General features: G+C 36.1%; 26 protein-coding genes, 1 long non-coding RNA gene and 9 pseudogenes across 46 annotated transcripts in view; 20 read left to right on the top strand and 16 right to left on the bottom strand.

Annotated features, from left to right (window-relative positions):
* The window catches only part of LOC147943430 (26S proteasome non-ATPase regulatory subunit 1 homolog A-like), a 3,894-nt gene extending 1,342 nt beyond the window's left edge, over positions 1-2,552 (top strand). Inside the window, exons 3-6 of the mRNA XM_087512236.1 lie at positions 1,462-1,808; positions 1,883-2,071; positions 2,187-2,278; positions 2,446-2,552. Of these exons, the coding sequence (XP_087368362.1) occupies positions 1,462-1,808; positions 1,883-2,071; positions 2,187-2,278; positions 2,446-2,552 (735 nt within the window). The remainder of the gene's footprint in view (positions 1-1,461; positions 1,809-1,882; positions 2,072-2,186; positions 2,279-2,445) is intronic.
* Positions 2,553-3,548: 996 nt separating this feature from the next.
* LOC104789053 (putative xyloglucan galactosyltransferase GT13 pseudogene) lies at positions 3,549-5,267 on the top strand (annotated as a pseudogene). The gene has a single exon (XR_015558536.1). The product of XR_015558536.1 is annotated as a putative xyloglucan galactosyltransferase GT13 pseudogene (transcript).
* Positions 5,268-7,366: 2,099 nt separating this feature from the next.
* LOC104786306 (putative xyloglucan galactosyltransferase GT12 pseudogene) lies at positions 7,367-9,320 on the top strand (annotated as a pseudogene). Its single transcript, XR_015556521.1, has one exon. The product of XR_015556521.1 is annotated as a putative xyloglucan galactosyltransferase GT12 pseudogene (transcript).
* Positions 9,321-9,774: 454 nt separating this feature from the next.
* LOC104789052 (uncharacterized) lies at positions 9,775-11,832 on the top strand. The gene is made up of 8 exons (XM_019245798.2): positions 9,775-10,079; positions 10,262-10,372; positions 10,442-10,589; positions 10,666-10,755; positions 10,848-10,902; positions 11,003-11,125; positions 11,220-11,276; positions 11,379-11,832. Exons 3-8 carry the CDS (start codon positions 10,461-10,463, stop codon positions 11,501-11,503), a joined length of 579 nt encoding a protein of 192 aa, XP_019101343.2. The 5' UTR covers positions 9,775-10,079; positions 10,262-10,372; positions 10,442-10,460; the 3' UTR covers positions 11,504-11,832.
* Positions 11,833-17,043: 5,211 nt separating this feature from the next.
* LOC104786304 (vacuolar protein sorting 38) lies at positions 17,044-20,010 on the top strand. 3 transcript variants are annotated; one of them, XM_010511667.3, is made up of 6 exons: positions 17,044-17,593; positions 17,914-18,120; positions 18,477-18,657; positions 18,853-18,989; positions 19,167-19,394; positions 19,504-20,010. In XM_010511667.3, the coding sequence occupies exons 1-6, from the start codon at positions 17,405-17,407 to the stop codon at positions 19,621-19,623; spliced, it is 1,062 nt and encodes a 353-aa protein (XP_010509969.1). In that variant the 5' UTR covers positions 17,044-17,404; the 3' UTR covers positions 19,624-20,010. The 3 variants fall into 3 exon arrangements, with proteins under 3 accessions (XP_010509969.1, XP_010509970.1, XP_010509971.1); XM_010511668.3 differs by having other exon boundaries at positions 17,067-17,593; positions 17,892-18,120; XM_010511669.3 differs by having other exon boundaries at positions 17,088-17,593; positions 17,880-18,120.
* Positions 20,011-20,192: 182 nt separating this feature from the next.
* On the top strand, positions 20,193-21,169 carry LOC104786305 (small ubiquitin-related modifier 5-like). The gene is made up of 3 exons (XM_010511670.3): positions 20,193-20,449; positions 20,667-20,813; positions 20,890-21,169. The coding sequence occupies exons 1-3, from the start codon at positions 20,336-20,338 to the stop codon at positions 20,962-20,964; spliced, it is 336 nt and encodes a 111-aa protein (XP_010509972.1). The 5' UTR covers positions 20,193-20,335; the 3' UTR covers positions 20,965-21,169.
* Positions 21,170-21,349: 180 nt separating this feature from the next.
* LOC104786302 (purple acid phosphatase 13) lies at positions 21,350-24,020 on the top strand. Of its 2 annotated transcripts, none has more exons than XR_015556520.1 (6): positions 21,350-21,639; positions 21,925-22,492; positions 22,567-22,787; positions 22,882-23,014; positions 23,160-23,432; positions 23,653-24,020. XR_015556520.1 is itself a non-coding variant. In XM_010511666.3 (6 exons), exons 1-6 carry the CDS (start codon positions 21,366-21,368, stop codon positions 23,767-23,769), a joined length of 1,644 nt encoding a protein of 547 aa, XP_010509968.2. In that variant the 5' UTR covers positions 21,351-21,365; the 3' UTR covers positions 23,770-24,020. The 2 variants fall into 2 exon arrangements, 1 of the variants encoding a protein (XP_010509968.2); XM_010511666.3 differs by having other exon boundaries at positions 21,351-21,639; positions 22,882-23,072.
* Positions 23,985-28,131, bottom strand: LOC104789051 (ubiquitin carboxyl-terminal hydrolase 1-like; annotated as a pseudogene). Its single transcript, XR_015556519.1, has 3 exons — positions 28,051-28,131; positions 24,511-27,400; positions 23,985-24,398 (listed from the first exon to the last, which is right to left on the bottom strand). The product of XR_015556519.1 is annotated as a ubiquitin carboxyl-terminal hydrolase 1-like (transcript).
* A 969-nt stretch (positions 28,132-29,100) lies between these two features.
* LOC109132828 (uncharacterized) lies at positions 29,101-29,430 on the top strand. The gene has a single exon (XM_019245247.2). The coding sequence runs from the start codon at positions 29,129-29,131 to the stop codon at positions 29,342-29,344; it is 216 nt and encodes a 71-aa protein (XP_019100792.2). The 5' UTR covers positions 29,101-29,128; the 3' UTR covers positions 29,345-29,430.
* A 921-nt stretch (positions 29,431-30,351) lies between these two features.
* Positions 30,352-30,925, bottom strand: LOC147943429 (cysteine proteinase inhibitor 5 pseudogene; annotated as a pseudogene). The gene has a single exon (XR_015556517.1). The product of XR_015556517.1 is annotated as a cysteine proteinase inhibitor 5 pseudogene (transcript).
* A 15,290-nt stretch (positions 30,926-46,215) lies between these two features.
* LOC104789050 (cysteine proteinase inhibitor 5 pseudogene) lies at positions 46,216-46,855 on the bottom strand (annotated as a pseudogene). Its single transcript, XR_015556508.1, has one exon. The product of XR_015556508.1 is annotated as a cysteine proteinase inhibitor 5 pseudogene (transcript).
* A 1,739-nt stretch (positions 46,856-48,594) lies between these two features.
* LOC109133047 (uncharacterized) lies at positions 48,595-48,866 on the top strand. The gene has a single exon (XM_019245577.2). The coding sequence runs from the start codon at positions 48,595-48,597 to the stop codon at positions 48,793-48,795; it is 201 nt and encodes a 66-aa protein (XP_019101122.1). The 3' UTR covers positions 48,796-48,866.
* Positions 48,867-51,197: 2,331 nt separating this feature from the next.
* Positions 51,198-51,733, bottom strand: LOC147943428 (cysteine proteinase inhibitor 5 pseudogene; annotated as a pseudogene).
* A 1,695-nt stretch (positions 51,734-53,428) lies between these two features.
* LOC109133049 (uncharacterized) lies at positions 53,429-53,632 on the top strand. The gene has a single exon (XM_019245579.2). It carries the CDS (start codon positions 53,429-53,431, stop codon positions 53,627-53,629), a length of 201 nt encoding a protein of 66 aa, XP_019101124.1. The 3' UTR covers positions 53,630-53,632.
* A 1,004-nt stretch (positions 53,633-54,636) lies between these two features.
* Positions 54,637-55,253, bottom strand: LOC104789049 (cysteine proteinase inhibitor 5 pseudogene; annotated as a pseudogene). The gene has a single exon (XR_015556516.1). The product of XR_015556516.1 is annotated as a cysteine proteinase inhibitor 5 pseudogene (transcript).
* Positions 55,254-61,285: 6,032 nt separating this feature from the next.
* Positions 61,286-61,486, top strand: LOC109133048 (uncharacterized). Its single transcript, XM_019245578.1, has one exon. It carries the CDS (start codon positions 61,286-61,288, stop codon positions 61,484-61,486), a length of 201 nt encoding a protein of 66 aa, XP_019101123.1.
* A 145-nt stretch (positions 61,487-61,631) lies between these two features.
* LOC104786301 (uncharacterized) lies at positions 61,632-62,672 on the bottom strand. The gene is made up of 2 exons (XM_010511665.3): positions 62,220-62,672; positions 61,632-62,110 (listed from the first exon to the last, which is right to left on the bottom strand). Exons 1-2 carry the CDS (start codon positions 62,520-62,522, stop codon positions 61,871-61,873), a joined length of 543 nt encoding a protein of 180 aa, XP_010509967.1. The 5' UTR covers positions 62,523-62,672; the 3' UTR covers positions 61,632-61,870.
* A 1,211-nt stretch (positions 62,673-63,883) lies between these two features.
* Positions 63,884-64,084, bottom strand: LOC109133076 (uncharacterized). The gene has a single exon (XM_019245797.1). It carries the CDS (start codon positions 64,082-64,084, stop codon positions 63,884-63,886), a length of 201 nt encoding a protein of 66 aa, XP_019101342.1.
* Positions 64,085-64,749: 665 nt separating this feature from the next.
* Positions 64,750-64,950, top strand: LOC109133075 (uncharacterized). Its single transcript, XM_019245796.1, has one exon. It carries the CDS (start codon positions 64,750-64,752, stop codon positions 64,948-64,950), a length of 201 nt encoding a protein of 66 aa, XP_019101341.1.
* A 961-nt stretch (positions 64,951-65,911) lies between these two features.
* On the bottom strand, positions 65,912-68,626 carry LOC104786300 (uncharacterized). Its single transcript, XM_087452751.1, has 8 exons — positions 68,184-68,626; positions 67,907-68,090; positions 67,725-67,803; positions 67,461-67,623; positions 67,124-67,359; positions 66,831-67,017; positions 66,337-66,488; positions 65,912-66,224 (listed from the first exon to the last, which is right to left on the bottom strand). The coding sequence occupies exons 2-8, from the start codon at positions 68,029-68,031 to the stop codon at positions 66,144-66,146; spliced, it is 1,023 nt and encodes a 340-aa protein (XP_087308877.1). The 5' UTR covers positions 68,032-68,090; positions 68,184-68,626; the 3' UTR covers positions 65,912-66,143.
* Positions 68,627-70,841: 2,215 nt separating this feature from the next.
* LOC147943427 (uncharacterized) lies at positions 70,842-71,297 on the top strand. Its single transcript, XM_087512235.1, has one exon. It carries the CDS (start codon positions 70,842-70,844, stop codon positions 71,295-71,297), a length of 456 nt encoding a protein of 151 aa, XP_087368361.1.
* Positions 71,298-78,262: 6,965 nt separating this feature from the next.
* LOC104786299 (receptor like protein kinase S.2) lies at positions 78,263-81,161 on the top strand. The gene has a single exon (XM_010511663.3). It carries the CDS (start codon positions 78,503-78,505, stop codon positions 81,050-81,052), a length of 2,550 nt encoding a protein of 849 aa, XP_010509965.1. The 5' UTR covers positions 78,263-78,502; the 3' UTR covers positions 81,053-81,161.
* Positions 81,162-82,023: 862 nt separating this feature from the next.
* LOC104786298 (uncharacterized) lies at positions 82,024-84,730 on the top strand. 3 transcript variants are annotated; one of them, XM_010511661.3, is made up of 2 exons: positions 82,024-82,729; positions 82,845-84,730. In XM_010511661.3, exons 1-2 carry the CDS (start codon positions 82,727-82,729, stop codon positions 84,501-84,503), a joined length of 1,662 nt encoding a protein of 553 aa, XP_010509963.2. In that variant the 5' UTR covers positions 82,024-82,726; the 3' UTR covers positions 84,504-84,730. The 3 variants fall into 3 exon arrangements, with proteins under 3 accessions (XP_010509963.2, XP_010509964.2, XP_019101340.2); XM_010511662.3 differs by having other exon boundaries at positions 82,133-82,729; positions 82,849-84,730; XM_019245795.2 differs by having other exon boundaries at positions 82,179-82,729; positions 82,888-84,730.
* A 6,024-nt stretch (positions 84,731-90,754) lies between these two features.
* LOC104786297 (beta-galactosidase 9) lies at positions 90,755-97,299 on the bottom strand. Of its 2 annotated transcripts, none has more exons than XM_010511658.3 (19): positions 96,877-97,299; positions 96,650-96,745; positions 96,432-96,544; positions 96,266-96,332; positions 96,060-96,152; positions 95,680-95,823; positions 95,365-95,453; positions 95,138-95,243; positions 94,714-94,801; positions 94,498-94,619; positions 93,987-94,163; positions 93,347-93,579; positions 92,995-93,110; positions 92,645-92,742; positions 92,454-92,564; positions 92,205-92,315; positions 91,900-92,108; positions 91,477-91,825; positions 90,755-91,218 (listed from the first exon to the last, which is right to left on the bottom strand). In XM_010511658.3, exons 1-19 carry the CDS (start codon positions 97,081-97,083, stop codon positions 91,078-91,080), a joined length of 2,670 nt encoding a protein of 889 aa, XP_010509960.1. In that variant the 5' UTR covers positions 97,084-97,299; the 3' UTR covers positions 90,755-91,077. The 2 variants fall into 2 exon arrangements, with proteins under 2 accessions (XP_010509960.1, XP_010509962.1); XM_010511660.2 differs by having other exon boundaries at positions 96,060-96,185; positions 96,877-97,179.
* Positions 97,300-98,850: 1,551 nt separating this feature from the next.
* Positions 98,851-100,950, bottom strand: LOC104786291 (uncharacterized). The gene is made up of 7 exons (XM_010511653.2): positions 100,246-100,950; positions 99,958-100,010; positions 99,818-99,857; positions 99,666-99,743; positions 99,438-99,551; positions 99,266-99,345; positions 98,851-99,168 (listed from the first exon to the last, which is right to left on the bottom strand). Exons 1-7 carry the CDS (start codon positions 100,774-100,776, stop codon positions 99,075-99,077), a joined length of 990 nt encoding a protein of 329 aa, XP_010509955.1. The 5' UTR covers positions 100,777-100,950; the 3' UTR covers positions 98,851-99,074.
* A 354-nt stretch (positions 100,951-101,304) lies between these two features.
* LOC104786292 (uncharacterized) lies at positions 101,305-105,168 on the bottom strand. Of its 2 annotated transcripts, none has more exons than XM_010511654.3 (8): positions 104,742-105,168; positions 103,633-104,127; positions 103,376-103,541; positions 103,240-103,290; positions 102,966-103,148; positions 102,800-102,893; positions 102,047-102,720; positions 101,305-101,943 (listed from the first exon to the last, which is right to left on the bottom strand). In XM_010511654.3, exons 2-8 carry the CDS (start codon positions 104,097-104,099, stop codon positions 101,557-101,559), a joined length of 2,022 nt encoding a protein of 673 aa, XP_010509956.2. In that variant the 5' UTR covers positions 104,100-104,127; positions 104,742-105,168; the 3' UTR covers positions 101,305-101,556. The 2 variants fall into 2 exon arrangements, with proteins under 2 accessions (XP_010509956.2, XP_010509957.2); XM_010511655.3 differs by having other exon boundaries at positions 103,633-104,144; positions 104,742-105,008.
* A 4,391-nt stretch (positions 105,169-109,559) lies between these two features.
* Positions 109,560-109,967, top strand: LOC104786293 (protein RALF-like 20 pseudogene; annotated as a pseudogene). The gene has a single exon (XR_015556511.1). The product of XR_015556511.1 is annotated as a protein RALF-like 20 pseudogene (transcript).
* Positions 109,968-110,077: 110 nt separating this feature from the next.
* On the bottom strand, positions 110,078-110,630 carry LOC104786295 (protein RALF-like 17 pseudogene; annotated as a pseudogene).
* A 183-nt stretch (positions 110,631-110,813) lies between these two features.
* LOC104786296 (centromere/kinetochore protein zw10 homolog) lies at positions 110,814-115,078 on the top strand. Of its 2 annotated transcripts, none has more exons than XR_015556509.1 (14): positions 110,814-111,573; positions 111,671-111,808; positions 111,947-112,120; positions 112,239-112,400; positions 112,517-112,747; positions 112,828-112,986; positions 113,066-113,158; positions 113,295-113,386; positions 113,570-113,698; positions 113,802-113,879; positions 113,958-114,116; positions 114,195-114,324; positions 114,434-114,516; positions 114,695-115,078. XR_015556509.1 is itself a non-coding variant. In XM_010511657.3 (14 exons), the coding sequence occupies exons 1-14, from the start codon at positions 110,857-110,859 to the stop codon at positions 114,776-114,778; spliced, it is 2,433 nt and encodes an 810-aa protein (XP_010509959.2). In that variant the 5' UTR covers positions 110,814-110,856; the 3' UTR covers positions 114,779-115,078. The 2 variants fall into 2 exon arrangements, 1 of the variants encoding a protein (XP_010509959.2); XM_010511657.3 differs by having other exon boundaries at positions 113,291-113,386.
* Positions 115,079-115,316: 238 nt separating this feature from the next.
* Positions 115,317-116,181, bottom strand: LOC147943426 (uncharacterized). The gene has a single exon (XM_087449655.1). The coding sequence runs from the start codon at positions 116,163-116,165 to the stop codon at positions 115,317-115,319; it is 849 nt and encodes a 282-aa protein (XP_087305781.1). The 5' UTR covers positions 116,166-116,181.
* A 523-nt stretch (positions 116,182-116,704) lies between these two features.
* Positions 116,705-118,374, top strand: LOC104786290 (uncharacterized). The gene has a single exon (XM_010511652.3). It carries the CDS (start codon positions 116,784-116,786, stop codon positions 117,963-117,965), a length of 1,182 nt encoding a protein of 393 aa, XP_010509954.2. The 5' UTR covers positions 116,705-116,783; the 3' UTR covers positions 117,966-118,374.
* Positions 118,375-118,392: 18 nt separating this feature from the next.
* On the bottom strand, positions 118,393-119,853 carry LOC147943425 (uncharacterized). Of its 4 annotated transcripts, none has more exons than XR_015556513.1 (4): positions 119,468-119,853; positions 119,191-119,269; positions 119,020-119,101; positions 118,393-118,700 (listed from the first exon to the last, which is right to left on the bottom strand). It is a non-coding gene; the product is annotated as an uncharacterized LOC147943425 (long non-coding RNA). The 4 variants fall into 4 exon arrangements; XR_015556512.1 differs by having other exon boundaries at positions 119,020-119,096; XR_015556515.1 differs by lacking the exon at positions 119,191-119,269 and having other exon boundaries at positions 119,468-119,851.
* Positions 119,514-123,117, top strand: LOC104786289 (uncharacterized). 2 transcript variants are annotated; one of them, XM_010511649.2, is made up of 4 exons: positions 119,514-120,183; positions 120,540-121,845; positions 121,953-122,069; positions 122,169-123,117. In XM_010511649.2, exons 2-4 carry the CDS (start codon positions 120,568-120,570, stop codon positions 122,934-122,936), a joined length of 2,163 nt encoding a protein of 720 aa, XP_010509951.1. In that variant the 5' UTR covers positions 119,514-120,183; positions 120,540-120,567; the 3' UTR covers positions 122,937-123,117. The 2 variants fall into 2 exon arrangements, with proteins under 2 accessions (XP_010509951.1, XP_010509952.1); XM_010511650.3 differs by having other exon boundaries at positions 120,011-120,345.
* A 635-nt stretch (positions 123,118-123,752) lies between these two features.
* Positions 123,753-124,509, top strand: LOC104786288 (uncharacterized). The gene has a single exon (XM_010511648.2). The coding sequence runs from the start codon at positions 123,753-123,755 to the stop codon at positions 124,491-124,493; it is 741 nt and encodes a 246-aa protein (XP_010509950.2). The 3' UTR covers positions 124,494-124,509.
* Positions 124,510-125,304: 795 nt separating this feature from the next.
* On the bottom strand, positions 125,305-128,726 carry LOC104786286 (protein disulfide-isomerase 2-3). The gene is made up of 9 exons (XM_087449654.1): positions 128,516-128,726; positions 128,072-128,230; positions 127,868-127,981; positions 127,214-127,383; positions 127,015-127,114; positions 126,582-126,758; positions 126,339-126,484; positions 125,831-125,977; positions 125,305-125,732 (listed from the first exon to the last, which is right to left on the bottom strand). The coding sequence occupies exons 1-9, from the start codon at positions 128,642-128,644 to the stop codon at positions 125,552-125,554; spliced, it is 1,323 nt and encodes a 440-aa protein (XP_087305780.1). The 5' UTR covers positions 128,645-128,726; the 3' UTR covers positions 125,305-125,551.
* A 317-nt stretch (positions 128,727-129,043) lies between these two features.
* On the bottom strand, positions 129,044-132,471 carry LOC104749575 (zinc finger CCCH domain-containing protein 26). The gene is made up of 7 exons (XM_010471230.3): positions 131,821-132,471; positions 131,203-131,363; positions 131,063-131,119; positions 130,683-130,799; positions 130,291-130,584; positions 129,882-130,115; positions 129,044-129,776 (listed from the first exon to the last, which is right to left on the bottom strand). The coding sequence occupies exons 1-7, from the start codon at positions 131,885-131,887 to the stop codon at positions 129,339-129,341; spliced, it is 1,368 nt and encodes a 455-aa protein (XP_010469532.2). The 5' UTR covers positions 131,888-132,471; the 3' UTR covers positions 129,044-129,338.
* Positions 132,472-133,660: the final 1,189 nt, after the last annotated feature.

Raw genomic sequence — 133,660 nt, 5'->3', positions numbered from 1 at the left:
AGACATATGAGAATTTTTGTTTGATAATACGTAACTAATTTACTCTAGTTTATGTATGCTTCAGAAAGAGAGTTTATCCTCCAATCACGCTTGAGAGATTACTCTAGTTTGGTTCATATCCCTTATATGTATAAGTTTTCTCACAAAAACAAAAAAAATACTGACATGTTATGCTCACAAAGCTCGAGAAATGATTTATTTATTTGTCCTCAGTTTTTAATAGTATTTCTATTTACATACCATTGTATATATTTTTTTAATGACACCAAATTTTTAATTCTTTTATTTTCTTTATAACTTAATTGTATCACTTACTTACATTTCCATAAAATTATAAGAACTTTTGATTCATATGGTGAGATAATATAAAATTCATATTATAATAACTTCCATAAGTTAAATCTTAATTTTTATACAAGAATTTTATATATTCAAATAAAACTAAAAGTATAAATACTACACAAATAAAATTTAGATCCCAAATAATAATTTTACCAATAAATATTATAGATTCTGTATATATAAATTATAGTAAAATTATTTATTAACTATTTATTCTGCACATAGTGCGGATTGTTATTTAAAATAAAATAAACTACCAAAATGATGTTAGATTACAAATAATACGTAACCAAGATGTTTAAAGAACCTTGTGTCCCTTAATCGTCACCTTCTTCAGTTGCCATACACAGGTTAATTTGGGTTCTTTTACTATTTTTCTTTGACACTATTGTAATTGTGCTAGGCCCATTACACAAATCAGTAGGAATGATGTGGAATGGGGAAAGATTATTATTGGAAAAAAATATTGAGCTGTATTAATCCTTATAATTTGATTGGCTAACTGTTTTAACTGATGTGTCAACTCTTCTTTCAACTAAAAAGCTGAGGTGTCAACACTGGAGAAAAACATATTCAGTGTTTATTGTATTGATTTGTGTTTTTTGGCAATTATTTTTTTTCTCAGTTTTAATATATGATACATATTATTAATCTTTCAAATGTGTGTAGAGATCACCACAATTGGGATTTGCAATTATAGGGGATTTGGTGGAACATTGGGTTCATTGTTTTTACTGATTTTAGATGGTAAAATTTTTCATTTAATTTTTTTTTTCTGCCTTTCTTATATATATATATATATATTGTTTTCTAATTTATGGAATATTTTGTTTTCTAATTTATTGTGCAGTTGCTTCTGTGGTGACATTTTTGGTTTCAGAAATAACAAGATGGGCTTTGGAGATTTTGTTCAGGAACCGGCTTTGAAGATTTGTTTCGTCTGAGTTTTTAAAGATTTTTGATCTGTTTGTAATATTGGCTTGCCACATTTAATTTGGCCTTATATCATAAATAAAAACAGTTGCGAGAAAAACAAAAAAAAAATGTAATAAGAGAGTTGTCTCAATTTTTACTTAAAATGAAACAAACGCGTAAAAAAAAAAATATATATATATGTAGTTGAGTGTTAGAGATCCGAGCAAGGATGATGCTTTATTGGCATTGCAAATTGCGTTTGATCTTGTAGAGAACGAGCACCAGGCCTTTCTCTTGAGTGTTAGAGATCGCCTTCCAGCTCCCAAAACACGTCCTGTAGAAGCAACTCAGACTGCTGAAACTACTACTGCTCCGAATGAGAATCCCTCGGGGGATGTTCAGATGGCGGATGAAACTCCAGCTCAGACAATTGTGCACGAGATAGATCCAGTTGATGCTACATATGCTGAGAGGTTAACAAAGATCAAAGGAATTTTATCTGGAGAGACATCTATTCAGCTGACACTTCAGTTTCTTTACAGCCACAACAAGTAAGCTACTGTTGAAGTTTTACTTCTAAAATTGTTATTCCAGGAAGTCCATTAATAGTTTTGTCTTTCTGTAGATCGGACCTGCTGATACTGAAGAAAATTAAACAGTCTGTAGAGATGCGAAACAGTTTATGCCACAGTGCTACAATATATGCTAATGCCATTATGCATGCTGGAACTACAGTGGACACTTTCCTTAGAGAGAATTTGGTAAATTATATACTTTCACTCTACTATTTCTGTATGTTTGAGTTTGACTGTCTGTGTGGATAGTATTTAACTTTCTTTTCATTTTATTCTTATTAGAATTGATTGTCTAAGCAGGGCAACCAAGGCAGAGAATATCTTGGGAGACTGAGATTTTTTTTATGTTTGTAGGCGCCAATTTGAGAAGATCATACTCGACAAGCACGAAGATACAATGAGCAAGATGGGAGCGATTTTGGCCTCTGGTATCCTCGATGCTGGTGGTAGGAACGTTACTATAAGACTGCTCTCTAAGAGAAATACATAAAGTTACTTGAAGACAGCAGATACGTACCAGTGAAGCTAGCTCCATCAGGTTTCGTTCTTCTCAAAGACTTGCGTCAACACGAGCCAGAGGTTCTCTCTCTGACCGATGCACCAACTTGAACAGCTTCTCCTGCAACTGGTACAGCAGCAGCTGCACAAGGAACCACAGCCTCGGCTATGGCCGTAGATGACGAGCCACAACCTCCACAAGCCTTTGATTACGCTTCATAATTGTATTCTCTTTTTTTAAATTAGTTGGAGAATTTGTTGTTGGTTTTATTGGTTTCTGTTAAAAGACAAAAAGCAGAGAAAAAAACAGATCTTTTGAACTTTGAGATACTGCTTCTTGTCATTTGCAATTGGTTTCAAGTTCAATTACGATCTTGTGTTAGGTACCTTTTTTTTATTACAATCTAAATTTTAGTGTCATTTTAATTTCATCTGGTTAAGTTCAACTACGCGTGATCATATTTTATTTTCATACTTAATCTTTTTCACAAATAATGTTATTTTGATATATTTCTCACAAATTTAGAAAATATTAAATTATACATATTGGATCTTATTTGATAAGTGGTTAATTATCTAAATTCAATAAAATGAATTTTAGTTTTAAGGGTAAATTAGAAAATTTAGCATTAAAAACACATTGCAAACAAATTTTTTTTTGATTTATCTAAAATGATATTTTTTGTGTAACCGAAGGAGTATATACTAAGATAAACTGCCAATTGTCAAATTAAAACTACGGTCTTTCTTAAATTTTCTTTGTCTAAGGTGTCCTATGGTCTTTAAAAACATATGAGTTCTGTATCAAACGTGACTACGTAATATAGCACTAATCATCTCTATAATTTTAAATTCTTTAAAATATTATGACAAGTGGAATGTGTTGTTTTATTTTTATATGACAGATGCATGCTGATTGGTGTAATGCATAAATTTAAGTAAAAAAAAAAAAGGAAAGTACATCAACTTATTTGTATTCTTCCTTTATCCATTATAAAGATCATAGCATTTTCTTTTTTTTCAACCAAACATTAATTAAAAAAAACTTCAAGATTGGTTGCCCAAATGGAAAAAAGAAGAGTTTACAAAAAAATTACAGAAATAAGAGATGTTGAGGTTCATATTACTTTTCTATTTAAAACAAACTAAAAATTCTTGAGAAAGCAAATTAAAAATTCTTATATCCACCAAGTAGAAGAATAATCTTTGATTTTTCTGTAATAATCAATTTGACTTTTTTTATATTATCTTCTTCACAAAGTAGTACACCTTTCTTTTCTCCATAATCAAAGTGAGACAATGGAAAAATTCAATCCAAAAATGAAAAAGATTGTGAAGAAACGAGCTCCAAAGCCTTTGATAGAAATCTTACCTACACCTTTGTTCTCTATGCTCCTTCTGCTTCACATCAATCAAATAGCAACCTATCTCTTTCTTTCCGACAAAGATTATGCAAATATCACTGTGAATGATAAACAAGGAGGAACAGATACTTGCGCCGGAAGGTATGTGTATATCCACAGTCTTCCAAGCAGATTCAACGACGATCTGATCAAGAACTGTGAAGCATACATCGAGTTACGCAATAAGTGTAAGTACCTTGTTAACTCTGGCTTTGGTCCACGGATCTTGGAGGGAGATCATAACCATACCACTCGTGTTTTAACCACCGAAACTGGTTCTTGGTACTCTACCAACCAATTCATGCTCGAGGTTATCTTCCGAGAGAAAATGAGACACTACGAGTGTTTGACCAACGATTCTTCCCTCTCTTCTGCGGTTTTCGTCCCGTTCTATGCTGGATTCGATGTGAGACGCTTTTGGGGATACAACGTGAAGCTCAGAGACGAACTTTCTGAAGATCTGGCTCAATGGCTTAGGGAGAGACCAGAGTGGAAAAAAATGTACGGAAGAGATCACTTCTTTGTCACGGGACGTGTTGGTCGTGATTTTAGAAGGGTTACTGATCAAGATTTAGATTGGGGAAACAAACTGATGCGATTGCCTGAATTCGAGAACATAACGATGTTATCCATTGAGACAAATTCTTGGAGCAACAACGAGTTTGCGGTTCCTTATCCAACTTATTTCCATCCAAAGAGCCGAACCGAGGTTAAGAGATGGCAAAGGCAAGTGAAGATGACACGGAGACGACACCTTTTCTCCTTTGCCGGAGCTAATCGGCCTGAAATAAGGGAATCTATAAGAGGAGAGATTATAATACAGTGCCTTGCGTCACAAGGAAGATGCAAATTCCTTGATTGTGATACATCGAGTAAAGACTGTAGTGATCCGGTTAAGGTAATGGAAGTGTTTCAAGATTCGGTGTTCTGTTTACAACCACCAGGAGATACGCCTACTCGGAGATCGACATTTGATTCGATTTTAGCCGGTTGTATACCGGTTCTCTTTAGCCCGGATTCGGTTTATAACCAGTACAGGTGGTATTTTCCAAAGGACCATACTAAGTATTCGGTTTACATTTCGGAGAAAGATGTGAAAATTGGGAAGGTTAGTATCGAGAATATGTTGGCTGGTATTAGTGAAGAGATGATTTTGAAGATGAGGAGTGAGGTTGAGAAGATTATACCAAAGATAATCTATACAAAACCGGGGGCTGTTGGACTGGAAAAGATTCAAGGAGATGCGTTTGAAATTGCAGTGGCTCGGGTTCTTAAGAGAGTTCAAGATGCAATGGATCTGACAACTACATAAATTTCTTAGGAGAATAATATAAATTATAAATGTTACAGATTGCAAATTTATAGTATAATGACTAGTATACAAGATATATGAGCTTATTGTTAATTGGTTTTGAGTAGTCTAATATGATATCAGATCCCGATCCACGCTGATGCGGGACAAAATGTCAATTCCTGTTATGTTTACCCGAGCATACCTAGATGAATATTTACAAGAGCTATCATTTTAAGGGTAGTGTCGACATGTATCAAGAGTACATTTGCATTGAAACTTTGTTAAATTAATCAACATAAAATGTAATGTATTAATTTAAAAGCTCAAATTATCGTGAAGTAACTTTAGTGCAGTGGCAGGAGGTAAGTCCATTTGTAGAAGACACCATCACATTCGAGATCGAGTCCCGACTCCTACGAATGTAGGAATTTGGCTAATGGGCCGGCCAGTTGTGGCCCAATGGTTGAAAAAAAAAAACAAATTATTATTATATTTATATGTAATTAGGGTGCATATTTGAAAAATTGAACAAGGACCATAGTTTTTATTTTATTTTAGAGCCGATCATGCTCGAAGGGTACACTACAGATTACCAAATATACTCGCAATCAATAGATTTAGCATTGTTAATCTTTTGGTCTCACTTGACTTGTGACAATACATTTGGTACTACTTTATCAGATTACCAATAGGCAAGGTTAATCTTTGGGTACAGAGGCGAATCGAACCATATTAATTAAACTAGAATTGGACCCGTGTTAGAGCACGGGTTAAAATTTATTTTGTTTATTTTTATAATTTTTATTTAAAACAACATATATGTGTGATTATTTTATTTGTTTTAAAAGTTTTTTTTGGATAAGACAATATGTCATGAAATCATATGTTGAATATGACTTGTAGAAAGAACATATATTTTGTAAGATCTATTCTAGTAGATCCAGATTTTGATCCATGGTACACCGCGGGTTAAGTTATTTGATAAAAAAAATTAATTTTTGTTTATTAATTTTATTTGATTTGTTTAGTGTTTAAAATTATGTATTGTATCTTAATTGTAAATTTTACGACTTAATCCACAATACACGCATATTAAATTTTCTATTACAGTATTAATTTAATCAACTTATTAGATATGTCTATTAATCTAATATTCATATTGTTAACAAAATAATGAACTGATATTTTACCCGTGTAGCACCGAATTAATGATACTTAAAATTTATATTAATATCTACTCAAAAACGTCTTGCCATATAACCCGTCATGTGATATTTTAACTCTTGGTATACCGCAGGAAAAACTTCGTAAAATTTTAAGTATATTATTAAAATTTAAAATGTTTTATTAAAGTTTTTTTATTCAGAAATGGAAATACTTATAATATTTGAATTTCTTATAAAGTTTAAATATTATTAATATCATAAACATTTTATAAAATTTAAATGTTTTAATAATTGAAATATTTATAATTTTTAAAAATTTTAAAAAGTTTAGACATTTGAAATTTTTAAAGTTACTAAAAGTTGAAATTCTTTAAAATAAAGAACCGGAATAAACCGCATAATTTTTTTTAATTTTAATGTCTGATAAATCAAGGTTTTTGCTCATGCGTGTTAGGAATCATTTTGGTCTTTTTTTTATAGTATAACTTTAAATATTTGCCTAGTTTTCTTAGGTGATGTGGGATATTTTATACACTTTTTTATTCATCAGTTAAATATATGTCCATTTAAAAAAATTTGAATTATATCATATGCAAGAAAAAAATCACAAATTTTATTAACTCAATATATTATATAATAATTCAAAATAATTTACAAAATAATTCATAAGTTAATAACCAAAAAATCATCTATATATCTATTAAATAGTCTACAAAAAAAAGTCATGTACTTCCAAGATAATATAGTAGGTATACACTTTAGCTAAAAAAATTGCATCTTTTTCACAATCCACTGAAATCCAAAAATTTAGCTAATTGTGCTATTATGGTAGAAAATTAACGGTCATTGAAAATCTTTTTCACAAACACAATTTTCTTATTAAAAGATAGAAAAGCTTAACTTACCTAATTTCTTTTTTTTCGTTTATATTTCTTACCAAAACAATAAATTAACATTTGTGCTCAAAATTACTTTGTACCCAAAAAAGGTTATTGTTAAATTACAATTTCTTTTTGCTATTTATGTAATCTTCCAACAAAAGGAAAAGAATCTTCTTACGGTCAATATTATAGACAAAAATGAAATGTTTTATATATGTATTGACCGTAAGAAGTATAACATGGAATATATATAAAAGTTTCCTAGTAGTCATATTATTTTCTAAATATTTTTTGTGGAGTACAGTTGGGTAAAAAGAGTTGAGATCTCTCCTTGGCATATTGTGAATCTTTGCGTGTCCAAGATGGAAACTTTGTTTTTAGAAAGAGTAATAATGTATTTGAGTATAATCCTTTGAATTCAATTCACCATAAATGGCAAATATCTATTACTTTGTTTGGAAATATTATATAAAAAAATTGAAAAGTTTCTTCTTTTTAAAGATCACATATTATTAATGTTAGATCTCATAAAGTAATACCAAATGTATTTTCACAAGTAAAAAGAAAGATGAAGAAACAAGCTCCAAGGCTTTGGGTTGTCATCTTAGTTGCGTTTGTGTTCTGTCTTTTCGTTCTGTTTCAAATCAAGAAAATAGATTTGATCGAAACAAACCTCCGAATCACTCATCAAGTAAACAACTTCTTCATCTCCATCGGTGCTTCAGATAATCAAACTCTCACAAGAAACGCGGATGAGCGTGATGGAATCAGAGCGAAACAGCCTAAGGAAGAAGAAGAAAAAACAGATACTTGCGCCGGAAGGTACATCTACATGCACAATCTTCCAAGCAAATTCAACGACGACATAATCAAAGACTGTCGTCCACTCATCAAGTGGTTCGATATGTGTCCGTTCATGGTCAATTCCGGGCTCGGTCCACAGGTTTCGGAGTCCGATAACACCACAGCACAAGTCTTAACCGTGAAAACCGGTTCTTGGTACTCAACGAACCAATTCTTGCTCGCGGTTATCTTCCGAGAGAGGATGAAACACTACGAGTGTTTGACCAACGACTCGTCTCTAGCCTCAGCGGTCTACGTCCCCTTCTACGCAGGGTTCGACGTGAGCCGTCATCTCTGGGGGTACAACATAAGCGTGAGAGACGAATTAGGGATAAAGCTGGCTCGATGGCTGGGAGAGAAACCCGAATGGGGAAAGATGTACGGTCGAGATCACTTCTTTGTAACCGGACGGATAGCTTGGGATTTCAGGAGGGGTCGCGATGAAGATTCAGATTGGGGAAACAATCTAATGCTGTTACCAGAATTCGCAAACATGACAATGTTAGGTATAGAAACAACTGCTTGGGCTAACGAGTTTGCGATTCCTTATCCGACTTATTTCCATCCAAAGAGCTTAACCGAGATTTGGAGATGGCAGAGGAAAGTGAAGAGTCTGAGGAGGAAATATTTGTTTTCTTTTGTTGGAGGTCCAAGGCCTAATTTGGATGGATCTATAAGGGGAGAGATTATAAAGCAGTGCCTTGCATCTCAAGGTAAATGCAATTTTCTTAACTGTCAAGTTAATGACTGCGATAATCCGGTTAAGATAATGAAGGTGTTTAAAAATTCGGTTTTCTGTTTACAACCTTCGGGAGATTCGTATACTCGGAGATCGATATTTGATTCGATTTTGGCTGGTTGTATACCGGTTTTCTTTACCCCTGGTTCGGGTTATAACCAATATATTTGGTATTTCCCTAAGGAATATACCAAGTACTCGGTATACATACCGGAGAAAGAAATGAAAAATGGAACGGTTAGTCTCAAGTCTGTCTTGGGTATGATTGATAAGGAGCACATTAAGAGAATGAGGAACGAGGTTGCGAAGATTATACCGAAGATAATATACACTAAACCGGGATGGGTTGGACCGGATAAGATCGAAGATGCTTTTGACATTGCAGTGGTTAGGATTCTTGATAGGGTAGCAATGGTTAAGAGGATGATGGAAGAAGGGAAAGATCTTCAGAATGAGTATTCACAGGTAAAGGATTTGAGCAGACTCGAGGTTATATGAAAAAAAATTGGTTAAGATATTAAAAACTGCTTAAGACAATATAGTTTATGAATGCACCGTCAAGACTTATAGCATGTTGAATAACATTTCGGATGCATTTTGTGATTGTAAGTACATTTCATCAAGCTTTTTTTTTTTTTTGAAAAGGATGCATACATTACAAGTTTACAACCTTCTATATATCTTTCTCGTTCCTATGGAGCAACCAAAAAAACGATATGAATAGTCTCTCGAAAAAAATATATAATTTAGAGACTATATAATAGTTGGATTTTGTTGTATAAATTAGAATGTTTTGAACTTACGACAAACAATTTGACTTTTCGTTCTAAAGAATTTTGATAGCTTAATCATATATATAAATAGAAGATTATGTAACTAAAACCATACATAAGGTCATATATACATGAAAAGTGAAATGAATAAGCATATCACACACATTGTGTCAAAAGACATTAGCTATCAATTCAAGTATTCTCCACATTAGGAAACAAGTCAACAAGAAATATTATCCTTGGAACTCTAATTCACTATAATCTACATCAATTCATGAATGAAGGTTCAACCTTTTGATTTTGACATCTAAACCTTGTTTATTGGGGGGATTTAAGAGAATTTAAGGGGAGTTCTAACTAAAAAGAAGAAAAAAAATAAATCAGATATCGAAAATATTTTAAGATCTCCCCTTATATAAGAGACCGAATCTTTGTTTAAGAGGCCATACGTGTCCCAATTTTATTGGTTGAAATAATAAAACAAAAGAGAAAAAAAAAACATTTCCTCATTAATTTCTTTTTCGTCTCTCTCTCTCCGTTGCGATTTCATCGACGAGACAAACGATGAATTTCGAATCAGAAGCTTGAAGGTTTTGAATCAAATGACATGGAATCAGAGGAAGTGTATGGATTCGAAGGGAATCAGAAAGGTAAGTTTCTTAGTAGAATTGTTTGAATCGGAAATTGTTTTATGATTAGGGTTTTTTTTAATTTGGATCGGAATTGAGGGTTATTTGAAGTTTGTTGGAAAATTAGGGTTTTTGTTGTGCATGTGTTCCAAATTGATCATTGATTCATCTGATGTTTAGTTTTCGTACTTTGATTGATGTAGCGGTGGTAGAGGATCATCAGGATATGAGAGAGAGAACGATCGACGCAGACCTCGCGGCGGTGGCGGTGGCGGTGGAGGAAAAGATAATATTGATGTGCTTGGAAGACTTTTGTAAGTTGCGATCATTACTGATTCGATATATATAGGTTGATTTTGACTCTGTTTCGGATGGGTGATTAGGACACGAATCTTGCGACATATGGCTACTGAGCTGAGATTGAACATGAGAGGTGATGGTTTTGTTAAAGTTGAAGATTTACTTAAGCTTAATTTGAAAACCACTGCTAATGTTCAACTGAAGTCACATACGATTGATGAAATCAGAGAGGTCAGTTTTCATTATCTTTCATTTAACGTTTTAGTCGTTTGAATTGAGTTTTGTAATGGTTTCGTTACATTTGCAGGCTGTGAGAAGAGATAACAAACAACGTTTTAGCCTCTTAGAAGAGAATGGTGAGCTCTTGATCCGCGCAAATCAAGGCCACTCCATCACGGTAATTGAACTTTAAAACATGCCTTAGCATTTAACCATTTATTTTTTGAGAGTTGAGACCTTTCCATTTATTTTTTGGGTCTTTGTGTGCAGACGGTGGAGTCAGAAAAGTTACTTAAACCAATACTGTCACCAGAAGAAGCTCCAGGTACTAACTAGTAGGACACATACTTGTGACTTATGTAGACTTATGTAATGTATGACTTGCATTGTTGCTCTGTGTTCATTAGAAATTTCTTTAATGGCAGTGTGTGTACATGGAACTTATAAGAAGAATTTGGAATCCATCTTAGCATCAGGGTTAAAGCGTATGAATAGATTGCATGTTCACTTCTCTTGTGGCTTACCAACAGATGGTGAAGTGATTAGTGGTAAGATTTTTGTATCCTATTGTTGTTTGTTGTGCTGCATTATTATTGCATATGCACATTTATCTGATTACGAATTTACATGGTTTTGGCGAAGGCATGAGAAGGAATGTTAATGTTTTGATCTTCCTCGACATGAAGAAAGCTCTTGAAGGTATTACTTTGTAGCATGAGACCTTCAATTCCCTTTCTTAAAAATAAGTGTTGTGTCCATCAAAGATCTAACGATCAGTAATACTTGTGAATATATATCCAGATGGGATTGCGTTCTACGTCTCAGACAACAAAGTGATTTTGACTGAAGGCATTGATGGTGTAGTGCCTGTCGATTACTTCCAGAAGATCGAGTCTTGGCCTGACCGGCAATCCATACCTTTCTGATTCATACGATTCAACATCATGCAAAGATTCACTGGATTCTGTTATATTGACTCTGAAGATTCTTGTGAACCTTTGATTATGTAATGTTTCAATGTCTCCAATCACGGACTTGTTGGCAGTATCTCAGTGTGATCATGTCGTATAATTAGCTCTCTAATTGTTCAGGTGATTGGTAAGGCTCGTGTACCAATTATTAAGTTCGTTGAGAAGAAAAGCAACATTTCATTTGATCTAAGGTTTTTTTATCTTCCCATTTCCCTACTATCTTCACTGTTGGATTCAGTGTGTTTTGTATGTTTCAAAATAAATAAAAATTGAATATTTTAAAATCTTAAATGTTTACACATTTATACCACTTCTATTCTCTTTAAAATTTTAAAATTTTAGAAAAAAGTATTTTCAAAAATAAGAGACCCAAAATAAGAACTTACCAATAAAAAAGAAAATTTTATCTAAGAGATCATGGGTTCTTATATTCCAAACAGTACACAATTAATTCATAAAAAATTTAAGAACTCCTCTTATATGAATCCCCAATAAACTTGCCCTAATTTCCCGGTTATTGAATTGTGTCTTTTGTGTTACTTGGTGACATCATTTTTTTTCTTTTGTTAATATAATAATATTGACATGATTCACAGGGGCAGATCTACGTTGATATAGTGTGGGGTACGTGCCCCATACTAAGTTAAAATATTTTCTATTTGGCCATTACCATCTATAGTCTCCTAGCTCATTTGGCTAAAGTGTGCCCAATGTTAATCTGTGTTTTTCCAACATGTTTTTTTTCTAATTTTTATTATGACTGAGTACATTAACTTGTGTGAAAAAAGAAAAGATTACATTAACTTCTACTTTTATTAATTAACTCTTGAAAAATTTTAAAGCATCATTTTCATAGTAAAGATTACATTTATATTTTAAAATTGTTGGTACAATTAGTAACTTAGTAAACATTTATCTTTTTTTTTTTTGTTAACCATTGGAGCACAACAGGCCGGCCCATTAGCCTAATTCCTACATTCGTAGGGAGCGGGACTCGATCCCGAGTGTGATGGTGCATTTTGCATTAAGGACTTACCTTTGGCCACTGCACTAAAGTCATTTCACAAACATTTATCTATTTAGTAATTCATTTCATATTTTAGAGTTCAAATTTGTCTATTATATTTAGATTTGTGAATTCAATAATAACTTTTACATATAAATTACATATTTATTGTGATTTGTAACTGAGAAATTGTGGAACTAAATTTTTTTAAATATATTTAATATATGTAGATTATTATTATTATTCTTATTATTTGAATGTAAAATATTATTCAATTAAAATAATTTTATACAATAAATGTTTCATTAAGTTTATAAATTATAATCAAAAACATTAGGGGGGGGTATTGGTTGGTTTAAGATTTAAAGAGAATTTTAATAACTTTATGTTTTTTAAAATCTTGCTGATTTTAAAAATCATAGAAAATTTGAAAGTATAAAATGAAGGATTATAAGAGACTGTTTAGAAAGTTTTTTAAAATCATGCTGATTTGTTTTTCCTAATCTTGTAAAATCTCTCTATTTGATGAAAGAGTTTTCATGACTTTTGTTATGAAGAATGATATAAAATCCTAAACCAATAACATAATATTTGAATTCATTAACAATCCAAGATTCTTTTGTTTTACTTGGAATAACATAAAACTTTTAATGACTTTATAAAACTCTTAATCCAATAACACTAAATTTATCAAGATTTTAGATAACTTTTTACAAATCTACAACTAATAACACTAAATTGTTAAAGAGTTTTAGAAAGTCTTGATTGAATAACAACATATTTTACATAACTTTTAAGGTCATTAAAATTCTATTTAACTCTCAAACCAATAACCCCCTAAAGCAAATAGTGTCGTTTAAACGGTAGTCGAAGATCTTGTATATGGTCGAGTGGAGAACCGCATCGTTAGGCATTCATTGTATCGAGGATTGCATAAGTTTTATTATTGAGCTTATGCTAATGACAATATATTTTTAAAATAATATAAATAATATTTCGTAAAAATTTGATGACCTTTTATATTTCATATTTTAAATACATTAGAAGTAAAAAATTATATTTATTAAATATTTCTTTTATATGATTTTATTATTAATAAATATAGATATTTTGTGCTCCACCCAAAAAAAAGTTCTAGATCCGCCACTCGACATGATGAGTTTTGTGGTTTTTTTTTTTTGGCAACGAGTTTTGTGGTTTGTAAAGTATGTTGAATTAAACTTTCACATGATTATTTTGTTTTTTTTTTCATGCAAAAATCATTATTAATACTTAAGCTAAATATGATTGGTCTTACAAAATGCTGACCTTAACCTATTACAACTCAAATTTAAAAATTCAAATGATTGACGTGAAGTTTTCGAAGGCTTGAGAGCATATTTGGTACAACATACATCAAGTTGAAATGTATATCACGAATATCCATCTAGTTATAACAAAATATTAAAATAAAATGTTAAAATATACATGATTGGTTTTTCAGTGGAATATCAACCAATCACATATACACTTTCTCATATTCTATTTCTTATAGGTAATGTATCAAAAAGATTCTAAAATACATGTAATGAGAATAATATGAACTAAGATTAAATAAATAAATCACATTCACATAAACCTGCAAATAAGTAAGACTACATTCATATAAACTTGTTTGGTTATTTTGACGTCAAAATAATCTCTATCATCTTTATTTTTGCTAAAAAAGCTAAATTCAATTATTATAAATTAAATATTTGATTTTTTGATATAATTAATAAATTGATTTTTGATATAAATATTTAATGATTAATACTCATTTTTTCGAAGTGATGTGTATATATCAACTCCGTGAAATCTACTTCGGACATATGGTTGATATAATAGTTTTTATTTCTTTCAAACGTAGATTATGTTATTGAATGCAATGACATTCAGGTAATTGGTGCTGTTAAACTCTAAACCCTTAACCAATTAGCAATTTGATTCAATTTACAATAAAACATTTTTCCATTCATTTTTTTATTAATTTCATGATTAAACTCCAAATTCATAAAGGATAATTAAGCTCCAAATTCAGAAATCAATGATCTCCATTACAAAAACAATTATTTAAAAAAAAAAAAAAAATTTGTTGTCTCATAATTCTTTAAGACATTTTTTTCTGGTACCGAAGACCTACTTACATATATCATGGAAAAAATTATTCAAAGATTCTCTACCTTTCATTATTTTTAGGAAATTTGCAATTCATATCTTAATAAACAACAATCATGATAATTTCATAATCTAACAATATTGTAAAACAGTGGAAACAAGTTCAAGAATATATTAAATCTACACATATGTCACAGTTTATCATCGAAAATATTTTCCTCTAAAATATTTTATTAACCTTTGATAGGAATTGGAATTTTAGTCTATATCAACAAATCAATTACTCCCTTTGTCTCACAAAGATTGAAGCTTTGGGATATTTTTTTGTCTCACAAATATTGATGTTTTGTAAACTTCAAAAAGTAATCATTAAAAGAATTTAAAATTTTGAATTGTTATTGGTTTATAATTAAATAATATATCTTTAGTCAAAGAAAAAAATATATTTAAACTCAATAATCATTGTTTTCTTAAAATGTGTAAAAACTTGTACATCAATTTTTGTGGGACAGAGGGAGTATTTCGTACTGGTTATCCCAGTTTGGACCAATTATTCTATTTTCTATTTTAAAGTACATATACAGGTTTATCTTATTATATAAAGTTCGGTTTTCAAAATGAACTATTAACAGGATTGTGACATGTGTCAATTGTATCGATAAGATGTTCACACAGATCAGTTCTAAGTTTACTAAAAAGATTTTTTTTAAAATAATGTAAAAGTTCTAAACCTATCCTAAAAAGAAATAAATACTAGTAAAAAATTATTTTTTATATATTCATTAACAACATTAAATAATTTTAAATATATGAAATTATAAACATAATTCTATGGGAAACTCTTTTTTGTTAATATACATTAATTCAGAAAATGACTTAAATTTCTCTATCCTATTGAAAAAATGTTGATTTTATTTATAAAGTTTGAATCTTCTTATCAAATCTCCAGACATGTCAAAACTGTAATTAACATGATAGCCACATGTTCCACTAATTGATAAGGTTTTAACACATATTTCATAGTGCAAGCTCTATTTAAAAAGTGGTATTGGAAAAGAGCTATATTTGAAATTCCTCCTTTTAACAAAATTGTAAAACTGTAGCTAAATCTCATGGATGATGTTTCATATCAATATAAGTCATATGTGATATTAGTTATAATATTTTTTTTTGCCAAAAAGTTAGTTTTTATAAATGAATACTTAACATATATTTTAGACTTCAAACTCTAACTTTGTATGCTTAAATTTATGGTTGGTGTGATTAAATTTTAAAGTATTATTTACATACAATTTGTAATAAAAGCTGCTAAATTTGTAAACAAAAAGACATATATGAATTAACATGTATATCCCAAAGATTAATCTAGGAACAATCTATTACTAAATTATTGAGCGATCCGATGTTACAATTTTTTCATATTCAGTATGATCTCATTCACATAAGAATAAAAAAAAACTACATATTTGAGAAGATATACAAATACTTAAACAAAAATTAATTAGTTAATTTATCATTAGAAAAGTAAAAAGAAACACCTTGCCAAACCATTCCACACCAATGATCCCTCGCCAAACATGGAGAAGACCAATGGCTCCCTACACAAAATGCAATTACGATGCAGCTTATGATCCGATCACAAATCATGCTAAAAGAGGGGTGGATTCTTCGAGATTGTGATGGCGTTTCTCAAGGCTGGGGAGCCGCAGTTTTAGGTCGAGTAGCATCTTGTTTAGAAGCGGAAGCAAAAGCACTTCTCGTTGCACTTCAACAGACATGGATTAGAGGCATTACCAATGTCGTTTTTGAAGGAGATTATGAAACACTTAATAATATCATCCATGAAGAAGTTTCTGATATCTCTATTATGGGTATTATTCAAGATATAAAATACTGGTGTTTGTGCTTTCGTTCATGCCAATTTATCTTCTCTCCAAAAACCTCCAATTATGTTGCTCATTATCTGGCTAAATTTGGTTATAACTCTTGTAGTTTTTAATCGGGATATTTTTCACCTCACTCTTGGTTATCAAAACATTTGTACCATGACTTTTCTGAATCATTAATATAATTCATTTTTTCTGAAAAAAAATTAATTAATTATCCATATTTGAAATATCACGTTTAAAAATAGTACTGTGAATGTTAATTATCTAGTTTTTAATAAAAATATACATGAGAATTGGTCGAAAATTGAGATAACCGATAGAAAGGAATTGGTTTGGTACAAACAACTTCGGTTAAGAAATCATCATGCTTTCCACGAGGAAAATCGCACTTTAGTTGGGGCGGATCGAACGGTGTAACCCGCTACAAGAAAATACCCACCCGTTTAGTAATTCGGGTAATCTCTGAACCGGAAATTTCTCTTTCTCTGTCTCTCTTTCCTAAAGTAACAAACTTTAAAATTTTCTGAAATCAAAAACTGTGTGGACGAATCAATCAACCCTGAGAAGCTTCTTCAATCCTACGCATCGTTCTCTCATTTCACCGATTTGTTTCTTGCTTTCCATTGCCCTTTTCCTTTGAACCAAATCATCCTCTCGACGTGATTATCGGTTTTGTTTTCTTTTTTCAAAATTAGGGTTTTTGATTTGGTTCTAATCCGATTTCAATTAAGATTGGTGGTGATGCAATTCGAAGGCCTATGATATGAAAAGATCTGAAGACTTGATGCCAGAACTTGCGTTGCGTGGATTCCGAGACAACTGTTGATGGAAAGAGAAACGGAGCCAAGTTTGTCGGAAAATTCGAGAAGAAGAAGCGATCGAGAAGATGTGAAGATTATAGAGTGGGAAGAATTCGACCATGAGCTCACGAGGTTATGGAGTCTTTCTTCTGCTCTGAAGTTAGCCACAGAGAAGAAGCAAACCCTTCAGCCCAAACTTGAGTCTCTTATTCAGGTTTTTTCTCTTTACCCCCTTGTGTTTTTACTTTAGGGCATTGTCTGGTTTTTGTTAGTTGGAAAGCTTAGCTTTTTATTAAGTGGCATTGTCTAAAGGAATGTTAATGAAGCTAACATTTTTGAGTACCATTTGTGTTGTTTGTGGCCGAGTTAATTTCGTAGAAGTGCCTTGTTGTGATTGTTGTTGTGCACTACTTAGCATTTGTGACTTTTGTTGTTAGAAGTTTATTGTGAGAAGTTTCTTATCGCTTACTTTATCTACTCAATGAGCTTTAATTGATTAGCCCGCGGATTAGCGGGCGGCTAAATTTCGGGCAGGTTAGTACTGAATCATTGAGACGCACTAATGAGCTTGAAGAAATGCGTCAGAGGTTGGAAGCAAGAAAATTGTCGGTGGACAAGACATCAGTTTCTTGCAAAGTTACTGAGCAGGATGTTAAAAAGAAAGAGGAGATTCTTAGTACAGAAGTGAGATCTTTGCTTGTAGGCGGCACTACTCTTTCCATCGCTAAAAGCAAATTGCAGGTATTACCTCATTCAATGCTAAATAATTTTCTTAGGAAGACAAATGCATCACTTGTACATTTCCTGTTGGGATCTTCGTGTTTAGATATTTTAAATTAGTTGTTTCACATGCTTCTTTGTTCCCTTATGTTCCATTGGCCCGATCTTTGTAGTACATTTTTTTCATTTCTATCTGTGTTTCCTGACTTAAGTTTTCTTCATTCAACTGTCTCGTAGTTCTGTTATGAGTAAATGATTTGATGATAATTGCTTCGAGAAGGCAAACTGATTTCTGCAGTATTTTCTCCATGCTCTGACCAATTGGTAAATCATTGAATCATAGATACTCAATTTAGCCTTTTGTGTTTCTGTCATAGGAGTCAAACTGCCAACTAGAAGGTGAAAGTGGTTATGCACATCTAAAGATTGTAACGAATAAGCTGAGAAAAAGGCAGCAGTACATGATATCTCAAGTTTCATTTATATATCCCTTGAAGATTGAGGCTGGACCTTCACAAGACCAAGAACTGGAATCATTTCCAGGTGGCAGTAGATTAGGTCAGTTGTATACTTCGAGTTTAAGAGCATTTAAGATTTAATAACTTTTAAGGCATGCCTTTATCTTGACTTCACTCAGTCTGATATTGATATCAGGACTAACTTTGCCTTTGTTGTCGAGTGTTTGACAAAAGTTCTTAATCGCAGCATCTTACCTTCTTGTCATGCTTATTTATTTATCTACGGATTTTGTAGTAACTAAGCCTCTGAGTCAAGGATCCGTGAGAATTCTGGGGTTGCCTTTTAGTATGGCCCCGTTTACAAAGATGAGCTTCTTCACCGACAAGAAAGAAGTTCAGAAGTTGGCAACTGCCCTAGGATATGTAGCCCATGTATGTTCCGTTCTCTTTCCTTTTACCCGATTTAACCAAACTTGCTTTATACTTTGGGTTTTTTGTGCAGCCTTAAATCTCTTTGCTTGGTTTTCAGGAATCACTGCTAAATTATGTTATATGGTTAAAAAATTCTGGGTAGAAAAATACTAATGGCTTCCTAATTGGGTTTTGCAGGCCGTGTCCCTAATAGCTCCTTACTTGAGAGTGCCTATTCGTTATCCATTGCGCCTTGGTGGTTCGAAAACATACATTCGAGACTATGCACCTTACATTGAGCCTTCATCATCAGACATGTCTCTGATTTCCACTCTTTCCCAAAATTCTAAATTCGTAGAGTTCCCTCTGTTTCTGGATGGTCAAGATACAACTCGAGCTGCCTATGCTGTCTTTTTATTAAACAAGGTTAGTTAAAGAAAGTTTTCGGTTTTGTTCCTCTTCCTGATGCTTGAAACAGAACAATGCATAGTTTGCCCCTCCCCTCATCTAATCATAGTTATCATACATATCACAGAACATTGAGCAACTCTTGAACTTTGTGGGGGAAGATAGTCTAGGACCACGTCAGGTTCTAGCAAACCTGAAGGAGCTGATCCGAATCATCCAGTCTCCAGATTACATCAATTATTTATGATGATGATGAAGAAGATATCCAACACTGTTTTCTCCTCATGTACATCGATCCATTAATCCGTCTCACACACTGTTTTCTCCTCAAGTCAGACACTTTGTGGAGGCTAAAAGGTCAGATTATTTATTTCGTTAGAGAACTCTTTAGACATGGAACTCTTCTCCTTAGGATGAGACTCATCTCTCTAAGTGTGGTGTTTTTTGGTTTGGAGAGACGGGCAAGGCAATAAACAAAAGCAAGCGTAGTCTATTATACAGTTCTTTTGAAAGTTCTAACAAATGTATTAGTTTTGTTTTTGTTTTTCCTTTTTTTTTTTTTTGGTTTTTTTCTTTGTATCATTTCAAATATGTTTGAATTTGTAAGTTAATAATGAGCCTGTTGCATGAGTCAGTACAAATTTCAACGTACTGTTGGAATGTGTAACGTGTGAAGTGTGAATTGTGATGGGGTGATTCAAAGGCAACAAAACACAGTAGACCAAGGGTAAGATGGGAAACTTAACAAGCAAAAAAGAAAGAAAATGGACCAATGAGAGTGTTAGACGAGGATTGTACTTTAATGTTCGCTCAGTACTCTTTTTTACTTTCCATCACTTTCTCACCTCTCCTCTTCTCAACTCCCTTTCCTCTCTCTCTCTCTCTCTCTGGAACCCAGCAGAAAGAGTTGTGTAAAAGAAGAGTTAAAGGTTTAGGTTTGTGTTCTCTCAACAACAACGATGGTGAGCTCCTCAGACACGACGAATACTCTCTCTGTTTCTTTTCTATCAAAGAGGTCTCGATCTCCTGAACCACCCCATCAGAAGCTCACTCTCAAGGTCAAGAACCAACAGGTCCATTCTTCATCTTTTCTACATTATTTTTCTTTTTCTTTTTATTTTTTCCTCTTCATATGACCAAAATTTACAAAACCCCATCTTTGCTTTTTTTTTTTTTTTTTTTTTTTTGTATTTTTTGGTATTTTCTTCCTTAAAAACCTCTATATATTGACAAATTTATAAATAAAATAATTGAAAACGCATTTTTTTTTGTTTTTTGGGAGGGGAACAGGGAGCAGAGGATGTATACAAAATTGGAGCTCATGCACATCTAAAGAAACTAATGACTGCTTACTGTCGAAAGAGAAACATAGAATACAATGCTGTCCGATTCATCTACAACCATAAAACCATCAAACCACGACAGACTCCTGCTCAGGTCTGGTCTCATATTTTAAAGCTTCTAGAAATTTTAAACAGTGTTTTAGTTAATTAAAATATAATAATTTCCACAGCTGAGGATGGAAGAAGAAGATGAGATCTTGTTGGTCATGGAACTAGGCGGTGGCGGTCCTTACACTCCTTGTTGAGATCTCGCCGGAATTTGTCCCCCGGGAAAGAAAAAGAAAAAGAAGAGGCGCTTTTAGGGTTTCTTTAATTAGAATTTTATTTACCACCAATTTAGTTTTTTGTTATGTTGAATCTCTTTAAGTCTTTGTCTGAAACGTTGTTGTCCAGTTGTTCATTTTGATTCGTAATATTTTTAGATTTTGAAGGAAAACTAATTATTACTTACTTTTCTCTCTCGGTAAAATAATTTGGTCTAAACTCTAATCTAAGAACCGGTATATTGATAATGCTTCAACCGGTTAACAACGTAAACCGGGAAATAATTGGAGTTGATTTTACGTCCCCGTGACTTAACCAAATTGTATGGTAAAGAGTTTATATATTATCTTCTTCGCTGCCTGCAACAAACAAAAACATTTTTATGTTAAAAATGGTGGTAAAATATACAATGAAGATGTCTCTTTTCGTCATTATGTTTTCCACTGTTACTATCACTGTTCATGGTTTCTCTACGACGCTTGAAGGTCCGTTCGAGCCCGAGACAGCTCCGCTCGACCCGAATCTTAACCCGGTTGCATTCGACTTGCCAGAATCAGACCCGAGTTTCTTACAACCCAATTCAGAGTTTCAGCCTGAACAAATCTCAGTCTCTCTCTCTTACAGCTTTGACTCCGTCTGGATTTCTTGGGTCACAGGTCTTTCTTTTTTTTGACTCTTCAACTTTTCTTCTTTCTTTATATTTGTTTCCCCGTAGATTTGGGTATCTACTAAAAAGTTCGAATCTTTATACTTTAAACGTTTCATTAAATAAGTTCATTATCCATAATAAAGGTGTAATCTTTCTGAGCTAAGATCTGGATCTAACTGATGTTTGGTCTTAACGGTTTCATCCTTTAGCTTCAATAAACTATTGGCTTTTTCTTTCTATTTCTGCATTTGGCAGAACTCTGAAGCAAGGTTGTTGTGAATTATTACTACAGGGGAATTCCAAATCGGAGAAGAAGGGTCTCTGCCTCTGGATCCTAACTCTGTGCAAAGCATAGTTCAGTACCGTGAATTCAATGTCGTTACTAGAAGCAGATACGCAACAGGTCATTCTATTGTTTATAACCAACAATATCCACCTGAGAATGGTCTCAAGAACTATACTTCAGGCATCATCCACCATGTTCAACTCACAAGTCTTAAACCAAGTACATTGTATCGATACCGATGCGGAGACCCGTCTGTATCAGCGATGAGCAAAGAGTATTACTTCAGGACAATGCCTAAGTCTACATCAGAGAATTACCCGCATAGAATCGTTGTGGCTGGGGATTTAGGTCTTACTTACAACACATCAACTACTTTGAGAAGTATCCTATCTAACCATCCTGATCTGGTGGTTTTGATTGGAGGATTCAGCTACGCTGATACTTATCTCACGAATAACACTAAACTAGATTGTAGTTCTTGTCAATGTGACCATAATGGGACCAGTACTTCTGATTGTGATTCTTGTTATTCTAGTGGAGAAACTTATCAGCCTCGCTGGGATTATTGGGGAAGGTAAAATGAAGATTCTTGATTTATAATGTGAATCCTTTGGTGGTTTTGAATTATTGGTGGGGTTTTGATGACAGGTACATGGAGCCACTCACGGCTAATGTTCCAACCATGATGGTAGCTGGAGATCACGAGATTGAGCTGCAGATCGATAATAATCTGACCTTCAGTGCATACAGTTCAAGATTCACATTCCCTTCAAATGAAAGCGGTTCTTTCTCACCGTTATACTATTCTTTCAACGCGGGAGGAGCTCATTTCATAGTGCTTAATTCATACACACCATATGATAATTCATGTAAAGTTTCTCCAGGTTTTGATTTTGCTTTCTTTTGGTTTATATTAAAATTGAGATGTGTTTCTAATTTTGCCTAGTGCCTGTTCTCCGACAGCTGATCAGTATGTTTGGCTTGAAAGTGACCTGAGAAACATAGATAGATCAGAAACTCCATGGGTTGTGGCAACTTGGAGTCTTCCATGGTACAGCACATTCAAAGGGCATTACAGAGAAGCTGAATCCATGAGGTTAGTTCTTGAAGACTTGCTCTATAGCTACCGAGTTGATATCATCTTCAATAGTCAGGTAAGGTGTTGTTCTGTGGGAGTGTTCATTTGCTTTTGGGGGAACATGTTCTTCTTTACACTAACTATCCCACAAAACCTGAATTAGGTTGATGCCTATGAGAGATCAAACAGAGTCTATAACTACGCTTTAGACCAATGTGGTCCGGTTTATATATCAACCGGTGCAGGAGGAGCTGGGAAGCTGGACATTGAGCATGTAGATGACCCAGGAAATTGTCCAGATCCTTCTCAGAACTACTCGTGTAGAGCCAGTGGCTTTAACTTCACGTTAGAGCCTATAAACGATGAGATTTGTCCGGTTAAGCAGCCAGACTATAGCGCATACAGAGAGAGCAGCTTCGGTTTCGGTATGCTAGAAGTAAGTTACTTATTAGATCTCTCTCTCTAGTCTTTATCGCTTGATGTTCAAGTAACCTACTGAGATTAGTTCCTTGGAGGCATAAGCGTACTTGAATCTATTGACTCCAAATCACAGTTTTTGCCTTTTTACACATGAACTCAGAACCGTTCTGTTATTTTCTCCGATTGAACCAGTTCCAGTGTGCCAACCGTTAATACTTACTTTTGGCATTTTGTAGGTGAAGAATGAGACGGATGCATTGTGGAGCTGGAACCGGAATCAAAACGAGTACTATCTCGCCGCAGACATTATATATATTGTACGTCAGCCTGACATTTGCCCGGTTTACAACTAAACCAACTAGTTAGATGATTTCTGTAACATTCTTTCAGTTAACTATGCAATCCTCATCTGTAACTCAACTTTGGTTAGAAGTTAGAACTAGCACGGATCTGTTCGTTCTGAACTTAGAATCAGTTTATAGCAGCAATTCGTTATTAAACACAATTCATGTAAGATTCGTTATCATTTTATAACGCAACTTTGTGTATGACTATTAAAAACAATATCTGAAAGCAAAAATACTTTAATAACTTTCCAAACAAGGCAAACTGTTATAGTCATACTTTAAACTTAGTTGTCAAAAGAGTCAATTCACCAGTACAAACTGTGAAGAACGTCAAACCTTATATCTTGTCCTCTTCACCTATATTATAGAAAGAAAATTCCCACCTCTGGGATTCTCATATACGTTCGTAAAATAAGATATAAGCTTCAGAACGGAGAACTTCTTCAAAAGAAACACGTCGAACCCAAGCATCGCTTGCGTGATACCATATTGATGAGTTAGGTTCTTTACTATTAGACTCCCTCCTCGTCTTGTCACCTCCTCTAATGTAAGCAATATAATGACCTCCTCTCATTGTCCCAAGATGCTCCACTAACCCGGCCAACCTATAAACCGGCTGGTCTTCTTCTGTCAACCTAAAGAGAGTAATAAAGGATAAGGCAGATTTTATGATTGTTCAGACCAAATGTGGCAAAACATTAAAGGAAGAGATTCTGCTTACTAAGTCTAGAGAAAATGGGCATTTACCTAGTATTATCCATATATTGGCTAAGATCGAGGTACTCTTTGAAGTCAACATGGCCACGTAACTTGCTTAGCCTGCCTCGAGCATCTTGGCTGAACCTTTTGAGATGTATAGTCAAGACAGGTGGTGCCTTGTTTACAAGTACCCTTTTAGTAGCAGCTCTTTTTACTATCACTTCCTCAGAATCTACTGCCCTGTCTTCCCAGTTTTCACATTCATAGCCATTGGCTGGTTGAGAACTTATGGTTTCTCCACCGAGGATAGGAGTTTCAGTAACATAAGAAGTAATTGGATCTTGCTTTGCATCTGAATCTCCCAGAACTCCATCATCTATAGCGTTTTTCTCTTTCTTGCAGTTTAGCAATTCTGTGACTCCGGCTTTACAGCTGTTTTCGACATCTATGCATTCATCAATAGCTTCATTTTCATCCACCCATCCATTGCTCAATCCTAGTTTAGTTTCTCTTTTTTCTCTCAACCGCTGGAGTTTTAGGTTCTTCGAACAATTCTCACAATGCCAAGCATTTTCTTCTGACAAAATCTCAGGCTTGGTGAACTGAGCCAAACACCCATCTACAGACACTGGTGAATCATCTACAACTTCAGGATCAGAGTCGCTGCTAACAGCCATAAAACCAACTTCAGAAACTTTAGCTTTAGATGGCGGTCCAAACACAGGTCTTTCAGATATCTCAGGTCCATAATCTCTGTCTTGTTGTTTATGGTCACAGCTCATGAATGATGAATAAGCTTCACCTTCACCTGGCCTAACTTTTTTCTCATTACTGCTCATAGCCATAAAACCAGCTTCAGATTGTGATTTCGGTCGGTCAAAAGCTCTTTCAGATATCTCAAGCTCGTCAAGAAAACTGCGAAATTGAAAATTATCTATGTCTCGTTCATGGTCACCATTCACGTATGGCGAGGAACCTTCACCCTCACTTGCTTGAACTTTTTTATCATTACTGCTGACAGCCACAAAACCAGCTTCAGAAACTTCAGCTTTAGATGGCAGTCTGAAAACAGGTCCTTCAGGTATCTCAGGCTCGTCAAAAAAACTGCTAAAGTCAACATAATCTATTTTTGGTTCATGATCACTGCTCACGTTTGACGAGGAACCTTCAACCTCACTTGTTGAACTGTTTCATTATTACAGGAGATGCTAGTCTCATCGATTTGTACATGGTGGCCGCTCACATATGATGAAGCCCCACCTTTACCTTCTCCAACTGTGTTATCATCACAGGATATGTCATCTTTATAAGGCAAGTACAGAATCTGAGAATCTGCAACCAGCAATGGAAGCTCTTCATCAGCCAACAGAGCCTCAATCTCTGAGAGAATCTCACTTTCATCTGTGTCTTCATCAGACTGTGTATCTTCTTCATCTTGTACAGTTTCTGGTTTTACAATTCCATCATTATCATGTATCAGCAGCGTTTCTGTACTACCTACCAAAGTATGATTAACTCCTCTAGCCTCAGTTGATGGGGCGGTATCACTAATATCACCTTGTTCGGTATCTAGTCCAAAAATATCCTCCCAAAAACTATCATGTTCTTCTGAATCTTTGCTGACTCCCTCGTTATTATGAACCTTTTGTTCCGGAGAAAGGGTTTGTTGCTTTTCAGGAGGAGACTCCTTGGACGGAATAGGTAAGGAGAGATCCATAAAGGGTTCAAATACTTTTGAGGAATGCCCACATTCCATACAAGAGACAGTGCTCGAAATTTCACCTCCAAATATAGAATCTATGAGAGTAGGTTTCTGATGTGCAAAACTGTCATCATCATTATCATAATCACTAAGCTTTTGCCTCATGCTTGATTCTTCAAAGCTCAAACCGTCTAACAAATACCTTAGCAACTCGTGACTGTCATGCTGCTGATATCCCTTAAATTGGGGAGCCTGATAACAAACAGAAAAGAATAAGCGTCTTGGATTTATTGCACTCCTGAAAAAGCCTACCTCTGATTCTGTGTCTTCAAATAATTTTTTCAAGGAGGAAACGAGAGGCCCTCCACCAAACATATCTTCTTTCAAGAAGTGCTCACGTAACTGATCCAAAGAGAGAAGGTTCTGCATTACAGAGTTAAAGAAACATGTGTTCCCAAGGTTAACTAAACCTCTTACAGCATATCCATCTCTTGCTTCTCGTATACGACCAGTGAACCAACCACTTCCTGACCATAAATTTTCAGTTTCAACTCTAGCGGATGACGTGTTTGAAGATAGTTCTCTTGCTTCTCGTATACGACCAGTGAACCAACCACTTCCTGACCATAAATTTTCAGTTTCAACTCTAGCTGAGAACGTGTTTGAAGATAGTTCTCTAATCAATTCCACAACTTCCAGCAACAAATCTTTCTTCTCACCATTCTCTTCTTTCTCAAAAGAGACAAGTGATTGGCATGGGAAACACCATCTTAACTGAGGATTTTCACACTGAATCACCAAACGGTGACCCGTCAAGTTGAAGTGCCGCACAACATGACTATGAGATCCAGTCGGCAAACCAACATCTCCACAGACGTAATCGCCACATTCCAAGCAAAGCCAAATAGCCTTTCTAGCAGAAAAACAAAACCTGTTGTTTCTACTCATGCTCCACTTACTTCCTCCTCCCTTCACGTGCACTCCTTCGTTACATTCTCCACACTTGATTTGTCCAGAGGATTCAATCGTTTTCAACAGCTTATCCACATTAACATATCTATCAAAATGGACACAAGATCTTTTTTCCGCCATTGTCCCAACAACCTCCTCAGTTATCTCCACGCTTTGCTTAGTTACCTTCTCGGCGAAGAAGGTTGCAGGCCGTCTAAAATTTGGAGGCTTTTGACCCTTCCTTGACTTCAATGCCACCATATATCAAAAACTGCGTAAAGACCACTATATACAGAACCATGTTAGCTTCCTCCATATAAATCAAATCACAGCTTAGCAAATAAACAATGAAGAAGCATTAAATGAAGCCAAACAGAGAGATAAACAGATAAAACAAAAAAAAAGAAAAAAATATACACCAAAGCATATATATATATAGTAGTAGAAAACGAGAAAACTAACAGGATCAAACACAACAAAATAAGCAAAAACAAGCCAAGTCTCTACACTTAGGAAAATCAAACAAACACAAGTAAATCACAGGATTCTTATACACATTACAAAAAGGTTCGAAATTTTTACGAAGTATACACAAAAATTTGCTTCGCATGTCAAAACTATCTCACAAAGACCTCAAAATCCACAGTTTTTAAAATCTTCTTTCATGGGTTTAAACAACTAAAAACAAGTTGAGATTTTTATTAATCTAAGACAAATCGAAACACTAAAGACTTGTAGTCAAGTAGACATTAAACGCAAAAACAGATGCTTTTTGAAACAAGGCTAACGCTATTCCAAAGCAAAAAAAAAAAAAAAAAGCAGAATCTAGATACCCTTAAACCCACAACCACAAAGTAGAAGATTCAAAGAGGTTTCAGGGGGAGAATAAGGACGGAAAACGAAACAGCGATGTACAAGAGATTAAAGAAACTAACCTAATTTAGGGATTTGTAAAAGAGTAAGCTCAAAAGGGTTTGTAACAAGTTCGTTTTTTTTTTCTTTTGGCCAACTGACTTAGCCAAGGGGACAGAGTCGAGGGAGTATATTTATATTCCGAATCTTACTCGGACAATGAGAGAGGGAGACGAAGCGAGCCCCACCAATATTCACAAGGGGATAGGGACAACTGGACAAGAACTAACCAAAATAATAATAATTATCTTTGAATAAAAAAAAATTGTTATTATGAGATGTAATTATTAGTTTATAACATTAATACATATATTGATGCTGGAGAAAAAATAAACTAATATTTACTATAAAAAAAAAAGGAAATCAAATATACTTTATAAAAACTATAAGGAAAAGAATCTATATATACATATAAAGTTGTAAGAAGATGAGAATATTTACATATATATATATATATTAAAATCAATCTTCAAAAATTTAATACCAAGAATGATGAACATTTAAGGGTGAAGTTATCAGATTACTAAATTTACTATGTGGTAGAGGGTTATATATTCACAATGCAAGAGTAAAATCATAAATAAGTGGAATGTGATTTAGGGGAATAAGATTTTTTTTTGTTTTCGGTCAACAAGCAATAGCACTATATAAGATAGAATTATTGCGTCGTTTTTCAAATAAACTTTTTTTTTTGTTAAAGAAATTTAAGCTTAATCATTTTTCAAATAAACTTCCATCGCTCATTTCATATACTCTAAATTTAAATGACAAAATTATTGGAACATGGAAAGATTAAAAACCTAACTTTGACATTTTTGTTGTTAATTTGTGTCATCATTTTGTTGTTATTGTTTTAAAACAAATATCTAATATATGTACAGTTTAAAATAACAACAATAATTGCAATTGTAAAAACAAAAATTCTCGTTGGAACTGCATAACTAAGGAACCCGCCAGAACAAATAACCATATTTAGCAAACCCCATCAACTATTTATATAAAGCACCAATTCCGAATTCTAAAGGGAATTGATACATAATAAAAACTAAGTGAAACCCATTTAATTAGTTTACTTTGTTCTTTTTTATAAAATACATAGCCATGTTGAAGAAAATATCGGTTTTATACCTTCTTTTACTAATTATTTTTTCTTTTGAGGCGGCCACAATCAAAATGGAGATAGTTATATCATATGATGCTATGCGTGTAAATCATGCATGGGGATGTTCTCCAAAACATCCTCAGTTTTGCCAGAAAACTAAGGTAAATCCATATACGATACCAATCACAAAGAATAGTGAAGCTTTACAGGGTTGAACTTTTTGTGAGATATAAATACACCGATTTGGGGTAATATATATATACAAAAGATCTGAAAAACAAATCGTATTACGGAGAAGAAAAAGGCGGAAAAGATGTATTAAGATATCTTTATTGTATTTTATTTTCATATATACATATATTACTTCTATTTATTCTATAAATTGCAATTTATATGATAAGAGAAGTGTAACCTTTCCACCAAAAAAAAAAATAAGAAAAGTGTGATCTGATTCTTGACACGAGTCACACGATCAAGAATCTATATTTATATGGTTATATATATACGCAAAAATTATACTGTGTGATTTTATAGTTATGTTTTTTTGTTAATTAAGAACATGTATTATACGGGTTTAAAGTTTAAATGTTAAAATATCATCGAAATTAACACAAACTACTACTTAAGTTATATGTTATGAAGTTATTATAATCCTAATATTGTTGGTACTGAAATAGAAAATACCGTTTGTATGTGTAATTTTTATTTTAAATGAACTTTATGTTTTGAATAAATTGAGCGTGTTAGTTACATTGCTGCTGCATCTCCTTCCGGCGGCCAAAATTCAATGTCAATGTGGTCAAACAAATGTGAAATTTGTCGCTGTCGCTACTTTTACAGAGATTGCCGGTGTATCATGTGTCGCCATGAAAAACTGGCGATAGTTAAAACTGCCGCTACAACTTGTTTTAACAAAAATGGCGACTCATTTCAAGGATTTAAACTCCGACAATTTTTATTTTTTTATTCACAAGATATGGTTGCTGCTGCAACTTAACGAACATATTCATTATCATTACAGTTAAAATAAAATTATATAAAGAATGAAGAAATCATAAGTACCATACTATTAGAGTATTAGACATTTTTGTTTAAAATATTTGTAGATTAGGAATTTCGGTTTAGAATGTTTGGTAGAAGTTAACAAAAGGCATATCAAATCAAATCGCATATATATATATATATATGTGTGTGGTTATAGAATCACCCATAGATAAAACCATTAGATGTCAAGACTTGTTCAATATCATATCTTCAAATCTGCCCATACATGAAATTTGAAAACCAGATAATACAGAAATGAACATCTTCTCTGTTTATAATATTTAACTTTTTTTTATATGTTTAAAAGATATAAATAAGCTACATGTAAACTAGTCAAAGGAAGCGAACACTAATTAATAATGACTGGCTTGAAGGAAGTGAGATTCATTGATTTCAGCGACGGCTTCTCCAGTACTACTGCCACAAAATTTTTGGTCAATTTGCTGCCATTAGCCTCCAGCAGAAACCGATAATTCACACCAGAGACTACCTGTGACTCGCCCTGAACAACTTTCACGAACGTCAATCTCGATTTGGTCAGTTTGTCGAACTCGGAGACCGCAAATTGGCCTATCTCTACAATGTGAGGATCCTGAACGTCTTTGATGGGAGTCCAGCTGCCAAGCGCCACCACCACAATTACGTGAAGAGGGAGCAGGACGAGAGAGAGGATAAGAAGGAAGATTACCTTATTCATATTGTTGTGTAAGAAACTGTGAGAGCTTTTTTTTTTGCTAAATAAACTGTGAGAGGCTGAGAGCTTTTGAGGGGCTTTTATAGTAGAGTGACTTCCAGATTTCTTGCAAGTTATTGAATTGAAACCTTGAATAACATAAGTGAGGCAAGTTATTTAATTGAAACCTTGAATAACATTTATGGAAAATGTATTCAAAGAAATTTATTTGAACAACAAACAGTTTTCTATCACAAATTTAAAAAATAGAAAACAATATGGGGAAATTGGAAATAAAGGATAAATAATTGAATTATTGTACATCTATACATTCTATATTTATGTTTGATCATATATGCTTTAATATCATTTAAACCCCATTATATCCTCATATTTTTAAAAATCTTGGGCAACTATAAATAAATAAATAAATTCATTTATTTCGAAAAACATTTTGGAAAATATATAGAGCCAAAAAATATACATTTTAGTAAAACCTCTATAAATTAATAATGTTGGGATCATTGGTATTTTTAAAATTTATAGTAATATTAATTTATCTTTTTTTTGTTCAAAAAATATTAATTTATAAAAGTATTTTGTAATTGTTAAAACTCTGAAATATATGGAATAAAAAATATTTCTAAACCATAAGATTAGTGTTTGTCTGTTCTAAATTTTTTAGTTTTGGAACTGAAATTTTAATATTTAGAAAAAATTATTGACCAAAAATTACAAATACAATAGATAAATTCACTTATTTACATGATTTAGTGACTTCAATTGTCGTATTTTAACAAGAGGAAATTGGAAATAAATGATAAATAATTGAGTTATTGTCCATTTATGCATTCTATAACTATATGTTAACTATTCCTAAATTAACCTTTGCAATTGATTTAGCCAATTTTTTCAAAGAAAAATTAGACATTCTGATAGGAAATTGATGAAGAAGACATTAAAATCCTTATAACATCGAAAATATGTCTTTTTTGTTGCCGTTTTTAATGGATAAAATATGATCTGTAAAGTTTAGAATACACATTCTAAATTTAGAATGTGTATTCTATACGTTGTACATGTTCTAAAAAATTTAGATAAAGTCTTCTACACACTTTACATGTTCTATGAAATTTAGAAATTATTTATGTTCTACAGATATTAGAATACAGATATTAGAATACATATTCTATAGTTTGCTCTTTATCTATAACAAAATTAGAATATGTTTTCTAACATTTACTCATGTTCTAAAATGGTTAGAAAGCATTTTCTTTAATTTTTCTATATATTCTACTAAAACAAAAAAGAGAAACAAATTCTATGTAATTTAAAATTATATAACAGTTATGAGAGAAGAATAGAAAACAAATATATTTAAGAATAATATAAAAAAATATTTGATTTAAACTTATTTAAGAGGATAGAACAATTATATGAAAACTCATGTTTTGTAAGCAAGAGAATCGAAAAAAATTGTTTTATTTTTTCCAAACTATAATATTGTAGTATACTCTATAACATGTCATAAAAATAACCAAAATTTTCTTTAAGATTTCAAATTCTAAAAAAAATCATTTTGAAAGTCTTATAGATTGTTAAAATACGACAATTGAAGTCACTAAATCATGTAAATAAGTGAATTTATCTATTGTATTTGTAATTTTGGTCAATAATTTTTTTCTAAATATTAAAATTTCAGTTCCAAAACTAAAAAATTTAGAACAGACAATCACTAATCTTATGGTTTAGAAATTTTTTTTAATCCATATATTTCAGAATTTCAACAATTACAAAATACTTTATAAATTAATATTTTTTGAACAAAAAAAAAATAAATTAATATTACTATAAATTTTAAAAATACCAATGATCCCAACATTATTAATTTATAGAGGTTTTACTAAAATGTATATTTTTTGGCTCTATATATTTTCCAAAATGTTTTTCGAAATAAATAAATTTTTTTATTTATTTATAGTTGCCCAAGATTTTTAAAAATATGAGGATATAATGGGGTTTAAATGATATTAAAGCATATATGACCAAACATAAATATAGAATGCATAGATGGACAATAATTCAATTATTTATCCTTTATTTCCAATATTCCCTTTTAACAATCTATAAGACTTTCAAAATGAATTTTTTTAGAATTTGAAATCTTAAAGAAAATTTTGGTTATTTTTTTCGGATAACTGTTAATTATATTATAAAAGGAACTTGAGGTTTACACAAGTTTATATATATAACGACAGCCCAAAAAAAATTAAAAAGCTGAACGTTATAGGAGACAAACGGCTTCAGGAACTAAAAATTAGATTACATATCCGAGAATTAGAAGTTAATATAGATGGACAAGCCATTTGCGAAGGAGCCCTTTTCCTTGTTTGCTGTGTTGATGAGCTAGCAGAATGTCCCTGATTGTTCTGTCAAGAACTCGGAACAGAGAATCAGGGGTAGAGAGAATACCACCGTGAGTGCGAGTGTTGCGTTCCTTCCAGATGAGATAGATAGTGGCCTGGGTGACCAGTTTCTTTAGAGTGGACGACAACCTAACTGTAGTACCGATAAGCCAGCTGATGAGTTTGCCAGGAGGAGAAGATGAGGTTTGGTTGACCAAGTCGCGTGAGAACAAGTCCCCAGAATTGGAGAGAGTAGTCGCAATGCAGAAACATATGCTCCCTGTTCTCTATTACTTTAGAGCATAAAACACAGGCAGCGTCTAAATTGATTCCCCAACTGAGAAGTCTCGACTGCACTGGGAGTCTATCACGATTCGCAACCCAGTACGTGAAGGAGTGCTTTGGAATAGATCTCTTAAACCAGATTGCCTTTCTCCATTCCTTGATCCCCTATGAGGGTATCACAGCTTCCCAGGTTGTCTTAGTGCTAAAGACCTCTTTTCGCTGCCCTTCAGGTCCCCAGAAATAACAATCAACACCTGCAGATTCATGGGGGGGATCCACCATGAGGAGAGCGTTACGGATTGATAAGAGTAGAGCATTTCTGGTCCTGTGGGATAGAAGTCTTCAACCTTGAGGACCAGTTCCTTGAGCAACAGTCGCTTCCCATGGGATACCCATTAGTCTCGGTCCATCACTGCCAATGACATCAATAAGAGGTCCCAGACAAGACCAGTTATCAAACCAGTAGCTCGTAGTGTTCCCATCACCAATATTACAACCCAATAAAGGTTTGACCATCGGCTTCAAGGCATTGAGAGATTTCCACATCCAAGAAGCCCGTGAATTAACTTTAACCGTCCAGAAGTTGTTGCTTTTTAGCATGTGCTTCTTCATCCATGCAACCCAGATAGAACCGCTATTCTGAAACAAAAGCCAAACCAGTTTCAAGTTAAGCGCTTTGTTCCAAACAGAGAAATTTCTGAGACCAAGCCCTCCTTCTTTTTTAGGAAGGCAGATATCTTTCCAGAAGACTTTTGCTGTGGCCCGTTTTTCCATGTTTCCAGACCAGAGGAACGAGTTGCACATGGATTCAATAGATCAAAGACAACCTTTAGGAAGAGCAAAAGCAGAAGACCAGAAATTAACAGAACTGTAAATCACTGTTGAGATAAGTTGAAGCCTGCCCGCAAAAGAGAGCACTTTAGTGGACCAAGAGGAGAATCTAGCCTTGATGTTGTTCAGAAGAGGTGAATAATCAGCTTTCCTAGGTTTGCGATGAAGAAGAGGCAGCCCAAGATACCTCACAGGGAAGGCTTCAATGTGGAAGCCTGAGAGTGCTAGATGGTCCTGATCTTCTGGAGAGATTCTTGCTACAAAGAGCGTAGATTTGTCCCGGTTCATGCTCAGACCTGAGAGAGACTTGAATTCATCCAATAAGCAAGCAATCTCTTGAAGAGAGTTGTTTCCTCCATCAAAGAACACCATGAGATCATCAGCGAAAGCAAGATGAGAGACGATGGGGTCCCTGCCCAGGGGATGATACCCAATTCGTCCCGAAGCAAAGCACTAACTGATGAGGTTGGAGAGAGCTTCCATGGCTATAACAAACAGGGTGGGAGAGAGAGGGTCCCCCTGCCTCAGTCCTCTTCCACCTTTGAAATAACCGCATAACTCTCCATTGATGTTGACCGAGAAGGAGGTGGTGGTGACACACTATTCCACCCATTTTATGAATTTAGGGGGAAACTGAGCAATCTCGAGAATCTTTAAGATGAAATCCCAATGGACACAATCAAAAGCCTTCCTCAGGTCTACCTTCAACAGAGCACGTGGTGAAACATTACTCCTACCAAAACCTTGGACCATCTCAGAAGGTAACTGAACATTCTCAACGAGAAGTCAGCCTTTGATAAAAGCTGACTGAGAATTGGAGATCATCATGGGAAGAATATCTTCCATTCGACGAGCTAAGATCTTGGAAATCACCTTGTAGATGACGTTGCAGCACGAGATGGGTCTAAAGTTAGTCACCCTGTCTGCACCTATTTCCTTAGGAATCAGGATCAGCGCCGTCGCATTAATTTGCTTGAGCAGGTTACCATGACAAAAGAACTCTTGGACTGCTGCAGTAAGGTCAGCCCCAATGATATCCCAAGAGGCTCTGTAGAATTCACCCGTGAAACCATCCGGACCAGGAGTCTTGTTGGCAGGCATGGAGAAAAATTCTCTCTTTATCTCAGAGTCAGGGATTTCAGCAGTTAGAAGATCATGAAGATTTTCTGTCAGTCTGAAAGGCATAAGCTCCCTTGTTCGATCAATCTCATCAGAGGTGAGAGTTGCAGGGTGCCCTCCAATCAGGTCTTGGTAATAGGACACACAATGGAGTTTCACTTCTTCAGGACTGGAAAGTTGCTCTCCTTGCTGATCAATCAGATAGTGAATCTGATTCATTGCTCTGCGGGTTGCCATCAACCTGTGGAAGAAAGCAGTGTTAAGGTCACCACACTCAAACCATTTGATTCGGGCTCTCTAGTAAATAAACTTCTCTTCCGCGATCGCAAGAGTCATCCACTTCTTATATGCCAGTTTCTCTTGAGTTGCAGAAACCGGAGAGGGATTGTTCAACAAAAGGGACTGGCATAGATGAAGATTTTCCTGAGCTTCTCTCGTGCGAGTCTCTGAGCCTGAGAAATGTTCCTTGTTTAGAACCCGAATAACTCCTTTTAGACCTTTGAGCCGTTTCATCAATGAGTACTGAGCTGTTCCATGAGGATCCGTATCATGCCAGTAATGCAACAGCCTCGGAAGGAATTCTTCATGGTGGAGAAGAAAATGCGAGATCATAAAGTGTCTTCGACCCTGTTGTCTTCTTCCAAGATCAATGATGGAAGGACTATGATCCGCAAAATCAGGCTCCGGGAACTGAGAGTAGGAGAATGGATACTTGATCCTCCACTCATCATTTGCAAGAACCTTATCCAGTTTTTTTGCGATCGGATTGGTCTCTTGCTTATTCCACCAGGTGAACTGATTCCCTCTAATGGTGAGATCCTGAAGATTCACATAATCAAGACATTCTCGGAACTCCTCCATTCCTTTTTTAATTCTGGTACCTCCCAAAGAGTGCTCTGCAGGATTCAAGGTTTGATTAAAATCTCCAAGAAGAACCCATGGTCTTGAATTGACTGAGTGATCACGGGACAAAGCACATATCTCCTCCCATAGTTCCAGACGCCCCATTCGATGGTTAACAGCATAAACAAATGAGACCACAAACTCACTATCCTCACCAGGAAGTTGGACAACACAAGTCATCATCTGCTTAGACTTAGAGTGGATAACTAACTTCACTGATTGATGCTAAACAATCCAGATTCTACCTAACTCAGCAAACTCATAATTTGCTTCAAAATTCCAATCCGCAAAAGTAGACTTCACATATTTATGAGATTTGTGTTGCCTGACACGAGTCTCAATTAGACTACCAAAATCGGCTTATATTGCCGTAGCCATTTCCTGAAGCTTCTCCTCTTTACACTATGATTAAAACCTCTAACGTTCCAACAAAAAGTATTGACTGTTACCATTAATGAGATGATTTGGTTGGTGGCCCCTTTCCATTGGAAGCCCGCGCATAGCACCTCTCTTTTTCCTTTTCCTTCTTAGACAGAACCTTCATAAACTTCTCATTGTCGTCTGGGTTATCATCTTCTTCGGATGGAGAGTCTGAAGAAGAGGATTCCTCTGGAGAGGCGAATTCTGAAGAGGAGGAAGACGAGGGTGGAGTACGCCTAGAAGCGGTTTTCTTCGTACCCGACTTGAGAGGTTTGGGGACAGAAGTAAGGCCAATGTCGATTTCAAGGTTACCGTCCTTTTGAATAGGGACAGAGGGGTCATTAGGAGGGTTCTCCACTCCCCCGGAGCGACGTTTTGCTTGTTCCTTGTGCCTCCTTGAAGGGTTCTTTCTTTGGCGAGCAATTGAATCTTCTGCTGTAGCTTTCCCTTCTTGCCTTCCCCGAGTACAAGCTTCCTTTGAGTGGGAAGTTGAATTGCAGAAGCTGCAAAGGTTGGTGCGGTGGGACAACGCTTAATGGAGTGACCAACGCCTTTGCAGAAATCGCATATTGGTGGGAGCCACGGACTGGAGACATCGATCCTGAATGTTTCTCCTGTTTCAAATTGGGCATTGACCGCTTCTGGTAGAGGCTTGGTGATATTGACTATCGTGAACACCTTTGCGACTTCCAAATCCGTAAGATTGATTGTAGATGGATGGTAGAAGACAGGATAACCAACCAAACCTACTATGTGTTCCAACGCTTCCTGGGAGAAGAATTGGGGTGGAACTCCGCGGAATTCAAGCCAGACCGGAGCTTCAGTAAGTTCTGGCATCACCGGGGTAAGACCTGGTTCCCAATCCGCTACGAACATAGATTGGCCTTCAATGTGCCACACTCGTTGAGCAAGTACCCTTCTGCGAGTTTCCTCACATGGAATTCTTATGAGCACCGACTTTGGTCCTTGCTTGGAAATGGTGATGTCTCTTCGTTTCCGACTCCATATTCCATTCAGAATAGCATAGAGGGCTCATTTGGAGGGGAGATTACCGTGGAACTGGCCTATAATGAATTCTTTCCACCGGTTTTGGTTTCGCTGAACCACCACATTAGGAATTTTGACACACAACTCACCAGAATCTAGGGTAATTGGGGTACCCTTCTTCTCCATTTTGCCAGAAGGTCCAACAAGCATTTCCTTCCAGTTTGCCAGAGCAGAAGGTTGAGAAGAAGTGTCGGTCGAGGAAACTTCCGGAGGATTTTGGATCTGGGTTCTGGAGTCGCACAAAGCAACCGGAATTGCAGATCTCACCGAGCGAGGACCAACCTTAATGGGGTCCTGAGGAGCAGAAGGAGGATGATGTGACCCGCGGACGCGGCTATGGATTGATGGAGGAGTGTATCTTCGGTCAAGTCAGAATCGGTGGGACTTTCCTCGGCCAAGCATCAAGGGTTCGAATCCAGAGAGGATTCAAACGACAGAAACGAGAGTTGAGGAGGTTCCAACGAACGGTTTGTGAAGACGGTCGTGAAGCCTTCTCAGAACGTATGGACGCGGCTGAGCGGATACGGCTAATGGCAGGACTCGGTGGGAAACGGAGGTGGAAACGACGCGAGATGGTACTGGGAAGTCTCGAGGGCTGATGGTAAAGAACTCGAGGCTGGCGAAGTGGAATCGATGATAGACTCGAGAGCTGGCGGAAGAGAACTCGAGGTTGGGACGGTGGGACGAAAGAGATGGGCGATGGAATAGAGGTGGTTTGATGCGACGACACAAGAGGGTTGGCTCTCCTCTTGATACGGTCAACTAAGAGATTACAAACCCGGTTTGTGAATCTCTTAGGGTTTCTCAAGAGCCAAGTCCCGGACTTAGGCTAAGGAGAGAGGTGAGACAAGAACAAAGAATCTCTCTTTGTGAAAATTTCTATTTCTTTCAAGTCTGATTTTTACAATGAAGGTTGATGCCTTTATATAGTGAGGCTTACATAAGGAGACTCTAAAACCCTAGAGACGTGGCCATGATCTAAACCATACACATGGCCAAAAAGCAAAAGCAAAGATAAAGCAAAGCAAAGACCAATCTAACGGTCATAGAGGGATCTAGAAGAAATTCAAAAGAAAAGAAGGGAAGGGGATAGGGTGGCCACGTCATTGGCTGAACGTGGATAGGATCTTCACTTCCTTGGCTCCCAAGCATGTCAATAAGTGTTTCCAAGTCATGAACCAAGTGGGAATGAAGTGGAAATGCACTAGAGTCGCTGCCTCGTTAAAACCTCTTCGGTAAACCCAATGGGACAAACCCGAAGTAGGAAAAAGAGTACAGCTCCTTCTAATGGCTTAGGGATGTCTTCACACTGGGGTGATGGTGAAGACACTCAATTCAAGCTTCCCAAAGCTGGTCGCGGCTCAATGTGCCTAAGTGGTGATGCTATCCTCGGGTCTTTTGTGTGTAGGTTGAAGCTCGGCCTTGAAATACTCAAGAGGTGAAATGTTTTGCTCCTCCAAGTTGATTCTTCGTTTGGTCGCTTTGCTGGAGCTCCCTTGGTCGCGTTGAGGCTCCTGGGAGGGTCGCCGGTGCCTTGGCCACGTTCGAGATAGGCGTTCTGTCCGTGTCCGATGCTTCTCGGTCATGCGTCTCGGAGCCGTCCGAGACGTCTTGGGCGTCTTGGTCAAGGGGTCGAACCCGTTATCACATCATTCCCTCCCTCTTCTAGAAGTTTTGACCTCAAAACTTTGCTTTTCACCTGATTCAACATAAGAAGGCCCAAATCAGTAGCATCACAAGTTCATTCGCGGCTTAATACCGGGATCAAAGGAAAATAGTAGAGCCTTAAGAGTAAAGGATAGGACTCCCTTGATAAGGCTAGCGGTGAACGGTGTTTTGATCCCTTCGTAGGCCGCGGTAGGTTGTAGACGCTCTCCAGGATGCCACACATAGTTTTGGTCCGCACCAAAGTTGATCAAATGCATCGCCATATGACCTTGTGCGGTAAAGGTCTTGGCGCTAAAAATGGAGAGAGATAGCTCGGTCTTGGCGATTCCCAGCTGGAGCGTACTACTCGAAGTAGTCAAAAATATCACTGGATGGACAGACCTCTCAGTGGCCATCTTTGGTGGTTCAGCTTGCTTGAAACTCTCCATTATCAAGCAATCGTCGGTTATGGCGTTAAACACACGGCCTGACTCCTCTTTGGCCTCGCCCAGAGACTTGTCACACTTCCCGAAAGAGGACTCTTGCTCCACGCCTTGCTCCGAAGGTGGTGGTTGAGCGTCAAGTCGGCCTTGGTCTGTGTGATGTTCGCTGCTCGTTCTTGGCGCTTCCGGTTTTGGCTTATCCTCGGCCCGAACTCCTCCTTTGGCCGGTCCCTTGCACGGTGTGGGCACCTCACGGTGCTGAACTGGTGGCACATAGCTCCTTGGACTTGGTATGGTCGCGGCGCCGACTACTTCCTGGAATGGTTCCTTGTATCGTGCTGGCGGCTCGCGGAACGGCACTAGGAGCGCATAAGTCCTTGAACTCTCGGCAGGGGCCGAGTTACGGCTTGTTCGCGGGGCCGGCATTGGAACTGGTGCACGGTATTGAGCGGAACGCGCATACGTCCTGCTTGGCTGTTCAACATGGGCCGATTGACGCCTTGATCGCGAGGCCGGTGTAGGCAATGGTTCATAGTATTCGTGCCGTGGAGTCTGTCTTCGCGTGGGAGCACTTGGAGACCAGGTAGGGATGCCTCGGTTACGACCTTGGTGATCACTCGAGCTTCTCTCGACCCGTTGACCAATTGTCGTTGATTCAATCCGGTCGAGTCTATCGTTGAGGTCTCGAAGCGTGTGTTGGAGTGAGATCAGTGCGTCTGCTGTGCTGGGTGGCTTGGGAATAGGCTGCTTTCTTCTTACGGATCGGTGCCTCGGCTTCTTAGTGTATGCAACCCAGTCATCACTATCGGAGTCTTCATATAGACCCGCCCTTGGTTCTTCGACGTGGGTAGCTCGTGACAAGGACGGCCAATAACAGTCTGGCGGTCCATGTTCGAGCTCTCCTTGATCTAACTCCTCGCCATAGTCCTCTTCGGACCAATATTCATCGCTGGTGGCCTCTTGCTCCGGTTCCAGGCCAAGTTCTTCATCACACCATGATTCCATATCAGATTCGTCTCCATCAAACTCCATGCTTGATCAGTGTACGATCAAGTGTGGCATATTGTTCGCGGTTTTGGAAACGGCTTTGGAACGAGGTGCGTTTGATGGTACAGTCGGCTTGCTCGGACGGTTGACGGTGGCACGGTGGCCGAAGGTTGAGTCGCTGAAGCGGCTACACGACCCAAGTTGGCTCTCGGTTGTTGACGCGGCTTAGTCTGTACGCTCGTTGATGACGTGTACCTCTGCTACGCGGTTTGGCTTGAAATTAAACCTCGCAAAAATCAAAAAGCAAAACTCACACGAGTGAGTATCACAAGTTCAATAGGACCCCACACGGTTTTTATCTCGTCACCAACAGAAGGAGGACATCTAGCAATTCAAACCTAAGACTAAACAAAAGCAAAAAGTAAAAGCAAAAGCAAAACACTAAAAGACAAAAACTGCTTTAGGACTAAAGGAAAAACACAAATCCTAAACAAAACTCTAGCAAAAATTCGATCTAGATGCAAACAAGGATGAACAATGATGCAAATACAAGCTATCAACCTAGATAATTGAAGAACAATGCCACAAATGCAACAAATTAAACCAAATGACGAAATGGAACAAACTAACAAGATGATGCAAACGAAAGGAATATTATGCAAGACAAACAAAGTTATCTACTAAAGCCAAAAGCAAAAGTAAAAGCAAGTTACTAAAAGCCAAGAAGATAACTCTCCTATGGACCACAAGGTTCAAAGGGAAGCTATCCACGTCCACAATTTTTTTGTGGTCTTGACCTAAAGCTTTAGAGGTAGCTAATCTCTCTACACACAAAAATCAACTAATCCTAGGCCACACAAGGATTCAAACGCGGATTTGACCAACTTTTGAATTTCAAAAGACTTGGCTAGAAATTAAAGAGGAAGAAGCAAGTGGTAGAAACCAAATGTCTTTCACCTTTATATTTACCAAGCGACAAGGTTAAAAACACCAAAACACAACTAGAGCAAAGCACAAACGAATCTAGCACCCTATAACAGCAAAACAAAAAGCAACTCAAACTATAAAAGATCTAGACAAAACAACTAAGAACACTCAAGAACAAAAACAAGAACAGCAAGAACACAAGAGCTACAAGAACGAACAAGAAACTAAAAACGAGATGGAATCTAACAATCTAGAACACAAGACAAAACTAACAACCTAAAACAAAGACAAAAAAAAACGAAACTAACAACACAACTCAACACCAATTTAAACCGAAAGAACAAACTACACAAGCGAGATAATAAAAAGTTAACAAGGCTAACACAAAAGCTCAAGATCCAAACTTTGACCAAAGAGATGAGTTTGTGGGTTAGAAAGACACAACCTTTGAAGTCAGGAGCTTTTAGGGCTCTGATACCAACTGATGTGACCCGCGGACGCGGCTATGGATCGATGGAGGAGTGTATCTTCGGTCAAGTCAGAATCGGTGGGACTTTCCTCGGCCAAGCATCAAGGGTTCGAATCCAGAGAGGATTCAAACGACAGAAACGAGAGTTGAGGAGGTTCCAACGAACGGTTTGTGAAGACGGTCGTGAAGCCTTCTCAGAACGTACGGACGCGGCTGAGCGGATACGGCTAATGGCAGGACTCGGTGGGAAACGGAGGTGGAAACGACGCGAGATGGTACTGGGAAGTCTCGAGGGCTGATGGTAAAGAACTCGAGGCTGGCGAAGTGGAATCGATGATAGACTCGAGAGCTGGCGGAAGAGAACTCGAGGTTGGGACGGTGGGACGAAAGAGATGGGCGATGGAATAGAGGTGGTTTGATGCGACGACACAAGAGGGTTGGCTCTCCTCTTGATACGGTCAACTAAGAGATTACAAACCCGGTTTGTGAATCTCTTAGGGTTTCTCAAGAGCCAAGTCCCGGACTTAGGCTAAGGAGAGAGGTGAGACAAGAACAAAGAATCTCTCTTTGTGAAAATTTCTATTTCTTTCAAGTCTGATTTTTACAATGAAGGTTGATGCCTTTATATAGTGAGGCTTACATAAGGAGACTCTAAAACCCTAGAGACGTGGCCATGATCTAAACCATACACATGGCCAAAAAGCAAAAGCAAAGATAAAGCAAAGCAAAGACCAATCTAACGGTCATAGAGGGATCTAGAAGAAATTCAAAAGAAAAGAAGGGAAGGGGATAGGGTGGCCACGTCATTGGCTGAACGTGGATAGGATCTTCACTTCCTTGGCTCCCAAGCATGTCAATAAGTGTTTCCAAGTCATGAACCAAGTGGGAATGAAGTGGAGATGCACTAGAGTCGCTGCCTCATTAAAACCTCTTCGGTAAACCCAATGGGACAAACCCGAAGTAGAAAAAAAGAGTACAGCTCCTTCTAATGGCTTAGGGATGTCTTCACACTGGGGTGATGGTGAAGACACTCAATTCAAGCTTCCCAAAGCTGGTCGCGGCTCAATGTGCCTAAGTGGTGATGCTATCCTCGGGTCTTTTGTGTGTAGGTTGAAGCTCGGCCTTGAAATACTCAAGAGGTGAAATGTTTTGCTCCTCCAAGTTGATTCTTCGTTTGGTCGCTTTGCTGGAGCTCCCTTGGTCGCGTTGAGGCTCCTGGGAGGGTCGCCGGTGCCTTGGCCACGTTCGAGATAGGCGTTCTGTCCGTGTCCGATGCTTCTCGGTCATGCGTCTCGGAGCCGTCCGAGACGTCTTGGGCGTCTTGGGCGTCTTGGTCAAGGGGTCGAACCCGTGATCACATCAGAGGACATGGAGGAGCCGTCGCAATAGTGGCTGCTGCTAGGGCTTCTTTCGCAGTCTTTGGTGGAGGCAGATCTGGGGGATAGAGGGGGGTGGCGCGGAAGCGGAGGAGGTGGACTTGGGAGGGGAGCGTTTCTTTTTAGTCATCGGAACTGAGATGGGATTGCCGCTGCCGAGATCGGCAACGGCGGTTACGAAGAGAAAGGATTACAAAAATTGTCTTTTGGGAGAGAGAAAGGGTTACGGAATAAGGTATTGTTAAATAGCGTGCTTTCAATTTTTGGTTATTTTTATGACATGTTATAGAGTAATATTATAGTTTGGAAAAATAAAACAATTTTTTTCGATTCTCTTGCTTACAAAACATGAGTTTTCATATAATTGTTCTATCCTTTTAAATAAGTTTAAATCAAATAATTTTTTATATTATTCTTAAATCTATTTGTTTGATATTCTTCTCTCATAACTGTTATATAATTTTAAATTACATAGAATTTGTTTCTCTTTTTTTTTTTTTTTGGTAGAATATATAGAAATTTAAAGAAAATGCTTTTGAACCATTTTAGAATATGAGTAAATGTTAGAAAACATAATCTAATTTTTATAGATAAAGAGCAAACTATAGAATATGTATTCTAAATTTCATAGAAATTATTATTCTAATATCCGTAGAACATAAATAATTTCTAAATTTCATAGAACATGTAAAGTGTCTAGAAAACTTTGTCTAAATTTTGTAGAACATGTACAAATGTATAGAATGTGTATTCTAAACTTTATAGATCATATTTTATCCATTAAAAACGGCAAAAAAAAAAGACATATTTTCGACATTATAAGGATTCTAATATCTTCTTCATCAATTTCCTAACAGAATGTCTACTTTTTTTTTGAAAAAATTGGCTAAATCAATTGTAAAGATTAATTTAGGAATAGTTAACATATAGTTATAGAATACATAAATGGACAATAACTCAATTATTTATCCTTTATTTCCAATTTCTCCAAACAAATATTAGTTCGTGAAAACCAAATAATTTCATTTTTTAGAAAACATTCTACAAAATACAAATACAAACTTCAAACGCAAACGCAAACGCAAACGAAAAATTGTTCTTCTACTGTCGTCTGCCTTTTACGTACGGTACAATTAATGAGTGGGTTTTGTTTAAATGTATAAAATCATTATATTACCACGCAACACTAAAATGCAACAAAAAAATAAAATAAAAAAAACTGTGTCAAGCCGCCATAGTTCTACACAATTTCGTTGACACGATGAAATAAAAGAAACTTGTTGTTGATCAATATCAATAGTATATTTTACTTTGAAAATAAATTTTTTGTTGATCAATATCATATTAAGAAGAACAAACCAACTAACTGTATGAGTTAAGAAAACTAATAAAAACATAATTTGGCTGTAATTTGGCACAACTAGCATACTGTTTTTGTAAACAATCAGATAAACAAAATACAATTATGTCTTTTTCCATTAAAGTGTTTCAGTTTTTCTTCAGCTGTTTATCGAGTAGTAATTTGTTGCAAACTTGCGATGATAACAAAATCTTTAATAAAAGTCTCGATATCTCTCTTAAGACGTGAAATTAATACTATAGGAAGAAAATAGTAAATTAACAGTATCAATAATTTAGAAGGATACACCAAAACTGTATGCTAAAAAAGGAAAGAAACATAACAATATTGTCTCCCACTCCTTTATTATTATTTAAAGACAACTTTATGATGAAACATATGATTAAAATTTCTTATATATATATATATATATATTAATGGATTTAACAATTTCAAAAATAAATTATAGTTTTTGCACTTATAGTTTCTGTTATAGTGAGTTTATTTTTAAAATATGTATTTTCGCTATTTTAATGAACAAATTTGCTTATTGACTTCAAAATAAATTTATATAATAGATTAATATATTATTTCATTAAAAATAACAATTTAAATTTATAACTATATAATATATCTGTTATTATTTATATTATTATAATATCTTAATAACTGCTTATTGTATAAAAATATTTATTTATTAATACAAAACAAATTAAAGTATATAATTATACCAATTATTAATAATATAATATGAAATCCGCACCGCAAATAATTTATCACCAATCAAACATTATTTTGTACCGCTTATTTTGGAATAACCGCACTTGTCCCGCAAATATATTTGTCTCGCACGTACCGCAGTTGAACCGTACCGCACTAGTAAATTTTTTGTCCCGCATTTCCAAATCCGCGGTTACCATTCGGACCCTTAGTTTCAAATATGCGGAGTTTGATCCGAAGGGTTTATTAGACATTTTAATATTAGATTGTCAGTTCCGTACTATTATACATTTTAATATTAAATATTTGTAGATTAACAATTTCGGTTTAGAATGTTTGTTAGAAGTTAACAAAAGCCAAAAGGCATATCAAAATCAATCGCATATATATATATATATATATATGTGTGGTTATAGTATCACCGCCTAGACCCTAGACATAAAACCAGTAGTTGTCACTTGTTCAATATATATCATTTCTTCAGATCAGCGGATCTGCCCATACATGATACATGATATTTGAAAACCAGATAATACAGAAAATGAACATTTCTCTTTATATTTTTAACATTCTTCGATATATTTAAAAGATATAAATAGGCTACATGTAAACTAGTTAAAGGAAGCGACCGCTGGTACGACGACTGGTGTGAAGAAAGTGAGTTTCATTGATTTCAGCCACGGCTTCTCCAATACTATCGCCACGTAATATTCGCTGGTGTCGCTGCCATTAACCTTCAGCAGAAGCCGGGAATTCATACCAGGGACTAATTGTGACTCGCCCTTAACAACTTTCACCAACGTCAATCTCGATCTGGTCTCTTTGTCGTACTCGGAGACCGCGAATTCGCCAATCTTTACAACGTGAGGATCCTTAACGTCTTTGATGGGAGTCCAGCTGCCGAGCCCCACCGCCGCAATTACGTGAAGAGGGAGCAGGACGAGAGAGAGGATAAGAAGGAAGATTACCTTATTCATATTGTTGTGTAAGAAACTGTGAGAGCTTTTTTTTTTGCTAAATAACTGTGAGAGGCTGAGAGCTTTTGAGGAGCTTTTATAGTAGAGTGACTTCCAGATTTCTTGCAAGTTATTGAATTGAAACCTTGAATAACATAAGTGAAGCAAGTTATTAATTGAAACCTTGAATAACATTTATGGAAAATGTATTCAAAGATATTTATTTGAATAACAAACAGTTTTCTATCATAAATTTAAAAAATAGAAAACAATATTAATTAGTTCCTGAAAACCAAATAATTTCATTTTTTAGAAAATATTCTACAAATTACAAAATACAAATTTCAAACGCAAACGAAAGGTTATTCTTTCTACTATCGTCTACCTTTTACGTACGGTGCAAGTAATGCGTGAGTTTTGTTTAAATGTATAAAATCATTATATTACCACAACGCTAAAATGCAAAAAAAAAAAAAAAAAAAAAACTGCGTGAAGCGGCCATAAAATAATTGATAGGGCCTCATTAGTAATTGCAACACAATTTCGATTACACGATAAAACAAAAGGCAAAACTTTCTCTCTCTTATCTCTCTTGTATCTTTCAGAGAGAGAAATAAAACTTTCTTGTAATCTCCGTCTAAATCAGAGTTTTTTGTTTGTATTACTAGCTTCCGGTCTTGTTGCCGGTTTTATCTTTCCGACTTTGTTCGGATTTTATTTTGTTTTTCTCTTTTGGTTGCCTTTTGCAGGTTGAAACAAATACTTCCAACTATGGGAAGTTGTGAATTCCGGGAGTCATTAGATGAATCATTGTTCACCAAGTGCTTGATTCTTCTCTCAAGTGATGGTAATTCTTCGCTCTATGCCAAAAGGGCTTTTATAATAGAGCATAGGTTCTCCTTGGTGGATTGATCAAGAAGATGCGGTTTGATTGGGACGGGATACGAAGAATTGGAGTCTCCATCGTGTTCTGATGATTCTCTGATGAATATTCCGAGCTAATCTACTGAGATTAGAAATTCTAGTGACCAAGTTTAAGACAAATCAATCTCTTCCGGTGATATTTGGCAAAAGGCGATGTGGTACAATCCTTGTTCACCAAAGGCTAATGGGAAGCTGATCCGCTGGCCGACGAAGGAAGTTTCCGGTGAAGATAAGTCGGTGATGGCGCTGCAACGAAACCTTCTTCTTCTCTCTCAACTTCCCACGTTGCATAACACGTGTCTTCAAGTTGTTTTCCTTATCTTCAAATGTTTGCAATTAATGGGCTTTTTGTGGCCTTCCTTGTACCAAAAATATTCCCATTTGGGCTTAATAAAATATTTAGCCGAAAAAAAAAAAAAAAAACGAAACTTGTTGATGATCACTGCTCACCACGTCAATTATATTTATATCGTATTACGAGAACAAACCAACTAATTGTATGAGTTAAGAAACTAATAAAAACATAATTTGGCTGTAATTGGCACAACTAGCATACTGTTTTTGTAAACAATCAGATAAACAAAATACAATTATATGTCTTTTCCCGTTAAAGTGTTTCAGTTTTTCTTCAGCTATTTATCGAGTAGTAATTTGTTGCAAACTTGCGATGATAAACAAAATCTTTAATAAAAGTTTCGATATCTCTCTTAAGACGTGAAACTAATACTATAGGAAGAAAATAGTAAAATAACAGTATCAATAATTTAGAAGGATATACACCAAAACTGTATGCTAAAAAAGGAAAGAAACATAACAATATTGTCTCTCACTCCTTTATTATTTAAAGCTTCATAATCCTTCATGTGTTCCTCACACAACAACAAAAATCCAATCTTTTAATATATAAATTCGAGCCCTTTTTTCTTAATTCAAAAAAAAAAAAAGAAGATATGGGTATGTCTAAAAAATTAACGAAGGCTATAATTATGTATGTGACTCTTATTATGGTGTTCTTCACGTTTGCAACACTCAAGACCAATGCACAGGAAATAATAATAAGCTATGACGCTCTCGGTCAAGATCATGCATGGGGATGTAGTCCAAAGTATCCTAATTTACCAGCTTGTCAGAAACAAAGGGTCAATCCCTAGGTTATCCGAAGTGTTTATACTTTAATATCTCTTTCTGTTTCGTTGTTTTACGCCCTGAGTCTTTTCATTAAAATTTATGGTGGTGTTAATGTGAAGTCAAAGTTACCGGATAAGTGGCTTTTAGTATATGTGTCATATGTACATGTTTTATTATTAATATAAAGTAATTTAAAAGTATCACCAAGTACAACGTGTAATGCTCTATTTGATAAACGACCAAGAAAATTATTTCTAATGTTCTTTGATCGAATTCGCTTTAATCAGTTCAAGCACGTTTATGTTGGACGAAAAATAAAATACTTATATTTCGTAATGTTCTTCAGTTAATTCCATTCACATATCTGAATTGCTTACTGTAAAATTAAATTGACGAAAAACCAAAAAGTGAAGTCATAGTTAATCAATAATTGCAATATATATAGATCCATGCATCAACTTATAAAATATAAACTTAAAACTTAAGATTGGACTAATCATCCCTTTGCGTACATGCACTCCATTCTCGTGCAACTTTCACGTAAGCATTCCGGTCTTCCCGGTACAGTCTCGCGGCATGATTGCTAACCAAAAACGGTTCAACTCGGGTTCGATAAAATCCAACATATAGAAAGCAGTACCACATTGATGGTCAACGCCGATGAACATCGTGATCTCAATTAGTCAATAAAAATTTATCCTTTTTTCGCTTATATTAGCTAGGATGAAAAATGACACAATTAATAAAATAAATAAAGTAAACCGGAAAACCAAACATTACCTTACTTAAACCGGTAATCTAATATTTTGTTACCTTGGTCTTGAATGTGATTTTAGGTGGTTCAAAAGGATATTGGGTTGGGATGAGAACAAGGAGGGCAACCCGCAGGGCTAGCCTCCCACCAGAATATATTTTCCGGCGAAGGTAACCAAGATCTTACGTGGGCCTTCAGGATTTGATCTATATGTAATCTGGTAAAGAATTTACGAGCTTTTAAGTCTCGGAAACAAATCATTTTTCATATTTTTTTTCTCCTCTATATGTAATCTGTGTTTGAGAGATAGAGAGAAATGGGGAGAGACTATGTTTTGCGCTAGATTATTGTACTTTTCCTCTGTTAGTAACTTCTCATATTTTCTTTCTTTTATTTACTTTTACGACAGAAACTACATATGTAAATATAGTGCTTTGTCGAATCATTTACAAGAACTTTAAAGAGTTTTAAGAACACAATGATGTATACGTTGAATGTTATGATTTACATATATGCATGGTGGAATCTAGCTAGAAGAAAATTCGGGAAGATTTTATTTTTGACGTCAAAATTTCATAAAAATAAATAAACATTCATTTTTTATTGGTTAAGAAATAAAGGAGTCAAGAATTTCTTCTTACTAGCTATTTCAATTCTTTGCTTCTTGTTATAATTTGTTTTGTTTGGCTTTTAAGTGGTTTGATTTTGTAAATATTTACCACTTAGTTTAAACTAGCTACCTACTAGTATTAAGCCCGTACTGTGTAGAAGACAAAACTTTGATCAAATATAAACCAACTAATTCTGTTCTTTACCACTTAAAAGTGGATCTTTAGCACCACATAGTGTATATTAACAAAATGAAAAAAAAAAAAAAAAAAATAGAAGATGTAGTGACCTACAATGGGATTAGATTCATGGATAAACTCACAAATATTATTATAAATAACAATTGAATACTCGAATATTACTTGTGTACTCCACGTAACTTAGAAAGAAGTAAACCAACGGATTACAATAGATGAAATGACGATGGTTTACAACAAAGGATAATACTGAATTAATGTAAACAATGCATAGAAATGTCAGACTTCTGGTTAACTTTACATTGCCGCAACAAACACGTAACTCATGTCCGAACTCTTTTCTCCTTATTATTCCTGTGGCCAATAAACTTGACAATAACACAAAGAAAGACACACAGTCTTACAGAACTGTAAAATACATATTGAATCATTGATAAATATTGAGAACATGTTTTTTTTTTTTGAAATAGTAGAATCCTAAAGTCTTTTCATTTCTGGGTTTTATTGCAAGTAAAGTCTTACAAAGAGCTTTGGCGACTAAAGACTCTTAAGCAAAAATTACAGGTTTATCTCGTCAATCATATGAGTTATTTTTTATTTTTTTCTACCTTGTCAAAATTTGAGGAGAAAAAGAAAATTCCAACCAAAACTTTTAGAAGGCAAAATGTGGATGTGAGATTTGCAAAAGACAATACAAATAATGAAAGATCGGAATGGTAATAGCGTTTAAGAAATAAAAGTTCCATACTATTTGGCATTTTTATATAAAATATTTGTAGACTAGGAGTTTCGGTTTAGAATGTTTGTTAGAAGTTAACAAAAGGGCATATCAAATTAATCGCATATATTATGTATGGTTATAGTATCACGGCCCATAGATAAAACCAGTAGATATCGAGACTTGTTCAAATATCATTTCTTCAGATCTGCCCTTACATGAAATTTGAACATAATACAGAAATGAACATTTCCTCTGTTTATTTTTAACTTCTTTGATATATTTAAAAAATATGTAGGTTACATGTAAACTCGTCAAAGGAAACAACCAATAATTCATAATGACTAGCTTGAAGGAAGTGAGATTCATTGATTTCAGCCACGGCTTCTCCAATACTACCGCCACGTAGTTTTTGCACTGGCCGCGTCCTCAATATTAGCGGCCACTAGAAGCCGGTAATTTACACCAGAGACTATACCTATGACTTACCGCGAACAACTTTCATGAACTTCAGTCCCGATTTGGTTTGCTTGTCGTACATAGAGACCGCGACTTTGCCTATATGTACGATGTGTGGATCCTTAACGTCTTTGATGGGAGTCCAGCTGACGAGCGCCACCACCACAATTACGTGAAGAGGAAGGAGGACGAGAGAGGATAAAAAGGAAGATTATCTTGTTCATATTGTTGTGTAATTAAGAAACTGTTAGAGCTTTTTGTTGCTAGATAACGGTGGAGTGCTGAGGGCTTTTAAAGTAGTGTGACTTCCAGATTTATTTATTGAATTCTCTCTAATATACGTAAGTGAGACAAGTTATTAATTGAAACATGGAATAACATTTATTGAAAAGTATTCAAAGATATATATTTAAATACATTTAGGAGAAAGATTTTAATCACATTTTCTAAAATTGAAAACTTATTCGTTAAGAAACGAATATTTTCATTTTTTTCTGATAAAATATTACACAGTATAAATTATAACCACAAACTTCTGCAAATTTACGGAAGAAATCAAACTCCTCTAAAACTAAAAGTACCGTATTTGAATAACAAATAGTTTCTATCACAATTTAAAAAAATAGAAACCATATTAGTTGGTGACAAACAAATAATTTCATTTTTTTGGAAAATATTCTACAAATTAAATTAATAGTACAAACTTCAAAGTTCAAACGCACTTCGTAATACCATATTCTTCTACTGTCGTCTGCCATTTACGTACGGTACAATTAACGAGTGAGTTTTGTTAAATCTTTAGCTTGTAGTTGTTGATTCCACGTCAATTGTATTCATATCATATTACGAAGAACAAACCAACTAATTAATTGTACGAGTTAAGAAAACCAATCAAAACATAATTTAGCTTGTAGTTGGCACAGCTAGCATACTGTTTTTGTATGGGATAAGCAAACTATAATTCTGTTTTTTTTTCGTTAATTCTTCATCAGTTTATCGAGTAGCTAGTTTGTTGCAAACTTGCGATGATAACAAAACCTTTAATCTTTTTTTTATAAAAGGGAAGTACAAAACATAGTTTTTGTAGATTTTATAATTTTAATAAATGTTTATAAATGATTACAAATAGGTTATAGATAGGTTATAGATTAATTCATATATTAATATTAAGCGGTTACACTTAAATATTAGGGATATTCCAAATTGATAATTGATATATTAATGGTAACAAATAAAATCATGGATATTCCAAACTGTATTTTCAGAAGATTTTAATCATATATCACGTTGTTTTCAAAGATCTTTAAACACAATATTACAAATTTATTTTCCACAAATTTTATCGATAGACCACAACGTTAACCAAAGATAGATTACGGAATTGATAGATTGATTGGTTAAAAGTTAAATAGTGAGTTACAAACTTACAAGATACATTACGAAAATAAAACTTAACCAGTGTTATAACACGGGTACTTATCTAGAATCATTAACAATATAAAACTTACAAAATATATGTTTTTTTTTAAGCCTTCATATTTAGCAAATGATTTTATTGCATAATGTTTTATCCAAAAAATTTTTTTAAAAATAATCACATAAATTATATGTTATATAAAAATTATAATATTAATAAAATAAATTTCAACTCGTGCTCTAGCACAGGTCTTAATCTAATAAAACTTTTAAGACGTGAAACTAAATTTTTAATAACTTAAGGAAGAAAATAGTAAGATAAGGATATCAATATTTTAGAAGGATACACCAAATCTGTATGCTAAAAAAAGGAAAGAAACATAACAATATTGTCTCCCATCTCCTTTATTATTTAAAGCTTCATAGTCCTTCATGTGTTCCTCACACAACAACAAAAATCCAATCTAATATATAAATTCGAGTCCTTTTAAAAAAACAAAGAAATGGGTATGTCTATGAAATTAATGAAGGCTATAATTATGTATGTGGCTCTTGTTATGGTGTTTTTCACATTTGCAACACTCAAGACCAATGCACAAGAAGTTATAATAAGCTATGATGCTCTCGGTCAAGATCATGCATGGGGATGTAGTCCAAAGTATCCTAATTTACCAGCTTGTCAGAAAGAAAAGGTCAATCCTTAGGTCTTATAGGAAGATAGATGGGGTGTTCTTAGGTATTTTAAAAATGAAAATAATTGAATAGTGGACTTAAGATCAGGCTCATTGATCTTATTCTAGAACTGTTTTTGGGCCTGATCTTGTGTGACGTGTCTATCTCGGATTGGAAAGAATTAATTAAATAAAATGTTTGTCTTGTTTAATTAATTAAGTAATATGTTTGTTTTTTAAAAAAAAAAAATTATTTACAATGTTTTTTTTTGTTTCATAAAAATATGGCATTGTATTTTGAATTTTAGTAAAAGTTTTATAAGTTTGCAATTAAAATGTTATTTTATAAAATTTTATAATTGTAATATGTTTAAGAATATTAATAAACATTATATTATTAAATAGTATTAAACATTCTTAAATTATTTATTAAATATTAATCTATGTATTTATTAAACATTTTTAAATTTCTATAAGATTATTATATTATTAAATCTTAAGATCTTACACATGTTCTCCCAATAACTAACTTCTTAACAAAAGTTCTTAACTACTGATCTTACATTATTTTTACAATATTTATACTCTAAGAACACCCTAAACTGATCTCCCTATAAACATGCCCTTAGTTATAATAAGCTATGATGCTCTCGGTCAAGATCATGTATTATGTGTCGCTATAAAAAATAGGCGATAGTTAAAATTGCCCCTGCGACTTGTTTTAACAGAAGCGGCAACTCATTTCAAGGATTTAAACTCTAACAACCTTTATTTTCTTAGTCGCAGGATATGGTTGCTGCGGCAACTTAACGAACAGGCTCATTATCATTACAGTTAAAATAAAACTATATAAAGAATGAAGAAATCATAAGTGTCATACTATTTTAGAGTATTAAATATTTTTATATAAAATATTTGTAGATTGGGAATTTCGGTTTAGAATGTTTGATAGAAATTAACAAAAGGCATATCAAATCAAATCGCATATATATATATATATATATGTGTGGTTATAGAATCACCGCCCATAGATAAAACCATTAGATGTCAAGACTTGTTCAATATCATATCCTCAGATCTGCCCATACATTAAATTTGAAAATCAGATAATACAGAAATGAACATCTTCTCTGTTTATAATAATTAACTGTTTTGATATATTTAAAAGATATAAATATATCAAAACACTAATTAATAATGATTGGCTTGAAGGAAGTGAGATTCATTGATTTCAGCGACGGCTTCTCCAATACCACTGCCACAAATTGTTTGGTCAATTTGCTGCCATTAGCCTCCAGCAGAAGCCGGTAATTCACACCAGAGACTACCTGTGACTCGCCCTGAACAACTTTCACAAACGTCAATCTCGATCTGGTCAGTTTGTCGAACTCGGAGACCGCGAATTGGCCTATCTCTACAATGTGAGGATCCTTAACATCTTTGATGGGAGTCCAGCTGCCGAGCCCCACCACCACAATTACGTGAAGAGGGAGGAGGACGAGAGAGAGGAGAAAAAGGAAGATTATCTTATTCATATTGTTGTGTAAGAAACTGTGAGAGCTTTTTTTTATGCTAAATAAACTGTGAGAGGCTGAGAGCTTTTGAGGGGCTTTTATAGTAGACTGACTTCCAGATTTCTTGCAAGTTATTGAATTGAAACCTTGAATAACATAAGTGAGGCAAGTTATTTAATTGAAACCTTGAATAACATTTATGGAAAATGTATTCAAAGATATTTATTTAAAAATTTAAAAACAAATTTAAAAAATAGAAAACAATATTAATTCGTGAAAACCAGATAATTTCATTTTTTTAAAAATATTCTACAAATTTACAAAATACAAACTTCAAACGCAAACACAAACGAAAGGTTATTCTTTTACTGTCGTTTGCCTTTTACCTACGGTACAATTAATGAGTGGGTTTTGTTTAAATGTATAAAATCATTATATTATCACGCAACACTAAAATGAAAAAAAGAAAAAAAAAAAAAAAAAACTGTGTCAAGCCGCCATAGTTCTACACAATTTCGTTGACACGATGAAATAAAAGAATCTTGTTGTTGATCAATATCAATAGTATATTTTACTTTGAAAATAAACTTTTTGTTGATCAATATCATATTACGAATAACAAACCAACTAACTGTATGAGTTAAGAAACTAATAAAAGCATAATTTGGCTGTAATTTGGCACAACTAGCATACTGTTTTTGTAAACAATCAGATAAACAAAATACAATTATGTCTTTTTCTTTTTCCGTTAAAGTGTTTCAGTTTTTCTTCAGCTGTTTATCGAGTAGTAATTTGTTGCAAACTTGCGATGATAACAAAATCTTTAATAAAAGTTTCGATATCTCTCTTAAGACGTGAAACTAATACTATAGGAAGAAAATAGTAAAATAACAGTATCAATAATTTAGAAGGATACACCAAAACTGTATGCTAAAAAAAGGAAAGAAACATAACAATATTGTCTCCCACTCCTTTATTATTATTATTTTTTTACCTTCAAAAACTCCATATTTTATTGAGCCAGTTTAAAACAAGGTTAGCCTCATGAACTAACCAACCCGGAACCTGCGGGCTTACATGAGAAAATACAAGACCACGTACTCGAACCGCCTTTGCAAGGCTTCATAATCCTTCATGTGTTCTGAAAGAAATTGAAGGATAATGTTTTATTTCCTTTCAACTTGACTTGAGATTACAGCTTTTGCACTTATTTATAGGATACAAAGAGGTTTAACCTAGTGTCTCCTTATTTGGTGAGCTGTCTCATTTGTCTCTTTCAAGCATGGTCATCGCATGTTTGCAGAGCATTAAATCGATTGCTGATCTTCGTACTATCATCAGATAAAGCTGTTTCTGCAGGTCCTCTGTTTTTGTCTCTTACTGCAGAAGACCGTTGCTTTGATGTGGGCTTGGACATCAATTGCTTTGAGTTGGGCTTGAAACCTTTTTGCAAAGTGATGCCGTTTTGAGCTGTGTTGTTGACACTCCCCCGCAAACTTGGAGTCGGTGGAACAACGACGCCAATTTTGAGTCTCAGCCATTCGAATGGCTGTTTGGCAAGAGATTTCGTAAAAATGTCAGCTAATTGATAATGTGCTGGAATATGATAGACGATGAGCTCTCGAAAGGCGACTAGTTCTCTCACATAGTGATAGTGAGTTCGAAAGTGTTTGGTTCGAGCATGATAAGCGGGATTTGCTGTTAAGTAGACAGCGGAGAGATTGTCACAGAATAATTCCGGCGTCGGAGGCTTTGGAAGGCCTAAATCTTGGAGAAGATTAACAAGCCATGTGATCTCAGAAGCTGCATCAGACATGGCTCTGTATTCTGCTTCTGTGGAACTCTTAGAAACTGTCGGTTGCTTCCTTGAGGACCATGAGATTAGATTATTACCAAGAAATGTACAGAAGCCACCTGTTGATCGACTTGTGTTTTGGCATCCAGCATAATCACTGTCGCTGAAGACTCTGATTTTGGAGTCTGTGTTTCTGTTGAAGGAAATACCCAGGGTAGTGGTGCCTTTGATGTACCTGAGAATTCTCTTGAGGAGATGATAGTCAGAAACCGTCGGCTGATGCATTTTCTGGCAAACAAAGTTCACGGCGAACTGTATGTCAGGCCTGGTCAGTGTGAGATATTGCAGCTTGCCTGCTAGACTCCTAAAGTACTTTGGATCATCGAAGAGTTCAGATTGATGTGGTACTCTATCCAACTGAAGTGGAAGAGGAGTAGAGACTGGTGAGCAGTTAGCCATTGCTGCACTCACAAGGAGATCTTCAGCGTATTTTTGTTGAGACAGAAATAAACCATCTTGATGAAATTGTGCCTGAATCCCAAGAAAGTAATGTAGTGTGCCAAGGTCTTTCATCATAAATTGTGTGTTTAGTGCATCAAGAAGAATATTCAGAATAGTGGAATTGTTGCCTGTGATGATCATGTCATCTACATAGAGAAGAAGCATTATGACATCCCCGTTCTTGTCATAAACAAAGAGAGATGGATCTCTGATGCTGCAGTCGAATCCAAAGCTCAGAAGAAAGTTACTGAATTTGTTAAACCAGGCTCTTGGAGCCTGTTTTAAACCATAGAGAGATTTGCGCAATAAGCAAACATGATCAGGATGATCCTTATCAACAAAGCCGGCAGGTTGCTTCATATACACAGTTTCAGTCAGATCACCATGAAGGAACGCATTGCTTACATCCATCTGTTTGAATTCCCAATTCATGACTGTTGCGTGATGAAGCACCGCTCGTACAGTAGCTGTTCGGACTACAGGGCTATATGTTTCAAGGTAGTCGATTCCTTCCTCTTGTTTAAAACCTTGAGCTACTAATCTGGCTCTATATTTGTCTAAAGAGCCATCAGCATGAAGTTTAACTCTGAAAACCCATTTTGATCCTAAGATGTGCATGTCATGTTGAGGTGGAACAAGATCCCAAGCGTGAGTGACTTTACAGTTAGTCATCTCTTCAGTCATGGCTTCAGTCCACCGGTCATTTTTTAAAGCTTCAGTAACTGTTGTAGGCATAGGATGAGATACTTTGTGAGAGAGCAGAGCATATTTTCTGTTTGGTTTTGTAATACCTGCTTTCAGCCGTGTAGTCATAGGATGTGAGGATAATGTAGAGGGGTCTGAATTCTCTGCACCAGGTGATGATGATGAAGCGTTGTTGCCTATAGGATCAAGATCGCAGCTTGCCGTACACTCAGAACACTCCTCATCATCAGATGATGCTGGTTCTTGAGAGGATTCAGATGGATCAGATTGTAAGTGAGTATTGCTTTGATTTGGTGTCACCGTTGTAGAGGTAGACACTTGTTGTTGAATTTGTTCACTTCTATTTGCTGTAGAGTTTGGATTTTGAGCTTGAGGCATGGTTGATTCTCTGTTTTGTTCTTGAGAGGAAACTGTGACCTGTGCTTTGTTTGATGTGATAGGAGATGCGCACAACCAAGCATCAATTAGTGGTGTAGCAGGAGGTGATTGATCATCGACATATGTGTCTGAACAGGGAAAGGATTCTTCGTCAAAAACAACATGCCGACTGATGTACACTCGACCTGTAGGTGGGTAGAAGCATCTATATCCCTTGTATTTTTCTGTATAGCCAAGAAAGACACATTTCAGAGATTTAGGATCAAACTTGTTGCGAGCATAAGCTCTGAGAGTGGGAAAGCAAGCACATCCAAAAGTTCTCAATGCAGAGTAATTTGGAACTTTAGCAAAAAGAACTTCATAGGGACTTTTGTGGCTTGGAAGAGCTGTTGTTGGCAGAAGATTACTTAGGAAGTTTGCAGTGAAGAATGATTCAACCCAAAATCTTTGTGGAACTTTGCTTTGAAATAGAAGAGTTAGACCATTCTCTGTAATTTGTCTATGCTTTCTCTCTGCTAAACCATTCTGTTCAGGTGTGTGAGGACATGAAATATATTGTTGTATTCCAGACATTTGCAGGTGCTGTAAGAACTGTTGGCTTATAAATTCTCCCCCTCCATCACACTGAAATATCCCAATCTTTGCTTGAAGAAGGTTTTCGACAAAACTTTGAAACTTGATGAATATGGAATAGAAATCAGACTTTCTTATTAAGGGATAAAACCAACAGAATCTTGAGTAATGATCTATGAAGATTACATAGAATCGAAAACCTTGAACTGAAGGCACAGGAGCAGGACCCCAGAGATCACAATGTATCCTCTCTAAGGGTCTAGTTGAACTAAAAACAGAAGGAGAAAATGGCAATTTGGTACTCTTCCCAAGTCGACATGATTCACACACCTTGTGGGTACTCTTTGTTATTTGAATTGCCTTATTAGAAGATAGGAGCTGGAGAACTTTGGGATTTGGATGTCCTAAACGTCGGTGCCAAACTTCATCACTAGGGGAGATTTGTCTGGTAGAGTAGTGCATCTGAAACTTATGATTCTCCAGCAGATAAAGCCCTTCACTTGTTCCTCCCATTGTCAGGATTTTTTGAGTTGCTTTGTCCTTTATAACAACAGCATCATCATCAAAAGTGAAGGAACATGGATAGTCTTTGGTTAACTTTGATACAGATAATAAAGATTTGGCAATATCTGGGCACACTAAAACATCCTTCAAAGGAAGATTACCTGATGTAGAAGGAAGACTAGCAGAACCAATGTGAGTTATAGGCAGAAAGTTACCATCACTAGCCATCACTGTGTCTGAACCATAGTAAGGTTGTGATTGTTGCAGACGCTTAGTGGAGTTTGTAATGTGAGCCGTTGCAGCTGTATCCGGATGCCAACCTATCTCATCAGTTACGTCAGTGATGTGTAATGCAGCGAGAGCAGAAGCGACAGCTCCTTGTTGTTCATAGTTGTCATCGTATATGTGCCAACAGTCAGGAGCTTGGTGACCTTTCTTTCCACAGATCTGACAGGTGGGTTTCTCTGTAACAGATGAACATGAGCTTCCGGAGCTGAACTGTTGATGAAATCCACGTCCTCGAGTGGAGAAGCTACCTCGTCCTCGATTTTGTCCTCCTCTGCCACGAAACTGGCCACGACCTCTGTTTGTGGTGTAGAAAGCCAAGTGAGGTGAGACTTCTGAAGGTGTGACATAGCTTTGAAGCCTGTCATCATAGCCTCGGAGACGATGCAAAATGTCTTCGTAAGGTGGTTCAGGAACTGCATCCAAGGAAGACTCAAGCGAGGTTATCAGAGGCTCATATTCACGAGTAAGACCGTGAATCGTGACAAAAACCTTCATCTTTTCTGTAACAGGGCTTCCAACAGAGGAAAGTTGATCAAAGACATTCTTGAGATCTCGCAGATACTCATCCATGGTTTTCCCTTCTTTTGAAATGCCATGGAGACGCCTCTGAAGTTGCAGAACCTGAGATGACGAAGTGCGGTTGTAATGGCTGGCAAGGTTGGTCCACACATCGTGAGAAGTTGTGGATCCGACCACCACACTAAGGATATCTTCAGACAACGAACCAAGGAGCCATGCCATAACAACTTGATCTGAGCGACGCCAAGCTTCATAATCTGGGTTTGGAGCTGTGACGCTTTGTTCTTCGTTGTTACGAGTGATGACGGTGGTCGCCGGTGCTGTAGCAGTCCCCGTGACAAAACCCAGAAGCCCTTGACCGGAGAGAAAGGACTCGAACTGGGATTTCCACAGAATGTAGTTGCGTTCTGTAAGTTTAACAGTGACACAATTTGAAATGTTTAGAGTAGGATAAGAGTAGAGCTCCATGGCTCTGATACCATGAAAGAAATTGAAGGATAATGTTTTATTTCCTTTCAACTTGACTTGAAATTACAGCTTTTGCACTTATTTATAGGATACAAAGAGGTTTAACCTAGTGTCTCCTTATTTGGTGAGCTGTCTCATTTGTCTCTTTCAAGCATGGTCATCGCATGTTTGCAGAGCATTAAATCGATTGCTGATCTTCGTACTATCATCAAATAAAGCTGTTTCTGCAGATCCTCTGTTTTTGTCTTTTACTGCAGAAGACCGTTGCTTTGATGTGGGCTTGGACATCAATTGCTTTGAGTTGGGCTTGAAGCCTTTTTGCAAAGTGATGCCGTTTTGAGCTGTGTTGTTGACATGTTCCTCACACAACAACAAAAATCCAATCTTTTAATATATAAATTCGAGCCCTTTTTTCTTAATTCAAAAGAAAAAAAAAAAGAAGATATGGGTATGTCTAAAAAATTAACGAAGGCTATAATTATGTATGTGACTCTTATTATGGTGTTCTTCACGTTTGCAACACTCAAGACCAATGCACAGGAAATAATAATAAGCTATGACGCTCTCGGTCAAGATCATGCATGGGGATGTAGTCCAAAGTATCCTAATTTACCAGCTTGTCAGAAACAAAGGGTCAATCCCTAGTTTCAAACAATGGAGTTTGATCCGAAGTGTGTTTGTATTTTTATGGTGTTAATGTGTTGAGTGATCATTAATATGTATATGTATGTGTCATATATACATAATATTTTATTAAAAAACATAATTAGTATCACCAAGTAGAAACACGTTTATGCTGGACGAAAAAGAAACACTCATATTTCTATTTTCTTCAGTTAGTCGCATCAATTGAATTGCTTACTCTATATAAAAAGCAATATTTTTCAACAAGGTTTAGCAGCTCTTTACGTCCTTGAATACAAAATACATATATTAGTAATCCAGTTTCTTGGTATCACACGAGAAACCAAAAACAGTAGTCATTTATATGGATCCATCAACTAATAAAATATATGAATTAACTTAAGATCAAACTAATCCTCCCTTTGCGTACTTCACAGTCCATTCTCGTGCAACTTTCACGTAAGCATTCCGGTCTTTCCAGTACAGTCTCGCGGCATGATTGCTAACCAAAAACGGTTCAACCGGGTTCGATAAAATCGAACATATAGAAAGCAGTACCACATTGATGGTCAACGCTGATGACCACCCTGATCTCAGTATATCCACAAAGATTTCTCCTCTTTGGCTTATATTAGGATGAAAAATCTGGACGCAGTAAAAAAAAAAAAAAAAAAAAAAAAATACACGAAATTTTAAACCGGAAACCAAACATTACCTAACTATTACTTAAACCGGTTATCTAATTTTTGGTTACCTTGGTCTTGAATGTGATTTTGGGTGGTTCAAAAGGATATTGTGTTGGGATGTGAACGGAGAGGGCGAACACTCCTTTTTCATAAGGACACCCCGCCGGGCCGATAATGGTAGCTTCCCACTGGAAAACATTTTCCGGCGAAGGTAACCAAGAGCTTACGTGGGCCTTTAGGATGTGATCTTCTTCTTGAAATTCGTTCCACAATCTTTTCTTCGATAGTTTTGAGACGGTGGCCGGAGATACTTTACCGGAGTTCCTGGAGGTAAAGAATCTACCAAACTTTAAGTCTCGGAAACAAATCATTTTCTTATCTTCTGTGTTTGAGAGAATCGGATCAGAGAGAGACTATGTTTTGCTAGATTATAGTAATATTCCTCTCTTTGTTACTTGAGCTGATATTTATATATATTTTTCTTGAGTATTTCTTTTATTTACTTATACGACAGAAATTTACAAACGTATAATACTGTATATAGTGCTTTGTCGAATCATGCATTTACAATAACTTTAAAGAGTTTTAAGAAAACAATGATGTATACATTGAATGTTAGTATTATTTACAAATGCATAGCATGGTGGAATCTAGCTAGCTAGAAGAAAAATCAGGAAGTTTTTGTTTTTGACGTCAAAATTTCATAAAAATCAATAAACATTCATTTTGATGGGTTAAGAATAAAGGAGTCAAGACTTTTTTTTTTTTTTTGATAACTCAGGAGTGATCCTAATGGCTACCTAGACCCAAAGACTAATTTCCTGGAACCGAGGGAAACCATGTTAAAATTTGAACCCCGTGGCCAATATTACTCGAATCCAGGTGGCAGGACTTTTTCTCCCTTTAGTTGGTGACGTGTTGATAATGCATTGCGGAATTATTAAGTTCAAAAAAGCATGTGCGAATCATCAACACGTTTTCATCTTTAAGTAAACACAAAAACAGAAACCTTGAATTGACACTTTACTATAAAAATCTGATTAACCAATGTGATTACAATCTACGTATATATAGTGATCTCAAAGAGAGAGAGAGAGGGAGAAACAAGTATAAATAAAGCTGTGTATATGTAAATTTATGGCCTAGCTTTCATCCTTTGGAAGTAATTTGGTTATAGGGTGTCTAAAAATGAAATGCTAGTTGTAATATTCCGAGACCACTTATTGCTATCATTTAGACAAATTTAGTTACAGCCAAAATATCAAAATCATAGAGATAGTTTTATCGCACTAATAGTCGAAGAGAGCCGGCTATGTAATTTTCTAGGTTTCGTATTTCATAAAGATATTAATAAGTGAATTCATACATTCATACTTGGAGCAAATAATCAAAGATGTACGCGTTAACTTATAATTTTAATTGATGGTGATCTATTATTTTACCAAAATTCCACTAAATGTAACAAAATTAATTTGCAATCGAAGATGATTACTTGGAGCAAATAACAAGTTGTATTAATTGGTGAAACTTTATAATTTTTATTCAAAACAAATAATGTAATTATATGACACATGTACATATAAATAGAAATGAATGATATCACTTTTCCTTCACATATAAACACCATAAATTTAAAGTAAACATTTGGGTATAAAATTCAAACGATACTGTATTTATAAACATAACGTGAAAAAAGTATAAACCCTTCGGATCAAACTCCGCATATTTGAAACTAAGGATTGACCTTTTGTTTCTGACAAGCTGGTAAATTAGGATACTTTGGACTACATCCCCATGCATGATCTTGACCGAGAGCGTCATAGCTTATTATCACTTCTTGTGCATTGGTCTTGAGTGTTGCAAACGTGAAGAGCACCATAATAAGAGTCACATACATAATTATAGCCTTCATTAATTTCTTAGACATACCCATTTCTTTTCTTTCTTTTTTGTTGATAGAAAGATTGGATTCTTTTTTCTTTTTCTTTTTAGTGTGAGGAACATGAAAGGAATATTGAAGCTTTAAATATTGTTAGTTTCTTTGTTTTAGCATATACAGATTTGGTGTATCCTTTTGAAACATTCATATATTGTTATTTTACTGGTTTTCTTGGTATGCATATATTACGAAGAGGAGATCGAGGAAACCAACAAATTTTACAAGTTAAGAAAACAAATTAAAACATAATTTGGCTGTAATTGGCAAAGCATATTGTTTTTGTAACATTTAGAAAAAACAAAAGTATAACTCTGCCCTTTTTTCGTTAAAGTGTTTCAGTTTTGTTCAACTTTTCATCGAGTAGTTTGTTGCAAACTTGCGATAATAACAAGATCTTTAACGAAAAGTTTTGATATCTCTTAAGACGTGAAACTAATTTTTAATTGTGTACGTAGTAAGATAACAATATTAATATTTTAGAATGATACACCAAATCTGTATGCTAAAAAAAGAAAGAAACATAACAAATATTGTCTCCCATCTCTTTCATAGACATAATTCCTTCAAGTGTTCCTCACACAACAACAAAAATCCAATCAATATATATATTTGAGCTTTTTAATTTTCTTAATCCACAAAAATAATTAAAAACAAAGAAAATGGGTATGTCTATGAAATTAATGAAGGCTATAATTATGTATGTGGCTCTTGTTATGGTGTTTTTCACATGTGCAACACTCAAGACCAATGCACAAGAAGTTATAATTAGCTATGATGCTCTCGCTCAAGATCATGCATGGGGATGTAGTCCAAAGTATCCTAATTTACCAGCTTGTCAGAAAGAAAAGGTCAATCCTTAGTTTTTAATATGCAGAGTTTGACCCGAAGGGGTTTCTCATATATAATATCGTTTGTTGAATGTTTATCATCCAAATCTTTTCAATTAAATTTATATAAAAGCTAATATGTGAAATAAAAGTTACCGGATAAGTAATATCATTAATTTGTATGTACATGTGTCTAATTATATTATCTATATATACATTTTTTAAGTACATTTTGGGTTCTATCCTTTTAATTTTGTTTATTTAAAAATTTAGTCCCTACATAATTGCACTAAAATCATTAAGTAAAATATGGTAAATTAATAAAATATTTCTTTTTTATAGAAACTACTTAATTCTACCTAAATTCCTTATTAATAGCAAAAAAATTTTCTATATATTTGTCCCAAAATAAAAATAAAAAATAAAAACAAAATAAAAAAATCAATCATTAAACTGTATATACTGAAAAATAAACAATCAGTTAAATTAAAATAATTATATATTAAAAAACAATAATAGTATTATTTTAAATAAATACAAAATATTATTCGGATTAATTATACATTATACAAACAGTTATATTTCATAATTTTAGTGTTTTACCCTGATAAAATTATAACAGTTTAAGAATAATTGTATCACCGCTTAAATAGAAAAAATACTAAAATTAAAAATATATATATATATATATATATATAATTAAATAATTATCATGTGGTGTAAAATCCTAGTTTGTTACATGACACTATATGCTTTAGACAAGAAGTTTACAGTTTCACCAAGTTATACAACTTGTGTGTTTTATTTGATAAACGACAAGAAATTATTATCTATTTTTAACATACAGTAAATAAGAAAAGAGACAGAAACAAATTTAAAAATAAATCAAATTAGAAATGTTGCTCTAGTTTAATACGTGAATTTTCTTATTAAACAAAAAAAACCCTAAGCATTAACGCGATATGTTTTAGTAACTAATTTAGACGTAATTCAGTTTTTAGTTAATTTGGTTTTTATAGCTCGGTTAAAAGGAACAAAATTGAAACGCTACAACAAACCCTAAAGCCTAAATGTGTATTGTGCTAGAAGTAACCTATCTAAAGCTATATCATGTTACAAAACCATATGTACTATAAGGAAAATAGTACAAGCAAAACTGTTCCAACTGAGCTTCTCATGGTTGTCATCAGTGATGATCCATCTGAGACGTCCCCATCAAGTCATCTTCAAAGAGGGCTTGGTTGTGATCTTCCATTTTCTCTGCTACAGGGCGCTTTGTCACCCACTACTTCCATCCCTTTGTTAACCTATTCAAAATCATAGCCTGAGCTTAGAAATCAACAAAAAAAACTGTAGACGATATTGCCTAAAGCTATGCAAATTACAAACGTTAAAATGTGGGATGTCAATGTTATATACCGCTTTTTCCTCTGCATTGAGCTTCTCTTGACTAACTGTGTTGAGTGGAGGAGACTGGGGATACAGAACTCCTTGCAGCTTCTCTGTTCCAATTGTGACAGTAACAAAATAACCACTGTCAAATATTCCATCCAAAACTCCAGTCACAGGAACTGCACAAGAATATGAGACACATAAATATTCAACTTTAAAGCAACATGAGACCATAACAATATATATATGGAAGAGAAGGTAACGTGTTTTGCAAAAGAAAAACAAAAGATAAAGAGAGAAACTATATAATGAGAAATGGCTGCTTTCAAGGTGACGTTCAAACTACACCAATCGCGATAGCGTTGCAGCGATGATTGAGCTAATAGCCTAATACCTATATCGGTCGGTTTCCCTGAGCAAGGAGTGCATCTAGCGGTTTGACTCTATAAAGTAACATGTCTGAAACTCATGTGTTTAACCCTGTGTAATAACAAAAAATAGAGAATAAGAGCTCTGCTCACCGGCCACCATCAAGTCGCTGGCTTTCTCCATATGAGTCGTTTGCTCAGCCCAAAGAGACAGATCTTCCACTTCGGAATCAGAATAGTATTCCTCATCTTCATTTTCCTCCGATTCATCCATTAGAACATCAGCTTCAGTGTTCTCCTTGGGAGGCCATTGTTGCAGCGGCAAAGAATCGATAATAATCTGATTTATATTGATCATAAAGATACATATCAGGAAGAATGGTCAATGAAGGTCTAGTATCTAGACAATGAAAGCCAGATCTTAACATAATGTTGATATTGTATACCTCTATTTTCTTCTGTTTAATGGCTTTGTCCCACTGAATGCGTTTTGATTTAAAAAGCTCTTGAGGGTTGGCTTTATCAGTCAAAGTGTTGGGGAAAATATCATAGCTCTGTATCTGTAAATCTTGAGTAACTCTCTTCTCTGTAGACTCATACAAAACTCCTTCCAGCTTCCATGATCCCATTGTGAAAGTAACAAGATAACCACTCTCATTTTTTCCATACACAAATCCGGTCACTAAAAAAGAGAGAAGAGAGGCTCATCTTCGTAAGTCAAATCTTTGAAGAAAATGGATGATCTCGTAACTATAAAGTAGCAAGTAAGTGAAATGTGCATACATGGAGGAAACAGGCCACGAGCTTTGAAGAAGTAGATGATCTCGTAGTTGTGAAGTAGCGAGTAGTAGAGTCTGCGCACATGTAGGATAAAGATGGGGTTTCGTTGTGATTTGGGGAAGTTAAACGTATCAAATACATCCTTCCATTTCTGTTCTCTAACTATCTGCAAAACACACAAACAAAGTTTAAATCTTTCTGTAGATTACATGAAGATTTCTAGACTTTTAATTTCATGACAATGAAGATAGTTTACATGTTTTTTACCTGTTCGATTCCACCACGTGAAGTAACCTTGCAAAAAACCTTATGCAAGTCCATATCCTCAAATCTTACCTTCGGAATCCTAAAATCATGTATACATATATATCTCAACAATGGACATTTGGGATTGATGATGGCAAAAAAGTGTTGTAACTATATATCTTTATATCAAAAAAGATTCTTACCAAAATTTTGTACCCATTTGAGAGTGTAAGTTGGACAATGTAGACATGAAGAGATCCTTGTCAGCCACGACTTGCTCATAAGTTGCAAGAGGAGATGGGTAAGTCCAGAGAGTGTTACCACTCATTGATACTGCTTTAATCAAGATTGGTGCTTGATGCAATTCCAAAAACCGTCTTTTACTTCCTACACACGCCAAGAGAAATCAAGAGATTAGGAGAAAGGTAATTAAGCACTTATTATATGTTTGTAGCTGTTCAAAAACCTTAAAAATCTTACTTCTGCGTTTAGAGGCAAAACGTCGAACATGTCATGTTCATAAAATAACCATTCCCACAAAAAACACAACTTTGAGAATATAAAAAACAGAGTTTCGAAATCTAAGAAGAGAAACAGTAAACTGACTTTAGTATTCTTCTTTATAAACAAGAACTGATCAAAAACAACAGATCCAATCGATGTAACAAAAGTACTCTTTACAAGATTCATAGCAAGATACATCTCTCTCTGTCTCTCTCTTGAACACAAACCCAGAACCGAGAACGAGAAGATGAAAGATCCCATTTTTTCGGAAACAACAAGAGAAACCCAAAAACCGAAACAGAGAGTGGCGTCACCTTCCCACACTGACACAGTTGGCGATTTTAGTCTTCGACTCTCTCTCTCTCTCGAGTGTTTGAAAAAAAATCGAAGCTTTTATTTACTTCCTTTAATGGTGGAGCAATGAAGATAATGCGTAATTAATTAATTAATAAACTATAGACTCTGGTTTATTAAACTGGGCCGTAGTTCTATGGTTTACCAGTCAAAGCCCATTAATATGACACTGAATCTCATACCTTTTTTCTTTTGTGCAAAATGAAACGCATACATAAGTCAAAAAGAACATATTTTCATTTCAAAAAGCAAGTGATAACCCCACTTTTTCTTTTTTTGAATCTATTAATCATGTTCTTTTCTAGACAAGTATGGGCGCTCTTTTTTTTTTTTTTTTTTTTTTTTTAATCTTAATCTAATCCTAAACCAAGGAGTCACACACTAAGTGGGCTGTCAGAGATTCCAACCCCTGAAGAAGGTTTTGATAAGTTCTGAATATGCTTTTTTTTTTTTATCTGAAATTTTATTAATGAAATAGTTTTGGTACCAAGGGTGAAATACAAAGCACAAAAGAAGGAAGCTAAAGCCGGCGAACAACATAATATCCCCAGAGTTTAAGCCGGCAGAAAACGAGAATTCTCCGAAGTCTAAATATGAACACAAAATACTTAAAACAAAGCCAAAAAAACTGCAACCTAAAACGAGAGAGGACAAAACCTTAAATTAAAAGCAAAGGCAACTAGGCTTAAACCTTACCAAACATACTAGTCATAAGAAGCAAGAAGAACTCTTCTCTGAAGTCATGCGGAAGAGATTAATCAAGGATGCCCACAGCCAATCAGCAGTCACCTCCTATCCTTATGAGAGCTGATCTCTCAGAACCAGAACCAAGCCTTCATAACCCAACATGCGAAGACATGAACACGCTTCCGGATGCGTTGATGACGACTGCATCTTCCTTTAATCGTCTAGATAGAAGCCTTCAAAACGCAATCAGATCTACCCAGATCTGCAAAGCAGAGACAAGGAGCAAAGCCTAACCACTTGGACACTCGAACTCAAATGATAACAAGGAAGAGACAAGAAGCTATCAACCACAAACGAACAACAAAAACATGAGAAGAACCAACTGCCAACTTAGAAGACTAGCATATCTTCCAACAAAACGGAGCCCAAGCTTCAAAAGGGAAAGAACCAAGTGGGAATCAAAGGTAGGCGAGTAGACCAAGGGTGAGAGGAACGACAAAGGCTGGGCGGGTAACGCAATCACAGCCAAACAAACAAAAATGACGGCTTCAAACGATGAGATACAAATGAGCAGTTGGATACTTTGGTACCTCTGGAAACACAGAAATGAGTTCTTTTTTAAAGGAAAATCAAAGGACATTATGGTTTTGGTTCTCAAAATCAGAAAGGAAGCAACGTTATGGGTTAATGCTCAAGGATTAGAAACTCGACAGGCTAGTTCCAAAGTCTTCGATAGAGGAAAGGATTCACTGGATTGGATTAGTCCTCCTAAGTTCTGGTTGAAATGTAATATTGGAATGGCTTGGTGCAAAACTACTAATACATGGGGTTTTTCTTGGATTTTAAGATATTGGAATGGCAAAGTTAGGTTGCATAGTCGACGTTCATTCTCTAACATTACAAGTATGTTAGAAGCCAAGTTTCAAAGTATCATGTGGGCTATTGTTAGCATAGGTAATCATAATATCAATCAGGTGATCTTATCTTCTGAAGCCTGTGAAATGATCAATGCAATCAACTGTCCTCAAGAATGGCTTTCTTTCCAGTTTTATGCATCAGAAATTAGAAGAAGTCTTTGTTTCATAAAAGAGTGGAAAATGGAGAATGCACATTCACATTCCAATCAAGGAGCTATCCTTATTCCACTTAGTGAGATTCAAAAAAAAATATTCTAGTCGTATGTAGCTATGGGACCTCCAAAGTGGCTTAACACTCTCTTTGCTTTAGAAGAACGGAAAAATATATAGGCTTCTCTTTGGCTGCTAGGTTTGACTTCGTTATAAGTTTAATTATTCAGAAGAGGTTTGATAGACGTTTTTTTTTTGTCTCTACCCAGTTTTTTTCCTTTCAATAAGTTGACTTTCTCTGATTCCCTTCACTTATCCTCTTTTCATCCTATCTCGCTACTTTCAATCTTTTTGTTTCTACTTCAGTAGATAATTTCTCCCTTGGTCCTGCTGTTTGGATAACTTTTGCAGTAAAATTAAGATTTTTATTACTTCTTCATTTTTCTTTCTTAACCTTACTCTTCTCATATATATAACCTTTTCTAGCGCTTTCAAACCTCAATGTTTTCCTTCTTAGAGAGAATAAATGGAGAAAGATTTGTGGGATGAGATTCAAAATTTAGCATTAGGGAGAGACGACCCAGAACTCTTAATTCCAAACTCAGATTATGAAGATGTCTTAGCAAGTAACAGGCTCAGCTTGATAGCCAGACCACTTAATCCTGTGGATCAAAATTTGTTTGAAGTGGCGGCAAATCTTCCTACAGCCTGGGGACTCGCATCTTCGGTTCATGGCAGAGTTCTCGATGACCGTTTTGTCCAGTTTCGGTTCCAGTCTGAAAGAGATCTGATATCAGTACTACGTCGTGAACCATGGAGCTTCAATAGATGGTTTGTCGCCTTGCAAAGATGGGATGACTTACCACGATTGGATTTCTTAACCTCCTTAGATCTTTGGGTTCAAATCAGAGGTCTCCCTATCTCCTATGTTGCTGCTAAAACTATCCGCAGGATAGCTAGATCCTTAGGGGAAATAGTGTAGTTGGACTTTGAAGACTCAGTTACCAATCAGGTTTCATTCCTCCGAGTGAAAATTAGGGTGTCCATAAATGATTGTTTTAGGTTTTTCAGAAGGGTGAGATTTCAAACAGGTGACAGAGCTATGCTTGGCTTCCAGTAAGAGAAGATGGAAAAAAATTGTACTAACTGTTGTAGGATTATGCACCCTACCTCTAGATGCCCTTTCGAGCCTATCAATCCTAATCATTACAACAACCAAGATGATCAAGCTCATCAACGGAGAAATCATGAACTAGAGGATCCGGACTCTGCCTCTATCTCACAACAATCAAGTCATGTCGCTCAAGTCCCTGTTTTGATTCACGAGAACCAGAATCCTCATCCCAAGAAAGGATCAGGTCCTTACTTTGCCTTAGCCTTTCCTTACTTTGAACTTTCGGGTAAAGATGAGTCTATAGGATCAAATCTCGATGGTGGATCTCTTCCCAAGATGCAGTCTAAGTATGAAGTAGGAGAATGTTCAAAAAGAAGACTGGATGTTAATCCAAAAAAGGAACTCCCAATGAAGAAGAGAGCAAGTTTGCCGGACCATGACAGAGAAGATAATCATCAATCACCTTACCCTCTTTTATCACTCTATTCAGTTCTGTCAAGGTTAACTTTTTGATGTGAATAGTTCTCCCTTAGGTTAGGCATGATGGCCTATGGTTTAACGTTATTAGTTATGCAGTGTGAAGCAGGATGCCAATTAAAAGATTATGCTCCTCTAGCCTTCTTTTAGTTATGAAGTTAAAGTCATCTTAGCTCCTGTAATTTTTTGGTGAATCTTAAGTTAATCCTTGGTTCTGGTAGTTTAACTCTTAGTAGTATATCCAATTATGTTGTACCTTGTAATCTCCCTCTTAGTAGTATATCCAATTATGTTGTACCTTGTAATCTCCCTGTTGTACTCTGTAATCGGTTTGGCAGTAATGACCTGAGATCTTCTTCTTGGGTTTAATAAAATTACCCCTCTGTGAAAAGAAAAAAAAACCCCCACTTTTTCTACACACACGTTCATAAACCACTTTTCAATTTGAGTGTTTTCACTATCATCTCTTTCTGAATTAAAAAAAAGGGTTTTGGCATTTTTATATTGAAAAATGTGAGCTTCAGTCACGGTAAAGCCGATTTTAGTTGGAAGTAGGTGTATTCCATAGTTTGTAATATATATCATCGCGGAACAATTTTTAAAAGTTTAAACTTTGAAGTTTTTGAATCAAATTAATAATATGTTATAATGTTATAAATGTGAATAATACACCCATATTTGATATTTGGCACAAGCATATAATTTTTGTTGTGGTAGTACAGCTAGTAGATATTTAATTTATGAAGAATAATAATTTATTACTTTACCAATATATATATATATATATATTTATAGTTACGCAAATACTAAATGAAACACATCTTCGTGTACCATATTGTCAAACTTCGTGTACTATCAGAATTGTCTGTCTCTTAAGCTTTCATCTGTTTGACAAAATAAATAAAAAATATAAAGCTTTCACCTAATTTTCTTACAAAGTCTTAGTTTTTAGCGCAGGAAGACCAAGATTCTAATGTTTTCGCACAAGTATGTTTGTTTGAAAATTATCGATCACATACATTATTCTCTGATGCTTTTATAAAGTGATTTTCTTAACCCAAAAATTATTACCAATTTGGATATTTGGTATGACCAAACCACGAAACTATGTACACCACTACTTTGAACATAAAGAAAAAAAAGTGTGTGAAATACCTACACATCGTTTTTTTACTTGATGTCATCATTAAAACTTAAAAAAAAAAAAAATCATATATATGTTTTTTTCTTCTTCTGGAAAACTAGTTACACATGTAAGACCGAATCAAATATCTTTTGACTTAAAAATAAAAAGAATCAGGTACGGTCTAGGTCTGTTTTCTGATAGATTTGTTCGGTTTGGATTAGAATAGTTCAGCCTTTTTGTTCGTTTGTTTTACAAGACATATTTATTAGTTCAGTTTATCTAGATTCAATATAAAAACCTCGTAGGATTGAAATATACAATTCACTTTTGCGAGTACAAGTGAATAATCATGTCTTAAAATACTAAAAAGAAATGAAGGGAAACCATCCATATTTGTCAAGATGAGAATATGATGGGGTGAGTTAACAGTTGCTAAGTATGTAATATGAGTGGCTATAATAAATTATTGAGAAATTACCATCTTTAATCCATATAAAATATGTAGTTGAAATAATTGGCCAAAAAGGTCATACTTATTCGGATCAAAGCATGAGTGAGTAGCAAGCAGTTGGAACAATTACACTGAGAGATTCCAAAACCGTAATCTTCTCATGGGCTGTGAAAATGAAAGCTAACAAAAATAAATGATACAAAATAAGGTAGGCCAACGACATCACCCAACCTCTCCAGCCACTAAATTTATTGCAATGTAAATAGCTAGATACAAAATTTAATTACAAACCAACTATATATACAATAATAACTTGAAAGTAATTTGAATATTTTCATATTCCATATACTGTAGTTTACAAAATGTTTATATTGTTTGTTTGTCATACTCGATTTCGTAGAAAAGGTCTAGGATGGATTGTCTTCTATTTTAGAAACAATTACAGGGCTGATCAGGAGGGCTCCCGTAAGATAGTCTATCAGATTCAGACCCATGCAGAACTGAAGATGTTGCGGTGAATAATGATTATACACTAATTAAAATGTTTTAACACCTTCTTCTAACATGTTTTAACAAACCTAATAATATACAGTATATTTTTCTCTGGTTAATTTTAATTTCTGATTCTTTTAGTGAAAAAAGAAACGTTAAACTCGGTAATTAACTAAATTAAATTTAAGTCCTTATCAATGGAGTACTAATGTTTTGAATTAAAAGTAGCAATCTTATCTTCATTAGCTCCTTTTTCTTTTAAGTTGCCGCCCTTATCTTTTACGCATTTATGGTGATTGGTGGCATTATGTCCGTTGCTCAATCCTTTAAAAGTTTTTCCTAATTTCCAACTGTGTATATATATGTCAACTTCTCCCGTTACAACACATTGATAATTGGTAAAAATAAACCAATACTACTAATAATTTAAAATAAATAAATTAGTACTAAACAACAAATTTATTTCAATGAAACTCTTTTAAACAGACATTTGTTGCGGCGACCAAAGCTTTTCATTTTCTTTTAGATCACACATTTTCTTTATGAGAAAACAAATATCTATTGATATGTTTGAATTGTTACAAAATAAAAATATAAACACAGTACGAATATGTGTGAATGCAACCAACAAATCAACTTTTGATGTGGCGTCAAATATTCAAAGAGCAAAGTGTTGCACTTCAATTTCAATATGATCTTTAATTTCTTGAATTTGTTATCTTTGGTTTAATTTACATCCAAATAACTTCACACGCCACTGTAGGAATGAATATTCTTCACTGAGATATATAGAATGCTAGAAACAGTATGTTATATATGCAGAGCTTGCCATCATTGGAGTGAAATAGAGGAAAGAAGTAGTATATAAATTTGGAACTTAACGCAGTCTTTGTTTCCAAAGAAATAGTACAAAATTGTTGACTTTGGGGTCTTTTCTCTTTTTCATAAATTGTTGATCATTTAAGAGACACGAACTCGACAGGAGTGATTGGGAGATAATCACATTTGTTTTGATGTCATAAATCCGGAGAGAAAAGATGAAACGTCGAAGTTGGGGCGGATTTGATTGATAATCCATTCCATAATATATATTGGGGTTTAATCAAAAATCATAATCATGTTTACTTCTTCTTCTTCTTCATCATCTATATAGCTTCCCATTTGCTATATTATATCAACATCTTACTCATGTTTGTCTTCCACTTTCCTCCACTCAACTAAAGATGCCTGTATGTTACGTGCTTATATATATATCTCTTTGCCTCTTTGCCTCTTTTGGTTCATTAATGTTACAAAACGTAGAATCAAAGCGGTTGCCGTTGCTTTATATTTGACCATCATGGGCATCATTTTGAGAATACGTTAATACTATATTAAACTAGATTAGGAAAAATTCTTTTATTTATATGATAATTTTTATATAAAATAGAATTTATGTGATTGTTTTTAAAAATTGTTGTGAATAAAATATTATGCAATAAAATCATATGTTAAATATGATAGACCGTGCTATAGCACATATTGAAATTTCTTTGGTTTATTTTGTAATTTTTATTTAAAGCACCATATATGTGATTATTTTATTTGTTTTTAAAGTTCTTTTTTTTTTGATGAAACACAATGCCATTAAATCATATGTTGAATATGACTTATGGAAATAACATATATTTTGTATAGATTTTGACCCACGGTACACCACGAATTAAGTGATTTGATAAAAAAAATAATAATTTGTTTGTTATTTTTTTTTGAATTCTTTAGTGTTTAAAATTATATATTGTGTTTTTGATTGTTAATTCTATGACTCAACCCACAATATACCGCATATTAACTTTTTGTTACAGTATTAATTTAATCAACTTAATTAGATATGTCTATTAATTTAATATTCACATTAATTATTAACAAAATAATGAAATGATATTTTATCCGTGTAACACCAAATTAATGAAATTTTAAATTTATATTAGTATCTACTCAAACATGTCATGTCATATAACCCCGTCGTGTAATATTTTAACTCGCAGTACACCATGAATTGTAATGTAATAATGTGTATAAACATAATAATCATCATTATAAGTATGATAAAATTAAAAGACATGAACCGAAAAATGATACCTTATCAAAAGGTAATGATAGATTATTGATCGGTTTATTTTGTAGTATAAACGGAAATCACTCTTAATATGTGGAAGAATTATTTTTTTAGATTTGTTTGCCTATATATGGTTAATTAAATATTCTTTGGAGATTTTCTTTTATTCTTTAGAATATCCTGTTTTACAGGATCTTAAATCAGAGATTAACTAATGGTTACAGTCCATATAACTTATAACATATCAAATAATCAAATAATTCGTCTTATAACCCATATTATATAATCTACAAAAAAGTTATATACTTCCGTTTTATTATATAGGAGATTTATTTATTAATCTATATCTAAAAGATTTTCAGTAAAATTGTTTTATTATATAGGAGATTTATTTATTAATCTATATCTAAAAGATTTTCAGTAAAATTGTATGAAAGTACTAATAATCTTGTAATCAAAGTACTTATATCATTTTCTGTTGTTTTAACCAATATTGTATTTAAATCTCTTATCATACCTTCTTTCACCAATCACACTATACAACTAAATCTCCATCTTAAAAATAGGTCGGCATGCGCCATCTCATATTACCTCTAACTTAACCATCCTTTTGACCATTAATAATTTTTTTAATAGTTTTTATGTCATCAATCGAAATTTAAGGAACAAAATGAATCGAAATTATTTAATATTATATATTATAACTTGCGGTAAAGTTATTTGGTCATATGATTCATTCTCTACATAAAAATCTCACCAGATTTACATACAATTCTTCTGAACTACTTGATTGCTGGGAAGAAAACTAGTATGTTATACAATATGGTAGATTTACGAAATCTATTTGCGGAAGGATATGTTCACCAAAAGAATAGTCAAGGTTTGTCCAAAAAATAAAACACAGCGATGATACCTAATTTTTTTATTAATAGAAGTCAGGCTCAAAACGCTGCTAATTAGAACATTATTCGCAATCGACTACTCGGAAATTAATATCATCAAATTCAAATTAGCATATAAAACAGACTCCAAAATAGTCTGGACGTCTATAAAATAAATTAAGAAAAACAAGAAGCCTCTTGACCAATGACCAGTCATCTGCTTATTTATGTGAGAGAATATAATTTTATCTAAAGTCTGTCTTAAAGACACATTGGCAAATTAATTAATTAGCCACGGGAAAATTTTCCAAACATCGATCTCAAGAACTAGATTATCAATCCTATTACATCAAAACCTGACACAAATATTATCAAATGTGTTGATTCCAGTGGAGCATTATATTTAAGAAAAACTATATACTTATACTAGGTAATTGTTGTTGGTGTTGTGACATGTTTTGATTAGCGGACGTAAAAAGTGTCTAAATCTAGTACTCCACTAAAAAAGCTCGTTATCTTTGTTGGCTACTTGATTGATTCATACAACAAATACAGAACTATTAAGAAAGACGTTAACACTTGTTGCCATTAAGAAAAAAGGTATATAAATGTTATTCTCTCCATTTCATAATATAGGATGTTTAGAGAAGTTTTTTTATTTCATAATATAGGATGTTTTCAAGTTTCTATGTAACTTTTATATTAGTTTAATACTTTAAATTATGCAGTCTTGTTTGTGATTGGTTAATTTTTTTTAAAATGATTATTTCTTAATCTACGTACTTTACTCAAAACATCTTATATTTTGAAATGGAGGAAGTATTATATTTCTCCATTGTTAAATTTTCGTAATATCATCAATTCATCATAAAGGCTTTTTAGAATTTATGTTACGAGAAGGAAAAAGAAAAAGGAAAGAAAATAGAAGAAGACAAAGCTTCGTCTTCGAACGCGTCAATGTTCTTCTCGACGACACGATTTGAAAGTCTTCTTCGGTCTTCATTTTCTCCATGCGTACATCGGTACATATATAATATGAATATATTTTTAACTTTTCGTACATATTTACAATTTCGTAGTTAAATCATTTTTCCGAAATCAATGGAAAAAAAAAAAAAAAATTTCTCGTTGAAAAATCAAGAATCAATTAGAGCCAAGCCAAGAATACAACAAAAAGAAAATAAGTTTTATATCCAAAAAAATGGAAAAATACTGGGCCATGACACATCACCCGTAAATGACCAAACCCGATGAAAGGGTTTGCTGTATTCAAACCACGCGAACCTAATCTTGTTGAAAATTAATGCAATCCCAATTTTCAAAACTATATTTCAAATAATACACATAGAGTAACACTTTCAAAAGATACAAATTTCTAGAAAGAACACAAACACAAACACTATAAATAAAACACATCCTTGCTGGCAAAAATCCATCATTCAATTTTGGTCGGTCAAATAGATCCCCAAAATAAAATGTTATAAAAAGCATTACTATCATCCCCTATCTTTAAACTCAGTTCACATTTCGATATCTACACATATTCACATGGCGCCTATGGTAATGGACCGTCTCTGTTTCGTATTACCGACAGAATCAGGCGAGTTAAAGCCACCGGCGGTGGTTGAAGAAGAGGAGAAAAAGAAGAGCCGAGACTGTGGACGTCAAGTCGTGACTTTGATCGGAGATTTATTCCGGCGAATACACAGCTCAAAATTAGTGAAAAGCTTGAATCTTTGTAGCATCAACGAGAGTAAAGATTCTATTTCGATGGAGTTTAATAAATCTTTCACTGACATGGAAGGTGTTCAGCTCTCCAGCAAAGTCGGTTGCGAGAATCCAAGAATCTTTGGATACTCTGAGCTTTACATCGGAACTAATGCATTCAGCGACGAGCTAATCCTCGGAAGCGGCGGTTTCGGACGTGTTTACAAAGCGGTGTTGCCGAGCGACGGAACCACGGTGGCTGTTAAATGCTTGGCGGAGAAGAAAGGAGAACAGTTCGAGAAAACGTTCGCGGCGGAGCTTGTTGCGGTGGCTCAGCTCCGGCATCGGAATCTAGTGAAGTTAAGAGGTTGGTGTCTACACGAAGACGAGCTTCTTCTTGTTTACGATTACATGCCTAACCGGAGCTTAGACCGTGTGCTTTTCCGACGACCGGAGATGAGGAACTGTGATTTTAAACCGTTGGATTGGGATCGGAGGGGTAAAATCGTAAAAGGACTCGCCGCCGCGTTGTTCTACCTTCACGAGCAGTTAGAGACTCAGATTATTCACAGAGACGTGAAGACGAGCAACGTCATGTTGGATTCTGAGTTCAACGCTAAGCTCGGAGATTTCGGGTTAGCTAGGTGGTTAGAACACAAGGTTGATGAAACAGAGCACGACTCGAGTTACGACTCTGTTTCTTCCTTCCGTAACCACCAGTTCCGAGTCGCGGACTCAACTCGGATCGGTGGTACTATAGGGTACTTACCGCCGGAGAGTTTCCGGAAAAAAACAATCGCCACCGCTAAAACAGACGTTTTCAGCTTCGGTGTTGTGGTTTTAGAGATTGTTTCCGGTAGACGTGCCGTTGATCTTTCCTTCTCGGAGGACAAAATCATTTTGCTAGATTGGGTTCGGCGGTTATCAGATAACCGGAAAGTACTCGACGCCGGAGATTCTAGGTTACCAAAAGGATCTTATGAACAGTCCGATATGATGAGAATGGTTCATCTTGCTCTGCTCTGTTCGTTAAACAACCCAACGCATCGTCCCAGTATGAAATGGGTGATCGGAGCACTTTCCGGCGAGTTTTCCGGTAACTTACCGGCGTTACCTTCGTTTAAGAGTCATCCTCTTTATATTCCTTTAATATCTCTTAAATCAACCTCAACTTCGGGGACCACGACGACGACCAGAACAACGACCACGACCAACTCCACAACTAGCTACAACGGGTCTTCCGAGTCAACACCGTCGTCAAATTACGTTACTGCCCTCGAGGATTCTATCTACCAGACGGCGGAGACGGGAGATAACAAGTATTTTAATTACAACAGCCGGCGAGTGATGTCATCTAAAGCTTTCGTATTGGACACGCCAAGGGAGATATCGTACAACGACATCGTTTTAGCCACTGATAATTTCTCTGACGCTCGTCGCGTTGCTGAGGTTGATTTTGGTACGGCTTATTACGGTTTACTGAACCAGGACCAGCATATTGTGGTGAAACGTCTCGGTATGACTAAATGTCCGGCGCTTGTAACTCGGTTCTCCACCGAGCTGCTTAACCTAGGCAGGCTTCGACACCGTAACCTCGTTATGCTCCGTGGGTGGTGCACAGAACACGGAGAAATGCTTGTAGTATATGATTATTCCGCGAATCGTAAGCTAAGCCATCTTCTTTTCCATAACCACAAACCAGGAAACTCTGGTTTGCGATGGAAAATTAGGTACAACGTGATTAAATCGCTTGCTTGTGCTGTACGGTACCTCCATGAGGAATGGGACGAGCAAGTCGTTCACCGAAACATAACTTCTTCGACGATCTTTCTTGATAGAGATATGAATCCGCGGCTTTGCGGATTTGCGTTGGCCGAGTTTTTATCGAGGAACGACCAGGCTCATCAAGCTGCGAAGAAGAAAGGATCTGCGCAAGGGATTTTTGGTTATATGGCACCAGAATACATGGAATCCGGAGAGGCAACAACCGCGGCAGATGTATACAGCTTCGGCATGGTGGTGCTAGAGATGGTTACGGGTCAGCCGGCAGTAGATTACAAAAGGAAAAAAGAAGATGCTCTTTTGGTGTTGAGAATCCGCGAAGTGGTCAGTAACAGGAAAAAGCTATTGGAAGAGATTGCAGATATTCATTTGGATGATGTGTATGATGATGAGAGGCAAGAAGTGGCGAGGGTATTGCGGTTAGGGTTGGTTTGCACGAGAACGGATCCAAAGCTAAGACCTAGCATTAGCCAAGTTGTGAGTATATTGGATGGAAGTGAGAAGTTCTTCAAAGAGGAAGGAGGAAAGGAAGGTGAGGTGACCCGCAAGCAAATGTATCAGTCGTCTATGTTGATGATTAGACAAATGCAGGCCCTTGGGATTCATTGAGTAATGTATAGGATAGGACAAGTCACAAGTGTTTGGAATGTTCAGATTTGCTTCTTTTTAATCTTTGTTTAGTAAATAGTAAGTAAAGAAGAATTTCACTTCTGTTTAATACTTTTGCACGGAAATGACGGCCTCCATTTTAAGAACAACAACACCTTCCAACTTTTAATGAATAGCACAGTAGGTTTAAGATCCAAAAGCTCTAATACCATGACTTTTTTTTCTAAGGTGAGACATAAAGACTTCTATTTAATACGAAAGTTCTTAACTCCGAGTCTCCGACCAACTTGGATTGAGATCGAAAGTTGTAAGACTAAAAACTATCAATGTAAAAATTTAAGAAAATATATGGTATAGTACATATGAAACTATAGAATTAAATAGTTTACACTAAATATCTAACAGAAACGTGATTCAGTTTCTTAGTCTTAATCCATTATATTTTATGTTATGAAATTAAACAGTTTTATATATAGAAGTATGCAACCATGCACATGAACACAAGTTAATGGTACAAAAATTAAATTAAATGGGTCAATGGGTGTCATCATCATAAAGATTACTAAGACCAACTCCAACCCATCTCCATTTTTACCTCTAAACTTCATTTTAGATAAAAAGCTTCTCCAACCCCACTTCATTTCCATCTCTAAAATGAAGATCTCTATATTTGTCTCTATATTTGGAGACTTTTAATTAATTTCTCCATTTTGGAGTTATGCTTTTTTATTTGCAAATCAGTCCCTTAAATTTATATAGATTTATATTTTATATCTAAATACAGTTAAATATTATTATTTTCTACTTAAACTTATAAATAATAATTTTAAAATTCAACAATTAACATATATAACATAGAAAATAGACAATACAAACAAAAGTACAAAATATCATTGCTACCAATTAAATTTAAAACACATGATATGACTTAAACTGAAGATTAAAAACAACTTAATACAACAAATACTAGTAAATGATGAATGTTGTGTAATATAATGTTGTTCAATAATAAATTTTAAATATAAATAACATGCTAAAATTTTTCTTTTTTTGCTAAAATAAAATAATTAGGTTAAATTTGTAATTTTAATAAATAAATGATCAAAGACTAATTTTCTATTTTGATAATGCTAATTGGGAATATCCATTACTAGGCTCGAGAAAAACTCTCTCTCGTATCTATGGAGTTCGGATTTCAGGGTTTTTGAATCGGTTTTGATTTCGGTTTTTGATTGGGCTTTTGATGAGGGTGGATCTTGTCTCGAGATTTTATCTGGTTGATTTGGTTTTTTGGGGTTTTGATCTTGCGGATCTGCGATGGGGATCTCAGATATTTGGATACAGTATAAGGGATTTTCTTCGATTTTCTCTGGTTTCATGGGGAGTGATACGGGCGATTAATTCAAGCTCTCATGGGTTTCGTGTTTGCGAGGATCTCGGTATCATTGGATTCATTTGGTGGGAGTGGGCGTTATTTCAGGGAATCATGGGTTCTTTTTTACGGGTTCATTTGGAGTTTTTTTCTGCTGAATGTGTCTCGTCAGGGGCAATAACTCGGGGTCGTGATTTTGGGGATCTCAAAGGCGGTTCTCAAGGGATGAGGATTTTTTCCAGCTTTGCGGAACTGGATTTCTGGGTTGAGGAGATTTGGTCCTTGGACTATAAACACTACCCATGGTTTGTGTTTTTCTCTCCTCATTCATTCATTTTGCGAGCTATTTGGGTTTCTTTCAAGTATAACCATCTTTTGATTTTTCCACTCGGTTTCTCTCTTTCTGTGTGTTTTCCGAAGCTAGGGATGTCACAAAGTGGTCTGATGCTTCAGGGTTTGACAGGGAGCTCTTCGGGTTCTGGGAGCAAGCTGAAGATCAAGGTCCCACATTTTGATAACACAGCATTGATAGAGGGTTATTCCAAAACGTTGATTGGTCAGTGCATGAATCCGGTTATGCAGGACATGAAAGCTTTGCTTTTCATGCTTCCCCGGATATGGAAGATGGAGGAGAGAGTGGATGGGGCTGATCTCGGTTTGGGGCGCTTTCAGTTTGATTTTGATCAAGAGGAGGACATTCAGGAGGTTTTGAAGATGGAACCATACCACTTCGATCATTGGATGCTTTCATTGGTCCGATGGGAGCCGGTGGTGGATCCACGATACCCTTGTCTCATTAAATTCTGGGTTCGTATAATGGGTGTCCCACTGCATTTCTGGGCTGATGAGAGTTTTCGTACTATTGGAGCTGATCTGGGAGAGGTCGAGGAAGTTGATCTGGATAATGGTTGGGTGAAGATTTTGTTGAATGGTTTCAAACCTCTTGTTTTTGAAACCTCTGTTGAGTTTGACAGTGGTGAGGAGACAACCATCTCTATGCGGTATGAGCGTCTGTATGGGTATTGCCGGCGTTGTCACAGCTTATGCCATGATTTAAGCCATTGCCCACTATTTGGTGATAAGGGGAAGCATCGACTTGACAATGGTTTTGATTCAACAAAAGACGATAAGCTCCAGAGTTATAAGGGTGCAACGGTGAATGGTGGGGTTCATGCTACTGGTTCGGGACTAAATGGTGCTGGTTCAGGGGCGTCTGTTCAAGGTTCTGCCCATGGAAGTGGCCGTGGTGTAGGGCAACAGGCTGGGCATCATCGGTCGAATCAGGGTTTTGGTAGTAAGTGGAGGAAGAGTAAAAAGAATTCTTCTGTGGATGGGAGGTTTGTGCAGAAGGATGCAACTGTTGCTCTTGCTCCTGCTACAACCTCTCAGGTTGTTGTTTCAGAGCCGAGTATAACTCAACCTCCTTCTAGTAATGTGGGAATCAGTCTCTCTCCTTCTGAGCAGAAGCTGCTATATGTTTTCCTGGGTCCTCAAGGTGAGGTGGCTGTAGCTGTGGGTGATCAATCGGGCGAGTCCAATATGGTTACTGTGCGGGAAACTGAAAAAAGGGTGTGCAAGAATTTGTTCCCCAGTGTTCCAGCTTCCGGTTCTATGGAATTGTCACAACAGGAGATTCTCTTTTCTGAGGACCTCGAGAATCTGTTGGGACAGGGGTTTCCGACAAGGGATGCACCAGACCTGGGTTTCATGGACACTATAATAGAGGAGCAAGGTGTGGTGTCTCCCCAGGAGGATATTTCATTAACGGAGGAAGGGGAGGACGATGAGGGTACTGAGGAGGTGGTAAACTCTGATCAAGTCTCTAATGAGGATGCTATTGGTAATAAGGATGATGTCTCTGGAGTTACGGCACAGAGCAAAACAGTTGAAGGTTTGGTGCCTCCTGCACAGGCCAAAGTGGGGAAACAAAAGGATTCTCTTCCAGGTGCTAGCACAAAAAAGAGGAACATGGTTTCTTTGACTTCCCCGCGTAAGAGGATTGTCACTAAAGGGGGTGGACTGAATGGGAAAGTCGGTCTTCACCAAGGAGGAAAACCTCCACACCATCCGGGTAATTAATGTGTAGCAAGTAGAGGGCAGCATGGTGGTGAGCGAGTATTGGTCTGGGCTCCTTGGTGGTTTTTGTTTTCTCTTTTTCGGTTTTGCTTGAATAACCAATGGTTGATCCATATGGTTGTAATCTCTTTATGTTTTAGTTGTTATTGCTGTTTTTGTCTTGTACTTTTCTGGATTGTACCCGCTGTTCTTCCGGTATTCAAGTATTTAATAAAACCTGTTGGCCCTTATTTTGGTTTCATGTTTCGTTCTTATGTTTATTTTGGTATTTGGTTATGTACGGTATTGGTCTGTGTTGTAATGTGTGTTTTAGGTGACTATCGGTTCATGGACCCTTATTGGGCTTATGTTTTCCTTTTTCAAATATACAGATTTATTATTTTGGTGGTGTAGCCTCAAATGGTTGGGCTTTCTTAAATATATTGGGTGTTGTTCAAAGGTTGTAGCCCTTTACGTTTATATGGGGTGTATATATACCTTCCATTTTCTTTATAATTTTATGGGATTTCAGGGGTGTTTATTTTTACCGGATAGGGTGCAATAGTTTAGTGGTGTGTCGGGTCATGGTCTCCGTTTCCTTAGGGTGGGAAGAGATCAGTGTGGGCAGCTTCCCCCCCAAAAAGTATAAAGTTTTTATATGAATATAGTAAGTTGGAATTGTCAAGGCCTGGGTAACAAGGCCACCATTGGTAATCTCCGGGATTTATGGATCAAACATAGGCCTGATTTTTTATTCCTTATGGAAACAAAACAATCGCACTTTGTTTTAGAAAAATTTGTGGGTCATTTTGGATACAAGAATCTAAAAACAATTGAACCTGTTGGTTGTAGTGGGGATATGGCCCTTTTTTACAATCAAACTGATTTTCAGGTAACGATTTTGTTCGAGTCTAATCGGTTAATTGATATTGAAGCGGTTTTTGAAGGACGGATAATACATTTAACTTTTATATATGGTGATCCAGTTTCCAAGAATCGGGATTTGGTTTGGGAACGTCTTGTACGAATTAGTACTACTCGGTCCTCTCCTTGGTTTGTGGTTGGAGATTTTAATGAGCTGCGAGGGAACCATGAAAAGCATGGGGGGAAGTTACGGCATCATTCCTCTTTTCTCGCTTTTAATGGAATGATTCAGGATTGTGGTTTTTTGGAGTTCTCCTCTCTTGGTGATTGTCTGTCCTAGAGAGGTTGGCGAGACAAAAAACCTATCCGTTGTCGTTTGGATAGAGCGTTAGGGAATGAAGATTGGCATGAGTTGTTCCCGGACACAGTCACTGAATATTTGCCGATGATAGCATCGGATCATAAGCCTCTCGTGGTTAATATTGGTGCCAAGCGGCCGCGGGGGAAAAGGACCTTTATTTTTGACCGTCGCTGGATTGGGAAGGCGGGATTGATGGATGCGATAAATTTGGGCTGGGACAGGGATTTGGACCCAGGTTCAGATTCCTTTGTGGATAAAATTGTGAATTGCCGCAGGGCAATCTCCCAGTGGCGCAAATCACAAGTTCCTTTTGGGAGGGAAACCATTGACGATTTGAAACATCAATTAGGGGTGGCTCTGGAGGATGATTCAATATCATCTTCTGAGATCTCCGATTTACAGAATAGGTTGCGTCAAGCATACGGGGATGAAGAAATTTACTGGTATCAAAAGAGTCGGAATAAGTGGATGCGCTTGGGTGACAAAAATTCAAAATACTTTCATGCCCTAACAAAGCAGCGACGTGCACGCAATCAGATTACCGGATTGTTTTCTAAAAATAATATTTGGTCAACTGAGGATAGGGACATTTGTGACACGGCCGTAGCATATTTCGAGGAACTATTTACTTCAACAAATCCAGCCAATTTGGAGGAAATCTTGAGGGAGGTAAACCCGGTAATTACAGATGAGGAGAATGAGCGGCTTATAGGTCCGGTAACAGAGGCTGAGGCAAAGTCAGCTTTGTTTATGATGCACCCGGATAAAGCCCCAGGTCCCGACGGGATGACCGCTTTGTTTTTTCAGAAAGCCTGGGATATAGTGAAATTGGATCTGGTGGATTTGGTTAATAGGTTTTTTGTGGAGGGAGTTTTTGATAAGAGCCTTAATCGAACTCATATTTGTCTCATTCCTAAGGTGGCAAAGCCAACTAGGATGACAGAATTGCGTCCGATTAGCCTATATAATGTGGGTTATAAAATTATTTCAAAAATACTGTGCCAGCGACTTAAGAGAGTTTTACCAGGCGTTATTTCTGAGACCCAATCGGCTTTTGTTCCTGGCCGATTGATCTCAGATAATATCCTTATTGCACAAGAGATGTTTCACGGGTTGCGTACCAACCCGTCTTATAAAGGGAAATTTATGGCAATAAAGACAGATATGAGTAAGGTTTATGATAGGGTTGAGTGGGACTTTCTTGCGGCTTTGTTACACAAAATGGGATTTGCAGCGGTATGGGTGTCGTGGATAATGTTTTGTGTCTCTTCGGTTGAGTATAGAGTTCTCCTCAATGGCCAGCCCAATGGCTTGATCATTCCTCAGAGGGGGTTGCGGCAGGGGGATCCCTTATCTCTCTATTTGTTCATTTTATGTACAGAGGTTTTAATTGCAAATATCAGGAAGGCAGAAATGAACAAGCTTATTACTGGGATAAAAGTGGCAAATAAATGCCCACCTATTACGCATTTGTTGTTTGCAGATGATAGCCTATTTTTTTGTAAGGCGGATAGGGAACAATGTCGGGTCATCTTAGATATTCTAAAACAGTATGAATCAGCTTCGGGGCAACAAATAAATGTTGCCAAATCATCGATTCAGTTTGGCCATAAGATTGATGACACAAAGAAGTCGGAATTACAAGATGTTCTTGGGATCACCACCTTGGGTGGCATGGGGTCATATCTAGGTTTACCGGAAAGCTTGGGTGGGGCAAAAATAAAAGTTTTTTCCTTTGTTCGTGAACGACTTCAGGGTCGAACAAATGGCTGGACGGCAAATTTGCTTTCGAAAGGGGGAAAAGAGGTAATGATTAAATCTGTGGCTACTGCGGTCCCGACTTTTGTGATGTCTTGCTTTAGGATACCAAAGACTATCACATCTAAGCTCACAAGTGCAATGGCGAATTTTTGGTGGAGCACTAATGGTCAATCAGGGGGTATGCATTGGCTTGCTTGGGAAAAGTTATGTGTCAGCAAACAACTCGGTGGTCTTGGTTTTCGGAATGTGGACGACTTTAATTCGGCCCTTTTGGCTAAACAGCTATGGCGTCTGATTGATGCTCCGGACTCACTGTTTGCCAGGGTTTTTAAAAGTAGGTATTACAGGAATACACATCCTTTGTATCCTATTAGGTCTTACTCCCATCCTACGGATGGAGAAGTATATGTTCTGCTCGCTCTCTGGTTAATAAAGGACTTATTAAACGGGTTGGTTCCAGGGACACCATTTCTATATGGTCTGATCCTTGGGTGCCAGCTCAATCCCCGAGACCAGCTTTAAGTAGGGGCTCGGTAAAGGACCTCTCTCTTCAAATGAATCATTTAATTGATCATCAGACAAACACTTGGCGGCTGGACATGCTCCATGAGCATTTTGATCCACTTGATGTGGATTTGATCCAGGCTATACCATTGGGAGGAAACCAAAGGGGAGACCCTTTCGGTTGGCATTTCACGAAATCAGGGCGATATACAGTTAAATCGGGGTATCACACAGCACGACTTGATGTAAATCAGCCTTTCATGGCTCGTGGCTCTGGGCCAGACATAACACCCCTTCTCGCTAGTGTTTGGCGGGTCCGTTGTCCTCCAAAAATTCAACATTTTATGTGGCAGGTGTTATCTGGTTGTATTTCGGTCTCGGCTAATCTGGGACGTCGTGGTATTGCATGTGATTTAGGATGTGTTCGATGTGGAGCGGAGGAGGAGACAATAAATCATGCCATTTTTGTTTGTCACCCAGGTCGTCAGGTATGGGCTTTAGCCCATGTGCCGGTAGGCCCAATATCCTTTCCGACAGAGTCGGTGTATGCAAATGTGGATCACTTCTTAGGACAGCATAACCCAGGGGCTCATGTTGAAGCCTTTCCTTGGCTCATGTGGTATATTTGGAAAGCCCGGAATGCACGAGTTTTTGAAGATATTGTGGAGAAACCAGAGGATATTGTTAGGGTTGCAGAAGGAGAAGCTACAGGGTGGCAGCAGGCTCAATTGGAGGATGATGCAGACATCTCTCGCCCTATCCCTGTAGTTTCATCGGGTCGAGAGAATTCAAATTCACTCCCGTCCGTATTTTCGGGCAACCGTTGTTTTATAGATGGTTCCTGGAAAGCAGGAGACCAATTTGCAGGTGCTGGATGGCTTTGTACTTCGTTCCAGGCTGTGACACCGTTGATGGGCGCTAGGAGTTTCCGTCAAAGTCTATCACCACTACATGCCGAAGTTGAAGCTTTTCTCTGGGCGATGAGGTGTATGATTGGACATGATTTCCGAGACGTGGCCTTCTATACAGACTGCTCCGATTTGGTGAAGATGGTGTCTTCTCCTTCTGATTGGCCAGCCTTCGCGACTTACCTGGAGGACATCAAGATGGATAGAGAAGAATTTTTATCCTTTTCTTTATATTTAATTTCAAGAAACGCTAATGTTCGTGCGGATTCCTTGGCACGCCAAGCGCGTACCTCCCCGCATCATGTTTTGTTTGTAAACAACTTTCCTTCACATTGGCTCGTCTGAGCTGATCTTTTGTCGACAAAAAAAAAATAAAAATAAATAAATAATCATTATATAAATTAATAATAAGATATAAGAAAAATATTTTAAGAATATTTTCTTTTGGAGTCAAATATGGAAAAATAGGTTGGAGTAAAACTATCTCCAAAATAGAGTAAAAAATGAAAAAATGGGTTAGAGATGCCCTAACCATTTCATATAGTTAGTTTCACACGTAGACGTAGTGCATGAATGGAGAGGATTACCCACTTAATATTCTCCATTCACATGTATGGAATTATAGAACTGCAGATTTTTTTTTTGGTCATGAAACACAAGAACCCATGTGCAACGTTCAATTACCCTTAAACAGCAGTTGCCAAAGTGCGGATCATATATTTTCCTTGTATATTATTATTTTATGTTTTAGTGTATTTGTTTCAAATTTGCATGAGTTAACTTAAATAGTGAGATTACATCTGAAAATTTTCAGAAAACTAACCAAATTATATAAAGCTCAGAATTTGTAAAATTTCGGATAGTGATTGTAGTAGGTGCATTTATTACACAAACACTCTATATGGATTTACAGATGAATAAAAATGCATGATCCATTAGTTTTTGCAATAAGCATAATTATAACTACAAATTACATACTTTTTATTTATTTTTAAACTTCATAATATAAAAAAAAAATTTGTATACATTATTTAGGAAAGAAATTTAAAGTTTCCTCCAAAAAATAAATTTACTATTCAAAACCGTTTTTTAACTGAAACATACATTAAACCGTTTAATCGGTTTTTAGCCAGCACCGTTCCAACTTGATACGCTTGATCCACTATAATCCACTTAATCTGCATGGCTCGCTTTATACGCACCACTTGACCCGCTCTTTCCGCCCAAAGTCATAAAGTATACCATTTTAGAACCGTCTTTGATATCATGTGACCCTTCTACACGCATGGTTTCTCCGATTCCACAAAACATTAATAATATAATCATCAGTGTAGCAAATGAAAAAATAGCAAGGCTCTTGTATGAAGCCATTGTTTTCTTTTCTTCTCTATACTATTTTATGAGTTTTATTTTGCTACGAAGATTATAAATTGTGATGTTTTGAAATTTATAGTGAGAGAAGTGCTGCTAAATAAAGATATGTTGAAACATAAAGCCAGATCATAATGTATTTTAATAGGGTTTTGCTTATTATTTACCATCTCATTTGTGGTTTGCAGTTTATTTTATTATCTGTAATATTTGACTTAGTTAAGGTTTTTGAACAAGATAGCAAATTTCTCTGCTTCTATTTATTTTTTTATATTTACAGTTTATTATGTTAATTTATTTAAATAGTGAAATAATATTTTTGAATGTTTTTTTAACATGATATTGTTTTTATGTTAAATTTGACCATTTCAACTCACGCTATAAGTGAGCATCCGATCTGTGATGTAGTCCAATCAAGCTCAGATAGGACTGTTGAGGAAACTAATGGAGAGGAACCATTATTACTCTCTTAAGGTGCCAAATTGATGATTCGTGTAAATCTTCTGTTTATATATAACGTCTATACTATATTTCTATGTAACCCAAAGACAGAGATCCAAATCATTACATCAACTTCGACTGTTTTCGTACATTCTCAGACAACAAACTATACAAGCAGAAACCTTTGAGATGGTTTCGAGTTTATTGGTTCCAAGTAGAGACTGGATACAACGACAAACAAGAGCTAACACAATTGTTCAGACTCTAAAAGGGTAGAAGATCAAAGAAAGCTTGTGAAGGGACATGTTCTTCTTACTACTTAGTCAACTGTGGTCTCTTGTTTCTTCGATAAATAGCTGTTCTTCGTTCTGAGCCGATTTCCCGGTATCTAAAATCCAAGGTCACTCGTGTTTTGAGTCGAGGAACATCGTGCCATAACCGCTAATGTCTTCAAAATTCCGCTACATGGGTCACTGCGAAAAGCAGTGTTTGACACTTCAATGAAGCAGCTATTGCGTCCTTTACAAGCCTGCAGAAGAGAAAAATGACTTTTTCAGATAAGCAATTGCTATGAACCAATTTTCAAGCTCTATGTCAACAATTTGTAACCACAATCTTTTTACTAGCTTGCTTATCATATTAGGATCTTCATAAGTTCTACTTTGGATTATCAAATGAGGTTAGGTTTCCTGTCACCGGATTTTAGATTCCTTCGTATGTTTGAATCGGTTGTCAATGTTGCAGGCAGAAGTAAGCTTAAAATCTACTTTTAAATAACATAAGTTACCTCGGAGACAATTGATATCGAGTTGGATGCATGACATTTCCCGATAGAAAACCTGTGGCAGCTGCCCCTTGGAGTCCCATAGCTAGCAAATTCTATGGAGGATATTACATGCCCATCTTCACAATGGAGATGTACTTCTGGTGCCACACTGTCTATCGACAACGTTCCATTTATGTAATCTGGTGTGGACCATTTCCGCAAAGGTGGATAATGCGATTCCGAGACTTGACCGCACAGAATCCCAGCAGTTACTGTCTTAACCAATATCTTAAATGGGTTTCCCCCAGTTTCTTCAAAGAGAACGAGTAGATTACTTGACGGCTTTAACCACGAACGTGGTACATAGTACCTGTATGATACAATGATGTTTGGTCAGTACCATGGGATTTAATAGTCATTACAGAGTTATTGCATGCACGTTACCTGGTTTGTGTAGGCTGTCCACAATTTGTTGTGCACTTATCTGAATTGTAGGCTCCCCGATAATCACAAGCTTTTTCACATCCATCCTTTTGGGAAATGATATTCCAATACCTTCCAATATGGTGTCCATTGACCCAAGCTTGTCCCTTTCCCATACTTTCCAGATCAAGAACAACAGGATCCGTTCCGTCAGGGGTGTCGAAGTATGTCTAATTCACAAGAAAGAAAAAGGAACAATGATAAATAATAAATCTTATTTTCAAGAAATGAAAAAACAAAACGCACAACATGTTTCACAGATTTACCTTGTACCACATAAAGATCGAAGATGAAACGTCGGTCTCCAAAGTACTCCACTCAGCTTTCTCGTTGTGTTCAACAGTATATATTTTCTCAGCCTCGCCCTTCAATCCCACCTACAAACAAACCCCAAACATTCAAACGCTTCCAAAATGATCTTCAGATTTCAGACAAAGCGAGAAAAAGAAAAACGAATCCACAAAGTTAAGCTTTTTTACGGCTCTTATGAAAACCATATACACCCTTTACTACACCTGATAGGTCCATGACGATTTTGACAGGTCCATATCTCCATTCTTGAATCCAGTAAGCTTCGCTTTGCCTCTAAAACCGGCTCCATCCATCTCCAAGAAAGCACCATAATTCTGTGCCATGACGTCGAAAATGATCACAATTAGCTGTAAGAGAAAATGAGAAAATAGGTAGTACTGTAGTATATCTTTACCTGCAAACCAACTGTTTGAGTCAACAGAAGTAAATCATTGTTTCCCTGCACAAAACTTACAGGCTGCACTGCCTTCACCCAGTGACCAACAACACTACCTTTACTTCCATTTAGTAGGAGGACAAAGTTAGCGAAAAATGAGAGAAAGTTTCTAAGACTGCACTTATGAAGGCAATTTCCAAGACTTTACACTTCATGAAAGCAATGTGACCCTATTGTGTGGATATACATAACGAACCACAAGAGACAGCATATACAACCATGTACTGACGCAATACATGACCAGTGCATTTGTAAATTTGTACAGTTACAGACTTGCATTAAAAGCAGGAAAAAATGTTGTAAAGTACCTGAGAGTTGTTTGTTAACAAACACACGCAACACATCCCTCATGCTATCAATTGACACTGTTGGGTTAGCTCCATTTTTCTTCCAGAACGAGATATCATCTTCAGTTACGTTTATTCTACAATTGGTTGAGAAAGAAGGAAAGCCATTCCATAAAAGACAAAGAACTAGTAAATATCAAAGATTTCACAGTACTGCATTTCTCTAAAATATTGAACTGGTAAAGTATACATACAACAAACGGTTTCCAATAATTCAGTCAAATTTTGATGTAAAACGCATCTTGAATAACTATCTTCTAAGAATTCTTCCCTTGAATGTTAGACATGAAATAGAAAAAATCAGCATAAATACCTTGTCTTATGCCACAGGTAATCAGACCGGTCTTTTGTAACATTCAAATGCTCCAATAATCCTTGGAAAGTGAAATTGTTTTCACCCCATATGCCAATAGGTTCTTTCAGAGCCATCCATGATTTTGAGATATAAGAAACATTATCTTGCCTCACGACTTCTTGCAGTATAGACATACTACCTACACGAGGCCTTGCAGATTCAACCGTTTTAACAGAAGTTTGTGCTCCTACCTGCCCAAGAACAAAAAAAAAAAAAAAAAACCGATAATCTCAAGAATCATCTTGGATGGCAACTACTATCTGAAGCAAATAAAAAGCCAATTGCCTGATTAGGACAAAAATGTCAAGTTCATAGCAGAAGAAAATTGAGTGGTGTCACCATCCTTTCATTATTATTATTATTACCATGTTGGAAAAAAAGGCTGGGGCAGTTTCAAATATGAAATAATAGAAACAGAACTAGTCAAATCACAGTGACAGGTTTTTAAGAAGTCAGTCATAAAGAAGCATATCGCTGAATGTGGTAAAGGAATTGTCAGACCCCTGGACTAGACAAACTGCCAACAAAAACCTCTACGGAATTGCCCAAGCAAATTACCAGTCAAGAATTAAGAATACCGTAGAAATGGAAATCAAACCTTGGCAGTGTTGAAGGCCACATGTCTACAGTCTGGCAATATACTCACTGACCAAGGTGCTAAAGTATATGACTGGCCATTAAATTTCACATGTGCGGATTTATGCTCATCAATGTTTGCGAGAAATGCAGCGCACACCTTTCCTCCAGTCTCACCATGTCCATGATAAATGTGTGCCTGGACTTGCGTCATTTACAAGTAAGAATCCAGAATCTTCAGCATATATAATATTAAACCGCATACTCGTTGTGAAAGGTAATCAAATAACAACCCAGTATTTTGTTCAGTAGATAAATCATATTAATACGTAAATTCAAACTAGAAATACCTTCTGAAACTCCCAATAAATGGCAATGACCTTATATCAGCACTAAGTGAAAACATTGACAGGTAAAGTAGAGTAATAATAAAACCGGCAGGAAATCTATCTAACAGCACTATTAACTAGATAAGAAGAGTGAACTCTACTAATGTCACTATATGCAACAAGCATTAGAGAGTAGAATAATACCTCCTGCTTTGATCCCAGTTTTCTATATTGAGGTGCATCTGCCGCAACAAGGGCAGGTTCACAAAGTTTTATGGCAGCATGAAGATCCTTTAGATGCCCCCATTTTGGCTCGCTCCTCAGACCTTTAGTATATGAAAACATAATTTTCATTAGAAAAATAAGTAACTCTATTTTTCTTAGCAATCTGTTTTCCTGCTAGCTTTAGCTTTCACCCACCATATTCATCAAGAGGAGCATCATAATCATAGCTCGTAATGTAGAAAGGACCACCAGAAGTTCGACCAAAGTTTGTTCCACCAAAATACTGCAAACATAAACAGACTCATCAACATATGCAGCACAAACAGATTGAAAGCATTGAATGCTTACCATAAGCATTCTATAATCAAGTTGACCAAAAACAATTTCCCCAAGTTGCATAAATTATCTCCTATATCATCGACTTTAAGGGTTCTACGGGAGGATGCAAAGTAAACATTATGGCTTACTAAAACCTAGTTTCTCAACCCCAAGGACAAAACCTATGGAACTATTCATTGTTGTTTCTGAATATCTTTTGAAAATCAGCTCCAAAGAAATACGAAACAGCAAAATGATGCTGCAAAGAGAAATAATAGAATCTAGTGTGTAATTATTGTACCATGTAATAATTTTGAAAGCTTCCTCCGCGCTGATAAAATCTTGCAACTGCAAATGCAAGATCTTCAGCAGGTCGGTGAGGCAAACTTCCACCCCACTTCGTGTACCTTCAAAAAGTCAACCTAACATACTCATTTAATCCAAATAAAAATTAAGGCCAACTGGTACACTAGCCTTGAAACAAAAACGTCAAGCTTTGTCAGAAGACTGCATGACAAAAAAACATACCATCCATCCCAATCCTCTGTCCAAAGTACTGGCTTCGTCTGCGAATTTGGTTTAAAACCATCACAGTAATATCCGTTGCATGCATCAATCTGAGACAAAAAGAGATCAACAGAAATCAAAAGGATGGTTTTCAAGACAAGTAATCATTTCATTATGTTATGAAAGATAAACCCTTATTTTAGGAACTCAAAGAAAATCTCTATGAAAACCATCAGCCAGGTGAACAGGATCAACTACATTACAATATTCCTGGAGACATCTCTTTTTGTAATGCAGAGACATGGTAATGCACAAAAATCAAGTTAGCAACATTACAATATTCTCTGGAGCGTCCGTTTGCTTGCACATAACCCACGGAACTCCAGCACCAAGCCCTAGAGCCATGCTAGCTGCCCATTTGACGTAATCTTTTCCCTTCTGCCCGTATGATTTTTCAACATCGCCGTATTCATTCTCAATCTGTATAAGAAAATATCTCAGTCTATGGCATTCTCATTCAACAAGCTGCTTTACTTTTACATCATTCCATTAAGAGGGCTACTAATCCGAGGCAAGTTATGTTGGCAAACAAAGAATGCAAGAGACTGTCACCAACATCAACAAAATCATATCCTTTATAGCAAGACTAAAAAAAGAAAGAAAGCCCACTCACTACTTAGAAATAAAGTTGAGAAAATACAAAATTCTCATATGACCTGCAGCATGATTATAGGACCGCCTTGCCAACAAAACAGCTTTGCTTCTCTCATCAAATCCACAATCTTCGTTACAAACTTCTGCATCTCTTTCTAGAAAATAACAACCAGAAAACCTATGATTGTCTAAACAAAGCTAAAAAAAAGTTAAAACATTTACAATAACAAAGAAACAGTGAAATGAGCATTCCAGGTAAAAAGTGTACCTTAAAAGGTTCATTATCTGTTCGAAACTCTATGCCAGGAACATCACGCAGCCACACTGGGAACCCCCTAACGAAGAATTGAAGCAAAAAAGGAATAAAGAGAAAGCTGAATAACAAAGAAAACTAAGAGAGACACCAATGGTAGAGAAGAAGAAGAAGAAATTACCCAAAGTTGCACTCAGCACAAACATAAGGACCTATGCGTAGATGGAGATAAAGACCACTTGATCCAATAAGCTTCACAAATTTGACAAGGTCATATCTTCCTTCAAAGTTATACTGAAACAACAAGCCATAGAAAATTAAATCATCAAAACACTGAGAGCTACCAAAAAAAATCAAGACACCATACACAAAGAGTAATAAAAAAAAAATTAAGCTAACCTGACCCTTGACAGGCTCATGCCCGTTCCAAAACACATAAGTTTGAATCACATCAGCTCCACCTTCTTTACTCTTTTCAATGAGATCAGACCACATCTGAAAAACCCAATTTCAAGATCATTTAACAATCCAACCAATATCAAATAGCAAAGCATTAAAAAAAGGAACAAAAATCAGAAATTGTCGAGCTACTGAAATTAGAAAGTTCCGTGAAAGAGATTAGTTACTTCAGGAGTGGCTCGAGGGTAGTGAATTCCAGCGGAGACGAGCATACGCCTCTTGCCAGCGATGATTAGAGCCCGGTGGTCGTAACTGACGTTGAACGGTTTAAAGAAACTTCCCGAGACAATAATCGGAATATATAAAAGTAAAGCGATGATGATCGGTGGCAGTATCCGCCATTGAATTGAGAAAAATCGAATTGACTCGCCCATTGATCAAAGTCCACAGATTTTTTCAGTGTATCTCTCTCTCTCTCCAACAACAACAACGAAGACAACGCAACGAAGAAGCAAGCTTCATCATTTTTCAGATGATACCCATGTGTTTCTACTAAATTCTAAAATCTCCCCAAAGTTTTATAAAAATACAATGTAACCCAATTTTTAAAAATTGGAAATTAACTTGACAACTGGCAACGTAACAAACGCAATTAATGAAGCAACAAGGAAGATCTTTGTGTATGTACTCCTAATCTGATTAAGATCTTGTTAACGTTAAAATACTTGTTCTGACGAATTTACCCTCAGGAAGAAGGAAAGGAAATATTGTCTCAACACGATGTCGGTTTAGCTCTACCTGAGACTTTGTTTCATCCGTGAATTCCTTGGGATCAAAGGAAGCTACTTCCTTTAATTTCCTTTTCTGAAGTCTCTTCTTCTCTTACAGTCTATATAAATAGGGTATCAATCAGATACACGCTTAAAGCCAGCCTCTCTCTCTCTATCTTTCCTCAATCCGATATCCAAACTTGTGTGTGTGTTTTTTTAACCCTAGCTAGCTTACAACGTTTTGGAGCGTTCAACAGAGGAAACACTTGAATTTTGAAGAAGATGATGATGAAGATTGCGATTGCAATGGAAGAGAGATCATCTGATCTTCACCGTTTGGCATATTCTGCAATTAAAGCTGCGAATTCCCATGAGGATGATCGCTGTTTTGATATTCTACGACTCATGAAGCAGAGTTTGAGTCCGTCTGTCAAAGATCTTTGTGATTCCAATGCGATCCCTCCGTTGGCGAGTCTCAGAGATCATCAAAATCCAAAGTTGAGAATTGAAGCTAATCTCCTCTTCAACTCATGGATGAAGAGTCTTTTTTACTCAAGCGGACACAACTCTTCTACTTGCAACAAAGCTCCATCTAGATCCAAGGCTCATGAAACGGGAATGATTAAGCACAAGCCTGAAGAAAATTCCAAGTCTGTTGCAGCAAGGTCTCTACCGATGAAACTTTCTGAAAACCCTAGATCCACCAAGGCTCATGAAACGGGAAAGATTAAGCACAAGCCTCGAGTTTTCAACTGGAGTGTGTTTTTCTTCTGTTTATATATAACATTGAATTTTGCAGTTTGATGTGTACATTTGTTTTCAGTTGTAGTTGAGAGACAATAGTAAAGTTTTCATTGTTATCAGAACATAGAAGAATCATCATTTAAAATGTTGAAGACACTACTCACCATTTATTGACGAAAATGGTTTTTTAACTTTCTGAAGCCAAACTCAAATCAGGTGTGAAAGATCATTTGGTGAGATTTTTACAAGAGCAGAATATGTGTTTGATCATGAGGCAAAGAGTAATCTATTTTAACAAAATGTAGCTACTATTGATCATCTCCTCTTTGCCTCTTTCTAAACTGATCAACAATCCATTCATATTAAGTCCTACATATAAGGAAAAAAAAACTTTATAATCTACAATTATGATCGACCGACCACATAGGCACGCACATGGCGATCGATCCAGGGCCAAAACTAAAGCGAGAAAAGAACTTATAACCTCACGGGTTTACTCGAATGATATTTGAAGAGACTGTATATGTAAAAGACTAAATAAAAATCATAACTATTTACTGTATAGATTGTTTCGAATATTAGATAACAACATGCATATACATAAAAATAAAAACTACGAATAAAGGGGGGAAAACAATCTATGTAATGCATGATTAAAATTTTAAAAGTAAAGAAAGAACACGAAGCTAAGAATAACATATGATAGCGCTATAATAAGTTATAACAATCTGAGAAAATTATGAGAGTGTTGATCACAGTTTAGAATCATCTACTAGTGTGGAAGAGAATCTCATCCAGAGATAATCTTTCTTACATTACACACACAACAAACCTCTGGCTCTAAGGTAACCTTATGTCATTCCTAAACCAACTGCAAGAATATTCACACAGAAGTCCCTAACTTTATATCCTTACTCGTTCCTGCATTGCTCTCCAAATGGTGGCAGAAGAAGAGCCAGCCTTGCCTTGTACCTTGCGATTCTCTTTGACCGTTCTTCCCTCAATCTGAAAAACAAAACAAACCCGCAATTTTGCTCATAAAGTTCAATCTTCAGTCACTGAGAAAACCACTTTGTTTCGATGATATGTTGTTGGGACTCACCGAGCGCGGACCTTCTTAGCTCGGTCTACATGTCTTTTCAAAAGATCAGATTCTGACAAATGTTTCACAGCTTCCTCGTCCTGAAGTTCATCAAAAAGTTGAAGTAAATAGTCAAACTTAGCAATTACCCTCACCATTAGTATTTGAGAAAGTAATCAGAGAGACACGAAACCTCTTTGTCTTCTTCGTGATTAGGTTCTTCAACTGAATCTTTTAGCAAACTTGTCTCCATCGTATCCGCAGGCAAAGGCTTTGGCAAACATATCACTGTATCACTCCGCTGCGGCTGTAAACAAAGTCATTAATCTTCCAAAGGTACAGTCAATTATGTCATGAACAGATATATACAATTATGAATGCTACATCATGCTACAGAGCAAAAGTAGTAATTGATGCGAACCTGAATTCCCTCATGAGCACCATTTCTCAACCAAGATCTACACAGTGAATATAATGAAGCTCCCTCTGATATTCTAACCTGAAAACACATTTTAAAAGTAAGCAGTTTTGAACGATAATACAAAACCATAAAAGATAAGGAACAAGCTTCACCTTTCTTTTTCTAACAAGGACCAGAGCATCATCCCGGCTTCTAAACACCATACAAAAGAAACAGAAATCATCATTTAGTTTCTTCAATTGTAGACTCTACTAATTCAACTATGCATATTGGAAAAGAAGATAGTACATACCTGGCCTTTTTATGCCCAATATTGTCTAGTATTGAAGTTGGAGAAGGAGTAGCCTAACAATCAAAAATTCACAAAATGTAACCTCACATAAAGAACATAAACAATGCAAACACTTGCTGAGATCTTAACAGAAGTTACAACCTTTTCAAGTTCATTAGAGACTCAGGTCCATTAACTACAATCACTAAGCTGTAACATATGAAACATACATACAAAGCAATCTATTGCACAACTATGGAATTTAACACAAAGAATCGAACTTTTACAGTATAGGAAACGATTACTAACCCGAGGTTGCAAAAAATGAGGAACACCCTTCATATGACCCGACCCAGGTTGAGGAGATTGCTGTTGAGTCTGAGGATGCGGAGCTCTCATGTACTGCTGAACCATAGGATCTAAATTCGAACCAAATTGGCCTTGGTGGTATGCATAAACAGACCGAGGACGATACCCACCTGGACTACCCACAGGATTAGCGGCAGGTCTAACGGGTCGGGTAGGAAACCCTCCACCCGAAGAACCAAACGGGTAGATAAGACTAGACGGGTCTGGGTGAGGTTGATGAGGAGAGCCAGCAACGGGATTCGAACGCCTGATCGGTAAAGGATGAGTGTAGTGATTTTGATGAGGATGAGGATAACGATGAACCGGAGCTATTGCTCTGTACGACGACGGAGCTGGTGGTTGAGGTTGAGGTTGAGACGACGGCGTTCTGACTGCGTTGGTTTGTGTCACCGGAGATTCGGATGCGGTGACGATAGGACGCGGTACTGGTACTGAGACGGAGGGAGAGGGATTGGGATTGGGAGTGGACATTCTCCGGCGGATGGATTTTGATATCGGAGAAATTTGGGGAAAACGAATTAAAAGGGAAAGATTCAAATTTGGTAGCTTTAACTTTTGTTTTTTTTTTCTAGGACACAACACGAGAGAGCTTCAAGTTCTAACTAGGGTGATCGGTACATGAAGTTTTGGTTCGGTTTTTTGTCTATTCGGGTCCGGTTCAATGTGACTTTAATAAAATTTGAAATTGGAAAATTTGGAATAATGTTGATAATCTACAACGTACACCATACAATAAATGTAAGTTAATAAATTAAAAAAAATTCAAGAAACTTAGAGGGAATTAAGATTTTGATTTATGAGCTTTTTCACCAATAAAGATTTTAACTTACAACTAATCAAAGATTTTGAATTACAAAGAATTGAATAGGCGGTTATAAGAAGTTTATAAGAAGTTTGAGAATGTGTAGATTTCTTTCTAATTGTCAATTACTGTGTACTGTGTGTGAGTGAGTTAACTTCTAACAAGTTACAAGTCTCTAACCCAATATAAATCGCAAATAAAAGAAGAAGAAGCAGTATTCATTCATTCATTCCACGATTTAAATACCACAGCCAAGGAATACGATATACATAAACCCCAAAAACCAGATGTGTAGTAAGTTTCAGAATCTACATAAAAATACTAGATATGTGTGGCAGAGTGGGTATATTTAGCAGCACAAAACAGGGGTTGATCATCATCTACAAAAAAAGATTCAAGATTCTGTTTTTGCAAGAGGAATAAATCGCAATGCGCATCAGAGTGAGTTTTTAGAAGCCAGCCCATCCAGCAGGTTGAGCTGTTTTCTGGTTTTCTCTCATCGCCTTTGTGCTCCCGTATCTCTGTGAAGTGTTTCCAGAACCCATGGATCTTTGTGTTGCAGAAGTAGAAGTAGCTACTGAAGATGGTGTAGCAGCTCTGAAGGATTCTGTCTCGAACCCCCATGCCTCAAAACCTTGAGTACCTGCGGCAGAAGCCGGTTTACTTTTTGTTCTCACAGACTGATTACTCGTATTACTGTTACCCTTCGATGCAGACTCCAACACGGGTTTCGCATCATCACTAAAAGGTTGCCATGAATTTGGATCCGAGCTTCCAGTTGACCAATCAGATCTGTCCTTCTGTAGTTCCCACATATTTCCTTCCATCTTTTCTCTCTGTTTCATCAAAAACATAAGACTCATAAGATATACATTGATGCAAACTCGTCTATGGGTGTCTAAGCTTTTAGATGAACAAGAACCAAGATGATAACAATACCGAAGGAGTTGATGAAACGGAATGCATCCCTGGAGAGGGTTGATTTTGTGAAGAGTCTCTGCTTGGTGATGGTGAGGCGCTTTTGGAGGCAAGTGTTTGTTTGAGATCCTGCAACTCTTGCCTCTGCGATCTGCAGATAGCAGAAAGCTTATCAAACTTAGCCGTTATTTCAGCCTTCTCTGCATTTGTTTGCTTCAGCTCATCTTTTAACCTCTCTATCTCAGCTACCAACGCCTCTTCTTTTCCAGGTTTATTGCCGCTGTCTAGCTTCGTGGTATCAAAGTCAGCAACAAACGAGTTAAAGGCGTCATCCTTGGACACTCTTGTCCTATTATTGGTTGTAGCAGGACTTGTATCTTTCTGAGAAACCGTAGTTTCAAGATATTTATTTCTTTGCGTACCACGAGCCTCACCTCTCATAGGACTAGGCTTTTTGGGATGATGACTATCCCCACGAACTCTTTCAGATTTAGATGGGTTACTGTTGTGGCTGTTTGGTTCATCAAATTTAGGCATGCTTTTGTTGTCTTCTGATACAACAGAGGCTTTAGCGTGCTGAGTCGCCCAAAAGGCACCAAGCGATCCTCCACTATCTGACTCTCCAGAAGATGGTGGTGGTGGTGGCGGACTTCGGCGAGGTCCTGAAGATGATTTATTTGCTGATTTTGATACACCTGTCAAAATTCACAAGGATCAAGAGAAATCACATCTTTCTTTGAGAAGCTATCCAAAACTTGGTTTTCTACACTATACCATCATGGACTCCAGTAGATTGCATTTCAGGTGGTCGATCAGGTAATGACTTCTGTGAATTAGCAGGAAGCTGCTCGTTGACACGAAACCAAATCTGTAGATGGACATGTTGTTAGAGACATTGCAAGTTTCATCAACTGAGAAGGAGCAAAGAGAACAAAAAAACCTGTGTAATATCTGGTCGTTCATCAGGTGAAGCTTGAAGCATATCTTTGATGAGATCCGTAACAAATACACTGTATTTAGGCGATTCTGGAATACGATAATTCCCGTTTAAAATCTGCAGCTTTGATTCTCCATCAAATGCATTTTTAAAATAGCAAATCCGAAACAGGAGACATCCAAGAGCCTAACATTTTAGAGAAAATAACAACTTCAGTATTGACCTCACTGATTAACAATCTGGACAGAAAGTGAAAAAAGTGTTTCACATGACATACCCATATATCGACCTTCTCGCTTATCATCTCCCTTCGGAAGAGATCCCACATCTATTGCCAATAAAGACATGAATCAATCATCATTTTTTTATCACTACTGAAACTCTTATAATCTGCATAGGAGCACCAGTCAAACCTCAGGAGCTCTATATGTTGGTGTTGTGTATTTTCTAATATTATCTTCTTCAATGCCCATCTCTTCTGCTCTTTCGAAAATCTTGTGATTTGTCGAAACACTTCCAAAATCGCATAATTTCCACTGTCCATCTGAGTTCAATAGAAGATTCTCAGCCTTCAAGTCTCTGTCATCATTAACGACAACAATATAACATCAATTTGTATATCGCTTACTAATGTGAAAACGAAAGAAATCTATTGATACAACATGTATACCTGTGAGCAACGCGTGGGGACTGACAATGCATTGCAAAGACAGCATTACACACATCTCTGAAAATCGTAAGAGCTTGTTTCTCTTCAAAGTAACCAGCTCCTCTATTCTCAAGCACATCCACAAGAGATTTACCACAAAGTTCCATAGCCAAAAGAGCTTCTTTTTTGTTCCTCCCCACATCCAAGATACCATGTGCATAGAGTGTGACGACATTAGGATGTCCCTTGAGAGATTTCAGAACCGAGATCTCTTTCATTACAAGTTCAAGCGACTCCTCATCATTACATATGATGTGCTTCAAAGCATATTGCTTTGACGCGTGATTAGCATCTTGAGCTAAGTAAACGCTGGAGAAACCTCCTTCCGCAATGACGTTTCTAACCTGAACTTTAAGACTTCCTATTTCTAGATATCGACCTTCGAGACCCGCAGGTTCTTTCTGAGCAAACGGTTTAAACTTCCACATGTTTGAATCAGTGGAAGTAATAAGAATGCTGCATAAGGATAAAATCTGTTACATTCCAAAAAAAAACTTGGGATAAAACAAGCTATCAGGATCGATAGGAGATGCCGCAAATCAAATTTATCCTAATGAGATATACAAAGATAATGATCTGCTAAACAATTAAGAAATCAAACAACAAGATCTCGTCTTTTATGACCCAATCAGATAAAGTACTCACAGAGCTGAGCTAAAAGCTGAATCACTGATCAGAGAAACCAGATCAATAGACAATAAAAACGTAAAAACAAAGGAGAGACTATTGGGAAGCAAGCATATCTAATCTCAAATCGTACTAGATAGATCCTAAAAAGAATCTGGCGACTTATGGTCAGATATGGTATCAAGTACAAGACTTTATCATCATCATACAGAACAATCCAGCTCAAACCCACTTTCACACTATATCTCTAAATCAGATTCTCCACAAAATTTTAACAAGAGAAGAACATCTAACCAACGATTAACCACTAGGATGAATACAAAAATCTGAAAGACTCCGGGACAATCGAGATCTCACCCTCTAAAACATAGAATCAGCAGATCAATCAAACCCAATCACAAGAGAGAGAGAGAGAGAGAGAGAGAGTGTGTAAAAAATAGTACCTTTTGCAAAAACCCAGATGCTGATCAAACCAAATAGAGCAAATCCAATCGCCAAAAAAAAAGCCTAAAAATCGAAATCAGAGTAGCTGCATTAAGATCTGCGTTCGCTTTTGGCGTTGAAAGGAGACAACTTTAAGAGAGGGAGAGAGAGAGAGAGATGTGATGATGACGAAGAAGAAGAAGAAGAAGAAGAAGAAGAAGAAGAAGAAGAAGAAAGCGGCAAATCCGGGAATAGAAAGGAAAGTGAGATAAGAACATTTTGGTTTTGGTTTTGGTTTTGGTTTTTGTATAATATAACCCCAACCAAATAAAAGACGTGAACCTGAACGTGGACGTGACACTCCTCCTCCATACCTATTTTTTTTAATTTTTGATTATTTCATACATTTGTTTTGATTCATATATGTTCAATGTACATGTATTATTTATCATGATCATCACCTATATTAGTTTGTACTTTATAATGTTATCTACACTTACAAGAGAGATACAATTTCAGATAACTTTTGTTTGCAAATATAGAGATGATTTACACTTTCTGTTGTGTTCTAATTCTAGAATGTAGTTGTCATCAAAATAGATAGATGTTGTTTATCGAACTTTACTAGACATTATTTGGAATCGTGTCAGACCTTATCCGTGAGAGACCCATAAGATATAACATGTGTCTGAAGAACTTACGTTCACCACCATTTAGGTATAGACATAGGCACATAGCTAATTTATATTCACTTGTTGTTCTGTTGTGTTTCTATCCACTACTGTTCTGATCCCTTATATCTATTTCCCGGAGAATGACTGGTAAGGATTTACAAGGACTGAGTTTGGCTGAGTCCAAGAAACTGAAAACCCATCTAGAGGAAGTCTTGCTCATTGTCAAAGAGGTTAATTAATATCACTAGAAAATAGATAGACTTGACAGGAGATGTCAAAGTGGGAAGAGACTCAATGGCACCTGCGCAAACATCTTCAACTGTCAGTCTGTCACTGCGTCAAACCTTTGAGAGTCTCGAGCCGAAACTGCAGCCACCGTTTTCCCGTGAAATCCCTGACCAGCAAGAGTTTCTTGAGCTCAAATAGAACCATTGTTATGTGATTTTTAATTCTATTCATGAGCTCATGGCTCTTCTCACATGTTTTTTTTTGTTTTTTGGGTTGATTTTGCTATTGCTATTATGTATTTGCATAGTCTGCTGGGTAATGCTTTCGTTTCGGTGTTATATTAGTAACATGTAACATTGCAAGATATACCAAAAATCATTGAAAGTTCAATTAAATGTGAAGAATAGAGGTACAAATATCATTAAGCAAACCAAAACTTAATTATCAAAAGGCCAAACAAAGATTAAAAAAATTACAGATTAGCATTACCAATCTGCTAATTAAGATAAATAAAAACAAAACCAAAATACTGTAACGAAAATAATATAGTTGATCACGCGTTACTAGACTCGTTGTCGTCGGGACAACATTTGAAACAACACTTGTGACAATGTTTGGCGCAATAGAAATACGACACAGGAGCCGCGATGAGGATGAGCAACACAAACACGATTGTTAAGATGTAACCAGTATCCATCATATTGCTGCTCTTCGACTTCGCAACACCAAAATTATTCTTCTTTTTTAACTTTGTTTTGTGTCTTCTTCTTCTTCTTCTTCTAGGGTAGAAGAAATATGTTTTATTTTTTGTTTGGGCCCAGAAAAAAAAACAATTCTTGGGTTCACCTCTAAAGTGAACCAATTTGTTCCTTTTTTTTTATTTAAACCAATGAAAATGTGACATGTCATAATACAATTAAAAACTTATTTATTCACTTTTTTATAAAATAAAGAAACAAAATCTGTATATGTTATTATAAAATTAAAAATTCAAACTGCTTTTTTATAAACCCAAACCGGTATATAATTTCATTCTAATTATAAAATTTAAACCCTAACAATCTCATTTGTAAACTCAAACCGACATATAATTCCGTTCTAATTGTAAAATTCAGACCCTAACAATCTCATTTGTAAACCCAAACTGACATATAATTTCGTTTTAATTGTAAAATCTAAACTTTAACCACTTCATTTGTAAACCCAAACCGATATATAATTTTGTTTTAATAATAAAATCTAAACCCTAACCACTTCATTTGTAAATCCAAACCGACATATAATTTTGTTTTAATCTATATTATTTTTGCAGCAATTTTTGCTCAAAAATCTGTTTTGGAAAGTTTTTGCATTTAATGTCATTGAATACTTATATTTATATCCAAACAAGTTTACTTAATTTTCTATACTACCCTTATACCCAAACAGAATTAAAATATTTTAAATATCCATCTATATAATCCATATATATAATATTCTATAATTAATATAGATATTTAGAATATTTATTTCATATTAAAATAATTTATTCTCCTATCATCTTTTTTTATTTTAAAATTTAAATGTAGTGAATCATCATATAATACATAAAATTAATAAAAATATGTATTTGTCCTGCATATATTGTGATTATGAATTTTTTAAAACGAACATATATTACTCAATTAATAGAAAAAGTGTGTGTTCAACATATATATAAAAATTTACCGGATATAATAAATTATAGAATTTTAAGAAATTATAATTTATAACTGATATATTTAAACTTGATAAAAAACTTAAAATTATGAATGTTTAAACATACTAAATTTTTTACATAACACAAACGAGTTATATTACATGACGGGTTAAATGACATTACATGATTGAATTGATAATAGTAAAAAATAAAATATCATTAATATGATATTTCAATACGGGTTTATCCTTATTTTACTATTTTAACAACACCATATAAAATATATCAAGTCAAACTGATTTAATTAATATTGTATTAAACAAAAATTATTGTGCAGTATATCAAAGAGCATAATCGAGTTATAATCTAAAATTGTTGTGCGGTATACCGCGAGTCATACTCTAAAATTAACAAAAGACTACATTAGCAAAATCAGTATTAAAATAATATATTTATAAAAAAATAGAAAAAAACTTGTCATGCGGTTTACCGCGGGTCATAATCTAATTGTAAAATATAAACTATAAGCATCTTATTTGTAATCCCAAACAGACACATAATTTCGTTCTAATTGTAAAATCTAAACCAAGCTAATATTTAACTTTCTTTAATTAAAAGTATACAGAATTTGTTTTCTTAATTTATTTTACTTTTTTAATTTAATTTTGATTTAAATTTTAAATGAAATAATTTATAGAAGATTCTGATTGGCTAAAAAAGAAGAAGTGAACAAAAAGGTTCATCTTAGGAGTGAACCCAAATATTTTTCAAAAAAAATGTCATCACATGCATTTAAGGAATTAAATCTACTTAAATATTTTCACATTTATGTAAATTTCCAAAAGACCAAAACAATCTTAAATTCTTGAACCGAACTGAACGGTTTAACCCGAATGCCCACCTTTAGAGCAAAACGTTTGGGCCTCAATGAGTAAAAAGAAAACATTTGGGCCCAATTTAAAAGAAAATAAAAGGCGCGGTTAGCTTTGTAAATTTGCGTAGTTTTCACTAGTTTTGTGTTGCTACCATCTTAATTCAGCCGTTTAGCTAGAAAATCCAACCTAATTTCCCATAATGAAATAGGTAGATTAATTAATTTGATCATATCCAATACGAACCAATTCTACTGTCACTTCAATCACACTGACTTAACTTTGTTTTGTTTCCGTCAAGAACATCTTTTCTTTTTATATATGGTTACATGACCAAGCAGGCAAGCACCTACACTTACATAACAACAATAGTTTATTACAATCATACAATACAATCAACCGCTTTGATCCGTCACTTTTACTTGTCTATATATGCATAAACACACACATACGTTATTAAAATATAGAAAATAGGTAGATAAGTTCATCAGTACTCGACACCAATATATCGTCAACCAGATCAAAGTCCCCTCGACGCTTTCTGGAGTTCCTCCAGCGGCAATTTTTTTTGTTTTTTTTTGTTTTTTTTTTGTCTCAGGAGCGTTTCATTGGATCCGGATCATTGGGAAACAAAACCTTCGACGACCTTTTTATCAAACATGTATAGGAAAAAAATTATATTAGCAAGCCGCTTATTTATACGCATTTTTTTTTGTCAAACTGGAGCAAACGGTTTAATTATATGGTGAAATAAACTTATAGAAAGGGAGATATAAGTATATATATATACTCGTTTCATGGTGACTGCGTCTAAATTTGTCCAAAATTTTCAATTTGTAGACGGCCAACGTTGTTCCGTTTAGACCATTTGTCACGTAATCGGTTAATTACCGTCAAAAACAAAGACACAAATCCCATCCATGCATAGAGTTCCCTTTCGGGTACATGTCTTGTTTCCTGGTTGTAATGGAAAACATTTATGTACAAGATACATTTTATATTATTCGTGCTTCGGCAATGTCTTTCCTATGCAAAATCGTAAAATCTTAAAAATGAAAACTTTAATAATGTAAGCACATGTGAGTTTCTTTTATGAAGTAAAACTATACTAAATTTTTATTTGAATATAATAAAAGAACCATATTGTATTTAGCTGTTAATTTAGAGCCTCTACTAGAAACAACTCTGATTCTATATATATATATATAGTAATATTTTAACGGCAGTCTACAATCCATCATTTTAATAAGTATGGTTCACCAAACAATGCGCAACTCCAAGAAAACATTCAATGGTTACAAATGACTAAACCCATCGTAAACATTCTTTATTTAGCAACAAATCCACGTTATATAATATCGCCAATGTTTATTAGAAAAAAGAAGAACATTAATTATCGAGGAAAAATGGTTATATCCAAGAAAACAATTATACAATCATTCGCTCTCATGATTATTATAGCTATAGTCATGAGCACGACGGAAGCAAAAACCATAGGCAATCCAGCTATGCGAACAGATGAACCCAAAGGTTGTCCTCCTGGGTCTCCACCAGGTTGCAAGATGCAACCCGCTAACCCATACACACGAGGTTGCGAACCTAGCCACAGATGCCGTGGTGGCCGTTAATACAATAAAATATCTCTTTTTGAAAATAAAGATATAATTTTACATGAATAAGAATTAATTTTCAAATTTTTTTGTAAAACTATGAAATACCAAAATTCTGTAACTATTTATGCGAATGATTTTTTTGTAATGTTTGTGAATAAAGGCAAGTCAGTTCAATACCTAATTCTACAGTTTTCTACAGTTTCAAACAATGAGATATCATCCCATATAATCTCATCATTATAAATTAATAATCAAGAATTTATATATGTGACAACGCACGTCATTTACTCATTTTATCCAAGAAAATTAGAAAGCTAGTATATATAATTAAGGCAACAGGTTTACCCTTCTTCGGATCACAATCTCTCTCAATTATATAAAGGAAAATGAAACTTGAGAAAACAAAATGAAAACGAAAAAAAAAGTTTAAATAAAGATAAATGAACCATGCATGCATGTGATCAAGCATATATCCTCATCTTGTTGATCACTTTGTAAACATCATCCACGTCATCGTCGTCGTCATCTTTCAGTACCGCCTGATCCACACACCGCTCGTTATCGTCCCCAAGGCTACCATCGCCACCGCCACATCCTCCTCTGTTGACGTCAACAGAAGCACCACCAGAGTCGACTCCTCTCATGAAGAAGTTGCATAAGAGAAGTGTCAAGAAGCAACAGATAATAAATTCTCTAGACGCAGCCATGGCTCACACACCTTCTCTCACTCTCGCCCTCTAGCTCTCTCTCTTCTCTTGCCGTGTCTGAAAACAAATTACAATATAAGATTAATCGAACTAATCACTTTAAAAGCTTTTTTAACTTGTTCTTTATATTTGTTATATGTGCTTTTGTTTATCTCTTTCTCTTACGAATGATGCTTATATATATATATGAAATGGAATTTACTATTAAAAGGAGTAATGAGTTTTCTTTTGCGCTGGTCTTACGGCTAAGTAACTGTTGCAGTCTTTCAATTTTTTTTTGTTCTTTCTTCCAAATAATAACTTATTCAAAAATTTGACATAAACATCGATAGCAAATAGGGAAAAAAAAAAATTTGGTGACTAATGAAGATTTGGGCCTTAAGCCTAACATGTTACTATTTGATAGGCCCAATAGGAAAAGTAAATGAATCATCGTATCGTATCTATCCAATTAAGATCCATCGTCGTCACCGCCAAATCTCTCACGACCTCCGACGAAGACGACCACCGTGTGCCTCCGTCATGCCGGAGATCGACGCGTTGTTTGAATCGATCAATGTTCGGGACCTTCTCGCCGGACATGATCTCAACGATCCCACAACTCCGTTATCGGCGCCGGATCTCCGCCTTCTCATAAACCGCTTAGAGTCTCATTCCCTACGGATCAAGTCCAAAGTTCAGTCTTACCTCGTCGCTCATCACTCTGATTTCTCGGAGCTCTTCTCTGTCTGTCAAGACGCTGTCTCGAGGACTCGTCTGATTTCCGATGACGTCTCCGACGTCCTACAATTGGTTTCTGACCGTCCGATTGATGTTGAGATTCGTAGTGTAGTGGATGAGATAACCGAGAAGACTAAGGAAGTGAAATTGAAGAGAGAGTCGCTTGATTTAGTGAGTGCGATCGTGGTAATATGTGAGGCATTGCAGGAAACGAAGGAAGCTTTGAAAAACGGACGTTTCAGATTCGCCGCTGAGAGAATCAGAGAGTTGAAAATTGTATTGAGGATTGGTGAAGAGGAAGACGGAGAACCTGTGGCTTACGCTTTGCTTAGGAAGGAATGGTCTACTTGCTTTGACGAGGTGAGCATGATTTGAATATAAGTGAAACCTTAGTTTAGCTCAGTGCCAATGGCTAGATTAGTATCTATAATCTTTCAAAATTGCATCCACATTTCAGATTCAAGAGGTGCTTGCAAAATTCATGGAGAATGCAGTGCGTTTCGAGCTAGACTCGAGTAGACTCCGGATTAAGTATCAGCTAAGCGTTGGTGAAACTGCTGGAATCGCTCTTAGTACTGTTCTCGAGGCTATGGAGGTATGAATTTATGATTTCGCTTGTATATATATCTGTCTAAAACCATTGGCTTCTATATCTTTGCAATTTCAATACTTTATTTCTGTGCTTGAGTCATTTGTTTATCATCTGGCATTTGGCTGTTCTGATTATATCTAGGTGATTGGAATGTTAGACTATGGGTTTGCGAAAGCAGCTGACTCAATCTTCAAGCATGTCATCACCCCAGCTGTAACTCATGCATCTACTTTTACCGCTGTGGAAGATTCAAGTAAAGCCTCAGGGGAAATAACTGAAGCGACATTATGGCTCAAGAAATCGTCAGATCACAAGGTAAATATTTTTCTGGTACAGATGAGGTCTGGAGGAGCCTATCGATTATGTGCTTCTTATGTTTTCTGCATTGGTCTATGTCTTCTGAACCGTTAGATACTTGCCCTCTTGAATGCAGATTGAAGATGTGGATGGAGATGCAATATATTCAGGAATTCTTAAGGTTGTTAAGTTCATTTGCAGTTCCTTATGCTTTGGAAACTCTACATGGATCCATTCGTTTGGGAGATTGACGTGTCCGAGGATATCAGAGCTGATCATATCGAAATTTCTTTCAAAGGTTTGCTTTAAAAGTTCATGTAGTTGTGAAATCATGTTGTTAGAGAGAGCACTCGTCTCTATTCGAACTTCAACTGCTGTAGTATGCTAAAAGGTTGTTGTTCCCTTTGGAGTCAGGTTGTCCCAGAAGATGCTTCAAAACTTGCTGACTTTCAGAAAATTATCGAGCGGACCTCTCAATTTGAAGCAGCTCTTCAGGAATTGAATTTTGTTTCACCATCTGATGCAGAAAGTAGGCTCAGCAAATATGCTGAAGATGTGGAGGTTCATTTTGCATCGAGAAAGAAGATAGAAATTCTTGCAAAAGCAAGAAATTTGCTGTTGCAGTGTAACTTCACGATTCCTCAGGTGGAATTTGATTAGCATCATCATCGTCGTCATATTAACCTTCTCATGTTAAAGATCATGATTGTGAAATCCTTTTTCAGGAAATTGCTATGAGGAATGCCAATTTGAAGTCTGATGGTGTGGAATCTTTAGATGTTAGTTCTTCCAAGCACATTGTTTGCTTACTTTTCTCCTCTGAAAGGTGTGTGGTATCTGAAGCTGCATCCCAACTTATGAATTTGGTGCATAAGACGCTTGAGGTGGCTCTTTTCAGACTTCTGCAATTTAATCTGAGCATTTTCCAGTCATGGTTGGGATAATAAACCCATTTTTATACAGGATGTTTGTGTATCTTCTGCAAGGGTTGCTTCAGAGTTCTATAACGCTGCTCGCGATTCTATCCTTCTATATGAAGCTGTTGTTCCTGTCAAGGTCAGTGAAAAAAAAAGTTTCAAAGAAGAACCAACAACTGAATTAGTCTAGTGATTCTCATCACATGAAAATCTCTCACCAACTTGCGCAAGTTCTTATCTTTATTTTTTCTTACTTTCTCGAAATATGAAGCTAGAGAAACAACTCGATGGCATCAATCAAGCTGCTGTTCTTCTGCACAACGATTGTCTATATTTGTTTGAAGAGATACTTGGATTGGCTTTTGAGGTATGAACAATGTGTTTTAAACTAAAGAAACTGATGTTTGGAAACATCTCTCTTTGGTTAAGAAATTGTCTTTTTTTTTTCTTTTTTGTTCAAAAGACATTGTCTTTTTAAACAGCCTTATTCATTAACAAGTGAAAATTATAATTCCCCTTTTGCTGACTATATCATCAATTTTGTTCACAGTATCGTGCTAGCTTCCCTAGCTCCATCAAGGAATATGCAGTATTTGCTGACGTAGCCCCAAGATTTAAACTGATGGCAGAAGAAGTTTTGCAGAAACAAGTTCATTTAGTAATTTCGAATTTGCGAGAGGTGAATATGTGTGGAAAAAACTGTGCTTAAAGCTTACAAAGTAATCTTGTGTGAAGTTTATAGAGTATTGATTCCTCGTCTAACATATTATATCTATCATCAGGCTATAGACAGTGCAGATGGATTTCAGAATACTCATCAAATGAAACAATTTGAATCTGCACAATTTTGCATTGAGCAGGTAAATGCTCAGATTTGAGTTTGCTTGCTTTTTTCTTACATTCTTCTTAATTATTAACACAATGCAATTGTTTTATAGGTTGTCTTTAGTCTAGAGAAAGTGCATATGATATGGAAGCCAGTGTTACGACCAAAAACTTACAAGCAAAGCATGTGCGTAGTTTTGGAGTCGGTATTTCGCAGAATAGCCAGAGATATTCTTCTTCTAGACGACATGGCTGCTGATGAAACTTTCCAGGTATCTCTTTGCTAGTCGCTTGTGCAATGTTATTGTCTAACTGGCTATTGAATATGTGTTTTGCTTATTTATTCGCAGCTACAAAGACTGATTTATCTCATGTTGGAGAATCTATCTTCTTTACTCGATTCACTGAGATCTGCAGACGACACTTGTCGTCCTCTTGATGATCTCATACCATCTTTGCGCAAAACCCGTAAACTGGCAGGCATGTCTTATCTTTCTTTTGTATTTCCCTCAGTTTAATGGTAACGTTGCATCGGCTCAGTGTAGTTTTCTCTTACCATGGCTTTTTCTTATTGTTTCTCATTTCCCAGAACTATTGGATATGCCTCTCAAGTCTATAACTTCAGCTTGGGAAAGTGGCGAGTTGTCTAGTTGCAATTTCACAAGAACGGAGGTACAAACAATGTTTTAAAATCGTTTTACCTCATTGAAGACATCCTAATACTACTCGATAACAGCTAATTGAAAGATAGATATCTGGACTTAAGCAATTTTCTTAGGTCAATTGGATCTTGGTTATTGGTTTTGCTCCATGTGGAGATTCTGAAAGCTTAGAAATGTACTTGATGCAGGTACAAGATTTTATCAAAGCTATATTTACAGATTCGCCGCTGAGAAAAGAATGCTTATGGAGGATAGATGACGTTAGCCAGTAGTTTGGAAACGGTAAAACTTAAAAACCCCTTTTAGATCGGCGAAGAAGAAGCAAGTGAGAGTATACTTAACGTCAGCATCATTGACGGACCACACACTCTCGTGTAAGAATATGTAAAGAGAGTTTTAGCTGATACATGAGTTGAAAGGCCTGTGCCTGATTTTGTTGTACATGAATATTTTACATTTGGATTTTATATTCCAAAAAGAAAAAAAACTCCGGGTGCACTCTTTTTATTGTCACATTATGGGTAAACGAATATTAAAAACAAAAATCAAAAATCCTTTTGGTTTGATTTAAATTTGTTTAAAATAAGAATTATAAACAGAAGAAAAACACACTCCAGTTGAACCATACAAAGAGAAATTGTGAAATATCCTTTATTACATATTCCTAAATCACAGCTTTTGAGTAATGGAACTTTTAAGTGGTTACTACACTAGTCTAATTTACCAAAAGAACAAACAACCAAAGCTCAAGTTACAAGTCTACTAATATCTCTGACCCTTGTCTTTTGCTACTTGAGTTTTACACACATATCAGTGTTGTTGATCCTTAATGTTCTGTCTCCAACAGTGAAGAAGCGCTGATGCAGAATTGCAGATCTTTCTATCTTTGTGTTTTGTGAGACTCTCAAGCCTTAGCATGATCCGTCTTGTTTCAGGAGCTGTTGCGCTGATGGAAAAATCCATGAGTAATGAGAGAGTGTCTACGCAGATTGATGCCTCTGCTTTAGCGGCCAGAAGTTCCTTAGCGTTGGCCACATCTGCAGATTTTTTGGCGACATCAAACAACTCCAACATCTCCGTTGAGTTCTTCTTCAAGGCTGGACATTGTTTAAGGTTTTGAGAATCTTTCAGATGTGCCTGTTTCTTCTTCATCTGGAGTGTGGTTGTTCTTGATGTTGGTAAAACAGAGTTGAAAACTCGAGGCTTGTGCTTAATCTTTCCCGTTTCATGAGCCTTGGTGGATCTAGGGTTTTCAGAAAGTTTCATCGGTAGAGACCTTGCTGCAACAGACTTGGAATTTTCTTCAGGCTTGTGCTTAATCATTCCCGTTTCATGAGCCTTGGATCTAGATGGAGCTTTGTTGCAAGTAGAAGAGTTGTGTCCGCTTGAGTAAAAAAGACTCTTCATCCATGAGTTGAAGAGGAGATTAGCTTCAATTCTCAACTTTGGATTTTGATGATCTCTGAGACTCGCCAACGGAGGGATCGCATTGGAATCACAAAGATCTTTGACAGACGGACTCAAACTCTGCTTCATGAGTCGTAGAATATCAAAACAGCGATCATCCTCATGGGAATTCGCAGCTTTAATTGCAGAATATGCCAAACGGTGAAGATCAGATGATCTCTCTTCCATTGCAATCGCAATCTTCATCATCATCTTCTTCAAAATTCAAGTGTTTCCTCTGTTGAACGCTCCAAAACGTTGTAAGCTAGCTAGGGTTAAAAAAACACACACACAAGTTTGGATATCGGATTGAGGAAAGATAGAGAGAGAGAGGCTGGCTTTAAGCGTGTATCTGATTGATACCCTATTTATATAGACTGTAAGAGAAGAAGAGACTTCAGAAAAGGAAATTAAAGGAAGTAGCTTCCTTTGATCCCAAGGAATTCACGGATGAAACAAAGTCTCAGGTAGAGCTAAACCGACATCGTGTTGAGACAATATTTCCTTTCCTTCTTCCTGAGGGTAAATTCGTCAGAACAAGTATTTTAACGTTAACAAGATCTTAATCAGATTAGGAGTACATACACAAAGATCTTCCTTGTTGCTTCATTAATTGCGTTTGTTACGTTGCCAGTTGTCAAGTTAATTTCCAATTTTTAAAAATTGGGTTACATTGTATTTTTATAAAACTTTGGGGAGATTTTAGAATTTAGTAGAAACACATGGGTATCATCTGAAAAATGATGAAGCTTGCTTCTTCGTTGCGTTGTCTTCGTTGTTGTTGTTGGAGAGAGAGAGAGATACACTGAAAAAATCTGTGGACTTTGATCAATGGGCGAGTCAATTCGATTTAGTGTGATCACACAACGTCACGCGTCCATGGGTCAGACAGAGAACATTCAGAAGATCTTTAGTAGATTTAGTGTGATCTTTGAAGATGACGTCATAAATATCCAACCACACAACGCTTCTCTTTTCCTTTTACGGTCTCTCTCTGTCTCGTTCTTCCTTGCACTTGCACACAACGCTTCGCTTTTCCTTTTACGCTCTCATTCTCTCTCTCTCTCGTTCTTCCTTGCACACAACGCTTCTCTTTTCAGAATTTCGTCTTGTCTTCCAGAAGAATCGAAAGACAATATGGATTACTCCGATAATATTCCTAGGGTTGTTTCACAGTCCAAACTCGACATATTGTTGTATGTCGCTGCCATGATTTACGATCAAGAGTACGGTCCTCACGACGATGACAAATCAAAGACCTCTGGCGAAGAAGAAACAGAGACGGAAGCAAGAATCTTTGGGGATAAAGTACCGAGAAAGAACAGAGTTCGCCGATCACCTTCTTCTCGCAAGACTGTAACAACACCATGGACGCGTGTGATCGAACAACAGAGATCGGTACTACAAAACCCTAATGCATCAGAATCGGAACCTTCGTCTTCTTCTTGCGTCACCCAGTTCAAGAAACGTCGTCATGACGATCATCAGATCAATACGGAAGAGATCGTAAGTCGCAAGAAACTCAGAATCTTTCATCCTCTAGAGGCGGAACCAATTCAAACGAGTCCACCGGATTGGCTTTTGAGAGTGATGAGGAGAGAAGAGAACGCATACAATCCGAAGCTGATCTCAACGAGGAAACTGTACAAGACTGATCTCGGTAGAATTCAAGGACGTCTCTTAGTTCCTTTCAAGCAAGTTAAAAATCCAGACTTTTTGACAGAGGAAGAGACAAGGATCATAGATGAACAGGCGAGGAAGCTTCGTAAGGAAGGTGTGAGTGTTGATTTGGTTGATCCTCAGATGAAAAAACATGCCCTTGAATTGAGGAAGTGGAAGATGAGTGGAAACTGGAATTATGTCTTTGTTGTTGGTTGGAACGATGTGGTTTCTGCTAATGGGTTTCAGGTTGACGACTTCTTTCCTCTTTGGTCTTTCCGATCTGGAAGAAGTGGTAAACTCTGTTTTGCTCTTGTCCCTCCTACGAAAGCTAGCCACGGCGGCGACCTTTAGTGTTTTTTACTTCCGGTGAATGTATCTATGGATGCTCTTCTTTAGCCGATTCTCTGATCATGCTCGCCACACGTACATAAAGGATCTACATTTTTCTGGCAATTCTCGATTTTGTTTGGCTTAAAGATGCAATTTTTATTGGATAACTTTAGTGTTTTTTCGTCTTTGGCTATTAGGGGTTTTGAGATTGATGACACTTGTTGTAAATGTCGTCAGATGAAACACTAACTAAAGAAGTTATTGATTCATCTGTCCAATAGATTTTCTCCTTTTTCTGTTTGCAGAGAGTGTAAGAACTTAATTTTCAGATGAGTTATAAACAACCATCTTGTCAAAGTTTTGGTTTATTCTGTTTAGTTAACAGTTTAGTGATGATTATTACACCAGCAGACCTCTTATGTGTCTTTCTAAATCCAAAATGCAAACATTCTTGAAAAGTTCTTACTTTCTTTTGGAAAATGTATAAAATGGTGTAACATTCAATGGTTCAGATACTTAAAGTAGTAAAATCAGGTTAGCGACTATTTGACTATTCACAAGTCATCCTCAGAACCAACATCATCAATTCATCATCATCATGAGTTCTTCAAGTTAGATTTCACCTTCCTCAATTATCTCTCTATCTTTAACCAACCTATGCCTTTGTCTTTACATTCTCTGGTGTTCCCTTCATAGGCATGAAGATTAGTCACTGCTACATGCCCGTACTGAGTTTCAGCCACCACCCACTTTAAACTGCGGACAATATTATGTTTTACATGAGATTCTCATTCTGAAATGAGAGAATTAGCGAGTCTTGTCCAGATGTTGTCAAAGCAAGTCCTAACACTTCCATAAGAAAAACGATTTAATGTCCTAACACTTTTTGTAAGATTGTGTGTTGGGAGTCTTCAATCAGAGTTTCAGATTAGGTAAATATATTTCAGAACGTTTCCACTCATTTTGGTTTCTAAGAACACTAATTTATACTTAAACCTTTTTCTCCCAACTCTGAAACCGTTAATACTAATTGACCAATGTTGCAACACAGAGGGTTAAATATTTCTTAGTATACCTGTAAGGATGCCTCTTAAACTTCTCTGCAACTGATGATATCGAGGTACTTGTTCCTTCCTTGAGCTTTGGAGTCAGCTGTACTAAGGAAGTTTAAAAGCATGAACAGTTCATTAGGCCAATAAGCACAACTCACCAAGGTGCAAAAAAACTCATTGCTATTGATGACCACCTCATCAAAATTGCTAGAGTTGAGTTCCACAGATGCACTAGGTTCAGATTTCTTTTTATTAGATCCTCCCCCAGTTGGCCTTCAATTAGAGTATAAAACTTTTTCTAAAAACGGTCACTCAAGAGAGAGCCTAAAGGCATATTTATCAGAACATGTTATCTACAGAGCTAAAGGCATATATCTATCCTTGTGGCATGAAAAGAGCAATCAATCATGATTCATGTCACAAGATGAGAAATTTCACGAGGATAGAATCAAGCAGGAGCATGTGACAAACCTGCTTTATTAGTAAACAAAACTAGCAATGGATTTGGCATCCTTGGTAAATCGATTACAGCCTTTTCCAGGAACAAAAGAACTTAATAGTTGAGAAACCTTTGATAACATAAGCCTAGACAAAGAGAGAGCAGTGTCACAACCAAAACCATTGGGTAAGTCAGAGCATTATACGTTGAGGTAAAAAAGGTTTGTCTTTTATGATTCACAAGCAACGACCAAATGGAAAAATAGAAGCTTTAAAAGATCATTAGATGAATAAACCCAAATAGAATTAAGAAACTGTAGCAAGGAACAAGTCAAGACATAAGAACACATTAACTAACACAGCTTCATTGATTGACTAATGATATCGAGATTCATAGTGTAAGTAGATGAGATACCTGTAGGAAACGAAGGAAGAAGCTAATGTATTTATTTAGGATTGGTGGAAGAAGAAGAAACAGAGAACATGAGAGATTGAGTGGGCCTTGAGGGAAAGCCCAAAGTTATTTAGAAAGATAAGCCTTAGGTTATATTTATTTACAATTATGTTGCCATCGTCACTCTTACGCAATTTTTTCCTAACAAACCACCGAAACAAACAATGAGATGAATTGATGATCAATTGCAATTCCCTGTTTTGTTTTGGGGTGTTCGTTCGATTGTGATAAGATCCATCTAATCTGAATCTTCTTGCGCCATCATCATCGACATCCAGCTCTTTCATCGACTTCGGTATTGAAGCAAGACTCTAGATTCGTTTTTTTGACCAGTATTGTTTTTTTTTTTTGTTTGGTCGGGTTTTGTATGAAATCAATCTGTTGCTCTGTTTTGAGCTTATTATTATTCCTTTTTTGATTCTTCTGCCCGGATCTCTTAATTTTTGGGTGTTTTGAGGTGAGATTCCTATATGTGTACATATGTCAGTTACAGATTTTTTTTCAACATTCTTAATTTTTTGCTTTATCTGTCCTGATTTGGTGACTTTTTTCGTTGATTCAGTTAATTAGTGAAAAAGATTTCATTTTTTTCTTCTTCATTTGATTTAATGCTTTTTGGTAACTTAAATTTTTAAACTTTATTTTTTGCAGTGTGATTACGCATTGTAATTTGTAACTAATGGAACTACAAGATGCTCTGAAAGATGAGAATGAGAAACCCATTGAGACCTCGGTTGCTTCTGAGAAGAAGAAGAATGGGGAAGCTGTGGTTGAAGAAGCTGATGGAAAGGATGAGGTTGTTGGAACCTCTGCTGGAGAAAAAAGTAAGGCATATGACGACTTTGTTGAAACTTTAGTGGATTTGGTAGCTATTAAAGTACCCGTTGAAGAAGAGAATGTGATTGTTGAAGAGCCCTCTCTTCTTGTTGATTCTGTTGAAGCAAGTTCTTCTGGGATGAATAAGCCACAGGGTTTACCAGTGACGACTAAAACTATCAAAAAAGTGAAGAAGCTTGTTAAAAAGAAATTAAGAAAAGGCACTGCTGTTCAGGTGCCTGGTCAGGAGAATGTCGCTGTTGAACAAGGTGGAACCATGGTCAACAGCAAAGAAGGTGAACAAAGTCTAGAAGAGCCTTCGCTTGGTGGAAGCGAAATGGATATAAAGAAGGTTACTACAGAGTCTGTTGCAGATTCCCCTCAGTGTTCTTCTGGAAAAGAGAAAGATTTAGAAACCTCTGTTGGAGGAAATGATATTGAGTCTAAGAAAGCAGAAGCTCCTCAACTTGCAGATGATGGTGAAAATGTTGTTGGAGGAGGAGAACCAACTGGTCAGGAAACACTACAACTGGTAAAGGGAAAAGCTAGCATTCTGAAGAGACAAAAGGTGAAAAAAGTCAAAGGGACTCTTGCTCAGGGACCTAAGAAAGGAGCGGATCTGGATTCAGTAGTGTCAGATAAAAGAGACGCCGGAGCTTCTTCAGGAGGAAACGTGATGGAAGCTAAGAAAGCTATTGACGGTTCTGTAGAAGCCAAAACTGGCTTGGCTGAAGATACGAGACGCAAAAGGAAGAGACTGAGGAAACAGGTTTTAGGTTCAAACAAGAAACATAGAAATGAGGTAGTAGCTGCTGCTGCTGATGCAACAGAACAAAGAACGGTAGAGAAGAAAGAGCAGCTTGTTGACGACCCTGAGAAAGAAGAAATGGACAAGCAAGGAAAAGCCAAGATTGGTGGATTGATCTTCATGTGCAATACAAAAACTAGGCCTGACTGTTTTCGGTTCAGTGTGATGGGCGTACAAGAGAAAAGGAAGGATTATGTCATGGGTATCAAACCCGGGCTTAAGCTTTTTCTTTATGACTATGATCTCAAACTTCTCTATGGAATTTTTCAAGCATCCTCTACTGGTGGGATGAAACTTGAACGCAATGCTTTTGGTGGATCCTTTCCTGCTCAGGTAACATTGTGTTTCATTCTTATTTCTAAGCTTTTTTCTAACTTCTCATTTAGACATCTAGTCTTGAAGATGATATGAGTTTTTGTTCATTTTCTCGTTCTGCTCAGGTGCGCTTTAAGATCTTTAGTGATTGCTTACCATTGCCTGAGAGCCAATTCAGAAAAGCTATCAAGGAGAATTACAACAATAACAACAAGTTCAAAACAGAATTGACTAATAAGCAGGTACTTCACATTTTTTTTTCATCCTTTTCTCTATATCAAACTCTTAACACGTTCTCATCACTCTGCTGTTCTTCTCTTCTGATCTGGTGTTCGTAAAAGGTATTTAAGCTTAAGAAGCTTTTCCGACCAGTTACTATCCCTGCACAACTTACCCACACCCAGCCAATCCCTGTTCCTCGTGATGCTGACAGGAAAAGATCTGATAGAGACCGTTACGCACCTAGTAGCAGTAGAGCCCACCCGACACGTACACATGAAAGAAGACGTGATTCCCCTCCTCCACGCAGAGAAGAACAACCGCCGCGTGACTTATATCTCAGTGAAAGGGAGTATCGAACATACGGCTTGAGAAGAAGAGACACAACCCAGCAGTATCCAATCCCTCCTCCTGATTCTTCTTACGATATTGTCAACCGAGACCGTGTTCGTTTGGATTCATACCGTTCATCTGTGGACCATGAACGGCTTTTGAGACAAGCAGAGATTGAGAGGCATGACCGTAGTAGGGAAGTTCGTCTTGTTCACTTGCCTGACAGAGACTACCACATGTATGATCATCAAAGTTCTAGACGTGAACTCCTGGGTCGAAACTCGCCTGAACCTCCAACTTCAGCGGTTGCTTTGGACTCCTACAGGAGAGACCGGTATCACAGTTATGAGTATGAAAGGCCGCCAAGGACATACTTAGCTTCTCCGAGAAGAGAAGATGATGACTTGTATTCCCGGTATGTTACAGCGGATTCATTGGCTGAATACTACCGATCATCATCACAAAGATACCCAAGCATAACTGAATCTGAGCTTCCACCTTCATTAGTATCATCCCGGTATGCTTATTCAAGGTCTTTGCCTTATTCACACCGCTGAGTTCATATAATTGTAACTCTCCACACTGCACTATCCCTTTGAATTTATCAGCTGTTTAATGTATTGTTGGATATGGATTACTGAATCTTGGAAAGGGTTCGACTTTAATTCGGTTTATTACTTCTTGCTCGTTGTAAAACCAATTGGTTTCAGCAAATAATATATATTCTCTCATTATATATTGTGCTAGAACTTGCAAATTACTAGAGTATAAGTCAAGATTATATTATATAAAGTATTCTCTTATATATCGTGATTGGAGCTTCGAGGACTATATACAGTGTGATTCCCCAATGAGGCAAGTTGCTGGGAGGAACATTCTTTAGTTTATGGGTGTTGACTCATATGTATCCGTTTGCTAAAGGACTGATGGGTCGAAGAGGAAAGGTTCCTACGATTGTTTATGTTTGGTCAGGGCTTGTGTCCATTACCGTGTCACTGCTTTGGATCACCATCAGTCCTCCAGATGATGTTTCAGGCGGCGGTGGAGGATTCTCTGTGTAAATTTATATCAGAGTGAGAGGATTTTTTTACTAGGTTTTTGTTTTGTAAAAAGTAGTTTTGGTTTGTGTAAATTTTTATGTTGAAAATACATGATCTGACGGATTTACCCCTCGCGGAACTAGACAAGAAAATTGGAAATTGGTTTCGGACGACGTTGTTCGATAAGTGGGAGTCAAGGAAGCTTCCTTTTGTTTCCTATTTTTGTTAGGTCTCTTACTCCTCGACGCTCCAGTACTATATAATACCTGAGACTCTTCTTCTATCTTTCCATAATTCGATATCCAAAATTCAGAGAGTGAAACCCTAATAAGAATGGCAATGGAATCTCTGGTTTTGTTTAACTCCTCCTCTGTTGATCTTTTGTTCAACTCCTCCTCTGTTAATCTTTCTTCCACCGTAAGAGAGGCTTCTACTTGCAACAAAGCGCTTTCCTTGAATCTGAATAAACGTAAGGCTGTTGAACCACCATGTCCGGAGTCGAAGAAGAAGAAACAAATTGATGAGCGCAAGTCTTTTGTTCCAGCGAGGACTACCCAGAAGACGAAGCAATCGGCTGTACCTATGAAAGTTTCTAAAAACCATAGATCTGGGGCTCATGAAACGAGAGAGATTACGCAAAACTTGAAGAAGCAGAAGCCTGACGACGTTCGCAAGTCTGTTCCAGAAACATCAAGGCCGCTCAAGTTGACGCTCAAGTTGAAGAAGCAGCCGTCTGCAAAAGTACCTGAAAACCCTAAAATTTGTCCTGTCCCGAAGAAGAACGAAACAGAGACGTTGGAGCTTTTTGAAATAGCAAAGAAATCTGCAGATGTGGCTAACGCAAAAGGAATTCTCGCTGCTGAAGCAGAGACATCAATCTGCGTTGACAGTCTCGCGTTACTCATGGAATTCCCGATTTGCTCAGCAGCTATTGAAACGACGAGGATCATGGCGAGGCTTGAGCATCTTACAAAGCATAAAAATCGAAAAATCTGCAACTCTGCATCAGCACTTCTTCACTGTTGGAGGCAGAGTATCAGAGATCAACAACTCAGAGAGTCTCGACAATGCTAGAGAATCTAAGGGAAGGAAATTAGTAGGCTTGACACTTTGACTACGTTGGTTGCTTGGCTGCTTATTCTATTTTATAAATTAGAATATTGTAGTCACCACTTTTGATTGATTACATTACTCAAAACGAATGTTGTCAGTTGTGAATATGTTGTAGTACGGATTTGTTCACAATCTCTTTTTGTGTTATTCAAGTTTAGTGTGTGTTTATCTTCTGTTTATGAGAATCAATGAAATTGGAGTTTGATCTGTAAACTTTTTATGATAAACAAGATGTTGTTCAATGAATGAAGGGATTAAGGAAATTAAAGATTCTTATCCTAAGTTTAAGTCAATTGGGTTGCTTGATGTCACCATACCTAAGTGACAAAAGGGAAAAAGAACATGCTAAACCAGCAGTAAGTAAACAGATTTAAACCAAAAAAACATTTCGGTTAGTTTGATTGATATTGGCTACAATCAACTAACCGGACAGCTTCCAAGGTCTCTTGTAAATTGCTCTTGTCTTCAGTTTCTAAGCGTTCGCAACAACATTATCAAAGACACATTTCCTTTTTGGCTCAAGGTGTTACCGAATTTGCAAGTTCTTACTATAGAGTATAAGTCAAGATTATATTATTGCTCCCAGCAAAGATTATATTTATGAATTACTGCATAGTACTATAGAGTATAAGTCAAAGATTGCCTCGCCAGAAGTTTTAGACCTTATAGGAACATGATTTGGCTTGGACATTCCAAAACAGTCTTACTTTGGTTCTGTAATGCTTTGATCTAGGTCTCTTACTTTGATCTGTAATGCTTTGATCTAGACACATGAGAAGGTTTCTTTTTATAAATTTGCCTCTTATCACTAGTCTTATGAAGACAACCACTGAAAACAAGTTTCGAGCGATCAACTCATAATATCATTCCAGTACAATTCTCTCTTATGTGTCTATTTAAATCCCAAATCCAGACTGTTCTCATATCTCCTGAAATGTTCTGACTCTCTTTTCTTTTGGAAACACATTCAACGGTTAAAATCCACAAGTAGCAAAAGGAGGTTAAGACCATTGGATCCTTCACAACTCATCCTTCGAAGCAATAGTATCATCACCTCCCATGAGTTCTTCAAGTGAGAATTCATCTTCCTCAATCAGCTCTCCATCTTTACCATCCCATGCCTTTGTCGTCACGATCTCTGGTGTTCCATTCATAGGCAAATTTCCTTTTCCACCGGCCCCAGCATCCTTCACAAATTCTCTGATGTAACAACACATGTGAAGCGTACATTGTTATAAGAGCGCAAAACCACCTAACTTAATCTGAACCATTGTGATCTCTAGTTAAACCAAACTTACAAGAGGTGTGGAAGCTCAAAGGCACTTTTAAGAGGAGCGTATACTCCTTTCTTCATGTTCATGGCTACCATGGCTGGATAACCATATCCTCCCACGTTAACTCGCTTCTCCAAATCCGGCTGAGTTACAGCCGCCACCCATATAAAACTGCAGACATGTCAAATTTTACATGAGAATCTCATTCTGACTTTTAAGAAATGATAATATGAGATGTGCATGAAAAAATAACGAGCCTTATCCAGATGTTCCCAAAGCAAGTCCTAAAACTCCTAAATGAACAAAGATTTGATATCCTAACACTTATGTAAGACTGTGAGATCATTCTTAAATGAGAGTTTCAGACTAGGTAATATATTTTTTAAAGTTTTCAACACTTAATTCATTTTAGGTTCCTAAGAACATTAAAAACTTAAAGTTTCTTCACCCCCTTAGTGGGAAGGCTTCTAAAATCATTGGCCAAGAACAGGACAATGATGCTGCACAGAGAATAGAATTATTCTTAGTATACCTGTAAGGGTGCTTCTTAAACTTCTCTGCAACTGATAATAACATCTCGAGGTACTTGTTCCTTCCTTCAGCTTTGGAGTCAAGAATGTCAGGTAAGAAAGAGATGAAGCAAATAGCAGCAGAACCACACTTCTTTTCCATGACATCCTATACAATCATTATGGAACAAGTGTCAATGTCTTGGGTTCGACCTTATTTAAGATACAGTATATTGTTAGAGACAAAGCAAAAGATGTGAACCTACCGACCCAGTTAGCTCAGTTACTTCAACAGGGCCAGCACTAGATTCTACAAGCTCAGAAGCAAAAGATTCTATCGCCGACGCAGTTCTAGCACCATCGTAAGAATTTGGTCTGCTTTTGTCTAGACCAAATACCAGAATTGTAGGGAATCCTTGCACTTTGAATCTGCTCATTATCGACTGCAATACATAACAATTTTGGTCAGAACCCATCACGGGTAAAATGAAAACCAGAGTTTTAATACAAAGAAAAAAACATTGTCGCAGCTGGCCAGGATTTATGCTTTAAAGGCAAATGGATAAAGACTAGGCATAGGAAGCCGACTTTCATGGTAAATTTTCTAAGAAACCAGTAGAATGCTGAGGCATGAAAGAGTCCATAGAAATGATCTCTGATAGACAATTATACTAAAATGTAACATATTTGTGTGATTACCTGCTCAACATCACAGTTGACATGGCCTAATTTCACCTTCCCTTTCAAATTTTTTGCAGCCTTTTTCCACTCCGGAGCAAGTTTTTTGCAGTGTCCGCACCTTTTAAAAGAAAGAAAATATATGTTTTACACATTGATGAGATGTACGGAGGAAGTTTGAAGGCATGAACAATTCACTGAGAAAATAAGCACAACTTACCATGGTGCAAAAAACTCAACGATCCAGAGTTCATTGCTTTTGATGACCAACTCATCAAAATTGCTAGAGTTCAGTTCCACAGATGCACTAGGTTCAGATTTCTTTTCATTAGATCCTCCTCCAGTTGGTTTACTTTTGCCTTCCAAACGGTCACTCAAAAGACCCTTGATCTGGGGAGCAAAAAATAACAGCAATAAGCTTATCTGAAATCAGCTACACGAGGCAAATGAATATGAAATAATGGCCAGTTGAGGTTCTTCAATAACTATTTTACTAATGTAGCTACAAAATCATGGAGAAAGTGGTAGTATTATGATGCTGACACCATATAGATCATCAACTGCAGCCCTTTGTATTTTGAAAGTGTTACTTTTAAAAGAAAACATGTCAAACATATTTAGAAGAGTCAGGCCATTAACATATTTTGTTTAATGGACAATTAGTGTGATTCCTCTACTTAACAAATGAGTATAAAACCTTTTCTACATAACTATGGCATATATATCAGAATATGTTATCTGCTTGTCTGGCCAAAAGTTATAATAAGGTAAAGGTAGTTTTGGTAAGAACATCTTGATTGGGCCTTTAAAAGCACTAATTCTTGACGATTAAATAGTGATGTAATAAAAAACCAAGCAGGAGCATGTGACAAACCTGCTTGTAAGCAAAGTTAGCAATGGATTTGGCATCCCTGGCTCCTTGGTAATCGACGGGAGGCTTTCCGGGAACAAAGACTTTAATAGTAGGGAAACCTTTGATACCATAATCCTGGACCAGAGAGTCTATTGTCAGTATCACAACCAAATGTTAAAGCCAAAAACCATTGGGTAAAATCTAAAAGCCTAAGCCTAAGCTCACCTGTGCGGCAGACTGGTGAGCGTCTGCGTCAATTGCTGCAACAGTAGCAACTCCTTTAAGAATATTAGCAACTTTCTCCCATGTAGGTGTTAGAGCTTTGCAGTGGCCACACCATGGCGCAAAGAACTCTACCAAAACAACTCCATTTGAATTAAGAACCTGCAACAATTAACACAAGTTAACAACACTAACACAGTCTCACATCAATTCTCATTTCGGTTTTTACCCAAACAATTACATATTGGAAGAACGACATATCAACTAAACCGGATCTACACACTGCTCGTATACTCTCTCTCGTCAACAAACTAGATCAATCTTTAACGATGGTTTGAAAAGCTAAGAGATCAGATAGGTAACGAGCAGAGACACTCAAAAAACTCGTCAGAGTCAAGAAACAACTGTGTGAAATGGTGATAGACCAAAATCGATTCATCGCCATACCTTGGACTTGAAGTTAGAAGCAGTGAGCTGAACCACAGGAGAAGAAGATCCGTAAAGAGCACTGCCGAGATCGAAGAATCCAAAACAAAGAGTAAGAAGCGTGAGCAACGTTAATGGTGATTTGTACATTTTTTTTTTGTCTTCGTCTTTCTCTCTTCTTTCACTTTCTCTATAAAATTGTATCCCTTTCCTCTCTCTCTCGATCCTGCGAAGCAGCAGATTTAAGAACAATCGCTCCGTGGAATTACGTAGTCTGACCAATCGTACCGTGACACATCAGCATACGTTCAATATTTGTTACCCATACTCGGCAAACCCTCTGACCGATGGAGAGGGTTACCATTTGTGTTGGGTTTATTTCATCTAAGAAAGCAAAAAAATGAAAGAGATGCTAATTTTATATTGTGCAAATCCATGAATTAGTTGGTGGTTCAAGTTTTTCTAGTAGCTGCATATAAAGATTGTAATATACAGTCTGATAAAGAAAAAGATAAATCATGAAACTGATTACGATGGAGCAACTGAAAATTTGCTAAATGATGTCAAAGTTTTATTAACCAAATCGAAACACTGTTCTTTTCCTATTTTGTTTCAGCCATGGCTGTCTCCGAAACCAAAAGAGAAAAAAAAAAAAAAAAAAAAAAAAGAAGAAGAAAGAAAGAAAGGAACCAAAAAGATAGAACATTTCCAAGCCCTCCTTCCAAAAAATTAACAAAAAGGGCAGAGAGATCAATTTTTTGAGATCGTTAGATACCCCTGAGAGGGAAAGACTCAGCCAGATTGTAATGATGATGATATTTTGGTTCTGAGATCATGATCATGATCATGTAGATTTATCAGATGGATCCTGCACTTTTGAGCTGTCCGGTTGTGCAACATTATCTTCCTGTTTCTCAGTCTCTGAACTTGGATTCTCTACATCAGGCTTACCATTGGGGAGGGTGCTTGTTGGCAATGAGCTATGGACTTCTGTTTTCTCCGGTTCTGTAGGAATATCATCATCTTGTTTCTCAGTCTCTGAGCTTTGAGACTCTGGAGTGGGTTTACCATTGGGGAGGGTGGTCGAATCAGAAGGGCTTGGTGGCGATGAGATCCTAAGATGAGCTGAAACAGGTGGAGCATAGGCATAAGGAGTAGGCATAGGAGACATGGACATGCCCGTATTGTGATAAGGGTTTAGTGGCATTGGGTGATCAAATTTGCAGCTTGCTCCAAACTTGCAGAATCCGTAGGCCTTGAAGTTACCACATGCTGGTTCTCCCTGAACACAGTAAAAGCAGATAAAATAGTGTCACGAAAGCTCCATTGACATTAAAACAAACAGAACGAAGTTGGCCATAAAAACAAAGAAGGACAAGAGACTTACTGGTCTTACTGGAAGAACAATAGGGTTCAAGAGAGTTGGTGGTGATTGTAACAACCTTTCTTTCGGATGACTGTATTTGCAATCATCTCCATATTTACATGTTCCAGTGTTCATAAAAAACCTACATTCAGCTCTTTCAGAAATGTGATGATGTGATGTCACAGCCACAGGCACCGATACACTAGAACTGGAGTCGGGTTGAGTTTTCACATTGTAAATAGGGTTAGATGCAGCCTGCACCACAGTAAAGAGAAAAGAGAATTTTCAGATTAAGACATTCTTTCGCAAAATGGATATGTTGTAAATGAAGGTGAAATGTACTAAAAGCAGATATCTCTATCTATTTGTCGTAACTTCACAAAGAGAGAGATTTCTACTAGAGCACTGAGCAAAGATATTTAAGACGTACCATGTAAGTAGCCCAGCCTTGAGGAGGTAAAAGACCTTGAGAGGGTGCAACCATGAAGGGCATATAGGCCTGAGACTGAGGAACTTGAGGACGAGGCATAGCTCCATATGTTGCAGGAGGCAAAGACATCATTGTCATTCCACTGCCATAAGGGAAACCAACAGACGGAGGAAAGCTAGACATTGCATATGCAGAGTGGCCATTAGGAGCCTGGGGATGAGGATGATGGAATTTGCAGGCAACTCCAAAACGACACAATCCTGTCTGCATGTAATATGGGCATGATTTCTCACCCTGTAGAGAACAGAAACATTTAAAGGTCTCTATCAAGTATGGAAACTGGTGGACGAAACTGTAATGATAAGCAAACTATCTGCATGGTGTGACCTTACCTGTCGCATAGGAAAACCGAGAACATTGAACAGCACGGGTCCAGCACCATTCCTGTCCTTTGGGTGGTGATATTTACACGTTGGGCCATACTTACAGGCTCCTGTCTTCAGAAAATACTACAAAGAAATTGCATACAGAAAAGGAATGTGTTCGTTAATCCTCTTCAAAGAAACGTAAAACAATGCGGTGCCTCAACTATCAAAACTATTAACACTTTCCATATAAAGAAAGACTCAAGAGTAGATATGTTTTGCAGCATGAAAATCGAATGTAGATTAGGCGTCAATTTCGCACTCATACTACAACTGCTCAAACTTTTCAGACCATCTCCACAAGGACACAAACTGATATATTAATTAGTATAATGTAAGCAACACACCTCACAGTCTGGCTGTCCAATCCTCTCAGGTAATTGGTCTTTGTAATAAATAACACCCTACAATATGTTACAAACTGTAAGTAAGCTAGAGTAACAGGACAGATGCAAGAAGAGTCAGCCATATAAACAAAAGTTGTCACCTGAGGAAGATGGGTAAGAGGATGATTGTAACGACAGGTGTTTCCATAGCCACACTGCCCAGTTCTCAAAAAGAACTGGCAATCTCGCTCACCAGGACGATCAGGATATGGACTAGATTGATCCATATTGTCTTCATTAACTTTCACCCTCCTCAAGGTATCTAAGAAAATCAAAAACACCAAGAAAACGAGACAAGAACATTACATGTCTAAATCAACCAGAGAAACCAAACTCAAATCATAAGAATCCACTTTCCAAAACCAATAAGACAATGTCAAACTTCAAATCACACAAAGAGCAAATCAGAATCTAAATTTCGAATACATAATCAGAGAACAATATCCAACGATATATAAAAAAAACATGATCTTTAACTTCCAGAATTCAATGATCCGACACAAGGAATCAAACAAGATAACTCGAAAAAAAAAAGAAGACAAATTCGTATTCAACCATCCAAAGTTTCGAACTTTGATGATCGAAACTCTCAAAAAACACATTGAGAGTTGGATGATCAAAACCAACAACAACAAAAACCATATGATCTTCAAACACATTACGAAAAAGAAACCGTTTTTATTTAGATCTTTGATGAACAGAGGAGAAAAAGTAACTACCTTCAATTTTCTCGGGAGATCGAATCGACCCAGTAGAGTTCTGAACCTGCTGCTGAGTTTCGGACATGGCTCGTTGTAATAAACAAACACAGTCGCACACAGAGAGAGAGAGACAAAAATCAAAAGAACTCTTTTTATGTTCTCCGAGAGAGAAAAGAAGAAACCAGAGACGAAATAGTTTGTTAAGAGTTGTTGTTGCGTCTAAGTAAGAAGAAGAAGAAGAAGAAGAACGATGATCACAATGATCAAAAAAACAAAGAGAAAAGAGGAAAAATAAAGATTGTTCCTTTTTACCGATGAAGAACAAAATGTGAAAAAACGATCTTCTTCTTAAATTTAACTTTTTTATTTTGGTGTCCCCCACAAAGATAGATTTATATAGTTTGAACAAATCCAAGAAGCAAAAAATAAAAAAGACAAATCTCTGCCCAAATATTCCGATTGGAATGAAATTTTTCCTTTTATTTTCTTTTCCCAGAATCTGAGATTTTCGTGGGAAAATTTTCGGATCTTCCTTTTTGGTGTTTTTTCCCTTTTTTTTATTTATTTCCCCCAATGTAATGAAGAGTTTTCAATGTGAATACAAAGAAAAATAAAATTAAAAAAAGGATTTAAATAAATAAAATAAAAATATAACAGTGGCTGAGTAATGAGTCTTTGCCCCCTCGTGTACGGATTAATAAATTCTGCCGGTTCATTTGAAATGACGATATTACCCCTATAATGTTTTCTCATCAAACTCGTTTGCGCGTGATCTTATTTTTTCAATGTGGTGGTTCCATTTGAACCGTCCGATCCGAACCTTGTGGGACCCGCTCTATTCTCTTTTTTTTTTGGGAACATTATTTAGTAAAAATTAAAATTAATTAGTTTCCCATTTTAAAGAAAGGACACAATTAAAAAAAAGTACATAAATGTGTGTTAATCTTATTAGATTTAATACTAAAATTTTAATTATAAAAATTATTCATTACAATATACTCCTTATGACAAAAATTTATGGCATTTTGGAGTATGAGTTGTTCATAAATAATGACACAACATAATTTTCTAAAATAATTTCCTTATGACACATAATTTTAACATTAAGTTCAATAAATTATAGATAAACTTTAAAATGTTATCTATAAAAGTTCTAATGAAAGTTTTTAAATTAATTATTAAAGAAAGGACACACTTAAAAAGGTTATTACATAAATGTTAGTTAATCTTAATAGATTTAATTCTAAAAAAATTTAATTACTAAAATATTCATTACAATAATATGATTTGTTGTTCATAAATAATGACACAACATAGTTTGCTAACACAATTTCCTTGTAAAATTAAAATTCAATAAATTATAGATAAACTTAAAAAAAAAATGATTTGATTATAAATGAAAATAATTATATTTGCTAATACATTCATTATTTTTTCCCATACAACATTATTTCAACAGATTGACAAGGTGGAGTTCACATTATTTTCATTAGTTTTGATTTATTGTATACAAAATGGTTAAACGGATAATTTGGTGCGTTCATGTATGCTTAGAACGGTGTTATATGTAAATAATTTTTCCATTAGTTTATTTGAGTCAATTTACTTTTAGTTGTGATAAATAAATAAAAAATTATTTCAAATCTACCAAAAGTAAATTATTTTTGTTTCGGCAAAGAATAAACATTTAATATGCAATCACACACACCTAACTAATTTGAAAGCAGTTTTATTCGCGTATCTAAATGACGGTGCGTGGCGTGGCGTGGGTGCGTGCGTGGGTCCTTTTTCTTAATTATATCTTTCTCACTAAATACTCTCTTCAGATTTCCAACTACATATTATGCTCAATCAATGA

This window comes from Camelina sativa, chromosome 5, assembly GCF_030686135.1.
Source record: "Camelina sativa cultivar CO46 ecotype springtype chromosome 5, ASM3068613v1".
NCBI lineage: Eukaryota > Viridiplantae > Streptophyta > Magnoliopsida > Brassicales > Brassicaceae > Camelina > Camelina sativa.
Note: the sequence above shows the minus strand (reverse complement) of the source record. Positions and strands in the feature narration are given on the sequence as shown.

What these genes read in the sequence shown, in the direction of transcription:
- LOC104786292 (XM_010511654.3), bottom strand. Translation starts at nt 104,099, where the DNA reads ATGTGGAAGTTTAAACCGTTTGCTCAGAAAGAACCTGCGGGTCTCGAA. An exon ending in CAACATATAGAGCTCCTGAG is followed by an intron (nt 103,291 to 103,375) that starts GTTTGACTGGTG and finishes TATTGGCAATAG; the next exon opens with ATGTGGGATCTCTTCCGAAG. An exon ending in ATCTACTGGAGTCCATGATG is followed by an intron (nt 102,721 to 102,799) that starts GTATAGTGTAGA and finishes GAATTTTGACAG; the next exon opens with GTGTATCAAAATCAGCAAAT.
- LOC104786289 (XM_010511649.2), top strand. Translation starts at nt 120,568, where the DNA reads ATGGAACTACAAGATGCTCTGAAAGATGAGAATGAGAAACCCATTGAG. An exon ending in GTGGATCCTTTCCTGCTCAG is followed by an intron (nt 121,846 to 121,952) that starts GTAACATTGTGT and finishes CGTTCTGCTCAG; the next exon opens with GTGCGCTTTAAGATCTTTAG. An exon ending in CAGAATTGACTAATAAGCAG is followed by an intron (nt 122,070 to 122,168) that starts GTACTTCACATT and finishes TGTTCGTAAAAG; the next exon opens with GTATTTAAGCTTAAGAAGCT.
- LOC104786291 (XM_010511653.2), bottom strand. Translation starts at nt 100,776, where the DNA reads ATGTCCACTCCCAATCCCAATCCCTCTCCCTCCGTCTCAGTACCAGTA. An exon ending in CTCATTTTTTGCAACCTCGG is followed by an intron (nt 100,011 to 100,245) that starts GTTAGTAATCGT and finishes TTTGATTGTTAG; the next exon opens with GCTACTCCTTCTCCAACTTC. An exon ending in TCCTTGTTAGAAAAAGAAAG is followed by an intron (nt 99,744 to 99,817) that starts GTGAAGCTTGTT and finishes ATGTGTTTTCAG; the next exon opens with GTTAGAATATCAGAGGGAGC.
- LOC109133048 (XM_019245578.1), top strand. Translation starts at nt 61,286, where the DNA reads ATGGGTATGTCTAAAAAATTAACGAAGGCTATAATTATGTATGTGACT.
- LOC147943426 (XM_087449655.1), bottom strand. Translation starts at nt 116,165, where the DNA reads ATGATGATGAAGATTGCGATTGCAATGGAAGAGAGATCATCTGATCTT.
- LOC109132828 (XM_019245247.2), top strand. Translation starts at nt 29,129, where the DNA reads ATGTTGAAGAAAATATCGGTTTTATACCTTCTTTTACTAATTATTTTT.
- LOC104786290 (XM_010511652.3), top strand. Translation starts at nt 116,784, where the DNA reads ATGGGCGAGTCAATTCGATTTAGTGTGATCACACAACGTCACGCGTCC.
- LOC104786304 (XM_010511667.3), top strand. Translation starts at nt 17,405, where the DNA reads ATGGAAAGAGAAACGGAGCCAAGTTTGTCGGAAAATTCGAGAAGAAGA. An exon ending in TCCAGGTGGCAGTAGATTAG is followed by an intron (nt 18,658 to 18,852) that starts GTCAGTTGTATA and finishes CGGATTTTGTAG; the next exon opens with TAACTAAGCCTCTGAGTCAA. An exon ending in CCCTAGGATATGTAGCCCAT is followed by an intron (nt 18,990 to 19,166) that starts GTATGTTCCGTT and finishes TGGGTTTTGCAG; the next exon opens with GCCGTGTCCCTAATAGCTCC.
- LOC104786301 (XM_010511665.3), bottom strand. Translation starts at nt 62,522, where the DNA reads ATGATTTGTTTCCGAGACTTAAAGTTTGGTAGATTCTTTACCTCCAGG. An exon ending in AAATCACATTCAAGACCAAG is followed by an intron (nt 62,111 to 62,219) that starts GTAACCAAAAAT and finishes TACTGCGTCCAG; the next exon opens with ATTTTTCATCCTAATATAAG.
- LOC104786297 (XM_010511658.3), bottom strand. Translation starts at nt 97,083, where the DNA reads ATGGGCGAGTCAATTCGATTTTTCTCAATTCAATGGCGGATACTGCCA. An exon ending in TGCTCCTCTTGATGAATATG is followed by an intron (nt 94,620 to 94,713) that starts GTGGGTGAAAGC and finishes CATATACTAAAG; the next exon opens with GTCTGAGGAGCGAGCCAAAA. An exon ending in AACTGGGATCAAAGCAGGAG is followed by an intron (nt 94,164 to 94,497) that starts GTATTATTCTAC and finishes ACGCAAGTCCAG; the next exon opens with GCACACATTTATCATGGACA.
- LOC104786300 (XM_087452751.1), bottom strand. Translation starts at nt 68,031, where the DNA reads ATGAGTGGTAACACTCTCTGGACTTACCCATCTCCTCTTGCAACTTAT. An exon ending in CACGTGGTGGAATCGAACAG is followed by an intron (nt 67,624 to 67,724) that starts GTAAAAAACATG and finishes TGTGTTTTGCAG; the next exon opens with ATAGTTAGAGAACAGAAATG. An exon ending in TCAATGCAGAGGAAAAAGCG is followed by an intron (nt 66,225 to 66,336) that starts GTATATAACATT and finishes GATTTTGAATAG; the next exon opens with GTTAACAAAGGGATGGAAGT.
- LOC109133075 (XM_019245796.1), top strand. Translation starts at nt 64,750, where the DNA reads ATGGGTATGTCTATGAAATTAATGAAGGCTATAATTATGTATGTGGCT.
- LOC109133076 (XM_019245797.1), bottom strand. Translation starts at nt 64,084, where the DNA reads ATGGGTATGTCTAAGAAATTAATGAAGGCTATAATTATGTATGTGACT.
- LOC109133047 (XM_019245577.2), top strand. Translation starts at nt 48,595, where the DNA reads ATGGGTATGTCTAAAAAATTAACGAAGGCTATAATTATGTATGTGACT.
- LOC104786299 (XM_010511663.3), top strand. Translation starts at nt 78,503, where the DNA reads ATGGCGCCTATGGTAATGGACCGTCTCTGTTTCGTATTACCGACAGAA.
- LOC104749575 (XM_010471230.3), bottom strand. Translation starts at nt 131,887, where the DNA reads ATGTCCGAAACTCAGCAGCAGGTTCAGAACTCTACTGGGTCGATTCGA. An exon ending in TCGGTTTTCCTATGCGACAG is followed by an intron (nt 130,585 to 130,682) that starts GTAAGGTCACAC and finishes TGTTCTCTACAG; the next exon opens with GGTGAGAAATCATGCCCATA. An exon ending in TTGTTCTTCCAGTAAGACCA is followed by an intron (nt 129,777 to 129,881) that starts GTAAGTCTCTTG and finishes TACTGTGTTCAG; the next exon opens with GGAGAACCAGCATGTGGTAA.
- LOC104786286 (XM_087449654.1), bottom strand. Translation starts at nt 128,644, where the DNA reads ATGTACAAATCACCATTAACGTTGCTCACGCTTCTTACTCTTTGTTTT. An exon ending in CTCACCAGTCTGCCGCACAG is followed by an intron (nt 127,982 to 128,071) that starts GTGAGCTTAGGC and finishes TCTCTGGTCCAG; the next exon opens with GATTATGGTATCAAAGGTTT. An exon ending in TTTAAGAAGCACCCTTACAG is followed by an intron (nt 125,978 to 126,338) that starts GTATACTAAGAA and finishes ACATGTCTGCAG; the next exon opens with TTTTATATGGGTGGCGGCTG.
- LOC109133049 (XM_019245579.2), top strand. Translation starts at nt 53,429, where the DNA reads ATGGGTATGTCTATGAAATTAATGAAGGCTATAATTATGTATGTGGCT.
- LOC104786296 (XM_010511657.3), top strand. Translation starts at nt 110,857, where the DNA reads ATGAAGATTTGGGCCTTAAGCCTAACATGTTACTATTTGATAGGCCCA. An exon ending in GGTCTACTTGCTTTGACGAG is followed by an intron (nt 111,574 to 111,670) that starts GTGAGCATGATT and finishes TCCACATTTCAG; the next exon opens with ATTCAAGAGGTGCTTGCAAA. An exon ending in TAATTTCGAATTTGCGAGAG is followed by an intron (nt 113,699 to 113,801) that starts GTGAATATGTGT and finishes ATCTATCATCAG; the next exon opens with GCTATAGACAGTGCAGATGG.
- LOC104786305 (XM_010511670.3), top strand. Translation starts at nt 20,336, where the DNA reads ATGGTGAGCTCCTCAGACACGACGAATACTCTCTCTGTTTCTTTTCTA. An exon ending in TCAAGGTCAAGAACCAACAG is followed by an intron (nt 20,450 to 20,666) that starts GTCCATTCTTCA and finishes GGAGGGGAACAG; the next exon opens with GGAGCAGAGGATGTATACAA. An exon ending in CACGACAGACTCCTGCTCAG is followed by an intron (nt 20,814 to 20,889) that starts GTCTGGTCTCAT and finishes TAATTTCCACAG; the next exon opens with CTGAGGATGGAAGAAGAAGA.
- LOC104786288 (XM_010511648.2), top strand. Translation starts at nt 123,753, where the DNA reads ATGGCAATGGAATCTCTGGTTTTGTTTAACTCCTCCTCTGTTGATCTT.
- LOC104789052 (XM_019245798.2), top strand. Translation starts at nt 10,461, where the DNA reads ATGGCTACTGAGCTGAGATTGAACATGAGAGGTGATGGTTTTGTTAAA. An exon ending in GTCACCAGAAGAAGCTCCAG is followed by an intron (nt 10,903 to 11,002) that starts GTACTAACTAGT and finishes CTTTAATGGCAG; the next exon opens with TGTGTGTACATGGAACTTAT. An exon ending in CATGAAGAAAGCTCTTGAAG is followed by an intron (nt 11,277 to 11,378) that starts GTATTACTTTGT and finishes ATATATATCCAG; the next exon opens with ATGGGATTGCGTTCTACGTC.
- LOC104786302 (XM_010511666.3), top strand. Translation starts at nt 21,366, where the DNA reads ATGTTAAAAATGGTGGTAAAATATACAATGAAGATGTCTCTTTTCGTC. An exon ending in CTGGATTTCTTGGGTCACAG is followed by an intron (nt 21,640 to 21,924) that starts GTCTTTCTTTTT and finishes TTATTACTACAG; the next exon opens with GGGAATTCCAAATCGGAGAA. An exon ending in ATATCATCTTCAATAGTCAG is followed by an intron (nt 23,073 to 23,159) that starts GTAAGGTGTTGT and finishes AACCTGAATTAG; the next exon opens with GTTGATGCCTATGAGAGATC.
- LOC147943427 (XM_087512235.1), top strand. Translation starts at nt 70,842, where the DNA reads ATGGAGAAAGATTTGTGGGATGAGATTCAAAATTTAGCATTAGGGAGA.